Below are 143,838 nucleotides of genomic sequence, written 5' to 3'. Positions count from 1 at the left end.
GGAAAAATGAGTCTAACATTTTTCGTGTTCAGCATTTTTGTATAAGAAGGCTCAGAATTTTGTAAAGAAAGCAAATGCAGGCTTGCATGGAAAGAGGCTTTTGTTGCAAATTATAAAATAATGATGTTCTTTTTGTTGCTAGGTATTCTTATTTAAACAACCTTTAGCTACTTAAGTTATTAAAATTAATCACTGCCGTTTACGTAGTTTTTTGTAGTACTTTTTTTTTTTTCTTCTGGATTTTGTTTTTCAAAGGCTGCACGAGGCTTTGAGGCTTCAGAGAGCTCACGGGAGCTAAAGGGTCTTCTTCCTTCAAAGCCCTGCTACTGCTTTACGTTCACCCTCCGTAAATCCCCCCAGCCGACGGGAGATGTTCAGGTGACTCCTTCTGCAGGGGGATGGCTCCCTGCAAACCGTTTTGCGTTCGGCTGAGGAGGCTCCTCCTTTCGAGCAGCTATTTACTTCGTTCCTTGTTTCTTGTTTATGAGGAAAACATAAAAACACTTTCTGCACTTAAAGTCATTCTGGTAATGCTCTAAATTCTATGCTTAAGGATGCATTTAATTAAAGATTGACTATGGCATAAACTGTAGGTTAATTAAATACCAATCAATTCCTGTATAAAATACGTATAAAGGGGCTTTGACTCAGACAGTAAAACGAGTCTCCAGGAGGAGATGCCCCTCTTGCACACTGTGCAGCTGAAGAATGACTTCCCAGACGCTTTTCCCCACTGTATTTGCCATTCCAAGCACTAAAGCACCTGCATAAAAGCTCTGTTTATGGAAACAAAGCCCTGGTCTGGCCCATTCCTGCTGTTCTAAAGGGATCTCACAGAGAATTTTCTATTGATTTCAATGATCCTCGCTTTGTCATGGTGATGTTGGTATAATTAGACAAAACTCTTAACGGAAGAAATAACAACTCTGAAGTGCCACAGTTAATTTTTTCCAGAGATTTTTAACAAGGTCCCTCATAGAGTCAACGCCATGAGGGGCATCAAATGAAGCCAGAATGCCCAAAGTTAATAAAATGAGATGACTTGGCATGAAACAAGTTGTTAAACTGTAGATGGCCTTATCGTAGGATATTGTGTATGCTGACAGTTAGGGGAGCTCCAGGCAGGAGAGGAGTTTTGGAGGGTCTGGAAGAGGAGTCCAGTGTGGGAGAAGCCACGTGTGATTGTCCCTCTCCTGTGTTCCTCCCCTGGTGGCCTTTAACCTGAGGCTAAATGGGCAGCCTTGAAAAAAGAGGCCTTAGTCCTGAAGGTTACACAGCAAATCAAGGGCAGAGTTTCTCTTCTAACTGGATCTGCTTCTTAAGAGGACCTTGGAAGAACGACTTTAAGACACTGACTGCTCTCTGTGCTCTGTCGTACTTCAGCAACATCGCTTCTGTAGTGAAAAGCAAAGCCGTCCTTTGCAGAGTAGTGCCTTAGCAGTGAAGTGGTTCCGGTTTTTTTAATTTTAATTTTAAAAATCCTCATTTTTAAAGTTGTTATGAACTTTTTTGGACTCTCTTAATTTTAGCCTACTAAAACTAGATTCTAGTTTTGTTCAGGAGGAAAACAACATAATTATGAAATATTTTCATTTTAAAATACATGGTTCCATTAAAAATACTGTTGTTCTTTTATTCCCCATAAATCCCCTTGAATCGCAGCTTTCCTCCATAGCAAGTCTTTTAGAGATGTTCATCTCCTCCTTTCGAATGCTGTTTTGCATTACTAGAGCGCTCTCTCCCCAGGGAGCTCAAGGCACCTGGTCAGCATGGCAGGACCTCTTGGAAGGATTTTTCCAGCTTTACAGAAGAAACGTGAGCTAAGAGGATGTGAAGCACTTGCCCAGGGGCCCAGGGTGTAGCAGCACTTTCCCGTGCTGGAGCAAGGACTGGAAACCACAGCCCCTGGCTGTCGGCTCCGTGCTGTGCTGCCGCCTCCTGCCATCGTGGTTCCCAAAGCTCAATGATTTCTAGACTTGCCTTTCAGCCCACGCCCTGCTTCCCAGGCTCTGCTTTTCTTTGTATTCCTTCTTCCTTTTATTCTGCTTTGTCTTTTAAATTGTCACCTCAACTTTTCTATTTTTTCTTTCCTTTTGCCTTTACCCCCCGACAGTGGCTGGCCAGGGCGAGGTGCCTCTTCCTGCAGCAGGTCTGAGCCAGCAGGGCTACGGGGAGAGCAAAGCAGGCAGAGGCGAAGTCCTCGGAGCCTGACGACACCGCACGGCTTCTTGTTGATCTTGTGCCTGACACTTGCATACGAGGTGCGGGTTGCAAAAATGAAGTTGCAAGTTAATTGTTCTTGTTGCTGAAAGGCCTAGGTGAGTTGCTGTCATTACACTAATTTTTATACTGTCTTAGTGACCTTCATATCATATTAACAATTTTATATTATGTTAGCAAATTGCTCAGTGAGAGCTGCTAGTCTGATTGCGTTCTGAAGGTCATTAATATGATATGAAAATCTTATTGTATTCTCTGCTTTCATATTTTATTAGTGATATGGAAAGCAATAAAGAGGCTGATTTTTGCTGGGAGGTTCCCCAGGGAAACAGGCTCTACAGCAGTGGTGTCCCACATTGGCTCCTAATCTAATCTCAATGGGAAGTTCAATTTCCTCATCATTAATTATTTAGCTGTATTTAACTGCCGTAAATTCTCAGATTAATTTTTTTTAACTGTTGAGTTTGATGACCTCTAAAGACATTGGTATTAACCAATGCAATATGAAACACAGTTGCTTAATGCAAATAGAAGCTAACTCTTCCACGAGGATTTGTGCGAAGGCATAATAACGGCAAATTTAATTTTTCTGTTATAACAGCGAAGGCTTATTGTATTGCCACCTTTGGCGCAATTCAGTATCGCAGAATGAAGGATGAAGGCGGTTGCGGCTGGGGCGTTCCCTTAAGGTGAGCCCGGCTCGGCTGGTCCCTGGTGCAGGGGGTCCGGGTGGTGGCACCAGGGCTGTCCCCAGCACACACTGCCAGCGGCCGGCCAGGCGCTCGCTTCGGCTGCTGATCGACTGCGCCAGCACGGGGGAGAGCTGGCGTCACCCGCGCCCTGCGTCGGGCTCCTAAAATCTTATTTCTCAGGTCATGTAGAGCAGTGAAGTCCTAACCCGTGTGAGCGGTAGGTAGAAATGTTATCAGTCACCTAACAGAGCCAAACGTGAAGGGAATAGCCTTTGGGCGGTTTTTGCCTCTTATTTAAGTACAACAAAGCTTTAATCTTGAAGAAAGTAAGTTAGAAAAAATAAGGACTTCAGTAGAAAAGAAAGGTCATCGCTTGCAAAGACAAATGATTTTTGGAGTTAACAATGCACTATATTAGAACGATTTCAGTCGAAAGGATGCCTCCCCTGTTAAGCAGAAACAGTGAGGTGTTTTAATGCTTTAGCAGCCTTAACTCACCCTTAAAATGACATATTACAGAAATTTATCAAATGTTACCAATAACAATATTGAATTATAATATCATAGAGTCCAAACATTGGTTTTTAACGTGATTGTGCCAACTAGTATGTTTTAATATTTGAATTTATGCTTTTTCGTTGCCACGATATGAGGCTGCTTTGAGGTTATTGGCTGCAGCGACACGACGGCTGCAGCACAGGCAGCATGTAGCACCTCAGATCCTGGCAAAATGCTTCCAAAACAGATTTGTGATTGGCTTGTTTGGCGGTCAGGGCTTACGGGAAAGTTAGTCTGGAGGTTCCAGCAGCCTGGGGAAAATCCCAGCGGGTTTCTGCGCCGCTCTGCGCAGCGCTTCAGCAAGCAAAACGGATTATATCATTCAGTAGAAATCAGTGCTGGGGGTTATGGTCTGAATTCCTAGCAAGAGGCACTGTGCAGCGGTAACAGGTCTGCCTGAAGTATTCAAACAGGTTTGAATACTTAGCTTCAAATCAATAAAAGCGAAGTCAGACTTCCAAGGTTGCTCAAAGTTTTCTCTGAGAAAGAGCTGAGTTATAAAGCACAAAACCCAACTGAAATAATGTTAGGCGCAGCTGAGAACCTGATTCCGGGTTTCGTGTGCACCATCCCCACGCCAGCACCAAACACACTTAAACCGTTATCTTTTTTGCCCGCGGCTGGAAGGGGAGCGCGGTCATTGCGCGGGGAGAGCGGGGCCTGCCTGCGGCCGTGCAGTGCTGCTGGCGGTGCGGTAGGTGGCAATGCTCCACCGGCGCTGCGCGGTGCCGCCGAGCCCCGCACCCAGCACCGCCGGTGCACCCCAGCGCCGCCGGTGCACCCCGCCACCGCGCACCCAGCGCCGCCGGTGCACCCCGCCACCGTGCACCCCAGCGCTGCGCGGTGCCGCCGAGCCCCGCACCCAGCACCGCCGGTGCACCCCAGCGCTGCCGGTGCACCCCGCCACCGCGCACCCCAGCACCGTGCACCCCGCCACCGCGCACCCCAGCGCCGCCGGTGCACCCCGGCACCGTGCATCCCAGCACCGTGCATCCCAGCACTGCCGGTGCACCCCGGCACCGTGCATCCCAGCACCGTGCACCCCAGCACTGCCGGTGCACCCCGGCACCGTGCATCCCAGCACCGTGCACCCCAGCGCTGCCGGTGCACCCCGGCACCGTGCATCCCAGCACCGCCACCAGTGCACCCCAGCACCGCCGGTGTACCCCAGCACCGCCGCCGGTGCACCCCTGCACCGTGCACCCCTGCACCGTGCATCCCAGCACCGCCACCAGTGCACCCCAGCACCGCCGGTGTACCCCAGCACCGCCGCTGCTGTGCCCTATTGCCCTCTCGTGCCACGGCTGCTTGGTCACCGAGGGCTCCACTCCTACACTGGGGGCATGCAGGGCTTGAGGCACTCACCCTGGTCTGGGCGCAGCGGTGACCCCGAGCTCTGGGGAGAGGAGCATTGCTTTCACTGGTGGTGCGGTGTGACAGAGGGGGAGAAGTGCTGGTGTACCTCCGTGCCCACGTATTTTTACTGACAGTGTAACTGTGGTGGTGCTGCTTACCTTTCCGTTTGTCCTCTCCGATCCAGTGCAGGGCAGGACCCAAATGGCACGAGATGCCCCAGAGCCACGCAGCGCGTCACCAGGTCGTGCAGGATATGCCCGCGGCACCGTCCATGGCACTGTCTGACCTTAAATATGGGGCTGTAAAACTCAGTGAAAACCTAGGACAAAACAGGCAAAACCACGCCGAGCCCCAGTAGGAATTTTATTGACAATAACAGTCTTTTGGCCTCTCTTACAGGAGAGGGGAACGTGTCAAGCGTGGTACTAGTTAACATTGCCTGAGACAACAGTTTGAGAGTACTGAAGGTAAGACCCTGTGGACTGAGCTATATTTCATCACAAATAGAGCCCTTTAACCACCAAACTTGTTCTGGGAAACTGTCCAATTCAGACAATCCCTTGTGTTGTGGGGTGGTGGGATCTCTCATGCTAGGAGCATCAAAGGAGCCTCCGGAGATGTTTTAAAAGAGGACAGGAGCCTGGGAGGGAGACTTCAAAATCCTGGCAAGTGTACAAATAAAACACTTTGGTCTTAAATTAATGTAAAATATTATGAAACTGTCTCTCAGAGATTATTCCCAATGTGGAGTTAAAAACCAAACAAGCAAACAAAAACAAAAAAACCCAACCCTGGATTATGTCCATGAAGAGCAAGTGCTGTGGTTCCCAACCTCTGAGCAATGCTAACCTCCAAAAATCACCTCTCTGGGAAGATTCCACATCACCACGCCTTATCTGCATCCTCTGTTTAAAAAAGCCAAAGACACATCCCAGGTCTCTGCAAAAAAAGAACTTGTCCCTTGACCTAGAACGCCAATTTATGCGAAGGCATCCGCCGGCAAAGCCTGTCCGTGCCCTGCCGGGGCTGTATCCGCTCCCCGGAGCAGTGCCGCTCCTTCGGCAGTTGCGGGGCTCCATCGGAGCGCGGCTTTGCTGCTCCAGGCTCATCCTGAATAGCAAAGCTGAGCTGGGAAACCCGGCTCTCCCCCTCCAGGGCCTCCATATGGCTGGAGAGCAAAGATGGGCTGTGTTTGTCTCGGGAAGCAAACAAGAAAAGCAAAGGGAGAGAAGAAAAACGACCAACCAGCAAATAGAGCCTGAGCGGAGAAGGAATTAGAAGAAAAGATAATAATAATATTAATAATGACAAAATTTAATTAATAGGCCACTAATGAATTTTATAAGCACCATAAAATTGCCATAACAGCCTAATTGCTTTGCTTCTCTTGCCAACAGCCAGTGAGACGATGAAGTGTTATAATCCCCCGGATTTCGATGTGGGAGGCGGCGATCAAGGGGACCTGCTGGGGTGCGGGGGCCTGCACGGGCAGTGTCACCGTGCCAGGAACTGGCCCCTTCCCCAGCGACGTGGCTTGCTGTCGCCTGAACGGCTGCCGCCCCAGAGGAGCGCAGCTGGGGGCAGCTTCGTGGCGTTGGCAAGGGGAAACCAGCGGTGCGGCGGCTTTGCCCAAAGCGTGGATATAGTGACAACAAACGGTTTGTAAATGAATTTCCGCTTTGTCGTAACTCCGGAAAAAATATGGAGGAACCGTGGGTTTATTGCAGCTGTTTTCATGCTCTCCTTCAAGCCCTCTCACCCTCTTATTGCCCTTTGAAAGTAGTTTTTGACTTTAAGCCAGCACAGATAATTTTTTTTTTTCAAATGCTTGCTTGCTCTTCGTAATAACCACGTCCTTACAGAAAATTACTTACAGTAACTCGGGCTGTAGAGTCACCAGTTCCCAAAGTGTGGCAGGTTGTCCCTGGCTGGATGCCGGGTGCCCACCCAGCGGCTCTATCGCTCCTCTCCTCAGCTGGACAGGGGAGAGAAAATACAGCCAAAGGCTTGTGCGTCAAGATAAGGACAGAGAGGGATTGGTCACCAGTTACCATCACGAGCAAAATGGGCTTTGAGATGGACCCGTTCCTGGCCAAGGCTGAGCCCCTCAGCGACAGTGGTGGTGCCTCTGGGGTAACATACTTAAGAAGGGGGGGAAAGAAGCCCTGCACAAAGAAACTGCAGCTGAAGAGAGGATTGAGAATATGAGAGAGAGAAGCAGCTCTGCAGACACCAAGGTCAGCGCAGAAGGGGGGGGAAGAGGTCTTTGAGCCAGCCGGCATTGGCGCTGTCGGACATAGGGGAAGCTTCTAGCAGCTTCTCACACAAGCCACCCCTGTAGCCCCGCCACTACAAAAACCTTGCCGCCAAACCCAACGCACCGAAGTCACAGGGGCTCCCATTCCTCGTCACTGCTTGAGGCCCTTTAGAAAAGCCCCCCAACAGAGAGATACACGATAACTCCTGGGGTTCATTTGGCTGGGGCTGCCTGGTGCGGGTGGGCACCTCTCCTGTCCCAGGGCACTACCCGGGCGGCATCATGGGCACGCTTGAAATAGTTATTCAGCGGGATGGGTGTTCTGCTTGTGCTGTCGCTGGCAGTGGTTCGCACTTGCCATCAGTCCTGTGACGAGCAATTTGGATTTATCTGCGCTGACCCCTCTTGTTTAGGGATGGGGAAAGGCTGCTGTTATGTGCAGGGTCTGTTTTCAGGAATTAGTCCTTTCTTTTGTAAAAGTGGTGATCAAGCGAGAGCACATCATCGTTTGCCATAATCTCTTTGCTATAACCTCTGGAGAGAAAAATGAATAGCTGTTTGGGGTGGTATGGGTTCTGTATGGTACAGCACAAATTCTTCACCTTTTATTTCACATAATTTGTGCTGCTGACTTTTCTGTCTTTACATATTTATATTCCTTCGTTCTTAACAAACAAGGTTTTTTTCAGCAATTCTTTGTCATAAGGATGATGAGGATTAACTAAATGCATCTAAACAAACCATAAAAAAGGGGAAAAACACGCTGCATGAGCAAACCTGATACTCTTCCCAGTTCATTAGAATTTAATGAAGAAATACTCAGTGCCCAACAGGGGAATCCTAATTCATTATGTCTTTTGAATTCTCATTAAGCATATGTACGGTGACTACTAGAAAACTGCACCCTTTAAGCTTGGTTGTCCATTACACTGACTAATAAATATCCATTATACTTAAATACTGATGGTAAGAGAAACTCGTGGAAGTTTTATTCCTGTAATTAGTTTTTACTGGTTAACTTCTGATGACTTTCCAGTGTTTTACTGGTGGTGGGTGTATCAAAATTATCGCACTGATGAGGTTAGAGAGAAGCTGCTCTAAAAAAATGTTTGAAGATGGAGAAGGAGATGGACCACGGCCAAACCTTCCCGCAACGGCTGCCTTCTCCCTGCCTCAAGGATATTGCTTTAGAGTCGAGGGGCTCTGCCGCTCTGTTATTTGGGGAAAAGCTTGTAATCCATTTAAATGGTGTCAACCGATTTTGGCCCAGTATCTGAACGATGATAGAAATTTTCTACTCGTATCCAAGAGGTAATACTTTGCACCGTTTTCCACCACTCTTGGGTGAACACAAAAAGGAAGCCTGTGGCAGAAAACATGATCTTAATAAATGCTTCTGAGTTATTATTTAGCTTAAGGCAACTTAATCACTGAGAGGTATATTTTAGTTGCATTATTGTAAGTGGCAAAGGGGTGGTTCATTCCTATATCTCTTCACAGTTATTAATACTTTTGTCTTTTACCTGTGTTACTAAAAATGGCTAATGGCACTGAAATAAGGCATCTCTTGGGGTGTTAGTCAAGAAATGTCTGATTCTATTACAGCTGCTTTCCAGAAGACTCTTTGCTGCTGCTCCTTGCAGCCCAGCTTTGGTAGTGCGTGAGGAATGTATAGGAGGCTTTTGCCTGTCAGCTGCTCCGTGGGGGATGCCAGCCCCAGCAAAATCCCCAGCTCGTGATGTCTTGATGATGAAACTGTCAGAAATGGTTCACTGGTGTAGGAGAGGGCCTGGGCTCGGGGGTGGGGCAGAGGTTCCTCCACGCGGGAATCAGGATCCGTGCTGATTGAGGTGATCGCTGGGGGTTTGGGGTCAGAAAAGCAGCTGATAAACTTGAAATCGGAGTCGGGGCGGTCTGAACCGCACCGTCCAGGAGCTACAGCTCCCCTGAAACATGGGATGAACCATCCCTCGCGATCCTGGCCCCAAAAGGAGCGAGGGGTGAGGCGAGGAACACTTGTGGCGTTATTTACGACCGAAGCGCGGCGCTCCGGCCGCTTGTTTGCAATGACTTGCCTCTTTGGCGCTAGATCAAAGATGATTATTGAAGCAGCACAGCGGGAAAGATCAAAACGGCTGTTGCAGAGGAGCGTTTCAAGCACGCAGGCACCGAGCGCTGGGTTCCTGCTTCGACACCGGTGCTGGAGGTCGGGGCCCTCGCCAGGTACAGGTGGGAGGGGAGAGCAGGACCCTGCCTCTCCCTGTGACCGTAAGAGCATCTAACGTTCTTCCATCCCTCACTGCCTTTGCAAATGTCTTATGTATACACACGTACATATATATAGTGTAACATTGTTAGTCAAATACTGGAAAATTATAACATACCATTCAAATGACCCTGATTGGGGGCTCACAGAAATTAATAGGATATTCACTGAAATTAAATCCATACTAAGAATTATTTTTTTCTGGAAGAGCCTTTTGTGTATAGCAAGAGATCTCACAGCAGGTTCCTTACAAATTTTCTCAACAAATTTCTTCCCGATAATCACGTGTTCCCTAATTCCCTTGGGAAGATGACGTCAGCCTCCAGAAATTTTGTTCATGTCTGTTGCAGGATAACTTTTAGTCATTTAATGTTTTTACAGTGGCGTTAACTCTGTCAAAACAAGGTGCTCTTTGTTGCATGTGAAAATATCCTGTGTATCCGATCTGAAATTGATAGGAGTAATTAGAAAGTTGATCCGAAGCACGCTGAAATTAATGGGTGTCTTTCGATCAACCTCAGCGGCTTTCCCAAAGCTTCTCACCAGCCCCGTAAGAAATGCGGTGAGCTGTCTGGTGGCGATGGAGCTGTGTGCCCATTCATTCCCTGGTCCTGTCCGTATATTGTCCAAGGCTGAATTTGCTTTACCGCTTCAAATGATATCTGCTTTCCCAAGACGTGCGAATTCTTCTCAGGATTTTATTGCTTTATATTAGATTTTATTTTCCTTATAAAGGTGAAAGTGAATGGAGTAAATCTTTATATAAAAATAGACTGTATTTGTTGGTGTCTCCGAACCTACTGACGTGCCCAAACTACACACGCACGCTCTTGCTCTCCCAGGCTTCAGAAATTAGTCATTACTTGTGTCATTCCAATGACAAGTCTCTGCTGTAATGAGGTTTCATCCTCCTAAAACAAAATAACTTTTATTAATTCCTTCAATTAATAATTGAAGGCTTGACTTTTAAGGGGGGGGCAGGTGTTTGTTGTGATTAATAGCACGCGTTCTCTGTGTATCACATAACTTTTTACTAAATCTTAGTCATGGTGTGGAGGTCAGTGTCACTGTTATTAATAGATAATTATATCTTTGGGAAGCTTGTCAGAAAAGTATCTTTTGTGCGAGTCAGAGTAGTGTAAACAGACTGTACAGGCAGGCACTACCCTTTCCATCAATAGGTAAACAATCTTTGTTAAGCTCATCTCGATAGTCTTATTTTGTTGCCACATTTTAATTACTCGTCCTGTCTGTTTATATTGCGTTGCGTTTTGCTGAAGATACAAGCTTTAAAAATCATTGGTATTTAGGAAAATCCAAAGCTAGGGTGATGCATGCTCAGGTGCTAATTTATTTACATCAATTAATTTCCAGGCCCCTGATGTAAACCAATTAGTATTCAACACTTAATGGAGTCATTATCTGTCAGATTAGCTTTTAGAAATGCTTGTCACTGCTACAGGACCAGGCAGCAGAACTTTGCTAATAAAACTAGCAGAATTAATGGAGTGAACAGCATAGATAATGACTTAATGTGGAACATACAGTCTAGAAAAGAGACTGAACAACTGTCTTCAAGAAATGAAGATATCATTGAGTTAGCTACTTTATTCCAAAAGTGAACTCAGATGGCGCTCTTCAGAAACGTCAAAGCTGTCTAGCTAAGCCTTTGCAAAGTTATGTTTCATAATAAATAGGTTTCCACCTTTGTGCCCTCACATACACGCAGCCTACCTTTCCGGCTTGATGTGGCGTGCAAATAAATGTTTCACGTTGTGCCGCCCTCCCGTGACTTGAAGCTGTTATTTCCACAGGATTTAGAGTTAAGGGGAGCGACAGTACCCGGCCTGCCGAGCTGCTTCGGCGGGTGACATCTCCAAACAGCGCGGTGTACAACGTCGCCAGGTGAGACCTGCTTTGTGAAATGCACCCGGCGCCTAACTTCGGGGCTGTGGGACACCGCAAAATAAATTATACTTGAGAAAGTCAGGCAGGAGATCAAACTTCTCAAGGCAGGCAAGGCTGGCGTCACACCCGCAATCATCTGGCGAGTTCTGCAAACAGCAATAAGCCTCCAAAAAGCAGCGCTACCATTACGTATGTTTGCAGAAGCTTGCCTTGCGGGTGAAAGATGGCAGCATTTGCCCGTTGTTTTGTTGTTCTGGGCTAAGTTAAGCTTTTTGGTGTTTCACCAAGGCAGTTTCTGCGATTTTCTGTTTGTGGTTTGTGGTTAGCGGGTTATTCTAGTGCCTCAGTGACAGATTACGCCCCGCTCTGTGTCCTTGTATGGAGGGCAATCGCAAAACTTAATTCCAATTTAAGCTTTTAAAGAAGAACACAAGTGCAACTTTAAAAAAATCATACATCGTATATTTGCATAGTAATTCCTGGGATTTATGCTTTCCCGAGAGCCGTGCCATGTGCTCGCATATTAGCCTGTGATAATGCTGACCTCGCTTGCTGCGGGGACAGTCCTGCACCTCCACCCTTTCGCATGCCCAGCTTTCGGGAGTTGAAGGCCGGTTTGGGGACCTGGGAGTCATGAATATGTACTTAATTGCATGAGGAATTCCTCTGCAGTAAATATATATGATTGTATTTGAAGAAAAGAGAGTACAACTGATTAGCTAAGCCATGGTGACAATGTCCGTGTTCCCAGGTGCCCTTTGCTTTCAGAGGTTTCCATGTCGCAGTACCAAAACTTGAACGCTACCATAAGAGAAGACGGAATAAAGATATTACTGTGTTATTTACTATCTTACCTAATACAGCATGCAATGTCTCACGAGCTTTTTCCCTGTGCTGCTCACCTGAGCCTGAACAGCCCTTGTTCTTGCCAGGTAACCAGGTTTGTTCTTACAGTTTCAGGTTATGCATCATTTAGGTAACACTATGGGATAGTTGTCTTCAACCTCAGAGATGATTCCATGTCATACACATTTTTTAAGTCTGCCTCCTTTAGGCAGCTGCATTAGCACCTTATTCACCTCACCTGTCCTTGTACAGATGTATGGAAGCACCAATAGCCGCTTACATACAGTTAATGGTTTGGGCTTTTTTTTGCATCAGCTCTGGTTGTTCTCAGTGACAGTTTTCCACTGCCCCAGAGGGAAGGTGGAAAGTTTGTGCCTGTAAAATCAACATTTATGTTTGATTTTCAGCATGGCACATCGTTAGTGAGAAATAGGTAACTCTGCACAACCCTTCTCCAGAAAAACTGCCTTGCTTCAGCTCCGCTGTTCAAGAAATTTGCTCGCTTTCTACGCCTAAGGCTTCCTCCCAGGAGTGTCCTTCACAGAAGGGAGGCCAACTGGCTTTTTCTTTGGCTTTTAGGGCATGTGGGAGGTGATGTAGTACTTTCCTAATTTCCAATATTTAAAAAAAAACAGTTGATGATAGAGGAACATAAGCTATTCTTTGCCCATCGTATCCACCCCCCATGAAATCGTGACCAGTTGCTGTCCTAACACCTGTGTGACAGAAATTTTAGAAATATCAGTGACAGAGAATATTTGTGGATTTATTTTTTCAGCAATCACAGCAGAAAATCCTCACACACGTGACTTTCTCTGTTTGTCTATGTGATGCCTGGCGTGGGAGGACTTGGACCACAAGGAAGGAGGCGTTTGGCCGGCCGGCCTCGGGAAGGTACCGCTGCTCACAGAGGGACATGCGACGTGTTTGGGTAAACAGGGCATCGGCTCTGGGGGGTGGAGGGCCCACAACAGCCAGAGCATCTGTGTCATTTAAGCAAGACATGGACATGAGAAACAAGCTGAACTTCTGGCTCAGCTGAACTTCATTTTAATATCTGTGAAGAAACTTAAACCCAGATTAACCTCTACTAGACTCAGATTTCATTGTGAACATCTTTTACAGCTGTTCAGAGTTTTCTGCTGTTCTAAAGAACAATTAATTTTGGTATCAATAACCTGCTCCTTCAAAAAGTACCCATATGGCTATCAAGACAATTTGTATTTCCATAATTGAAATCATATACGACTGCTGCAGGATCCTCGAAGAGGTTGGGATTGTCTGTGGGGTTTGCTGAATCTTTTTTTTTCCCCCCTACTATTTCACTTAGTCTTTCTTGTCAGTCTAAATAACCGCTGGTCTTACCTCTAACTGGTGATATGACCCCGCTGCCGTGCTTTGTAAATGCACAATACGAGGTGTCACGATTCAGATGCTGCTTTTTATGGTCCTACCTACTGGAGATGGCCTGGTGAAAGGAGAGGAAATTGCTTTTGGATAACATCACTCTCCCATCACAGCTGGTATTGGCTGGTGCAGATACGTGTTTACATTTTCAAGCAAAATGTAAACACTAATTAAGCATTAATGTTAATAGGTCCTGGGACTGGCAGGCTGGAGACACCGCTCTGCTGCTGGCTCTGCCCTGGCTGCGGTCCATTTCACCCCACTCGCTATCTGTTTCCTGGCAGAAAATAAGGATAATTATTTATTCCTTTCCAAAGAGGGAGGGAAGGGACACCGGGGAGGGTCATGTAAGGACAAAATGTTGTGTTACTGTGAATAAAACTGAATCCTTCTATCAGCCCAATGAAAAAGATGGGATTGGTTTGTTATCCCCAGGTTCAGCTGTGGAAGCTGAGCAGAGAGGGGTTGTGATGTGACCCCTGAGCCCCTGGAGTGAGACAGCCTTCAGAGAAAAAAAAACCCTTTATGTTTCCTACCCTTGCTTCTTGCACCCAGACTCAGCTTTCCTAGGCAGTTTGCTGAGAAGAACTCTACAAGGTGCCAAAACCCAGGAGTAAGAGGTATCTTGTAGTTGGTGTAGTGGATATAAAGCAGCATCTGGTCCTGCTGCAGTGAAGGCAGTCCAGATTTCAGCTTTAATTCACTATATAAAAGACTTTTTTTGTTCTTGTTCCTAATGTGTTCCCTTTTTTACGTACCACTGTGGGATGAAATGGTCACTGAGGTGCCTTGCTGTTGTCTGGTCCTGGCGCGGTTTTAGCCGTGGCCATTTCAGGTCTTTGATGGCAGATTTTACATTTTCCCTTTGCTCGGCTTCGGCGTGCCTGCGAGAGCAAACAGAGGCTCTTCTAATTAGGCGAGTGTAATTTCTCACAAACTGGTGCTCTCCCTTTGTGAGCCCCTAGATTTGCAAAAAGAATGAGAGCCCTGATTGTCCTCTCCTTTCAGCCCTTCCCCTGATGAGGAGTGTTGCTACACCTAATAAATTAAAGGACACAAAGTTAATGAATTTTTCATTTGAACTCACAGCTAGGTACGGATTAGCGAGGCTGACGTTACTGAAGAGCTCAGAATTAGGAAGGGTCCTACAGGGACATTTTCCTCTTTACTAAAATCTTTTCATTCACCTTTTCAAGCATTATCTTGCTCGGTAGAAAGAGTTCTTTTCACAACATATAGCCTGTGGGGTCTGCTTTCTGTCCGCGGCACAAATGTGATCATTCATTTTGTTTGTCTAATGGATAAAAAATAAAGGGCAATGTGAGTGACATTCAGACAGCCTTTCTCCTGAAGGAGAAGGGATTCATACGATCCTGAGCAGTACTCCGGAGCAGAGCTTTACTAAGCGTAAATGGTCCCAATTCCTTTAAATTCTAGCTCCGACAGTGTACATCGGCTGAAGGTCGTCTTTCTGCTGTGAGCTGCAGAAGGCTTGGGCTTATAAATAAGACTACAATCAATTTATTTAAAAAATAATTTTAAGTTAATGTCAAAGGGCCTGGAGTATTCAGAATTATTTTCCCTCGGTCTCCCATAAATTTCAAAGGGTTGCAGCTGCTTTTAATGTGCAAACTCATTTCTGGTTCCTGAAGCCGATCCAGTGCAAACCGGCACATACACCCGGTCAAGGGAAGCTGTGCCTGAACAGTTTATCCCTATTTTTCCCGTCCGCATTACAGCTTTTCCTATGAACTTCAATTTTAGTGTTCGCTTGCCTTTTGAGGCTCTGAAAGAGTCCCATTAAAAGAGTGAGTCAGGTTTTTGTTAAAAATATAAGCTGTTTGAACGCAAAAGGGGCTGAGAAGGGCGGTGGGAGCAGGGCTGCCTGCTGCGGGCGCGGGGTCCCCGCTCCGCCTGGCCGGGCAGCGGGCGGCTGCCCAAAGCCCCGTGGCCGGTGGCTTATGTCCCCTCCCACGCCCGCATCCACGTGCCTGTGTTTGACAAGCTTAACTTCGGCGATTTTTCTAATCGGGACAGAACCAAGGGGGAATCTCTTGTGATGCTGAAGGACAGGATTGGGAGGAGGGACAGAAATTACTGCCAAAATTAAAAAGAAAAAGGAAAAAAACCCATAACAACTCTCCCAGGCTCCTGTAAAACCCCTGGTGTCTGCAACCCGCGGGGGGCGTCGGCCGGGGGAGCCCGACCACCTGCAGGGAAAGGGCTGGAGGGCAGCGGGGCGGAGGTGGCGAGGGCTGCCTGCAGCAATTCCTCTGTGGGAACTTTCCCCAGTGATCCGTTTCTGGCTCCGGGCTCTCATCACCACTCACTGCTAAAGGTGTTAGTGGGCGCTTCCCCGCTGGAAGCGCCGTTTGCCCCAGTCTTCTCGTTGAAATCCCAACGTGACATTATCGCTGCCTCAGTTTCTCTCACTATTCAAATAGCAAACGACATTTTTATTCAGTTTCTGCCCTAAACTTTCAAGTAATTTTGCTGAGTGCTTTTAAAATAGCTTGTATGGTGCACCTACAAGCGCATTTCAGTAGTAGATTCTTTTATGCAAAAAAATGCAAAGGCCTTTAGGAAGAATCTGGGTAATTTACAGTTATTTCTTTATTGTATGCATCATATGAGTTTGGTATAATACAGCCTGTGTTGCTGCTTTCCTTAAGCACAGCAGAGGAGCGGTTTGCGGACCAAACCTCTCATCTGGGTTCTACTATTTTTTTGTTGTTTGTTGTTGAATAAGTAATGCTGAATGTCTTGCTTTTGTGGCAGATTGGAGGAAGGGCAGAGACGCCACAGATCAGCTCATAACGAGAGCTACCTAGATTAGTATAAATCAACACTATAAGGCTAAAGATTTGGTTTTCTCTCTACTCTGTTTTCATTTCCTTGGGTTAAAAGAGGTTTTTTCCCCCTTGTAAATAACTGCTTTGTTTGGGGTATAGGAGCTCCCTCCAGGGTGTGCCAGCTCTAACATGTAACTTCGTGGCTCAACTAAGCCCACGATGTACACTGAGGATGCTGAAAGTCTTAACCCCCAGAGATCTTGCTCTTTCTGCTGCTTATTGCACATTTCAAGCAGAAACACTCCATGCAGGAGAGTTCTCCGCTTCCTAAATAATTTGGGATCAAAGATCCTGACGCTGGGTTAGGCGAGGCTGAGCATAAATCTGGCTTTCACTGAGATTCATGCTTTCTATTAAAAAAAAAAGTTGTGAAGAACTAACCATGATTGTCTTAATAAATGATATTTATGCCCCTCAAGCAGCATAACTGATCCATCATTTTATACATGGCTCTAAAAAAGGATTAATACTGCTTATGATAGTACAGGTTTCTGAAGTTAATCAGCTCTTCAGTTAGCGTGCAGGTCCTTCTAGAAAGCACGGGCATGTTCGTACAGAGACTTGCGTTAGCAGACCAGTGCCTGTATACCTCGATTTTCATGATATGCAATGGTGTTTTGCTCACCTCATCCACCTGTTCCCAAGCTCTGCACCAGCCGTGGTGCCAAAACGCCTCCTGCGATACCGGCCAGAGCTGGTCGGAGGTTATGGCGTTCTTGGGCACACTGCAGAGCCCAACCCTGTGCCCACAGGTGTCCTGTGGGGAAAGCAAACATAGACGTTTGGTAGGAAATTACCTAAATGAAAGTTTGTAGCTCAATATTTCCTCACCCTTAGTGTAGATTGTGGAACGGGGGACTGAATGGTAACTGTCTGATGTTTCTAAACAGCTGCTTTTAACCCAGGGCTGGTTTTAGTTTAGAGTCATGAGCTGGGATTTCCGATGGCCACCAGTGCCTGGGAACTCGCTGTGCCGGCAACGACCACACTCGTACTCCAGAAGAAATGAAACCTTTCCATGTCTTCTAGCTTGTGGCAAACACCATGGGACAACTGGTGCTTCCACCGATTTCTGTTGCTCTTCACTTGTCACACAGAGATTTGAAAACCCAGCCAACAGGGAAGGCCAACTGCATGCATCCCTTTTTCCAGTACCGTGCCTACTGTGGTACCCTCCTGCCCTCTGGCTGGGTCTGGCTCTCCTAGAGCCCAGCCTTGGGAAACCCATACAAGTTAGCTGGAATTAGAATCATAGAATCACAGAATCATTAAGGTTGGAAAAGACCTTTTAGATCATCCACTCCAATCCCCAGCCCAGCACCCCCAGGCCTCCTGAACCATGTCCCCACATGCCACGTCAACATGTTTTTTGAACCCCCCCAGGGACGGTGACTCCCCCCCCTCTCTGGGCAGCCTGTGCCAGGGCCTGACCCCTCTGGCAGGGAAGGCATTTTCCCTCATCTCCAACCTAAACCTCCCCTGATGCAGCCTGAGGCCGTTCCCTCTCGTCCTGTCACTGGTGACTTGGGAGAAGATTCCCACTCCCAGTCACTGGGTATGGGAGAAATTCCCATACCCGATTCACTCCTGACCCATAAGCTAATGTCACCTTTCAATTCAGCCGAGTAAACACTGGAAAATAATCCCAAATAGGGGAAACTTAATTTCTGATTTTATAAACAAGTTTTAAAAAAACCCAACATGATTGATAATGAACAGTTATTGTGCCTTTGGACTTGACTACACTTGCAGCATATGACAGGTGGGAGTATTTTGAAAACTTGGGGGTGGAGGAAGGTGATCCTAGAGGGGAATATTTCTCTAAAGATTTATTTTCATCAGATGACACTGTGATGCACTATATAATCTGATGCCCTTGTTAGTGGTGGTATAACCAAGGCCTCTCCTGCATCTCTGAGAGCATAGCTAGCTTTAATGGCAGAGAAGATCCCCCCGGCAGATGCCGTGCCAAGAGGAATGGGCAGACTGATAGAGGCGCACACAAAAACTGCACGCCTGTTGAAAGAGGTGCCCTGTTTTGCCATCGCAAAGAAACGCTTTTACAGCGAGCACTTTCTCCCAGATGCCATCTGTACACAGCGGAAAATGTTCTTCAGGTATCTGAAGGTTTCTCTCCTTTTAAGTGTAAAGTTAGGGAGCAAACCAGGGTTAATTACTAGGACGGAATAGCAAGCAGCGCACGGGAGAGGGGAGGCAGGCGAAGCCGGGGTTTGCCACCAGCTTGTCCTCCCTTGGGCTCAGGGAGCTCAGCGGCCCCTCACACCCCGCTTTGTGCCTTTCTTTTTCCCACAGCTTTTTCCCCCGGCATATCTTCCTTGCAGGTGCAGAGTGAAGTGCATTTTTAATCCAGAGATGGATTAAAAGTATTAGTTAAAACTAATTATAAATTATGTATCAGGGATTAAGATTTCTTTGTTTATAGAATAGGTTTAGCATTTCCTTTTGGCTTCCACCTCCCGCCATGAGAAGAAAGTTATTGCAATCTGTTGATAGGCATTAGCACGGGCCGGGACTGATATTCCAGTGTGCGCTTCTCTTGTTAAAATATTTCCAAGTGCTGTTGGTTTCCTCTTTTTCAAGGATGACTGCTCTTGCTGAGCATCTCTGTGCGGGTTTTTTCTGATTTTTTTTTTTTTAATGAATATAACTTCTTGGATCAGACAGAATTTCAGTGTATACATTTGCTTCGTGGCACTTTCTAATCTGTCTAGGCTGATTTGCAACTCAAATACTAAGAAAATATATTTATGAATGTACTTCTTAATGGAACCAAAACAGATTTCAGAGGAAATATTCAGAGACAGCCAACATTTTTGCATCGTAAATGTGCTGTGTTTCTTATTTTCTCTATTCATTATTACACTTGCAAACAACTCATTGTTGATAATTAATATTAATTTCATACACTTAATTGTCAGTATTACCAGGGGGTGACTAGATCAGCTTCCCAGTATTAAATAATTTTTACCAATTTGTACTGCTCAGCTTGCTGCTTTGCTGATTTCCCAGTTGCTTCATCTCTTCTGCATCTACAGCCAGACACAGGGGGAATCAGAGCGGTTCAAAATCAATAGATCAGCAGCCAGAGCAAGTAGGAAGATGCGCCTTCGCTGCGTGACCGTGCGTCTCCGACAGAAGAGCGATGAGCCATGCTGTATTTGATCATCCGTCCACGCGATCCGTCTCACCACTGGCACACCAGGTGTTTGCACAATATATTGCTCGGATCCATTGCAGAGATGTTAAGTACCGTTAAGAAAGTACAAGTTTTGTCTAATCATAAGCTTGTGTGCTCAGCTCAACAGCCCTGTGTCTTCAGTACCCTGCCGTATTCTCTTCATCACCTTGATTCAGACCAGTATATTTGCTGATCTGCTGTGGGAACACATTACATAAATACTTTCATATCCAAGCAGGATGGCAAAAATTAATGGTCAGGCTGCACTTCTCCACACCTTTGTGGAAAAGCTCAGAGACACCCCAAAAAAAGTTATGGAAGAGAATATTTGTGCTCTAGAACTGAGACCAACTATTCTGCTTTGGGTATGGGAAGGAGTGGTAGTTTTGGGGGGAAAAAAACCTCCTACTTTGGGATTTTATTTTATTTTTTTAAACAAATTGGATTTTTAAAGGCTGGTTTTCTGTCGTACAAGAATAATTGCTCGGTGAAGGGCATTCAACGATGATGATTTTGCTACAGGGGTGGTTCTGGAGCGCAAAGACCTGCCTTAGCATGGCAGAAGCTCAGGAACCGCCTGCATTACAGGCAGCAGCTCAGGAACAGCCCCAAAAAGCTGCTGCCTAAAGCCAGCACTGCCGTGCACAGCAGAGCATCCCACCGCGCTTGGGCCCACGCCCCGATTAAAGGTTTTCTGATCCCCCCCCGTGCGCACGCAGAGCGAGCTGCACAGACGTACACCCAGCTGAGCGCAGGGGAGGTTGAAACCTTCCCATCTCCCGGTAGACAACCTGTTTGGCTCTCTCGTTTCCCTCTTCCTCCTGCCTCAGTTTTGCAGAGCAGGAGGAATTTCAGGGCAGTGAGGGCTGGTCATCGCGGGGCTGGGATGCCACACGCAGAGCTGCCTCGCGCAAGGCGGCCGCCCGGGGGAAACCCGGCCCTGATTGGGAATTTCATGATATTTCAGCACGAGAGGTAAATGACGGCCGCGGTCCAAGAAAGAACGTTGAACTCCTGCGACAGGATTTAAATGGCTGTGGAATTTGGTGGGACTATTTTTTTTTTGTAAAAACCTTGGTTTTCACGAAGCCTTTGGGACGTAAGGTTTATGATGGCCTATTTATCCATGCACCTTTCCTCATCTAACAGCCCGTCCCTCCTGTCCTCTTCCCTGCGTGGGAGGATCTCGGTCCCTCCCAGGGACTGCGTATTGCTTAACTTTAAATCATGTATTTCTATTTAAGTGATACTAATCCTGCTTCGGTGCCTAAACAATGTTTTTAATCCCTTGCAACATATAATATTTTATGTGTATGATTTTTTTAATACTCTAATACAAAACAAAGAGTGATACTGCAGAAAGTAAAATAAATATCAATGACATCATTATATTTGATGGCTTTCTTTTAACTTTTCATATACTTGTAATAACTGCCATTTCAATGACCTGTTGTTTTCATTACCAACTATCAGATCAGAAGTGATTTTAAAATGAAAACATAATGCCATTTTCTCAATAAATTTTTTTTAGCTAATAGTAGGGGAAAATACATTTACTGATTTTTTTCATATTTTATTTTCACAGCTCTTTTGAAGCAGTGGTTACTTCAAGTTCAGTTTTTGAGTAGGTCACGAGAGCACAAGGCTTTTGTTTGGGAGTTTTTCTTCCTGAGTGGCTCCCGTCATTGTTTACAGCTGACAGAAAGGAGCATTACCTTTATTATTTTTCCAGGAGACTATATGTGTAAATACAGCGACTCATGGTGACAAGGAGACGTATCACAGGGGGTAGGGTGAGACATTTAAGGCTGTTTGGCTCCCCGGGTCCTCAGGCAGCAAGACCTTGCTCTGCTGTGGGGATGGGAGCTTTAGCGGAAGGTTGATAGGATTGGTCCCTGCTCAATGAAATATGGGTTTTTCAAGGTTTGGGGTTTTTTTTTTTAATTTCTGAATGGATTCAAAACCTTGCTTGTAAGTTCATCAACAGTGATGATCCCTCCTTTAAAGAATTCACTGGTATCGCCACCACAAAACTGGGCATTAGCCAGAGGTCTATTAAGCACGCTGCCTGGCAAAGAGAAAGTTGAATTTTAGAGGGCATGACTCTTGTATTTCTATGAATTCTTCTATATATTGTTTTGATATATAGGATAAAGTAATCATTAGTTCAGTTATACTTTAATCGGTAGATCTGAGTTGGTAAAATAGATTATAGCTACCTATAAACTGAATCGATTATGAACAGGAACTTGCTAAGTCTTCAAAACTGATGAAATTTCATTTTTACATGAATCTACCAGCTGCAGAGTTGGGGGGAAGTTCTTGGTGGCTCTTGTGGCATCTGTGTTAGTGTGCCGTGAATGCTACAAGAGTGTCTAGAAGGAACAGGTCCAAAATGCCCCAGGCACGACGTGATTGGTGTAAATCAGGTATCGCCTCTGATAGGAAAATACAAAGGAAACTTTCAAACAGTCCATAGTCTGGAACAGACCTTGATGGTTCATTACAAAACCGCTTCTGGGTATTATTTAGGATAGGATTAAAAAAAAAAAAAGGATCTTTTAAATTAAGTATTAATCAAGGGATGAGAAAAATGCATCCTCTGAGAAGTTACTTCACACGGCTTGGATTTTCTTGTGTCTTTCAAAAAAGGTGACGCTGGCAACTCTTGAAGATGTGGCTTAGTGGAGCGTTGGTCTGAGCTGTTGGGATTTGGTTCATACCAATGGTTTCATTAAATACAAGCACTACTTGAGTTTTGCAAGACCCATGAGTTGGTGAATAAATCCTTCCCCCTCCATCCCATATATCGGTTAGGGGCACCACTGGGGTTGTTACTGTTTGTTCTGTAACACATTCAATGTTTGTGAGCTTATCTGAATGAGGAGGGACAGTAGGGGGTTTTAATCTTTTTCTCAGTCACCAGGCATGCCGTGCTGTTTCTGAAGGGACACTTTAGCAGAATACTGCTAATACTCCTTTTTGGGCCCATCCTAAAGATGTTTTCTTATAACTTATTGGCCAATTGGTTTTTCATTTTGCAACACCACCCCCCCGCCGCCCGCCGTTGTTCCATTTTTTGCCCAGTTTCCATCACCTTTCCAGGTTCCAGCAATCATCAGGAGGTCTGCAGTCACCCAGCGTTCTTATTTCTTGGTGGAACGTCACCCATGCAAATACCAGGGTCTTCCAGGTAAAGCTAACGTGTGTTGGCTTCTCCTCTCTGTGTTTTAACCCTGGTCTTGCTTTTGTTCTACAGTGCAAGCTGACAGTAGCTGGGGGCAGAATGAATGAACAGATTCACTGTGTACATAGCTTTGTATGCAAAATGAGGATAGTTCCTCCAATGGGGGTTAGAGGCTTTGGAGGTGTTTATAATACATGTAGATAAATTACAAAGATATTGGAGAGGTTGGTCTTTGTGTTCGTAGCTGGTCGTACCACAACAGGCTCCTTTGGGAAGAGCAAGCTGTCCACAGCAGCTCCAGGAGCCACAAAGTTTGTAGTTTCATGGATTTGAGGGACTCCACAATAATACCCACTGCGATTTCTCAGTAGCCCTTCTTGCCTTTCTTCTGCTGAGAGAAACATTGAAGCATAGACCCCGCTAAAAGGGTGGAAAGTTTGCGTTTGGGTTTTTTTTCCCCTCTCTCCATTAAGGTTTGTGGCTACTCCCGGCCATCAACACCTGGTAATACGTGGGGTGCATTGAACCGAAGCCTGCTGGTATCCCACTTTTAGGGGGGCCTTTCGAAGCACCGTGAGCGCCGGCTGGACGGCCTCCAAGCCCTTCCCAGCTGCGAGCTCTCACTGCCTGTGCTTAGGCTGGTTCCTTTGATCCTCTTTGTGTTTACGTGTGCCTCTGTCTATTTATGATTTGATAGCACCATCCGTTGTAGTTCAAAAAAACTTGGTTCTCTGCTACTTTCTCCCAGGTTGCCCCAACACTACCAGCAGCGGTCCTCAGATTTCTCTTTAAATTTCTCCCCTGTGGTGCCTGAGAACATTGCTGGGGGCTAAGCTGCTGGGACGGTACGGCTGGTGCCTATTGCATCGCCCTGGCCTAGACTGTAGGGTGCTTCATCAACTTGCATGTAAAATTGGTCAGGATTAATGAAGCCTCCAGCGCACCCGCCTCTTTTTGGCTTACCAAAACCCTGCTCCTGGTAGGGTCTTCCCATTTCTTCATAGGATTGGATGTACCTAGGGCTCTAACAACACAGGCAGAGCCGGGGGATGCGGAGTGTATATGGAGCCTGGCTGAAGAAGGTGTAAATTGTCCACGTTCATGGGTGCTCGTTAATGTACTGTAGCTGGCTTACGACACGTGGTGAAATTTAGATGCAATATATTTAGAACAGGTAAAACGGAAAAAATATGCACAGTGTTTAATGGGCCTATAAACCCCACTGTTATGTGTAAAAGCAAAGCAGATGGCTTCTGGTGGTCTGCGCAGGCTTCGAGGAGATCGTGGGATCAGGAGTGGTGTCCCCAGCAGCATGGCTCTGTGCCAGTAGTGTCCAAGAAGTTATATTTTTTTTCACTTAAGCTTAAAAACTCTTAGGACTGAAGGAAACATCTAGTTTCTGTTTAGGTTTCCTGATTTCCACTGCAGCACCCACCGCTGCTCAGTGCTGGAGATGGGAAGCTGGGCGGGATGAGTGGCTGGTACCTGCTGGTCGGGCGATGTGTCGCTTAGTCGTGCTACCTGTGGTTTCGGTTTGTGGAGTCATCTCTTCCTTTTTGACTCTTTCAAAGGAGCGAGTTAGTATTGTGCTGGTTTTGTACTCTCGCTACAAATGTGGCCTTCGGAACAGATTCATACTTTGCCATTTTCTGTTCTCGTTACAGTGTTTGTTATGAGAATGAGATATCATAATTTTAATGCCCGGTATAGCCTGAGAAAGACTATAAACATTTAATAGACTCATAAACATAGACTTTAACCTTTTCAATATTCTGTAGCGGGATTGGCCCCCACTGCACTGCATCCCCACAGGTTACCGCTGCGAACACGAGGGATGGCCGCAGCGAGTGAATCAAACAGCAGAAATCCCGAAAAGGTCAAAGCAGCGCAGTTTACTATTATCTTCCTTAGAATATATGAGGCGTTACAATTCCGATACCGCATTTTTGTGGCTGAGGCTGGGGCAAGAGGAAGAAATGGCATGGCATAAATCTCTTCTGAAGACAGTCGTTGTAATGGGGTTGGAAAGGAGCACCCACCGAACTCATCCCTTTTAACTCTCCTATGGCCGTGCTGGGTGTCTGCCCTCCTCTTGCCTGCCTCCTGGCTTGTCCTACCTTTGATATACGTAAGAAGTAGCAGCAGCTCAGAACAAATTGTGCATGTGCTTTTGTTAGGAGATTAGGAAACTCCCCCTCAAGACTTTTCGGCTAAAATAGCTGTTTGGTATTCTTTCATTTGATGTGCTTTATTTTCTATAAACTAGCAAAATGTTTCTTATAGCCAAGGATGAAGACTGTTATAGAGCAGGAAATGTTCACAGTGCATTTGAAGCTTCAGATGTGGAGGAGTTGGACATCGTCTGATGTTGGCATGCAGCACGGTAAAACATATCAGACAATGCGGGCTTGAGTTTTTAATCTGGATTTAGGATGTAGGTATTGTAATAGGTGCTCACTTCTGCTGAATTGGGTTTAAATTGCTCCACACACTATTTTTGCCCAAGGAATGGCATTTGGAGCGATTTGATAGGGCTCGTTCCTCGGAAGGAAAAAGCCCCTGCGCAGAGTTGAGAGCCAATACCAGACGTGCAGATCCCGGGGCGAAGAGCTGTGACCCGAATGAGGAGCTCCGTGGTGCCAGATGCAGGAGAGCGTAGATCGCAGGAGGGAAACACGGGACCTTACCTGGCTGCACGTTGTTCTTGCCTGAATCCAGTCTTGGGACGGCTGCAGGGGGAACAGCAGCCACCAGCCTCCCCGGCGCAGCTGGGACAGGCCCGAGTGATGCTTAGTCACAAAGGTTCTTCACCATTGGGAACTGAAAGCTCAGCAATCCAGGTCTGTAATTTTCTCATATTACCATCTTGAAAAATCTTTGAACTTCAGCTTTGTATTTGAAATCTAATCCTGTTATAACTATCTTACTATGCAACTGCATATTTTTCTGGGAAAACCGCTGCCAGTCACTTTACTGTGTATTCATTTCCGTACAGATCTTGTTACAAAGGCAGATTTTCTTTGGCTTTACTACAGCTTTACTACACTATGAAGAATGCACGATAGTGAAACCTGTGCTATTACCTTTTCCATCAAAAAGTTATCATGGCTGTAAAATTCTGGGTGTGCTGCATCCTCTCTCTGCTGCGGTTATGAGAAGTTTTGGCCGAGCAGGGCAGGATTTCGTGTTTGTAAGGTGCCGCGTCGTTCCTGCACTCGTGTTGGGTTCCTTTAGCATCGCTAAATAGATTTGTCTACTCTATTGAAAAGCAGGACTGTACAGAAGGATTCGGCCCTGCAAAATCTTTACGTGGATGGAATTCCCACGGATTAGTTGTTTCCTCCGTGAAGCAGCTTTATCAAAGGTAATAAAGTTTTAAGTCAATAATCTAAACGTACGCAGGGCTGTAATCTTCCTGTAGATTTAGTAATCCCCTGTGACACTTACAGGACAGTTTCTGCAAAGTTAAAATTCCAGCACTAAATTAGGATTTCTTAGGTCTGAGAGATCCACTATGTCCATACAGTGCGTATGGAGCAAGGAGCAGCAGAGTACCAAACTCATGTGTGGCAGCGGTGGTATTGACGTGTTAGCAGCTCCATTTTCTGGATCCTGGCAGGGGGAAAAAAAAAGGCTGTGGCTAATTTTCTCTGCCTGCAACTGTCTTCCGGCAGGACTCTGATTTTTCCCTTTCCCCCTTCCAGTACGGAGCCTCGGAAAGCCCCGCGCAATGCCAGCCCCTGCTTTTCCCCAGTAACTACCCAAAATTTGTGCTGCAGAGTCGGACCCCCAGCACCTGCTGGGCGCCTTTCAAGCTGCTTTAACTGGATCACAAGTTCCTAGTTGTAGATAGATGTAACAGAGACTAATCCCATAATCTAGACAGAAGTACAAGCCCTGAACGGGGAGCAGCTCGTGTTACCTCTGTTTGCGCTCCAGCCGCCGCGGCAGGAGGAGTTCAGACCTTGTCGTTCCCCTCCCCGAGCCACTTTCTGGTGAGAAGGATCTGTGGGCTGCTTCGATTTGATTTGATTTTTTCCTTCCCAAATTCTGAAGATAAATATGCAAAACACAACTTGATGCTTTGGCCAGAAAGGAAAACAACTTTGCTTCAGAAATGGCGTTTCAATGTTGGGTAAATATTATTTGTACTTGAGATGCAGAAGTCAAGGAGTGGCATCATTTAAAAAAAATTAAAATCCAGCAGCAGAATAATGGAGCAGCATTTTCAATTCCTTAATGGTACCGAAGGGGGTGAGAAGGGCTGCTGCCCAGCTTCTCACAGTCACTGCTTGAAATATCCACATTTTTAAAAGATACTTTTGCAGCAGCAGACTCCTTGGTGTCATTTCAGCGCTGCTCTGTGCGGGGAGAACATCGATCAGGGGCCGCACGGAGCTGCAGAGCCAGGACCCAGCAATCGATAGCACCGCAAAACCAGAGCCGGCAGAAATGATATTTACCATTAGCTTTTTAACTTCTTGTTGACAGGCTCTTACCAGTGACAGCTCTTCCTCGCTCTTCTCTTTCTATCCCCTTCCAAGATTTAACACTGCTTTACCATTTTAATTAAGGACTTGATTCTACCAATATTTACAAGCCGGCGTAGCACGTAGCGCTCGCTGTGAATCGGCGAGCCACAGACCCACATAAAAACCCCTTCACGAGCTTGTATAAACCGTGGCACCGCTCCCATCACCACCATGTAAAACAGTAGTTTTAAATCCCCTTGCTTACCCTGTTTTCCCGAATCTTAAAAACTCGACTGAAAACCCATTTGGGGGTGAGATTTCACATACCGGTCCCCAACTAGAAGTCTGGCTTTCTTTTCCTTACATTAAACCGAAAGTTATTCAGTTTGACCCTTTCCGTACCTTACAGTGTTAACAAAAATAGATGCTTATTGCTTTAATAAAGGTTTTGATTTGAAAATTATTTACCATTTAGACTTCATACACTCTAATTGCTTTTGATCCTTCAGAATATATATAATGGAAAGCAGCTGAAAGACTGGGGTTTAAAAATGGGCTCTTGCACATTTGAAGTAAACTTTATCCTGCAATCACTCATAAAGATCTTAACTGCAGCTATCGCATATCCTAAATATGTAATTGCTGTGGAGCCTTTCCAGTCTATTGGTTACAGGATGCTAGAAAAAGGGGAAAGTGAGTGCAAATGTAGGCCCTGATCTCTGTGGGCGTTTTCGGGGATACTCGGCCGTCCCCTGCCTAAAACCTTGCCTATACATTTCTTCTAGGATGGAGCCTCGAATAAGGCTGTGCAGGGACACAAAGGAGTCGTTTCGTTTGCATGGAGGAGCTCACTGAATTAAATAGAAGCTGCTCTGGTGAGTAACATGATGACTCGTGTCTGGGTTTTGGGATCAGACCCTTGGCTGAAGGGCATCCTCCCCCAGCCCCGCAGGCTCCCCGGCTCCTGGGGGAAGGACTCGCGTTTTAAACGTGCCTCCACCTACGCGTGGCGCTGCCCTAAAAACCAGTGGCCATCTCGGTACCTTGACGCAGGCCCAATAGGACCGGCTGCTCCGGTCTGCTCTGCCTGAACCTAGGGAATCGCTACCCAAAACAAAGAAAGCAAAACTCAAAACACTTAATTTCGAGGGATTTTAAATGTATCTTGGTCAAATGTGGTGTAGGTACAGCCTGACTGGTCCAAATTCTGAATGAGCTATAAAGACCGCTATGAAGTGAGATAGTATCTCTGCTTACTTGTAGACATTCCTGCTGTCGAGCGAACCCCCGCCTACGGTCCTGGCCCTCTCTAGAGGGGAGGAGAGCACAGCCTGAGAATACTTGAAATTTAAACCCAAAGGAAGCTTCAGGTTTCATATAACATAAGAAGCAGAGGAGATTCAAAAATTGTTAAAGATGTTTAACACTCTCCATTAAAATCACAAAAGTGGCGTAATTCATCATTATCAGAGAAATGCTTTCTTTCAACCCTTTCTTCTTTAAAGGGTGGTGTGAGATATTTCCGTACTAAATTAGTTTCCTCCATTAGTGTGAACGGCTGCTAAGTGCGCACCATAAATTCTGCGTAGCGGGAGACACGCGTGTGCAAAGGCTGCAGAGGCAAGGCCGCTTCGCTCCTCGAAGGAGAGCTGAGGGAGAAGCTGCCGTAAGCCCAGAGGTCTGCGGAGCCTGCGAGATAGACGCGTGCTGGTGGGCAGCTTATATAAACCTCGGATGTGCTCGTTCTGGATTTACTTTATTGGAACAAAGACCAAATTTGGAGTCTCTCGTTCTTAAGATTATACCCTGTGCTTCTTTCCACCCCCTCTTGAGTTCTTTTTTTAATAATTTCCTAAATTCAGAAGATAACCTCATCCATGACTGTGATGCTGAAGTTTCTTTCCCTGCCCTTGGTTTGGTGGGACTTTTGGGTGCTGAGCGTCGCCAGCCGCCCCGCTCCGCCTGGGTGCGCTCAGCACCCCGCGGCCTCCCCGCGACGCGGCGGGCGACGGGCAGCAAGGACGACAACAGTGATCTGTACTTAACATTAGGTGGCACAAAAGAGTTTCCTTTCGCTCACAGGAATACTGAAATATATGGGCAATAACGAGCAGAGATTTTCTTTTCTTTAAATGAAATTCTCCTTCCCTATTTTTTCCAGCTTTCACATGGTGTTTGAAGTACTTCTGTTTATGAACTTACCAGATTTCATTTTTTCATTGCATCTTTTTTGCCTCTTAACATAATTTGTTTCAAAATAACACATAACCCAGCCCTCGCTGTGGTTGTATTTACAGAACGGCCAAAGGGCTCTGAAACAGGCTAATTTCAGTGAAACGCCTTCTGTCCTTCCTCCAAACCGCTGCTGGCCGTAAGAGCGTTACCTCTCGGCACCCTGAACGTTGAGAGCCAGCGTGGCCACGTCGGGGATGTTTTTTAACGTGAAGCTTTTCCTCTGTGCCTTTAGCTGGGGCCGTTTACAAACCGCGGCCATTTACTCCTGGTTTGTACCCGCGCTACTTGGTGCAGCTGACCGAGAAATGTGATTTTGGGGGGTTATATTTCCTTCTCCCGTTGTAATCCTTTCCGAAACAACTTGCAGGCTGTCGTCCCGCTGCGGAGGCTTTGCTGCCCCAGCGCGGGGGCGAGCGCAGGCCGCTCACCCCGACACCCCGGTGCCCGCGCTGTGCTGCAGCTCGCAAAGGTTTACAAAAAAAATAAATCAGATTTACGGTTAAGAAACAAAGCGTCACCCACTGTTTACGTCCCAGAGCCCTCTTGCTAACAGGTACAGCGCCGTGGGTTTGTCGTAACCGGTGCGGGAAGGTGCGTGTCCGCCCGTGCCGGGTTATTACAGAGCGCTCGCTCCTCGCTCGGGTCACTTCTCAGGACTCCTGAAGGTAATTTTATTTTCCCCACCCCTGAACTATGCGCAGAAGGGCTAGTTATTGTTTTCTCCAAGGTTCAGCTTCAGGAAAGGGGAAAGAAAACAACAACAATAACAAAAGGGCCGTTTGGCTGGTGATGCGGTCAAGTTTGCGGCTCCCCTACCTCTGCCCCCCCGGTACCCCACCCCGGCCGGGGTGCGGGGACGGAGCTTCCCCGTTTCACCCCATTAGATATGATTAACTGTTATTGTTCCTCCCGAACACGCCACTTCCCGCCCGGGGGGGGGATGTTGGGGCACAGGAGCCCCCCGCCGCCCCCTCCGCTCCCGGGTGGGGGGGGAAGGACGGAACAAAAGAAACTTCCTTGGTGCCCCAATCTCTGCGGCTGGGGGGGGACGGATGGACAGATGGATGGACACCCCAGCCGGGTCCCCATCGGCTGCGGGGGGCGGGGGGGGGGCGAGGCCAGCGCCCCCCTGCCCCATTCAGTGCTATACGCTCCATAGACACGCACACAAATATTTACATACACCGCATATAGACGCAGCGCTGCCCGTCCCCCCCGCCCCCAAACCCCCTTTTTTCACCCCAAAACCGCACTTTCCGCGGCAGGTGACAGCCGGGCGCAGGGCTGGGGCCCCCCCTCTTGCCCCAGAGGGCCCCGGCCCTGCTCGCGGGGGGACCCCGGGGGTGGGGGGGCAAGGCCGGGGGGTCCCCGCCGACCCCCCCCCCGCTGCCCGCACCCCCGCCTCGGCCAGAACACAAACCACGCGAGGGAATTGTTAATCTTTCCTTTTTTTTTTTCTTTTTTTTTCTTTTTGTAAAAATGTTTATTTAAACCTTTTTTAATTTTCTTTTTTTTTTTTTTTTACCTTTTACAACAATAAAATATTGCGTCAATATAAACCCCTTGACTAAACCCGGTCGACAACCAAACGTTACAGCGACTCGCGTGTTTCTTTAGTATTTTTTTTTTCTGACACCCATTTAGGCTTTTTTTTTTTCTTTCTGAAACGTTTTTTTTTCCCTTTTTTTTTTTTTAAACATAATGCGGAATTTATTGAAAATAAATAATTGTTGGCAACTGCAATAGGCAATTTTGGATAAAATAGTTGAAAAAAGCAACCTTTAATGAAAATAGCGTTTATTATACATCAGTTACTAAATGAATAAACTAAATGATCTTTCTTTAAATTAATAACTTCCAAAAAACGTTTAATATACAAAACTGTACAGTTATAAAGTTGGCAGAAATAGGCAGGTCCTCAGTGTCGAGTTTATTATTTTTTTCTTTTTTTCCTTTTTTTTTTTAAGCGCTTACTGCAAAATACTTGAAAAATAGAAATGTCGAAAGGAAAAAAAAAAAAAATCTTGAACGCCGGGGAGGGAGAGGGGCGGTGCGGGGGGAGCCGCGGTGCGGGGGGGAGCCGCGGTGCGGGGCCGCACCGGGCCCGGCCCGGCCCGGGGGGGGGTCCCTGGGTGCGGGAGGAGCCCCGGGTGCGGGGGGAGCCCGGCCCGGCGGCCCCGAGCCAGCCCGGCCGCGGGGTGGGTGCGGGTGCAGCGAGTGCGCTTGGCCGCGCACCCGCACCCCCGCACAGCACTCCCCCCTTCGCGCGTGGGTGCGTGGGCGTTGCACCCCCCCGTCCTTGGGTACCAGGAGGAGAGGGGGCGGCTCACGCTCAGCACTTCCCCGTGCCGAAAAATGGTTACGGTTTTAGCGACTTTTCCTTTGTTTTTCTCCTTATTCGTTTTGGTTTTGTTGGGGTTTTTTTGTTTGTTTGTTTTTTTAAATAAAAGCTTTTCAACAAATCCAGCATCTCCCTGTGGCGCGGAAATAAGCTCAGCGTGAACCAAATGCGGGCGTTTTCTGTCGCTCTTCCCCCCCCCCCCCCCCCAATTCATGAGCCACCCCTTTCCTCTTCACCCCCGAAACAAAAATACAGAGAAACCGATTTCCGAAGCCAAAGCGCAGAAGTATCAAGGTGTTTTACTACAGACCTCTCAGTCTGGCGCTGCTCAAAAAGCCCAACTCATCTTCGGAAAGAAAAGGACTGGCCAATGCCACGGGTTTGGTTGTGATGCTTAATTTGGGATAAATCTCTTAGAAATCATTATTTCTATTTTTTTTTCTCCTTTGGAAGAAGGGGAGGGGTGTCAGGATTGTACCCCGACCGTTTTACCGTGTTGGGAAGTTGTTGAAAAGGCGGGGGGGGGGGGCGGAACAAAACAACAAACAAACCAGCTGCAACAAATAAGCCTGTTCCTCACGACGGTGCGCGGGGCTCCGCGGGGCTCCGCGGGCGCGGAGGGAACCCCGTTTCTTCGGGGGGGGTGGGGGGCGGAGGAAGGGCCACGGCCACCCTGCCCCGTCCCCGGCGGGTGACATTGCCGGTGCGAGGGGAAGGGAGAACCGTTTGGACTGCTCAATTCGATACAAATTAGGTCACAAATATTGTGTACAGTTTGTAGTAAAACACCTCAGACATTTAAAAACGCTATATAAGTCTTTAAAAATGCAAAACTAGTCTATTGTAAAACAGATTCACCTGAAATACAGCTGATATAACCAAGGCGCTGGAAGGTTATTCATAGGCACACATCTGTCTTTCCTTTTCTGTCGGGTTTTTTTTTTCCTTATTTTTTTTTCTTTTTTTTTTTTCCCGTGGGTTTTCTTTTTTTTATTTCTTTTTTTTCTCTTTTTTTTTTTTTTAATTTTTTTTCCTTCGTCCTAGCGGAGACCGAAAAAAAACCAAAACAAACCTTGTCTGCGAGTAAACACACCGTGTACCGATCAGCGGAAAGGTCAGAGAGAGGAAGAAAAAAAAAAACAGAACCAAATATATATATATATATATATTGCCCAGGCGGCGAGCGGGGAGCCCCCGCTCCACGTCTCCCGCCTCTCGGAAACCATAAGTTAAAGCCCCCGGCGGAAAAAAAAAAAAAAAAAAAAAGAAAAAAAAAGAAAAAAAAAAGGAAAAAAACCAAAAGGCTATATCCGCGCAGTCCTGCCTGCCCGGGCAGCCCCGGTCAGAGGTCGTGGCAGGCCGTGTCCGTTTTCACGCCGTGGGAGAACACGTCGTGCTGCGGCTGCTCCCCCGGCGGGGTCATGCGCTTCTCCTTCTGCCGCCGGTTGCAGAACCAGACCCGCACCACCTCCTTCTCCAGCTGCAGGCTGTCTGCCAGCGAGGAGATCTCCTGGGCGGCCGGCTTGGGGCACTTGAGAAAGTGCGTTTCCAGCACGCCCTTGACACTCACCTCGATGGAGGTCCGCTTCTTCCTCTTCCTCCCCTGCGCCGCGATCTTATCGATGCTGGTGGGGCTGCCGGTGGAGGAGTCGGCCTCCTCCAGCCACTTGTTCAGCAGCGGCTTCAGCTTGCACATGTTCTTGAAGCTGAGCTGCAGGGCCTCGAAGCGGCAGATGGTGGTCTGCGAGAAGACGTTGCCGTAGAGGGTCCCCAGGGCCAAGCCCACGTCGGCCTGGGTGAAGCCCAGCTTGATGCGCCGCTGTTTGAACTGCTTGGCGAACTGCTCCAGCTCGTCCGAGGTCGGCGTCTCCTCATCCGAGTGGTCCTGGCAGTGGTGCCCGCCCAGCTCGCCGTGCTCCCCGCCGCCCTCGCCCCGCAGCCCCGGGTGCAAGCCCTGCGCGGCGGCGGCGGCGGCGGGCGGCGGGGTCATCCCGCCGTGCTCCAGCATCCCGCCCACCGCGAAACCGGCCTGCGAGTACACGTTGAGGGGTTGCCCGGTGGCGGCGGCGGGGGGGGCGGCCAGCGAGGCGCTGTGGGCCGGGCTGGCGCCCCAAGCGCTGGGGTGGTTGGCGTGGGGCGAGTGGTGGGAGACGTGGGGCGAGCGGTGGTGGATGATGGCGCCCAGCTGCAGGTCCTCCCGGCCCGGTTTGACGTCGGGCTGCTCCAGCGGGCCGCCGGCCAGCGCCGAGGGCCAGGGCCCGCCGTCGCTGAGGCTGGTCACCCAGTGGTGCCCCAGCGGGTGCCCATTGCCGGGGACGCCCTGCAGGTACTCGCTCTGCAGCAGCTTCTGCGGGTTGCGGAAGGGGCTCCCCTGCTGCATGCCCGCGCCGTCCGCATGGGCGAGCGAGCCGGAGCCGAGGAGGCTGTAGGGGTTGGAGGCGGCTGTGGCCATGGCCGCCGCGCAGCCCCCACGAGTTATACTGTGGCGGCGCCGCCGCTTCAGCCTTTGACATCCACCGGCACGGCGGACCGGGCAGCGGCCCACCGCCGACTGGCAGCCGCGCCGCCCAATGGGGCCGCGCCGCCGGCGGGGCCGCGCCGGGCGGGCCAATGGGAGGGACGAGGAGGCCGGCCGCGGCGGAGGTGGGGCGGGGCGAGGGTGCCGGGCGCGCCGCGCGGGACCGAGGCAGGAAGTGAATCACTCCGCCGGCACCGGGGGCCGGGCGCGAGGCGGCCCCGCCGCTTAACTCCTTCCGCGCCGCGCACGGCGCCGGGCGGGGAGGGGAGCGGAGCGGAGCGGAGCGGGGCGGGGAGGGGAGGGGGGGAACACACGCGGGGCACGGCTTAAATGGGGAGCGATTAGCGCCGGGGGAGAGCGCGGCAGAGGTTAAACGGCGGCGCCCGGGCGGGACCACCCCGGTGCGGTGCGGTGCGGTGCGGTGTGGAGCAGGGCAGGGCAGGGCAGCCCGGCCCCCGCCGCGCCCCCGAGACCCCGCCGGTCCGCTCAGGTCCGGGAGGGCTCCGCCGCTCCTCTCCTCTGCCTCGGCGGCTGCCGCTGCTCCGCTGCCCCGAGCCGCGCGTGTCCCGCGGTGCGAGCTGAGGAGCAAAACAAAAAACCCAAACAAAACCCCACCAAACCCCCCAAAATAATAATTTAAAAACGCCCCAAAAGGCGCTGTCCGTCCTCCCCGTCGGTAAATCTCGGTGGTGCCTCCTCAAAGTTTGCAGCCCGAAGCACACGGGCGCCGCCGGTGCGCGCCTGGCGTGCGGTGTGCGGGGGGAGGGGGGGATCACAAAAAGAAAAAGCGGGGGAAAAGGGAAAATCAAGGGGGAAAAGGCGCGTGCGGCCCTCAGGCCCCACCGGGGGGGGGTCGGGGGGAGGAGCGCCGTGCCCCCCCCCCCCCCGGGGCTGCCCGGGGCCCGGCGGGGACAGCCAGAGCCCCGCACCCGCCCCGCACCCGCCGTGCCCCGCCGGGGCGGCCGCGGGGCTCCGGCGGGGAGAGCCAGAGCCCCGGTACCTCCGAACCGCTCCCGAGTTAAAAAAATGACCTTTCCCTGCATAATTTTGGAGGTAACCTAGCTGCGTAATTATATTTGCACTTACAGAAGACTGCATCAGAGTTCCCTTATTGGTTTGAAATTCCATTAAATATATTGCAAGAGCTCCTAGGTTAAGCTTGATTTAAATTTGCATACATTTTCATATATTTAGCAGAAATAAAAGAAGGCTTGCAGCTACCAGAAAGTCATTAAGGCATTAGTTTCTCTGAGAAGACAGATCTGAAGAAAATTCAAGAAAATGAGAAAATAGATATAAATAAGGTGAGCGCTCCTCTGATTCCTTTATAGCCGGGTGGCAGCGTCGCTTTCCTCATTATAATAATAATAATAATAACAATTATCGCAATAATTTCGGGCCGGGGCTCGGGCAGGGCGCAGCCTGCGAGACGGGGCGAAGGCAGGGCTGCCCGTTCAGCAGCCGAGCGGGGGGGGGGGGGTGCGTTGCTGGAGGCAAATCGCGATATATCGGGAGAGGTTGCGGGTCTCCGGGCGCGTCCCCGGGGCGGGCGGCCGCTGCCCTGCGCACCCGCGCCCGCTCCGCGCCTCCCGCAGCCCCCCCCTCCCCGCCACCCCGGGGGTGATGGGGGGGGGGGGAGATAACTTGGGGAAAGAAATTTTAAAAATCAAGTTTGGGGGTGGAGGGGGAGCGGTGCGTGTGCGGCGGCGGGGAGCGGGGGGGCAGAGGGAGGTCAGCGCAGGCAAAATGTCTCCGTGAGAGCTGCGGTTCCACCGGCGGGGTCCGGAGCGGGGCCGAGCCCGCCGGCGGCGCGGGGGAAGGCGGGGAGGGCAGGGAAGGAGGTAGATCAGCAGCCCTCTTTTTTTTTTTTTTTTTCCCTTTCTTCCCCTTTTTTTCCACCCCCATGATGCTCCCCCCCCCGCCCCCCCCTCCGCCTTTGCAAGCTTCGCGAAACAAATATCACCCGCGGAAGGTAAAAAAAAAAATTTAAAAAATAAAAAAAACCCCGCACTGTATGAAAACGGAACTAAATTATTTAAAATTAATTTGCACTTTAACTTGCGAAACAATTTTTCAAATCCCATTGCCCGTGAAAATAGCTGTTCAGCTCCGCCGTTTAATTAAGGCAGAGTCTCGAGCAGGGAAATAAAACCCCGAACGTCCCATTTTAATATTTGTTGCAAATGTATCTAAGGCAGAGGCCGGCACTCCGCGGCGCTCCGCTCCTGAGGAGGCGGCTCGCACCTCGCCTATAGGAGAGCATGGTGGATTTTAAAGTGTTTTTATCTGCATATAGTTAAATCTTCTTGCTGTTCTAACTAATCTGCTGGAGAGGGTTTCTTTAGCTCTTTCCTGTCAGTCTAACTTCCCAAGTGTAACAGATGCCGCTCTCAAGCGGTCCTTTCTGCTGCTTTTCTTTATTCAGCCTCGCATATTTCTCCCCATGATCTGGGTTTCCATAGAGAGAGGAATAAAAGGGGGACCATGGCCACAAATCCCCTGCCCCATGCAGAATAAAAGAGCCTTATTCAATAGACGACCCCGTCTGGACATGGGAGAAAAATAAGTACATGCAAAGCTACTGTTGCAAGAATTTGTAACTTATTTTTCATACACTGAAACCCATTAAAGTTTTTATTTTTTTTGAACAACAACAACAAAAAAAGTTTCTGGGTTCGGACGGTGCGCCCCAGCCCTCTGGGTGCCTCTGCACCCCAGGGACCCCCGTTTCCCCAACAAATAACTCGCTTTAACACCGATTTTTTTTTTTTTCTTCCTTTTTTCCCCCCCCTCCCGCTAAATCTTTGGCATGAGAAAGATGGCACAATAGCCGAAAGCAGCCTACCGTCTTGGGGCAGCTAGAAGTCGCTATAGAGAGAAAAAAAAAAACCGCTTTGAAGTGGAGGAGCTGTAATTGTGTCGAGTCCCCCTCGGCCGGCGGAGGCACGGGAGGGATCCGGGGGGGGTGGGGGGTCACCCGGGTGCGCGGCTCCGGCGTTTCCCCTTCGTGGGGAGCGGGACCCGCGAGTGGAGCCGGCGGGGCAGGGCTGGAGGGCTGGTTCTCCCCGGCACCAAACCCCCAGGGTCCCCTTTAAGAGCTAGAACTAAAACGCGGGGTGCGTCTGTGCGTGGCTGTGTTTCTAAGCCGTTCTATAGGCGCCTCTTTAGGCGTCTCTAAACGTCGGCTCCTCGGAGGAGCGAGCCCAGAAGCGGGAGGAACGGGTTTATTACCGCGGCAGGGCTGATTTTATTATATTTTAGAAATTTTCTCTCTCTTTTTTTTTTTTTTTTTTTTTTTTTTTTTCCTTCTCGTTCTTCATCTGCGGGAGAGTGGGGTGGGTGGGTGGGGGGAAAAGGTCTAAAAGAGGTTCGTTTTGATTGTGTTTAATACAGCATGAAGCTCGGAGCGGTAAGCTGCGGCTCGGTGTCATGACCTCTATATTGAAAACTTCACCTTCAACACAAGTTCACTTTAGAGACAGGACGAGTTAGATTGCGCTTGGTGGGAACAAGTGCAAATTTAAAACCAGAGTCAATCATAACGGGGGTGGGGGTTGGGAAAGGGCAATGTAACCGTTTCTGAAGCCAGGAGTTAAGGTTTTTTGGGTTTGGGGTTTTTTATTTTATTTTTTTAAAAAAATTTCATTGTGCACATCGAGGCGCCGGTGCTAACGTGGAAGCCCAGGCACCCATCAGCTCAGCCAGCAGGGCTGGGAAACCAGCTCCTGGATCTCCGGAGGTGCCTTGTGAAACCCTAACCTGCATGGGGGAAGGTTAGGAGGAAAAGAGGAATTTGCAGAGTATTAGCAGAAATTAGCCAATACCGACACAAGCTCAATCAGGGTTTTTTTTGTGTGGTTTTTTGTTGGTTTTTTTTTTTTTTTGGGGGGGGGTCTCTGTTGGCTGCTCTTGAACGTGAGTAAATGCTGTGCAGGGAGAGAGGAGGGAGAGCCACAGCCACACACTGCCATCTCAGAGCCATAACCAGGAGATGGACTGACAGATTGCAAATTAAAATAGTCCTAATGTAAGAATGAATGCAGCCCCCCCAAATCTCTCCCAGCACCAGCCCCCTTAGTAATAAGCCCGGCTCAGAGGGAGCGTTGCTGCGGCTGGGCTGGTCCTGCGCCCGGAGAAAGGCTAGGGAGGGACAATAAAGCCAGTCCCGGGCAGAGAAAAATCGCAAGGTAAATAGCATTTGTATTCTCGCTCCTGCGGTTTCCAAAGCGGCTTGGGTGACTCCTCGCTCCTCTGCTCGAATCGCCTGTTATTATTATAATTATTATTTTATTTCCACGTTGTTAATATTTGAAAAATGTACTTGCTGGGGGGGGGGTGGAAAAGAAACATGTCGTTCATTTGTGCTCTACCACGTCATGTTCAGGTCACTGCTATTTTTTTTTGAGCCGGGTTGGTTTGTAGCAGGTATTGTCTCGAACATTTGGTTGATTTGCAGCCGAGGGGGGGGGAGGAAGCAAACCCGACTATTCCGGGAAGTCTCTCCACAGTGCAGGTTTTTACCGTGGGGCCGGTTTTGCCGTTTATTAAATCCACGTATTGAAACGTCGGGTTTTGTTGTGGGTTTAATGGCGAAATGCGGATGGCGGGAGGCAGCCGGGGCGCGGGGCTCCGGCCCCTTCCCCGGGCGGCGGCGGCGGCGTGCGGGGTCACGGCGGGAGCTGCGGGGTGTGCCCGGCTGTGCGGGGCACGGCCCTGCGGCGCGGGCGCTGCCCCCTGCCCGCCATCCAAGCGGGCGGCGTGACGGCAATGCTTCACCCCGCACCGAAATCCCCCCGTTTTGCTTTGGCTGGGGGTTTTTGGTCGGGGCGTTGGGGGGTTGGTTTGTTTGTCTGGGGTTTTGATGGTTTTTGTTTTGGTTTGGTTTGTTTGGGGTGTTTTTTTTTGTTTTGTTTTTGTGTTTGTTTGTTTATTTTTCCTCCTGAATTGTCTCCCCCCAGCAAACAGGGGCGATGGGTTTTACAGACGGACAGACAACCACAGCCCCCGTGGGCGGGGGCAGGAGCCAGATCCCCTTCCAAACCAGAGGCCGCCCTGCCCGTATCTTAGAAATAATTCAAATACAATTCCCGAACGGAGAGATTTCTGCTCAGGCGTATTTAAAGGAAAGTGGGTTGGATTTGAAACCGCACTAAATGGCATGCTATTTAACCTCTGTTGACTAATGAGACATTGAAGACAAATAGCTCTATTCCTTGGATGACAAATACCTGCGTTGTTGTTTGCTCGCTTACTGAACAATTTCAATTTTTGTTGTTGTTGTTGTTGTTGATTTGTGTTTGGGTTTGGTTTTTTTTTTTTTCTTTTAAACTCTACATTTTCCCAGCTTTACCATTCAGCCCGCAAAGCCTCCGGGGACTGTCCTGATCCCGCAAAGGGATCTCAACGCCTCCCGCACTTTGCAGCGCCTCGTCTCTCCTACATTTACATTTACAAATTCCTCGGCGGCGCTGCTAATTCTTCGTTTTCTCGCAGGCGAAACGCTTACGGCTCGGTGCAAAGTTTCCTCCCCGCTTCACTCAGGTCGCGCCAACCGAAGCTGTTATAAAAACCCCCAACTTTCAGGCCGGGCTGTGCTGCCCCCCTTGCTTGCCCGAGCCCCCCTTGCCCCGCAGGCTGGGGGTGCCTCCTGTCGTCCCCCGCCTCCCACCGAGCCGGGATGAGCCTCCGGGGGTCCCGGCGCACCTCGGGCGGGCAGGTGATGCCGGGCCGGGGGATCCCCCTCCTTGCACTTCGAGGTGTGGCCCCCCGCCCCCCCCCCCCCGCAATAACCCCGGCCCCCGCAGAAAGAACCTGCTGGGGCTTAACCCCCGCCTCCGCAAGCCGCTTCTCCCCTGGCACCTCCTGGCACCTTCTCTCTCCCCCCGCGGCTGCAGGAGAAGCCTGGTTCAAGCCTCTGGAAGCTACAACACCCCTTCCCCGGACCTTCTCCTCTCTGCCTTCCCTGGGCGGGGGCGCTGCGGGGTGTCCCGGGCCCGGCGGGGGCTGCGTGGGGAGGGGGGGAGGAAGGCAGGCAATGAATCAGCTCGGGTCCCCAGGACGCAAACGGACACTCACACGGGAGAGTGGCCATCAAAGGGGAAAGAGGCAGCCCCTCGCCTGCGCCGCCTGCGAGAAATACCTAGGAGTAAATCAAAGTCGGGGTGCTCGGAGGGGGGGCGGGCAGGGGGCTGCGGGCGGGGTGGGGGGCCCGGTGTGCCGGGGGGTGCCGTCCCTGCCTTGCCCGGGAGCGCTGGGTCAGAGCCGGGGAAAGGCACTCTGCAAACTTCTGAAGAAATCACCGGCCGTCTCGATGTTTGGTTTTTATCCTGCTTCAGGCGTTGGAAATTGTCCCTCTTGGGGTGGCGGGGGAGGAGGGAGCGGAGCAACGCCAGCGCTGTCGGACGTGGAGTTATTTCATATTTTAGCAAATAAACGGCGGGCGGGAGGCTCCCCCAGAGAGCGAGGGGGCTCCGAGCCAGCCCCTAAAGTTGGGGGTTTGGCGATGCAGGAGTCGCAGGTAGCCCTTCGCAGGCCCTTCGTGGACCTGTGGGAACTCGCAGCCGGGGGAGGGGGACGGGGACACCCCATGCCTGGGCTGGCTGATGAAGAGCCCCCAGGAGAGCCGGCTCCCCCCCCTCGGACAGCACAGTTTTGAAGTGCCACATCCAAGGCTTTCCTATTTGCTGCTTCTCCAAACTGTTTAGAAATTACTAGTAGCGGATAAGTAAATTGCAAGTAAACCTAGTGAATTAGGATGATTCTCTATCAGTTTAATTTATGTTTTATAGTTAGTTTAGCCTTCTGATTTGATTGCCTTAGTAATGTGAATTGCCTACAGCTGCTGATGATACAGCTTTAATTCTGTTTTAAAGGTCATGTAAACATGTGCCTGTAGCATAAGGAATGCAAATTCAATTCCCTTTTAATGCTTCCTCACATTCACTTCACAGCCTTCACCTAGAAAATTAGCAGGATTTAATAGAAAACTGTTTGAATGCTCGGATTTCATTAAAAGCCCCTCTCCCTCCCAGGCGTGGCTCTCCCTGGGCCCCCCCACGCCCGTGACGCCACCACCCACGCGCTTCCCACGCCCGTTTTGGGGAAGAACAAGGCGGTTCCCGCCCCGGGATGGAATCCTTATCTTCACCCCGAAGCTTTGTTTAGCTGTAGGTAAACGCCACCCGGCCGGACAAGCCGGCGACACCGCGAGTTACCCCCCCAAAAAAGGGGGCGAGAGCGTGGTGCAGGTGTAGAGCTGTGCGTTGGGCTGGCAGGCAGCTGCGCGCTTCCCTTACGTCACGGTGAAAGATGGTGCTGGGAATGAGAAATTGGGTTAAAATAGTTGGTTTCGGCCGAGGTGGAAGGCAGAGGCTCTCCGCATCGGCGGGGGGAGAAGCCGTGCCCAGATGCCAAGGTGAGAGGCTTAAATGCGAGACGCCTGAGCCTTGGGGACAAGATATTTTCAGATTAATTTTTGAACACAGCCGGCCCTGAGGTGGTGAGGGATTGCTTCACCCCACTGTGCTCCGGGAAAAAAAGAAGGAAAAGCAAAAAAAAAAAAAAAAAAAAAAAATCATCTCCACCTTTTCCCCACGTTTCAAAGGGTTTTAGGGAAGTTGCGGGGAAGTTTAGCCGGGGAAGCCTTTGAAGGGACCGGCTCTAACGAGCGGGGAAGAGCGTCAAAAAAAAAAAAAAATCCAGGCTTTGGAGGCGTTTTGAAAAGGGAACGAGCTGCAACTGCTCAGCGAAACCGGCGATTTCGGCGGCCCCTCCCGCGGCGGGGACCCGGGCGGCTCCGGGCAAGCGGGGCCGGCTGCCCCGCACCCCCCCGGGGGAGCTCCCTCCGCCCCGCACCACCAGCCCCGCACCATCCCGGGAGCCCCGGCGGGACGGGCCCGGCGCTCGGGGGGGGGGCTTGTGCCGTCCCTAAAAGCCTCCCGACCGCCGGCGTGGCCCGGGCTGCACCCCCCCCCCACTTCCCTCCATCCCTCCCCTTCCCTCCACCCCCCCCCCCGCCTTCCTCCGGCCAGGGCTGCCTCCATCCCCACGGGCCCTTCCTCCCCCTCCCTGCCACCCCACTCGCTGGGGTAAGGGTGCGTTCGCCCCCGGGGCCCCCACGGAGGCGAAAGGAGCGGGGGTGCGGGATGGCACCTGCCCCCCCCGCGGCGCTGGGGAACCCAAGCTGCCCCCGCCTCTCTCCTGCGCGGAAAGGAGCGATTTTTTTTTTTTTGCAAAAATCTTAATACGCGTAGTAACAGCTCATTGGTGATTCTGTTAATGTCGCACACCTCATTAAATAGCCCCAAACATAAGGAGGTTTAAATGACTTTATTGAATTAAAAATAGCATAGGAAATCACCTATGGTACTTTCATCAAATAATTAATGTAAACTGTATACATATAGCGAGAGATTCCTCTTAACAAATCTATTCATAAAACGCGCGGGGGTTTGCTTAATGGCTGACATAACTTAGAGCAGCACAACTCGCTCGAAACGTTGAGCCACACTCGTGCGCTTCCTAATACGTTCCTGTATGTTTCCCTGAGTGTTTTTCTTCCTTATCTTTTTTTATATCTGAAGTTCTATTCCCCTCCTCTGCTCCATGTATTTGATCATTTTTTCAAGTCCCTTGGCTGAACCAATCTCTTTTCATGCAGAGGATAAAAAGAGAAAAACTTCAAAGTAGGTTCAGGTAATTAACAGCTGAGGGGAATATAATCTAAACCATAGGCCCTGCTTTGCACCCAGGTCTGCTTTCAGAGCCAGCCGGCAAGGGAGTGCCTATTCCCTATAGCATCCAAATCTGCTTCCTCTGAACAGCTTTGCCAGGCCTCCAGTTATCACATCTGCATTTCAAACACCATGTCTCTGGCATTAATTATTAATTAGCCTACAGTCACCCCAGAGGATTTAAGTTCCAGCCTGCACATACTTATTCATTGACCTCTATCTTAGTTTTTGTTGGAAAAAACCCACTAGAATGCTTAATAATTTCCTTTCTCTCAGACCCTCTGTTCTAGTTTCACGGAGGGGAAACAGTATATTTTCAGAGATGGAAAATCACAGGGTTGTCTAGAAATTTGTTTAGAGCAAAACGCTATGTCAAGAGTTTGAACAAACCGTTTCAAAAGAATTAGAAGGAATTTTTGCATGAGTATTTTTGCCTTTGACAAATGAATTTATGGATTTCCCAGAACTGAGGGGCGGCGGATACAAATACAGCGCGGTTTGGCTCTATGCGGAATATCACTTTAAAAATACAAACTGGGTTTAATTACCGGGTAGCACACTTATATGATCAAACTAATGCAAACGTTTATTTGAAGGCTCGGGGGTTACGCTGCTGTTGACACTGGTGAGAATGAAAAAAAAAAAAGCCGTTGCAAGGCACATTAAGTACTCGGGCATTAAATGCGCGCTCCAGCCTCGGGAATATGGAACCGAAGAAGTACCTTTTGCAACCGTCTTGCATCATTCCCAAGGTAGTTTGGAAGATGCTCTTTTGCCATTAGAATAAGTCTGTATCTTACTACTGCTTCCTTGGCCATCGCGTATTAAGGTTCCAGAGGTAAAAAGGTTGGAGTAATCGGGTAGGAATTAGGCTATATGATTCTCTTTTTTGCAATGTGACGTGAAGTTCAAAGTGATCGTTGCGGTTTGGATGAGTTGTGTGCTGGATACTGCCTTTTGTTGATGTGTTTTAATACTACAATGCCCCAACCCCCTGAACGAGTCTTATTTTAATGCCTCGTGCAATTATCCGGAGATAAACTTCCTTAAATATATTGCCATGGCTTCTCAGCTTTCTATGTGGTGGAACTATCGCAAATAGTCATTGAAACATAAAATATTCCTCCGCTTTGTTTCCTAAGGAAGTGTTTAGTCTGTAACCACGAGGTCAGACTGGTTAACTTCCATGCCAGCCTAGAATTGATTTTTGAAAGCGTTTAATCTACGCCTAAGACTCTTTTGAATTTCTATTTAGTGAAGAATACGGAAAAGAGGTTGGATGCACAAACATACATAGTTAAACGTAAAAGGCTACCTCGGTAAACACAAATGCATTTGTCCAAAATTGCAGCTAAACCAACCCTTTCTGTAAAATCGTAAGCCTTGCGTGCCTGCGCTTCAGCAAACGAACGCCTGAAAATAGATGAGGGACCAGCGCTGTTGACTTCCATGAGGGATCTCCCTGAGAATTCTGAAGGTTTGCCTTGTTGTATTATTTTCCCATTTTATGAGCAGATCTGGGGAGCGTTCCGCATTAAATAGTAAATATTTTTGCCTCTGCTTCAAATATTCAGAATAAATCTTACATACAATTTTAACAGCAAAAGTACCTCTGTTTCAGAAGGGACAGAGGAATCGGCAATGCTTCCAATTTAATTTCCAGAAAGATTATTCCCGTCTATAAAATAACAGCATGTATCTTGATGCTGAAGAGGGGAGTAGATCTAGACTATTTTAATAAGATGTCCAGGACCTTTTAATCACTTCTACAGTGATACTAATACCAGTAATAACAGTGATAATGGAAAAAAAACCTAGTGCGAAACCAGGGCTGGAATCTGTTCTTTGTAAATGTCAGAATGTTTCTGAAATTAAAACTTAGCTGTTAATGTAGCCCTGTACCTTATGAATATTAAAGAGGAGCAAGGACTAAATTTCTTCCGCAGCAGAGCAGAGTGAGGTGTTGTTTCAGCAAACAGATCACATGGCAGCTTGCTTTGCAGGGATGGGTCTGGTCTGTTTTTAAAGGACGGCTCAGACTAAGGGCTGCTGGGTTGGGATCTTGCTGGTTCGAGCCCCCTGACGCTGCCTTCCCCTCTTTCCTCTTGTTTTCAGTTACTGACTGGGACTGCAGGATTAACCAGGTTCTTGAGATGCAGATTCCATAGCCCAAGACAGGAAAACTCCTGTTACGAGTGCTGTTAAGTCACCTTTTTTGTGGTTATAGTGCCAGGAGTGAGGAAAGCACGAACGTACGCATACAGTGGGTTTGACATGTTATGAAATATTTGTACCGTTCTCGTTGAGAGACATGAATTTCCTCAAGAAGCCTATTTTATGGCTCATTTTATATGTATTTGCATTTATAGTTTTCCATTAAAGCTTAAATGTTTTACTCCATTGGTAAGACCTAACCCTTGGCAGGTCTGGACCCCTGTTCTTATTATACCGATGATTTCTTGGGTGTTCAAAGTCCATGGACCTCTCTTGGTAAAGCCCTGGTTGCTGTGTTGAAGGAGTCCTGCCCACCTGTGCACTTCTAGGTGGAAAAACCTTATACGAAGAGGAGCAGGTGAAGGTGGAGATCAGGGTAAATATTGCTGTGTTAGCAGAAACGGGTTCTTACTAGATTAAGAAGAGTCTGTAGGGCCAGAGTTTCGGCTGACATAAATGGGCACAGTAGGATTGACATTTGGGGGGCTAGGCTGAGCTACCTGAACTGGAGGTTTGCTTAGTCTAAGCAAAAGATTGTGTGAGTGATACCGGAATTATTCTGTGTAAGATCTGAAATAATCTAAGCCCATCTACGATAGTTCGCCTTCTTGATGGTGCAGCGTAACGGTGCGACCTGAGCTCCGATGTGCAGAGGGTGAGGTGTACCTAAGGAAAGGAGTGCGTGAACAGAGAGTTTCGGTGAGGAGTCAACAAACACCCGTGACACAGGAGGTGTCACAGATATTCAGACTGTGAGACAACAGCGCGCATGGTGACTTTTGCGCGGCGGCCGTTACCTGAGGTGTCTCTGCAAGCGCCGCGTGTGAACGGGGAGCGCTGTATTCCACCTTGGACCCTCTGTAAGACCGTAACATGACTGTACTCCTAAACTTCGCTTTTAGCCATCTCAATCCTAAAACCCCCTAAATCTAACGTCCTTGCTGACCCCAGCCTGGCATTTCATGGCCTGGCATAAAAACTGGCGTGCTTTAACTCTTCCTAAAGAAGCGATGAAGCGCTCCCGGGCTCTGCCTGGCAGAGGTCCAGCCCGCAGCCCCCCTGCTTGCTACGAGAGCAACCTGCAGCCGGGTTTGTGCGATGGTTCCTGCCAGGCAGCGCCTCGGTGCAGACCTATCGATCCTGCCTCTTGACCCGCCAGCGCCGCCCCGAAACACGCGGTCGTGGTGCCCGGTGCGGAGGGCTTTCAGGGCAGCGCTGCGGCAGTCCTCCGCAGCCCTCCCCTGCCTGGAGGCTCCCTTCCTGGCAGTGTGTAAAGTTTTAAAAGAGTTTATGGAGTTTCCCTTCCTCCACCGTATATGTTTTCCTCTTTTTTTCCTTTTATTTTTCTTCTGTTTTCTACTTTATTTTTTTCCCCTTCGTGCATAAATCCTTGGGGCTTCATTTACTGCCTTTGCCGTGGGCTTGAGTTTGTTGCAGAATGAGTTAGTGGGACGAGGCTGATGCTGAAGGTAAATGGCCACAGGTTGGGTGACTTTCCGTCAGCTGGGAATCTGACCCACTGGTTGCAAATAACATGCTTACTGCAATTAAACATTGCCAGAATGTGAGCAGCATACTTAAAAAATTGTTTGTATACATAAAACAGTGCACACAATCCGAAGAATAAGAATTATCTTTGGGAATTTTTGCCTATTATTATTATAAGTTTTTAATCATAAAACAGAGTGTATGTGTGTGCCATGTAGCTGCTACAACCAAATCACATGTAACACTCAACGGTAATTGTGCTCATAATTATGGAGTTAATTGAATTTCTGTAATAGTAAAAACTGGCATATAAAAAGTCTCTCAAGATTAAATGTTTTAGTTGGGGAAGAATACATTCATTTGGAATATTTATTAAAAAGAAAGTAGTTCTCATGTGCAGGTGATCTTAAGATTAATAAAATAATCTCCCAAAATTAATCTTCTCCACAAATGCTCTTCCAAACAAAATGTGGCATCCCACAAAAAACCTGTGCTTTCTTGCAACGCTCCTATTTTGCCCTCTGAAGGAAAAGCAGCGTGCACTGAGGTGTTTGCAAGCTGGAGAGATGTGTTAAGGGAGCCTTCTGCTGCAGCTTCAACATCTGCATCTGCCAAGCTTAAAAGGTATTACAAGTGCACTGGAAATGCACTGTGGCAAAATGAGCACCGCTGTTAGCAGTTTAATACTGTAACAACACCGTGTTAGGAAGTCAACTTCTGCTTATAGTGTTTGACCTTAAAGAATTGGGATAGTTCTCTGTGTCTCATTTTGTGATCCTTTAGGTGGTTTAGTGCCACTTTAGGCCAACTTCAGGGCTGATTTACGCCTCACCGATTGCACAGGGGAGTCACAAGATGTAGGACAATACAGAATGTGGACCTGTGTGTCTGCTATCTTTGTCCTGTACGTTATCAACTGATTTATTTTTCAAGAAAAAAGTATAAGGGTAAGAATTCCCGATCTGTAAGATATTAAACCTGTATATCTAACCACGGGCAGAGTCACCCTCCTGAAAATGAGAAAAGGATTGGTAAAATGTATTGGAACTCCTCCTCTTCTCTTCTCTTCTCTTCTCTTCTCTTCTCTTCTCTTCTCTTCTCTTCTCTTCTCTTCTCTTCTCTTCTCTTCTCTTCTCTTCTCTTCTCTTCTCTTCTCTTCTCTTCTCTTCTCTTCTCTTCTCTTCTCTTCTCTTCTCTTCTCTTCTCTTCTCTTCTCTTCTCTTCTCTTCTCTTCTCTTCTCTTCTCTTCTCTTCTTGAAGTTAAAACATAAGGGGAAAACATTGCTTTACCTGTTACAGCTCTAAATTCAGCTCTAATTTAGCATCACTAAGGAAAATAACTACTTCTTTTCCTAGGCAGGAAAGTCTTTTTCTAAAGTGTACTTAGTGCAAGAACAGTGGCAGTTGGGCATTTTTAACAATGAGATAATATACAGTTTGAAAAAAGAGCCTCAAATATCAGCTAACAATGTAATGACCTGGCCCTGTAGGAAATCCAGCTTTAATACCCCTTTTCCAAAAGATCATGTACTGAGTTTCATTATTTTCCACTAAGATTCACAGGAGACTGTTTCTTTTAATATCCTATTTTTACCTACTGAAGAGATTGGCTTGAGTGCATAAAATAGGAAATATTGGTAATTAGACCTCAGTTCCCTCATCTTTGGTAACACAGAGTTTCCTTTCACTGTTCTTTTTGATAAAAAGTCGCCTGTTCCTATCCAGTTACTACGCTATATTTTAAATATTATCAATGTGAGTTGATGAAATTAAAAAAATGTAAAGTCCCCCTAAACTCACGCGAAGTGCAGGGGCTTTATTTTTGTTATTTCTCCCTTCCAAGAGTCGCTCCCCTCCCCCAGCAGCCGCACTACAAAGCTTGTTGTACAGGGACTCCATTAATCCTACATTTCCTAGATGGTATCTGAGGCACAGTGGGTTTCCACAGAAATTAATTTGTCCTGACAACAGGCCTAAAGATTGGAGTCCAGGGATCACTTGGCAAATTCCCTTTAAACTGAGCACAATAATAAACAGAAAGCTGATAACGACAGTTCTGAAAGACCACACAGAGGAAGGACCCCGAGTCGAGTTGCTCGGTGTGGATCTGCGAATACCTCCGATAACCGGCAGCCAGGAGCTTTATGCTCGATAGGAGAATGAGTGCACTGATTTATGCACATTTTAATATCACAGCACCGGGCAGAACCAGCTTCGTCTAGTACCGTACATTTTTAACTCTTTTCTGGAATTGTAATAAAAGTCCAGGACCGATCTGTTTTAGACCATTCTTATTTAATATTTGTATTGATAGCTCTGTGGCCATTTTTCCCTGTCTTTCGTATTGTAAAGTAGCTCTAATTTTCTCAGTACATCTTATATGTGTAAACATTAAAAAAAAGGTTGAAGAGCGGGTAACAGTATTTCAAGGAATGCATCTGGAAAGTTCGCCGTCTCTTCTAAATATATTTTCTTTGTAACCTTCGAGATTGTGCTAGATTTTGGGTTCAGCCATCTTCTACGTAGTAATTCTTTATTAGGAAGAGTAGAAAGCATTTTAGGCAGCATTATTGCCTCTTTGTTTTATTTATCTTTGCCTTTGGTGCATATATAAATGCCCTTGTTTTCCCAAAGTTAAGGTATGGAAAAAGGCTGTGTTGGAAATATATACTCATAGAGCAAGCAGATAAACAAACGTTCATTGCATATTTGAGGGCTTGTCTAGGTAAGAGCATTTCAACCGCTGATTTTTGTCAACATAGAATTTAGCATTTTAACGATAATTAGGATTTATGGCGTGTCAGCAAACCTCTGCCCGTTACATTTCTGAAAAAAACCATCGTAATATTAAGAGTTTGGACTGATAGAGGGATGTTAAGTAAGATATATGCCGCCTAACTTTTCACCGCTTAAGTATAGGGTACGCAACAATTTACGTAACGATTTAAAAAAGGAGAACAATTTAAAAACACGTGCAGGAAATGGATTTTGGTTATTGAAAGGCACGTTGAATGTAGAGTCTAATTTTGGTTTCGATGTTCAAAATACATTATGAAATAACAGCCTCTCGATAGAGAGAGGACTATGTACCTCTGCTAAAAGGAGGCAACCAGTGGGCTCGGCAGGTCTGGTTGTACACCTAACCAGCAGGAGTGACGTCTGATCACTTTTAATAGCTGAAAATTTTCTCTTAGGATGGAAATTTGGCAGCGGAGTTCTCCACGATATATCCAAACCCAGCAACAAGCCTTAACCACAATGCCTCCTCCGCAAACTTCCACGGGCAGAAATCCGCCCAGGCTGGAGGTGAGCAGCAGTAGCGGAGCGGGGAAGGCAGGAGCAGGAGGGGGACCCGGCTCCCGTCCCCTCCATCTCCGCTCCGCGGTGGGGTGGCAGGATGCCAGCGGCCGGGTAGTTACGGGCTTGGAATGACGCTGCCCTTGGCATTTGTGATACAGGCAGTTTAATATAAAAAAAGTTCTGTCTTCGTGCTTTTCCGGCACGGCTAATGACAAAACTGCCATTGACTTTGGGGAGGGCAGCATCAGGCTCACTATTTAAGAGCTTAACGAGCTGAGAGGTGGGGCTCTATTATACTGCTGGAGTGGGGTGTGGGTACCACACCTCCCTGCTGAAAAATAAAATCTTTTGCTCTCCTTATTGGCTTTAAATTAGTTTGTACACTACGAATCAATCAATTACAGCCAACGCACTTTGGAAATGGAATTCAGGATGAGTAGCGCAATTTGTATTTGTCACACTTAAAGAACTCTATTGTACTGAGACGTGGAGGATTTGAAAACAACTAGTTTTAATGCTCTCTAGCTCCTCTTTCTAGAGTCTCATGCAAGAACAAATTGACTTGCTATGCCTTTTAGTTCTGTAAAAGAACAAACCAAAATACTCCCCTCCACTTTTTCTATCAAAATCACTCCATGCGTTTCAGCGCAGGAGCTATTAGTTTTTTTGAATTTGGATCAAATCAGGCATTTCCCCCCAGCAAATAGTTCTCGTGCATGCTTTATACATTTGATTCGAAGGACTGTGTATTATTTGATGTTCTTAGGAGATAAACAATAAACTTTTGAATATGTTTTTTTCCATTTGAATACAAGCCTAGGGATGCTTCACCCTGCATCCTAAAGCCTGATTTCCCCTGGGACTCATTATCATGCAGCTCACGTGTTCAGTCACCTACACTGTTGAACTTACTATCAAATAACCTTCGAAATGTTACTAGTTATTACGTGTCAGAGGGCAGATTTATGATAAACTAACTTTGAAACAAAATAATGAATTCGCAGCGCTCTGTTTCCAGCAGCGTTTCTGGTAATTTTGCTGGATTTAAATTTTAAAAGAGTAAGTTGCCTTTTTCTCTTATTCTATCATATAACACAGCTCCCTCCCCTCATGAAATTTCTCCCTCCTTAAATATGGTTTATGATATTTCGAGCACCTCCTATAAAGAATAAAAATGAGAACATTTGTCTGTGAGCTACCAAACTGCCCGCTGGAGTTCATCTGTGATTAAACTCGCACGGTTTTCTAACTTGCTGCAAGTTAAATTAACTTAACCCTTAGCATAGTCTGCCAGTGTCCAAAATACAGCTGTGCAATAGGTGTTGCTGAGCAGAAATCTCTTCTCCTTGTGCTTTTTACTGCCCGTATGTTGAGGTTTCAAGCGAGGCTCTTGCATTGGGGTGACAAAAATCAACAGTGTCGTCTCCTCAGAAAACAGAAAAGTGGTTTACAGCAGATCACAAAGGCTGCCCAAAATGGTTTTCCAAAAGGGGATCCTGAATTTCAGCCCCCAAAGTCTGTGTTTAGGGCTATAAATAACTGCCCAATTTTCAAGAAGGCTGAGCATGGCTTCAGGGGGTCTGTCGGCACTTGGCTTCTCTTAGCCAGGGTGATTGTGACTTTTAATGAAATTGTATCACAGGAAGGAAATTCAGGTAGATAAATGCTATGTAATCATTTTGGAGGTGATTAGAATAGCAAACATCTGCAGGCGAAATTTAAAGGTATACAAAGTCAGCAATTACTTCTGGCTAATTTGGAGAAAAATCTGTAGCTCTTCTCGGTATCAATGGGAATTTTTCGGGGCGGTATTTCAGATGAGTATCGGGCAGATTAATGTCTACAGGATTTTCATCTCCTACTAGACAAAGTCTAGGCTTTGAGATATTGCTCATCTGCGCTACTGCATGGAAAGCGCCTGACCTAGGGTAGCTCTGTGAAGCTGGGGGATAGAGCCACCATCTTCAGCGCACTCTCTCATCTCTTTTGCTCCACTCGCCGTGATTATGGTTCTCCAAGGGCATTACGGGCAAAAGTTCCTTATCAGGCTGTCTATTAATATTTATGCAGCAATTCAGGAGGTAATGCATTGTTAAAATACAAGTTGGAAATGCAACAAATTCAATCACTTTTAGTACTAGAAATTACCTATTTCTACATCAGATACAAGGGGAGGAGGGGCTGTCATTACCACAATTATTTTTTTTAAACCAAGTTATTTGCCAGTTCTAAAATGGCTTGAATTAAAAGGGTGATGAACGCTACTGTGTAGACAAAGTTTTTGAAAGGAGTGCAAGCTATATATGTGAAATTTAATGTGAAGTGCTAAAAGCATTTAAAGCAGCTCCATGCTACTTTGCTGTGCCCACTGGTCAGTAGAGCCGCGTCGGTCAGTCGCCGTAAGGACCGCTTACCTGCGCAGAGGCCGGCGGGATTTGCCCTGCGCTACTATGCGATTGCTCCTGCCTAAACCTAGAAAGAATATTTTTATCGCTGATATCTCTTCATTTTTGCAGCTGTCTGCTCGCATCAGGTTAGTAATATAAACTCTGTCAAAGACCAATCTCTCCCTTCCACCGGCTACAAAACCTACAATTATTATTTAGAGTTAACCTTCTAAGAAAGTGTTTGTTATTTAAACTGTTCAACCCCAGAAAGAATTGTTAGCTCTTGTTATCTGAGGACCTGCGACAGTCTTCCCTTGGCCAGATAAGGCTCCTTTTGTTTTCAGTTGGAGTTTTTTCTGAGAACAAGCTCCGAGCTTTCATGCAAGCAAAATAAATCCAGTGAAAGTAAAAAATTAATTAAAATGTATTAAAAAAAAATAAAAAGGAAAATGTTCAAAAAGAGCGTAGTGCTCAAATAGAGTACTTTTTTTTTTTTTTTCAGGTCACTCGGCTTTCTGATGTCATTTCTGGCAGATTCGTTAGCCTGGCTCCATCACGTTCTGTTCTGAACCATAACGTGATGGGAGATGATCAAAGTGAGAATGCTAAAGGCTCAGGACATTTAAAAAAATGTTCTATTCTGGAAATTGTTCTAAAACTATAAACAGATTACATTAAAAATCCGTGTTGCTGAACATGGTTGCTCATCAGCCTTTTTTAGAAGGAGCTCTTGAGAAGTTTGGGTAAACAGCCTTGAAGTCTTTATGATGGCAGGCTGGAAATTTCTCTAGAGTTTTAGGCAGCCCGAGCCTCTCTGAAATGTAATATAACACATTTCTACTGTTAGGCGTGTTGTTTTAATCTTTATACTTGAAAGTGGTAAGCATATGGGTCAGATCACCCACTCCTGCTAATGGACACCATTCCGTGGACTTCGGTGTCCAATTATGCCAGCTAAAGATCTGACCGTTGCTGGGTTTTATTTCCTTATTTTTGTTCTCTTCCTGATCTTTGACCCTTTATCAAAGGAATGCTGTCTATAATATGATAATCATATGAAATTCTGAGCTCCCTTTCTAACAATATATATCCCAAAGAAACGTAAAGATGCTCACCTTTATACGAAAAGCAGCTGATGAGCGGTTTCAGCCTTGCGATTGGCTTTGCTTGGCCCAGGGGCCAGGCTCAGGTACCTCTGCCTGGCGCTGCAGTGGAATATTAAACATTTTTGCATTTCCATGAAACAGTTGCTCTGTGGGATGAGTGAGTAAATAAACTCATTGGCAAGTCAACAAAATGACAGGAGGCCATTTTTCCTAATTCTAGATGCATTTTAGTGCTCAGGAAAGTGAGAAATTCTTGAGTTTTTAAGGGCTATGCACTCTGGTGCTCTCAATCAGTGCTAGGACGTGGCTGAAGCCGGAGGCAGAAATATATAGGCAGTGTGACACCTCAGGTACATAATGGAGCTACACAAGAGTATAAGAAGGATTTAGATCTATAAGCAGGATTTGACTATCTATTTTGATTTATGGGCTGAATAGAAGTGTGTATTTTAAGGAGCCATTAGAGTTTGTGATTTGAAATAAGCAGAGAGCAGGCTTCCCCTCAGCCTCGTGCAGGAAAGGGTGACGCAGGCGCCTCGCACAGGCACACATACTTCTTTGTAGTAGAGAAAATGGCAGCAAATAGTCTGTAGCAAGAAAACCCTTTGCTTCAGACTCTCTGCACCAAATAAGTGATGGAGTGGTCAGGAATGGCATGATCCATCACTCACTGCGGCGCTGGCTGAGAAAGTAGGAAAGGAAAAAGAGACAGGGAATACCTATGCTGTGCTTCGCTGTGAAGTGTGTATATTCCAGGTGTATTTTTAATGTAAATTAGTGTTGTCGCTGTTGATAGGGCCACACAAATGCTTGAGAAGAGCTGGGACTTGTAAGTGCAAATAAAGGCGTAGCAGGAAGGAGGAGCTGCCGGGGCACTCGGCCAGAGCGTGGCTAGAAACTCGGCTGTACAAGATGTTGTGACAGGCATTCTGGGGCAATCACCTGAAAACTGTAGCGAGAGATTTGGTCACCTCCAACCTCCCTGTCCCCCATCCTACTGCAGACGTGTAGCTCTTCTTGGGTGGCAGCAGCAGTTGCAGCTGGTGACCCTCATTTGGTGCCCTCTGGGCTCTGCCTTTGCTACACCTCTTATCATTTGGACAAATGCTGCTCTTGTTTACAGCAATGTAAATTTGGAGCAACCCCTCTGCCATTTCTCTAGTGCAAATATTGCACTCTGTGTAATTCCCATCTCCTCCTTCACACAGATGGAACCTGGGAGGCGAGGGAGGAAGGCTGCTCTTTCCAAATATCCGTGCATCGACCTTTTCGGCTGCAAGCCCCAGGTGACTGTGCCGGCCATGCAGTCAATCTATGTAGACATGGGAGCTGCTCTTGGTCTTTTTTTTCCCCTCTCGACTAACAGCACTTCCTTTCCCAGCTCTAAATCCAGCTGTAATGCAGGAACCATGGATGCAGCCCGCAGTTTCTTTACTGCACCTCATTACTGCTGCTCCAGCCCTGAGAAAAGGCTGCCTGGCCATGACAAACTGTGTGCTGGCTCTGTGATTTGTGTAAGCTCAAATTTTCCACTAATTCACTTATATATACTAGATGGAAAACACAGCCTCAGGGCTGCTATAAACCATGCTGCTGTAGCCACAAAGGGCCGTCCTGCCAGCTGGGGAATCGCTGGAGCATGCCGTGTGCCGGAGGAAGGAGTGAAATCGAGTTTATGCACTTGCCAGAGGAGCTGCGGTGTGGGAGCGGACCCGGCCCCTCCGTGCAGCGGTTGCAGCCCCGACGGCACCCCGGCGGCACAGCCCTGTCACCTCGGGTCCTTGCACCTGAGCTGGTGCAGGAACGTGCTGGTTTGATCGCGGGCAGGAGCAAATGCTGCGTCCTGGCCACCGCGCCGGCTCTGGGTGAACGTTGACTGCCTAAAACCAGCCTCTGTTTTGGGCTGCTCGTTGGAAAAAGTCGTGGCTTGCTCTCCTTCGCTCTCCTGCAGCCTCGATCCGCCCTAGTGCTTTGTTTCGTGCTGTGGTGTAATTCTGCAGCTTTAATTTTCTGTGTAACACACCAACAGATAATTTAAGAGCGTTTTCTTTTAAGAACAGCAAGAGTGCCACATCGGCTGACTCCCCAAACGATTGCTTGTCTTGTTACAGAGAGCTGTTGACCTGTTCCTTTAATGTTACAAGTCTGCATCTAACTGCTCTCTTAAGCCAACCTACTTCCTTCTTTTTAATGAAATTGTCCCTTTAGCCTTTTTCCCGGGCTGGCTTTTCAACAATAACATTAGAAACAGTCTGCTCAGTTCTTTCCTCTGCTAACACCTTGCCCAGAGCTAACTTGCAGCTTCACTCTGTCAGCTGTAAGATATAGATATACTGTTGTCTTAATTACTCATATTTCTCCTGCTGCTCATAATTCTGCTTGTTCCACCAAAGAGCTCTTCAGAGAGCTTTACTGCTTCCCTTTCCCTTTCTTTGGGGGTTTAAAGGTTGTCAGATATATAAACGATCCTTGTTGCAGAGCTTTGGTGGTGACAGTGTCCTTTGTGGAGAAGATTTAGGGGGATGGGAGAACTAAATACGAATGCTGTTCGACTACATCTCTGCGGAAGGAGAGAATACACATAGTACTACCTTGCATAACAGAGCATCAGGGAGTGTGTTTGGCAAATCCCTTCTCTAATGAACAGCTAGGCAGCTGTTTCTTCTGCAGCTTAAAGTGTAGACACTGATTGTCAGGAGCAGGGTTTTCTTTCTCTCTCTCCTCTACTGATTATCCATGGCTGTATCTGGCCGACTGCTATTCCTCTAAAAATACTGTTGAAAAGGGACTGGATGCTGAAAATAATACTGCTGTGCCATAGGGAAACTGTAGTCCTTTGTGGTTTCAGCGCTCTCTTTTATGATTATATGCTACTGTTTCTGTTATCTATATTAATTAATCTGTCTGCTACTGCCAGTATTGCATGTGGAGTAACGGAGAGCAGACCGACACCATGACATCCATGGGTTTTTGGCAAAGCTTTGAACAGGTTTTATTGTAGAAGTGAGCTCTCCCGTGGGTTACGCCTTTGGCCAATGTCCTTCCCTGCTGGCTATTTGGGGTCCACCCTCAATTTTAACAGTCCTCAGCTCTAAGCAGTAAGATAGTTCAGTGGCAGAATATATCTTAGTATTCAGCTGGTTGTCTTGGTTAGCTGACTGACAGGTTCAGGAAGCAGTACTGCAAGTTTAATGTTAATTTAATAAATTACGAGCCTGTCAAACTGCTGTGGTTGAGCCTGTTGCTATCATAAAGCTCGCTATCATAAAGTGGGACTGAGCAGGCTGTGCTTTCCACAAGTGGGGCTTAAGCCCTCCACTCCAGGTTTTGTTGTGGTTGCTTTTTTAATAATTATCTGGTGAAAATGCTGTGCAAGTATGTAGGAAGAAATGTTTTAGCATCAGAGCAGTGAGAGATGGCAACGCCAAAGACAACACACAACCCTTCAAGGTTTAAACTGAGCTAACAGCAGTAATAGGCAAACAAACAAGAGGCTTCAGTAAGTCATGACCAAACTCTTCCATAGCACAGATGTGACTTGAGTCTGTTAGAGGAAGCAAATGGAAATAGATGAGAGAACTCGGTGAGAAGAATTAGAAAGAGTCATTCTGTTCTGTGTGGAGGCATAGCATGGAGAAAATAGCTCTTCAAGTTAGCGTCTGCTCTTGAAGAGCTGAAAGGGATCAGAGTAGCTGTCCTGGACAAGTCCAGTTTCAGGCAGGGCCACGTGAGTTAGGACACATGGGAAATCCATGCAAGTGATGGCTCATTTCAGACCACCATCTATAGGAAGCTCATGGTCAGGGAATACCATCTGAATAGCACAGAGTGCAACTCCAGCCCCAAGACTAGAGAAGAGGACTGGGGAAGTTGGCCCTGATAAATATCCAGGTTCCCTGACATTTGCCACAGAAACCTGTTTGTTGCAGAGCAAACGGGCACATGGTCCCTGACGCTCGGCACGGGCATCTGCGCCGCTCCCATCTGCGGGGCGAGCTCTGCCTAGGGGCAGGCTGCCCAAACACCTCAGGTGCCTTTGCAGAAGAAGGCACCAGGACTCCACCAGGATGGACTCTGGGAAGCTGGCGAGGCCCCGGGGCCGTCAGTTCGGCCTGATGCTACGGTGAGGGCTGATGGCGGAGCAGGAGGCTGCGGAGTGCAGGTGGCGAGCGCAGGGATTTCGCTCTGTTTGTCCAAGGTTTCCTCGTGGAGTTCCAGCACTCTCTCCTGAGAGCGGCTCTGAGGGCATGGTGGCTGGTTAAGTAGGTGGTCATGCAGCTGCTTTGGCAGCTAGTCCGTTCTGGCAGCTACGCCGCAGTGAGCAATTTCCTGCCCTGTGCATTTTCTGCAGTGAGGTTGGACAAACGACTTGACCTTGTGCCTCAGCTCTTCAAACGCGAGGATGTTTCCCTATTAACTCCTCTCTACAAACCCAAGGACTGTTAAAAGAAGTAGGTCTCATGACTGTGTGGTACTTGGATGCCATGGTAATGTAATTAGCTGTACCGCAATCTTACTAAAAATGTCCTTGGTGGAGGAGAGGACGGGGTGGGGGGACTCGTTTAGAGGATGGCTGTTAAAGGGGAGGAAGTTTCCAGACCTGTGGCTTCGCCACAACCTGACTGCATAACACAGGTCCTCCAATACAGATGTGAAGGCAGCGGTTCAAAGCATCATGTTTACTACACGTGTCTGTGAGAGATATAGTGCAGCACAAAATATTTGAAGTGTTAATAGATTACATAACAGCTTTCCACCCCCAGCAAGCCTTTTGAAATTTTTATATGGTATCTTGGGCTGAAAATCTTTTTGAGCTGATGCATGACTTGCAGGAAACTTCAGGGAAGTGTTCCTGATGCCATTACTTTCCCTTTTTCTCACTCTTTCTCTTCAAAGTTATATATGGACCCAGGGACTTCTGGGCTCCTTAATCCAAGGGAGAGAGGCACAGGGTTCTGCGTGGAAAGCTGAAAGCCTCGGTGCAGAAAAGCTGGGCTGATGATTAGTTCATCTCTGTTACTCTGCCAAACCCCCAGACTTTGGCAGCCTGGGTCTTTTTTTTTTGCCTTTTTATATCTGTTAGGTCTTTTTCCTCCCTACCCTCAGAATGACCTCTGTAGCGATGGTTGCCCAATGTTACCTGTGTTAAATACATGGATGCGTATCAGCATCCACGAGGCTCTCGAGCTGTTAAACCCTTCTACCCTTCTACTGGAGCAGCAGCCTGAGAATTGTCTGAAGGTTTCGGAGTTAACACTTTAGTCCTGGGTAGCTGCAAGTTATTGTAGAATCATGTCACCAAATTCTTTTCTCAGCTGTATCCTCGCTACTCCAGCGAGGAAGGAATTTGTTTCTGTCGCTTATGGTTAACCCTACCGGACACTTACAAAACAATTTCTTGGTTAAATGGAGACTAAACCTAGTCATCAAAAGTAAGGTTTCACAACTGTATTGAGAGCATTTTTTTAAAATTAGGTGAAATAATGCAGTGATGCAATGAAGGGCAAACTTGAATTGGGTGGGATTTTGGTGGATTTCTTTGTTCAGACGTTGTTCTTTATTTGGATTTTCTTGCACGCTAGGACAAGGTGCGGCCAGCCGTATTTTCCCTCCTGATGAATGAAACGGAGCTCAAGGAGTTTAGCTGAGATTTGCTTCCCCTGCAAGAAAGATTGCTCTTTGTTGCCTGAATCATAATTTTAAGGCACGAAAACTATTCATCAGGAAAGCAGTACTTTAACTCCTTACAACTTCCAGCCTGATCTTTGCAGAGTGAAAAAAAAAAATCCTCAGCCACTGAAGTTGATCAGAGTTTGCTCTGGGTTGTAATAAGTCTGTAAGGTCACCTTGATTACTGTACATCAGTGAGGTCCTGACAGTACGGTCTTGATAAGACAGCCCATTGCCGTGATTTAATCCAAATCTGTTTAATCATATATAATCCACATAATTCAAATATACTCACCAAGGATCCAGTTTTGTAGCTGTACTGAGGGGAGGGAAATCTTGTGTTGTCACAAGCCACGCTGACATCAGTGGGGTTTCTTATTGATGTAGGACTTAGTGCTGGCACATGCAATTACAGCAAAATTTGGGGTTTAGCATATTTACGATTTGATGTATTTTTAGGAGGCATTTGCTCTGAGGTAAGTGAGTGAATGAACTCTGGGCCACGTCCAACAAAATCTCTGTCCGAGAGTTGCGCCCGGTGGTCATGTCAGGGAACGTATATACAATAACCTGGAATTATTGGTTGTGCAGTTAAGAAATCATAAATGTTTCATTTGTATTTTTGGCTTAGAAATTTCACTTTATGCAAACTATATTAAAAACAGCCGGCGCTCCGCCCAAGGCATTCTTTATAGTTTCAGTAATGTTTCAACAACAACAAAAAGACATTTGTCAGCATACGTAATGCACAGACATTATTGCAGGGTTACTGGTTACGATTTTCATGTTCAAGATACCAGTATCAGATCACACTCCATTTGCATCGCCATTCATTAAGGCGATGCACCTCTGTGGCCCAATGCCTTATAGCCCTGAATTTAAAAACCCTGCTCAAACCCATGGGTAACGGTAAACATCTGAGTAATCCTGTTGAAGTCAGTCCATGCATTTTGTTAACTCTGCAAACTAATCCTTAAAAAAATTATGAAAAGGGCAAAAAAAGAAAACACCATGCTTTCCAAGCCAATGAAACTCCATACGTGCTTAAAGTTAAATACTGGAATAAATAAAGAGCGCGTGATCTGAAAGACTGGAGCCGTACTCGTAACCACGTTTTATCCAGAGAAAACACAGTATAAGGTGAACTTTTTTCGGCTTGCATACTATAGCCCTTCTGATGCATTTCTGACTTGATTTTTTTTTTCTTTGTGGCCATTTTGCAATTTTCTATGGATTTGTTTTGACTGTAAATAGGCATACGCATTAGCTAAAGCCAGATAATTTCTTCTGGCCAGCTTTGCCAGTAAATCACTGAGCTATGTAATTGGGTTTGTATCAAATTATGTGTTGTGAACTTGGGAATAAGTAAAACAGAAACAAAAAAGTTGATTTTTGTAAACAGTATAGCTTTTTTGTGCAAAACTTTTGTTTTGACCCCATTCTTCTACTCCCTAACATGATCATTTTCACTGCTCTTTCAACATTGAATGAAAAGCAAACTACAGAACAAATTGAAGTAAAACTGGTAATAATTTCTGGTTTGGCTTGTAGGTGGAGTTGAATACAATGCCCGCGTTTGTGGTTAACTGCAGACAATACATTATGAAGATGATGGTATTCAGACACATACCCACACAATTTGAGTCAGACAAATTGGATGCAAGGCTTTGACCAGCGTGAGAAGGACAGGTGAGAACCCTTGAGAGTGAAGCTGAAGTAATAAGTATTCTGACGGTCAGGAAAAATATTTCTCCGGTAGCACAAGAGATCTTCTATTGGAAACTCAAAATACTAATTACAATCTGCCTAAAGACTTATTATAAATGAAGTGGAGATAGAAACATGTTTATATTATGGGGAGGCTTATTTGCAGATAAGCAGGAAAGCAGTCACACATCTTCACAAACATAATTTTAGCGCTTTAATTAGCAGGTTTGCTTTGATTTAATTTAATTCAGTGATTCCTTCTATCTTTACCGACACATGTGCAAATAAAATGTGCTGACCTGACTTTTGACATCCAGTTTCCTTTTTCATTTCTGTTTTTGTTGTTGTTGATTTCGGCAGTGTTTACAGTGAAATGACGGGGTCAACACTTCCTAACGGCATGGCCAACAGATGTAGCGTGGGGATGACAACTGTACGTTTGAGCGGTCTTTTGTTACCCCGGCACTGACTGATTGCTGAGGTGCTGGAAGCCAGGGTGTCAAAGGCCATCAGAAGTCCTAATAGCCTCTAGATCCCAATTCTATCAAGGGTCGGAATGACAAAAAATAGGCCTTTTTGTGCAGTTGCGTGTAAAAGTGCAGCGAGCTTTTGTGCTAGAGAATGAGACCCTAGAAAGAAGGCCCATGTATGCCTTTAGCAACTTATTGTAGCATGTGCATCAACTTTGGGTTGAAAAGCAAGGTTTAAAAGCTCTCAGAATTCATATATTTAATGTTGGGAGATTTGGTATTTTTATTTAACAGTGAAACTAGTTATTGAGAGAATGAAACTGCATAGTCCAGAATAAAAATACCACGTTAATGTACTGACAATAAAAATCTGTGTTGACTTTGCTGAGCTTTCTGTTGGTTTGAGTGCTTGGAAACTATTTTTTCTTCTTTGTGTCAGAAGAACAATTGCTAATAGACCAGGTGTTGTTCTCCCTGCTCTCCCCACCCCTCCCTTTTGCAGTGTCTCACAGCTGTATGATAGGTAATTAAAACAATCACCGAAATGTTTCAAAGCTGTTGTAGCCTTTAGTTGACTTTTAAAATTCATATTTGAAGAAGAATGGTAAAATTAATTTGTAGCTGGCTCAGAAAAGTGCTCTTTACTTGAGCAATAGACTTTACGGCATTGCCAACAAAAAGAATGAAATTCATATTATACTTGCCTTTATCTAGGGTTATTCTGTTAACTGTTTTATGCTGGAAATTAATTTCAATATCATACAGGCGTCTACAAGTCATGAATGCAGCAGTTCTAGCATGCAGTCAGATAGCTTTTCTACTTCATAATCGTGGTAAAAATAATAATTCAAAACGAGTAAACTTGCCAGGACGATTAAATGATTCTGCCCCTACACAATGCAAAGACGAAGTTTGTATTACTCGACTGTAAAATATGTAAGATTGAGAAGTGTTATTAAAGAAGTATTACGTGGTTGTTTTGAAAAGAACAGTGATTTTACAGGTCCACCTTTCTACCTAGAAAAAATACTTTAGAGACTATGAGAAATGGAGACTTCTGGATAGGCGTATTTTTGGTGTTGAAACGCGCCTCTGTTTTATTTCCCTGTCTCTTTTTTTTTGCATTTCAGTTCCCTGCTTCGGTAGTGGCCTTTAGAAAACTCGTGATTCATTCATTACGGAATGCTTGGTCTATGGGACAGGATTTTACTCTTAAAATAAGCTTCCTTATAATATATTCTTCTTGATCCTTAAAAAAACCCCTCATCTTTACCAATGAATGTGTTACGACTATGTGAAGTGGATCCGTTTCTCCCTTTTCGTCCCCCGCCCCTCCTTTCCTGGTGCGTCCCTCTTCCGAGGTCGGGACTTCCCTGGCATGCGCAGGAGCGGCGGCAACTGCCGCATGCAGAAAAGGCAAGTTCAGGAATTTTCAGTATGAATGGAATTGGTTCAGGCTTCTTAATTACTAATTAAAAAAAAAAAAAAAGCGATGCAGGATGAAAGGTTTTGCGTATCCCTCATTGGTTTGTGGGGAATCCTTGCCTGGTATGTACGTCAATACGCATATAGAGCAAGTGCTTTTTCATGTGTACTTTAGAAAATCTGACAGGTACCGGGGAGCAGAGCACAAACCGAAAATATCAATACTGACACATCAAAATAATGACTCTTCCCCATTAATTTAAAAATAAACACCTATTGCTATTTGTGCAAATATTTCCTGTTGGTTAAAGACAGCGTAATCTCTTCCTCTTTCTTCGCTCCTTTGTGAATGTTTCTAACCACACGCAGGTATTGCAAACAAATTTACAAACGTGGATAAAAATAAGACTTCAATACTCATCTGCATCTTTGCGTCAACACAACTCAATTTGACAGTATATTTTTGCCAGGTGGAACAAAGAGCAATAAATTAGTTTTGAACATTTATGATCTTGCATTATAAAGACTGCAACAGACTGTGTTCAAAATCAATTGTCAGAGTGATGCGGGATTAATAACTCTGGTACTGTAACCTTTTACGTGTCTGCAGACCGGGTAAGGGCACATTTCAAGATCTGCTGCCATATTTCATTATTGCAACTTATATTTGAAAGGCCTTTTTGATGCTTAAAAAAGGAACAGATTAGTTTTTAGTAGAGCTGGATGAATAACTCATAATTAATAATTCATTCAGTGAATTTTGCCTTCTACTCTGTGGGAAGATAAAAAAATATTTGTCAAAATTTTTCATGAGTTCTATTGAGTAGTTTTTTTTTTAATAAAAGGTAGAAGTCAGAATTCAGGGTGTGTTACTTATTTGTGATCGATAAGTCACGTGGTATTGGTTTAATTCCCCAATTAGCTGAGGACAAACATGCAAATACACTTGATGATTAAATGTTTGAGGAGAGCATCTTTAAAAATCCCTTCCTACATGCATGCAAGCTTAAAACCAGTGTTTGAAAGCGCTATTGAAAGTAAAAATTCAGGTGTTTGCAAATTGGTGGCAAGGAAATGCACCTGAGGCAGGAATATGGCCAAACCAAGTTCATTACAAGACACAGATTAATTTCTGTAGACTTCTCTAGTGTCTTCCAGCTGTAGTTTTCTATGTCCAGCACCGTTTTGAGAGAAGACCACTAAATACTGGGAGTAAATATGGGCGCAGGGTAGATGAGGCCTTTTTTGAATTTCCCTAGCTCCCAGCCACTGCATTGTACTTTGTGGCAGTGAAATGTTTTATAAATGTGAAACCACATGAAGAGTTGTCATCTTTTGGCTTTCTTCGCCTCTCAGCTGGCAAGTTTTCATTCACGCCAATGCAAGCCCTGCTGGGCTTGGAGGCATCTATGGATTCTGCTGCTTTTTTTTTTTTTTTTCATATATGCACTTTATTTTGGTTTCTTCCTAAATAGAGGTGAAACAGTAAAATATTTCCCAACAAAACACACATATGTAATCTCAAGGGCAGTGCATACCATCTAACTGTCATTTCCTTTGATTAACCTTCACCTGACCTCCCTCCCTGAGGCAGTTTCAGATCCTTTTGTTCCTCCATTGAAGTATTGCACTCTATCAGGTGAGTACATCTGTCACTCAAGAGCTGGCCGTTTGACCAGAGAACCCGGTGGAGATGTCGGAATGGAAAAGTCTGTGCAGAGTCTGTCCCAGATGAGACAAGACAGTCTAACATGCAGAGCTGGTATCACTTGCTGGGCGCATCTAGAAAGGAAAAGGAAGCAGAGCTTGCATAAACACAGTTGAAGATAGCCGAATTTTAAGAGTGTATATTAATTGCTTTATGAATGGTATTAAATATTTAAGATCAGAAAAGGATCATGACTGAGATCAACAGGACTTTTCTGTTGCAACTCCTTCACGTTGTCAGGAAGTGCCAGGTTTGTGGAGAATAAAATTGCGAACAGGAGAGGATCGGAGTTAATGAATCACCTCCTTTACAACAGTAGAGCTTGGAAAGTGCCACGGTACTTGATTTTAGCATTTTGGAACCCAGCAGGTCCGTGTTTCATCTCGTTTTTTTTTATCTACAGATAGCAAGAAAATGAAAATTACGAAGGCCAGAAGAAATAAAACATTTCGAAATAAGTTGTGTCTATAAATTTCAGTTGATCCAAACTGCACTTTTTTTGGATGGCAGTTTGCAAGCAATGTTGAAGCTTTGTGTCATGGCTTGGGACGTGTTGTTTGTTTGTTTGTTTGTTGCTTTTTTTTAAGGTCCTGAAAATTCATCTAGGGTGAATAATATGAAACTAAGATATTATGAATCCAGTCAGATCACACTTTTGGCTGACAGCAATGAAGAGCAAAGCCTCCATTGAATCCATAGCTTCTGCTTATGTTATAGACTATTTTTTTGAACGATAATAGAGGCCGTGTGTGATGAAGGATCTTGTCATCCCAAAGTACGCTGGTCCAGTGTCTCGCGGTGGTTCCTACCGGCTAGAACTATGCACCTTGATTCCAGGCTTAATTTGACTATTGAATCTCATATCTTTTCCTGATAGATTGAAAATGTCTTATCAGAAGCCTCTGCATCATATAAATTCTTATGCATGAGGATTGAATCATCCCTTTAGTCAGTCTTTGATGAACTAAATAGGTCAGACTTCCTTAATATTTCATCATCAGGCATATTTTACAGATCTTATGATTTTTGTAGATTTTTTTGCCTTTTCCCAGTTTGTCCCTTTTTTATTATACAGTCTAAATATGCAACATTTCATAATTTCTACTCACCCGCCAAGATCGTGAGACTCATTGAGAAAGAGTGCATTTTTAAATAATAAAGAATTGTACTATAAGGTTTCTGTACAAACCTTGAACGCTGGATCCATTCCTTCTGCAGAGAGTTTATAATCTATTTTTTAAGCTTTTATTCATGCTGGCTTTTTTCCCATTCTAGTGGGGAAGTTACATTTTATAACTCGTGCGGAAGCCAACAGGGTTACAGACGCAGCGCAGAGACGTGGGTGAAAACCGTCAGCAGGACGGGGCTGGTAAGTCCGTACCAGCCAGCAGCACCGAGGTCCTGTTCTGGTGCAAACTGGCGGCGTTTGCTCGATTGTGTTTTAACTAACACCTAGAAAAAGTCATTATATAATTCCACAGGGACTGTAAAAATCCGTGTTTTGGAGTAAACGTGACCTGTTATTCTCCCTGTTAAGGTTCTTGTAAATGATTCTCCAGAGCAAACGTTTTCTATGAAATCCTCTCTGAAACCCATCTGCTCTCCGTGAATGTTCTGTAGTGACGGAGATGTACTCACCTGGTGTACTGAAGAATTTAAATGGAAGAACAAAAAGAAACTGAAATTGCCTTAGGGATTGAGGTCAGGTGAAGGTTAATCAAAGGAAATGACAGTAAAATGGCATTCATGGCTCTTGGTACATTTTTAATCATTCCTCTCTCTCTCTCTCTCATAAAAGACACAAAAGATGTACAAGTTTCTACCGTTTTATTTAGTTAAGGGTGATTTTTATTTTTGTCTTGGTTATTTTAAACTATCTTTTCTTTTAGATTTCTCTCATAGATTTAGCTCCTGAAAACTTGCATTGCAGTGCCTTGGAAATGTGTGTGGGAAATCAAGAATGTGTGTGTGTGGGGGGAAGAAGAATGTTAAGAAAAGGGAGTAATTTTCCCCACAATATCTCTCATTTTATCTTCTCCTTCTAATGTGATAGATTTTGAAGGATTTCTAGAAGTCATGAGAGTAGGGAATAAATACTCAGAAAAGCTAAATATTCACATTATTGCACAAGTGCCAGGCTAAATGAAGTCCACAAATGCAGCTACTGGAAACAAGAATAGTTTCTTTCAGACTCTGCTGATCTACAAGTAATTACTCTGGGTTTAAGTGCAGATGTTTTGTGTATTTTAAAGAAATATCTTAGAATAATCCTTACGATTACACTGAAATTTTGAAGTCATGTCTTAGGTTGTGGGCTGTTGGTTATATTCTGATTGTGTGTATGTGAAGAGGCCCCATTTAGGAACCTTTATTTTCTGAGTTTGGAGTTGTCACTTTATGCTAGTCACCTCAGGTAACTTTGGCGTAACTACAACAGGAACAGGAGCAACTTTATGTAACTTATAAGGGCCTGAGGCAGCTTTTAAAAAATGTGAGCAATGCATCTTTTTTTATTTTTTTTTTTCTTTTCCAAGTCTGTCTGTATAGCTCCCTTCCCCCCGTGATGCAGAGGATCCTGAAGGGTATACGTATGAAACCCAGCCAGCTCTCAGCTGGGGTAGCTTGGCTGTAGCAAATGCAGTCTCCCTGCTCTCTAGATCATACGCCACGAAACGTCGCGCGCGTACCTTCCGCGGCGCAGCGGGGAGCCGAGCTTAGGCGAGACCTTGTGGTGTTAAGCCTTTGGAGAGGAATGGGTGGCTTAAACAAAACATCTTACTGCAGGCCCGTGCTATATTAGCACCACTGCGAGCTGCAGTAAGAAATGTGGTGGTTTTTTTACGTACGCTTTCTCCGCACCCCGGGGGGCGGCGGGGGGGGAATGGTCTGGAAGTCATTTCTTTGTGTGTCGTTGCGCTGTTTATGGCCGTGATTGCTACTGGTAATGTGGCACTTTTCTGCCAAATCCCACATAGCAAATGCTGTCACATGGATGCCAGATGGGCTGTTTGCCAGGGAGCCGGGGGAGGAGGGAAAGCCCTGCTCCACCCTGCAAACGCCGCCGAGAAAAAGCCTGCCAGGCAATTATTGGAAAAAATAGAGAATTGGTCAAAAATGGGAAAAAAACTGTATCTGAAATAATTGGGTGGAGGTTGAGTCGAGTTTACCCCTCAGAACCCAGGGCTCTTCAGCTATGCGGGGAAGGGAAGAGAAACGCGGCTGGGAGGGCTGAGCTCCGGAGGTTGGGGGGTAGCAGCGCACAGCAACAAGTGATTGGCTTTGCAGACGCAGATAGATGAGTAACTCGAGTATTTTCACATTTACAGGATTTGACTCTGTGATTTTATGATGCTGTAACAGTGTCAATGTTATGTTCATGGAGGGCATTTTTCAAAGGTACTCGGCATCAGCCCGGATGGCTGATTACCTCACCCATAACTTCGCTGTCCTGTAAAACTTCTCTATTAATAATAGGAATACAAATAAGTTTTCATGTATCTTTGGCAAAACAGGAATATCTGTTTAAGGAAAAGAAGAGTAAAACACGAGAGAGAGAATTTTAAATGAAAACTGCATATTTGAGTTGAAGACAGCATTAACTACTGACAACTGTAAAACTATTGGACTGAGAGAATATGAATTTTTTCATAAACAACAATATGACCTCAGAATTTTTCTGAAGTAAAGACTAAAGAACTGTAGCCAAATCATATATCTATTTTTAAAGCCTACAATAAAAATATTCGAACTACTATATGCCTGCATACCCAAATTATTCAAATACAGGAAGTATTAAGCTGGATTGAGCATTTTTATTCCAACTGTTCAGACCGGCTTCCAGAACGTAATTAGTAACTTTCTTTAAAGGTTTATTTTTAAAAGTGGCTGAATTTCTTTAGTGTTTCATTTTCCAGAAAACCAGAGTTGACTGGAAAAATGTACCGAGTCTAATGTTCGGTGGAAGAAACCGAGGCTGAAACGAAATCTGCCAAACGCGGCGTCGGAACGCGCTCAGCTGCTGTGCCGCGTGCCCGCCGGGGCTGGCCGTCGAGGTAAGGGGGGCTGGCAGCGGCATCAGCCCCCCGCCTCTGGCTCAGTATCGCGGGGAGAATCCCGCGCCCGTGGGGTGGGAGGACCGCTGGGGTCGTCGCTCCCTCGCCCACCCATGGCTCCCAGCCCGGATCAGGGCTGCCTATGAGGACAAGAGCTTTGCACCTGGATGAAGCTGGAGTAATGTTGTCGGGCGTTGTCCGTGTCGCCAAATGACCGCGGGACAAAATATCAGCGTTTACAGTTTCCCCTGTGGGCAGAAAAGGGGGGGTTTGTGTTCGGTCTTTGCTGAAGCTGCGGTGGAGGCGGTGAGGCAGCTGAAGACCAGAGGGGAAGCTCTGCTCGGTGACTCGCGGTTTTGCAGGCTGGTTTTCACGTCTTGTACCAGATTAATAGCACACCAACCCTGAGAGGGGGCTTTCAGAGTGAGGAGTCTCATCTGAGCGTCGAAGTAACATGATTGAAAATGATGGAAGAACAGCAATAACCGACGCTTTTGCATTTCCTTTTGCTCTCTGTTTTTGGAGAGGAACCTCCTATGCAAGTGTTCTCAGGTGATGTGTTGGTTTCTGTTGGAATAAATTGGTTTTCTCAGTTTGATCCCCAAGTCTTCTGATAAAAATAACATTTTTTTGTGCCTTATTAGTAGCCTCGTTGAGTCCAAACCCTGACAGATCTTTGCTGCGTGTGAGGGATCATCGTAGGTCAGTGGTGTACTGAGTACAGAGGCTCGCGTGCCCGTGCTGTAGGTGTCCTGCTGATAAACAGAGGGGTTTATTTCTGGTGTTCTCAGATTTCCACCTTCATTTTTGCACTCTTCCACCAAGATGCAGGGATGCTTAGGAAGAAGTTAATGCTGTCTAATTTTAGACACCCAATTTAGGTTGCTTCTGGCTGTAGCAAAGCACGAGCTCTGCTTGCTGCAAGTCCAGAAGCGTTCCTTCAACTGCAGAGTCAGCTTCTTGCTTAAGCCTAACTCTGGGTACACAACGCACGGTGAGGAGCACCGTTACGCGACGTCGCAGCCGAGGCTCTTCCCCTGCCACGGCTCCTGCTGGGCAGCTGGGCTCTAACCTGAGCACCTAAATCAGACCCCTTGTGGGGGCAGAACCAGTCGCTTCGGGGCAGATCTTTTTTTTGTAAGGGTTTCTGTGATAAATCCTCAGTATAAACAAGGTTTGAAATAGAAATAAACCGAAGTCCACGACGGCTTTTCTAAGTGGGCAAAGTTTCGCGCTGTCTTTGGGTGAACCACAGGCTTCACCAGATGCCAAGTCAGTTGGGAATAAGCTGTGTGATAACCTTCTGCCAGCTGGGTCATAGCTGGTCGGATGGAGGCTTCTGCAGGTGCTTTGCACCAGGGCTCCTTGCAACACTAGAGACAGCCAGAAGCCGAAGGTAGCCAACTCTTGTCAAATTAGGTGAGGTAGACACCCTTCCTGAGGTTATTTGTTGTATCATGGGAGGGTAATTGTAATGCTTAACACATGTCAAAAGGGAGGCTAACCTCTTTTGAGAGATTGTAATCTGAAAATGCACTTAGAGCAGTTACTGCCTTCCATTCTCTGCTGCAGAAGGATGGGCATTATCTGAAGGAGGGTGTTAAAAATGGTGACATTTCTTTATGGGGTTAGTTTAGGAACATGAACTGCAGCGAGATCTGGTTGGAAGGAGATACCTTTGCATTCAGGGATGTGGTCTGTACCAGAATCATCAGAAATTCAGGAGAGTCGTGGCTGCCTGGGCAGCCCTGAGAGGCTTTGGACAATTTGCTGTGGCCACCTGCGGTTATTAGTTTAGAAAATGTGTCACTATTTTACCCTGGCATCTGTTCAAAGTACTAATTCCGTGGATCAGTGTCTTTCAGATGAAGAAAGTGAAATCCTTTTTTGCCCCTGGTGTCTGAGTAAATTGATATCAAATACTCTAATGAAAAGGCAACTGTTGTCAGCAGAGGCAAGCAACAAGAAAATCTGGGACAGGAGGTAACTTCATGATGGATTCTACATCCTCAGGGACTTTCTGGGCTCTGAGGATTAATTTTCTATTACATCCACGTGTGGGGCTTTTCTTAAATACACTTCCACTAACAACTTAATACTTTTTTTTCAATTACAATATCATAAAACGCTACAACTTTTTGACATTCTGCCACTTAGAGGACAGTGCTTTCATCGTTGTGACGGTTCTTGCCACCTTTCACTTTTTCTTAAATGAAGGATCTTTTTGCTGCCCCACTGAAGCCGTGCTTTTGAAGAGAAGGGTTACCCCGCACAGGGAAACAGCCCCCTTGGGAACTGCACTTCTCTTTGTTAGCGAACTCTCCTTTCCATGATAGCTGGCGTGCCCTCCTGCAAATACCCCTTATGGACTTGAGAAACCTCCACCAGAAGTGCTTCTTCTCATTATTTTAGTTCAGTTGGTTCAGATTATTTTTTAACATTTATTTTATTAGTTTCATTTCTATATTATTTATTTTATTATATTTATTCCATGTATAGTAACTCTAAGAATGAATTCACAAAACTGCGCACATTTTTACCTGCCAGAATGTCCCACAGACTTGACAACGACAGGAGATAGAGCAAGAGTCTGCTGCAACAACCTTGTACTGCACATAAAAATGAATTGTACAGGGTACGACAGCATATGGGCCAATGCTTACAAGCAAGTTGGATTTGGATTTGGGTAACAATGGGTTACAGCCTATTGCAGGAGAGTGGTCAGTAGCTAAAATAGCTTGGAGTTCTCCATCCAGAAGTGTAGTGGGTTGGACAAGGGAAAATAGATAGCAGAAAACGCCTGAAAATTACCTGTGCACTTCTGGAAGATGGATCAGTGTTGCCAGTCACACAATATCACTTCTGGCAGAACAAGGCTTTAGAGGCTTCTTCGCCTGGGGACTTACTGAGCCGTTTTGACTTCGTTGGCACTGACGAGGAAGGGCTGCATGGAGTTTGCAAGTCAGCTCAGAATTCTTTTATTTGGGAAATACTAAGGGAGTGTCCGTCGTCCGTGTCCCGTCCCGTCCCCCCCAAATAGTAACTTGTTTGGGTTTTTTTTCTTAATGGTTTTATAGCAATCTGTATTTTTAAATCCGGAACAAGGTGAATTGAGAAGTTGGAGACAATGCCTGTAGAAGGGGCTGGGCAGATACGGAGGTGCCCGTGGGAGAGCTTGCTGTTCCTCTGGGCAGAGCAGAGGTTCCTTGTGCAGGCAAAGGGCAGGCTGGGATCAGGGTCTGCATCCCCCAGCTGGGATAAGGACAGGTCAATGGAACAGTTGGTATCTGCTGGAAAAATAAGGCTGCCCAGCTGCTTTCCCACACATTTTCTACCTTCTACAGGTAAAATTCTTTCTGTGGCAATGTTCATAAGAAATAGCATCATCGTGTGTCAGTGTTCAGAACATAAACTGATCTGAGTGAATCTCGGTTTTCTTCTGCACCTCCATTTTATAAAATAAAATTGGAAGAAAATTATGGTCACAAAACCTGATTTTTTGCCTCAGTTCTGGTCTCCAGTACAGAACTACCTGACAATTAATATTTGTGTATAGCTTTTGAAATATCTGACCTTTGTGGAGTTGACAGAGGTATAATATTAGTCTTTGTATGCTAGCCTGGCTTTTAAACTCCCTGCCTAGTGGATGTAAGTTCAGTGGATACAGATCTGAAACTTGATTTCCTCAGTATGGCTGCATTAGCATTCAGCTGTGGGTATGTAAGATAATAGTATTAAAAGCAACCTTCCATCCTGTTGTCATGGATGCAGCACAGCCCAATCCTGGTAGCAGTATACCACCAGTCTTTGTACAATCTCATTTTTATCTACAAATTTTAATTTAATTATAGCAGAAATTCTGTAGCGGTATATAATATATGATTTTATTTTCTGTTTTTAAACATTAAAATGTAAGAATTGAGCAGCTCGTGTTCTTTGTCCAGTGCTCATTTTTTTTTTTTTGCATTCCAAGTATCTGTCAGTATTAGTTATGAGACTGTGTGAAATAAGTAGCCATGAAAGATGCCTGCTTTTATGACAGAATGAGTGGTTTCATGAATTTTAAAGGAGCACATTTGTATTTTCTGTTCTTGAACTACATGGGCTACTCACAAATATGACAGAAGATAATTGTTTGAGGAATTATGATGCCTTTCAAGATTTTGCAGGATATTACTATTTTCATAATCTTTCATTTATCAGGTTATATGGCTTGATTTATTTATGTATGTAATTTGGAAATTAAAGTACTCCCCTTCTGTCAGCATAGGTACATGTTTTCTTCGTATAGCTCATACTCCTGCTAGCACAAATAATGAATGTGCTAATTTTTTTGTCAGTTACTAAAGAAACGTGTCAGAATCGGAGGGTAGTCAGGTATTATTCTGGGCCACGTGAGACAGTATGGAACGGTACGTATTGCTCCGCCACCGCCTTAGGATGGCGGGAGCGCGCGTTTCAATACGGGGCACTGGCTGTGCCACCAGGCAGTGCGTGCACTGCAGTTTGTTAAGATTTAAATGAATGCATTGTTAGCACCGACTTCGACAGGGATTCTGTGTGAGTGAGTAAAGGCTTCAAGCCTCTAATTGACTAAGAAAATCTTTTTAGTTGTGATTAGAGGGACAGATACTCAGCTGGTGAGAACTGATGGTGCTCCATTGAATCAATTTTCATACCCTGTCTGAAGTCAATGGAGCAGTGCTCATTTATAACCCGGTACCTGGCCCGTTATTATTAAAAAAAACGTTTCAAGTCTGATATTTGAGTGGTACGGTAACCTTTTATCGGGGAGCTGCTTGACTTGATTTAAAAAATTTCATCAAAATCAGTGATAAAATCCCTGGGCTAATAAATTCGGTGTCATGAGCTATTTTCATTCAGTTGGGAGTTTGAGTGTAGAAACCTACGACTCTGTCCTCTTTGGCTGAAAGCACGGTGGTCTCTCTGCCATACTTTCACATTTAGCCTACGGTTGTCTCTTTAAAGACTAAAATAAGGCATCTCTCTATCTGTATGAAGCATGTCTGTATCTATATGAAGCATCTCTGTATCTGTACGAAGCATCTTTTCAAGACTAAATGAAGCATCTCTATACCCTTTTCTGTTTTAGTCATGAAGTATTTGTATTTTTTCTCTTGGTAATTTTATCTCACTTTGCATCCTGTGATAACAGCATAGTGGGATTTTATTTTATGGAAAAAAAAAAATCCTGAACATCTTTATGTATTAAACTTGTTCATAACATCTGAATTTTGTTGCTGAAAATCCCCTCTCAAAATTCTGTGCACGCCCATAATTAAACTACTCTGAAGGTGCAGTCAGGAAAACCAGGCACCAACATTATGGAGTGAAAATTAAAGAGGCAAAACATCAGAGTGTCTACTGTATGTGCCTGCTGTTAGACACTCAAGCATGGAGAACAGGATACACCTCTATGGATGGATAGCTTTCCTTATTAAAAAAACACAGTAGGACGCACAGTAGGGGAACACACTAAAACAAGGCTTTGTAGTAATTTCCTTGAAAGAAATTTCCCAAGATAGCAACTTGAAAAGCTTTTATTCTTACGACTGGCTATATAGTGAGTTTTACTGTAGGTGGTATAAAAAAGACCATTAGGTTACAGCTGATCTGGTAGAGTTGGTCTAAAGCCTCTTCCCTTCCAGCCTTCCTTCTCAAGAAAAGGATTAAACTTCTCTTGCACCAAAAAGAGGGTTGAATACATTGACGTGACTTCCGGCATATTTAAGAGCTTTAAATACGTGCCCTTCAAATTTGAAATTATGTTAGAAAATAGGAAGCCCAGCTTCACCGCCTGAAACCCTTGATCACACGCTGCTTTGTGACACTGAACCGAGCCATGAGGTAAGGGTTCTGCCGCATACCTAAAGCTGAAACCGCTGCCACTTGTATTTTTGAGCCGATAGTTTATTCTGGGTCTCTGAACAGCGTCCCTTACTACCTGGGAGGAAGAGAAAGCATTTCTCAAACTCCTGAGGAAGCACCCTGCACAACCCTATCCCGCAGCAGCTCGGCGCGCTGCAGCGTACCAGCAGCTTTCTCGCTGGGCTTTGCCTGATTTGTGCTGTCTGTTCCACACGACTATTAGACCTCAAAGTAAAAAAGAAAAAAAAAAACAACCCGAAAATATCTGGAGAAATTCCCGGGCACATACACTGGAGGGCTGTCACGTGCGTTATGGTTACCTGATAACCCTTAAACCAGCGCGGCTGTGGACTCGGTGCCTGTTTACGTGTCAAGGGCCGGACTCGGAAATCCTGCAGCTTTTTCTCAGCTGCATCCTCCCCCGTTGTGGTGTCGTGGCCGCAGAAGTTCGGTACGAGGAGCTGGAGGCCGGCGGTGCAGCAGGTGCTGCCCAGGCTCTCCTCCCACCGGAGCCGGCCGGGACCAGGGCGCCGGCGCCTACGTGTGCGAGCCTCGGCGGAGGAGCCTTAACATCTTGTACCGATCTTGTGTCAGCCACTGTGAGCTGAGAACAGGGAACGAACATGTCTGATAATGTGTTTCACATTGAAATAATTAAAGAGAATTGTTGCTGGAGGGAAATGTACCTTTAAAAATTAACCCTGACATCTCTCTGACAATTTGGCTTATTACAAGGGATTCTTTTTTTTTTTTCCCCCTCTTTTTTTTTTTGGTTTTAACTAAACTTGATATGCATTTTTCAGCACCTTAGAAAATGTAGAGCCTTTGAAAACTTCCTTGTATGAGTACTCTATACTTACATGAGCAGTCCCATCTATTTTCCACTGAACTACTCGTAGGACTGATGTTTAAAGGATAGGGTCTGCAGTAAATGACATATTCTGCTATGCCCTGGAGCCTGCACTAGTTATTATTGTTTGAATCTATCTCTTGATTGCATATATTGCAGTCTTCTATCACACTGGGTGCCAGTTCTGAAATCTGAATGCTGGTCCTCAAGTAGCTATCGAGCAGCTGGCTTTTTTATTTCTTCCTATGGTGAAGCAAGTCCTCGGAAATCAAAAGTGTTAATTTCCATAAAGCATTAAAAGGTTAAACCTGTGTTTCTCGATGGAGTTAGAGTATTCGTGAACAAATTTAAATGTCTATAGCAGTGGTATGGTTTATTTTTAAAATTCTAGATGTGACAACAACAGTTATGGTGACTTTTTTGTGACCTTTGTGATCTATGGGAAGTTCTATACAACCAGGTATGGGTGTTCAGGAAGTTTGGCTTCATTATATTGTGGCTGTAAGAGTTATTTACCAGTTCAAGAACTGTGCAGCTTTTCATTGGGGTGAATTCCAGTATTTTCAGTTCTCCATCTGATCAAAGCTTGTTAGTCCAGGGATAGGAAATTTTGGGTTTCTCCAGATTGTTTCATCATTTTCTAACTAATTTTAACCCGCCTTTAGCATGTATAAAAAGGGCGTACGAGGTGGCGGAACGGGGTGCCTGATGCCTTTCATCTGTCTGATGTTGCTGGAACTGCCTCGGACCGTGTGTGTTTAAAGGCTCCCTTCCTCCTGTAGGGCTGCCAGTCCACGGGAAGAATTCGAGTGCGTTATTCCAGCCGCGATGGTTTGGAACTGTGCGGTTCCCTGGCCTGAGGAGTGGCTGTGGTGCTGCTAAGGCATTTCTCACTTTCAGTTCTGCAACTAAGAAAATAGGCATGAAAATTTTCCTTCAGATGCTTAAAAGCTTTGGTGGTTTGTGTTTGGGTTTTTTTTTTGCTTTGTTTTGTTTTTCGTTTGTTTGTTTTCTTTTGAAAGATGTCTGACCTCAAGGGAGGAAAACACAGTAAAATATACAGGAGCAAGTATATACTTTTAATCTGTATTCTGCAGTTCTCCGTTTGCAGGGTGGGTTCCTGGTTGACGGGATCTGCGTCCGTTGGTGCACCCAGTTTAGGGTAACGCTGGTTTATGCCGGTGGAGAATTTGATTGCAGGAGCCGAACCCTCCTTCCTCCCTTAGTCAAGGGGAAAAGATTCAGTCCCGTATTTCCCCTTCCACTGAACTTTTAACAATTTGGTGACCTTGGGCACAATCCTTCAGGATGCTGAGTACCCCCGTGGGTGCTTAAATCAGGAGAGCAGATGGCTCGTGGTACTTCTTAGAGCTGGGTGCTTCATTCGCTGAAATTTAAAACATAAAATACTTTAAGAACACTTCTCAAAAACATTTTTATTGGCTCTGGAAGGATTTCTATCCTTTTTGTAAAAAGAGCAACAGAAATATCTGTTAGGTACTGTGGCATTTGCTATAAACCTAGCTGTACGCAGCATTGCTGGTATGCTCTTTCTGGCTATTAAAGGCTCATTAAAAAAATTAAAGTCTCCACAATTTACAATATTTTCCATTGAAATAGCATGTTAACACATTTCTTTAATCAGTGTGTAACTGTCAAGGGAAAGAACAATTCATCTAGTATATGCATACATTAGAAAAAAAATTATCAGATTTAATTTTATTTGTTTTATATTCAAGGCTTTTTTGAAGGAATTCCTGCAGGGAAATGGTTAATCTATTTTTAACTAAAGCTTACTTTTGTAATCTATCCAGTGCTTAGAGTTCTGTCATTGATCTATGATTTATGTGATTTAAACCACCTCTTGGCTGTAACATTGGTTTCTATCCAAGATGCTGAGCTGAATACTAATTACGAGATCAAATTTATGCTGTTGGGCTAAGCAGCTGAAGGAGCTTTCCATGCAGGACTCCCTTAAACCATGCCACCATTGAGCATTAGTGAAATATTTGCCGGGGGGGGGGGAGGGGGAAAAATGCTGGAAAAGGGAAAAAATATTGCAGGAAAACTGAAGTGTCCTTTGAAAGCTTTATTTTTAGTTCTCTTGAATGACTGTACAGTGCTATATGCAGATATTCAGTGTGTATAAGCCTGTGAATATGCACATGGTTATGTTTTTACAGCAGAATCTCACTAATTCACCCTAACGATTGGGAAACCCACTGAGAAAAGCCAAATGGCATGAGTGAGCAAACAAATAAATAAGACTGAGGATATTTTATTCCAAGATGTATTTTATGCCTTTATTTTGACAAGTATCATGTTGTCAGAATGATTTATGGTATTTCATAGCATACCAGTAAATGCACTGTAGTATGGTTCCTTACAGTAAGAAAGTCGTAGTAACAATAGCTTTGCTTTACGTCTCCTTAAAGCATTTTTGCTGAGAAATAAGCCGAGACCTCCAATTTTAAAGAAAACATAGGTCTTAGGCTTTCCTTCGGTACGAATGAGTAACACTCTTCCATTCGCCTGCATCCCCTTTGCAGAGGAGGTCGGGGTGGCAGCAGTTTTCTTGGGTGTAGGTAGTGAAAACATGATCAAACAGCTCTGAATCCAAAATCCAGTTTGAATGAAAATGAAATTTTCTATAGGAATTTTGTTGATTATAATGAGTTGTGAGAGAAAAACGTGTTCCAGTGCATCCTTTGACTTTGACCTCGGTTGGTATAATGTTGAAGTGTTTCCTTTTGATGTTGCTGAAATGTTTTAATTTGTTCAGGTTTCTCGTTTGTTTGGGTTTTTTTTAAATTAGTTTTATACTGTAGTGCTCATGTTAACTGTATGCTTTGTCCCATACTTGGTTACATTCCGGTAATTTTAACGTTTTCAGACTATCACTGCATATTATTAAAATGTACCATTTCCCTAAAATGTTTTCAAAACTTCGATTTTGCAGGACTCTTTTAAGGTTCCATTTCCCTTGTGCGCTTGTGAAAATACTGGAATTTCTCACAGAATAGAAATTCCAGGTTGCGACTATTTCTCCTGCCTTTTTTACTTTGGAGTAGTGCGTCGTCCTGCCCTCAGGGGTCTGGAGATGCAATCTTGGCCAGCAGATTGATGTATAGGATTCCGGTGGCGTCATCAGACGTACCCAAGGAGAAGGATTCGGAGCCTCTTTGGTTTTCCCCGTGGCATCTGCGTTGCCATCGGTGAGAATCGTTGCCTGGAACCTCGTTCAGTGGCATGTGTGGGCTCACATGCCTTCCCCCTCGCAGAGGTTACCGCGTGGTGGCTGGAGTCAGCAGGCCATCCCGCTTGGTCCCTAGGAGGCCCTTTAGTGGGAATGAGTTTCCTTTTATCCTTATTCTTGCTTACTTTAAAAACAAAACCCAAAACAAATAAAAAAACCCAACCAGAAACAGAAATAAAGAAAGAAAACCTTGAAAAAGTTTCTTCCAAGGGCATTTTTAGATGGACGCTCGCTGTTTGTGTATCTATTGCTTGCTGTCTTCCTCATTGCTTATTTCTGTCATTTTCTAGCGTGGAGAAACTCATATTTCAGTTAGATTTTTTTTTTTTGCATTTTAAAAATTATATTTATTTCTATTCCACTCGATGTCATATTTGCTTTTTAATGTGCGTCGTTGTTATCGATTTACAATGCAAATAGTACACATTGCTCACATTTGGGTAAAAGTTTTTGAATATACGCATGTAGAGGTAACACTGGAGTGGGATGTGCTCGGGAACACTTTTATTACGAGGAGCCACAGTTCACAATCCCATCTGTGTATGCCGTTCTCCTGTGACGCCGTCCTTGCCTGCCTCACCTATAGGTGCAGCAGGTTGCGTATCTAAATGCTGCCAGTGGTAAACACAATGAATTGCCTTATGGTCTTATGCCGGCAAAATGGAGGCTGTTAAAAAAATCAGGATGAGCCCAGGGACGCTGATGAAACTACACACTGTGGCTGTAATTGCAATGAGGTCACTTTGCCAGCTGACTGTAACCGCTGGACGTGAGACACATTCCCTTGCTGCTTATGCAGGGAAATAATTTGCACCATCAGTGACGTTGTTGATCTTGAATAAGGGTAGGTACAACAACAAAAGTGAAGATGGGTCTTGAGTTAATTGCTGTCGTGGTCTGAGGGACTTCAAAGGAATTATTTTACCGGAAGCCTTATTAAAGGGATTGGATGTTTTGCTGTGCTGAACAGGTGGCTGAAGTGCTCCAACGGGAAGCGTTTGAAGATGGCAACCACCTCCGGGACTCTCTGTACCCATGAAGCTGCCAGGGCGGCGGGGAGCTCCAGCTCCAGGGACGCCTAAGGTGGGCCATGGGGTGGCCGTGCGCCAGGGACGTTTGTGGGAGCTGCAGACCCCAAGCCACCCCAGCGGGATCCATATCCCGAGCAGGTCCTTCCCCGTTCTGTTGTTTCCTTGAAGCGTGGGCTCGCGGGCCTGGTGCTGCGGATGCTGCACAGGGCTTGTGTGGCCTCGGGGTGGCCGCGCTGCTTGGCCGGGGCTCTGGGTGTGGCGGGAGCCTTTCCTCCCCGCGCCAGGGCTTGCTCTGACTTGCACCATGCCTCTTCCACAGCTTCTAGAGAGCAAAAAGTCATTGAGGAAAAGTGCTATGTAAAAGCTAATAAAGTAATGTTCTAGAGGAAACATGTACAATATTTTGAATACACACATATATATACGCTAAATATTTGTTCTGCTTTTCATTTTCTTTATTTGCAGTAGAACTGTTAAATTAACAATCGTGGTTTTGACAGTAATGTGGGGGGATTTCCACTGAAAGTACAAAAACTAAAATAACGTTGATCTAACAAGGGCAGGTGCTTACACATACATATTTAAAATGTGATTGATGCATGTGAGATAAGTGGATATTTTGTCTACCTTCATATATGTAAGTATATAAATAGTACACAAGGTAAGTTATGGGAGGGGAGAGCATTTTGGAAAACTGCTGTGGATTGCAGTTAATTGGTGCTGCCTGTTGTCTGAATGCCCAGAGGTGGTTGGGTACCCTCAGGAGAGCCCCGTTAAGGGGAATATGGCTGCGGCCCTTTTGGGGATTCTTGCTCAGCTTGGTAGCTACACGACACGCACACACGCCGGGACGTGTTTGCTGGTTGCAGTCAGGAAGTCTTGTGCTGACATCAAATGTCCCGTGGCTCCATCACCCCTCTAAAATGTTACCCTGTTCCTCTCAGAAGCCCCATGTACCTGAGCTCTAACGTGTCTGCTGAGACCTTTGCTGCTCTTCCCACCAAACACCAGCTCGTGGGCACAAAGCTATCCAGTCTGTGGTGACAGTTAAAGCTTTGTTGAGCTGCCACATTACCCTGTTAAAATACTGTAATTTTCTCTAGCTCACTTCAGGAAAAGCGTATCTTTGATTACGTAGGGGTGCTTACTAATCCCGCAGATGTAAAACTGTTTGAAGAGTAAAAGATTTGAAGTCAACTCAGGCTGCTGAACAGCCGAAAAGAGAAAGAACCACCATACAAATCAATTGTTTGCCCTTGGGAGTGCAGTTATCGCCAACAACAAAAAAATTGCTTCTCCTTAAGTTTAAATCCCAGCAAACAGAAACAACAGAGGAATCTAAGCTACAAGAAACAAGGCAAGATTTGGGATGCCCTTCTTATGGAAGTACCGGCACCAGAAGACCTAATGTGTCCCTAAAGCACTGCTTGGTTTTCACGGAAAATGGATACAAGTTAGGACATAATTTATACATAGCATAAGAGCTCTGTAATTTCTGCACACCAGTGAAAAATTAATAAAACCTAGGGCTAGCTATTTGATAAAACTGAGCAGACAAAGTGTGTGTAACTAGCCGTAGAGTGGCTGACATGATGAACGATGATGGTTCCAAACTCATCTGAAGTTCTTTAGACATAATAGCAGCATCAAGTAATTTCTATAGGGTACTTAAATGTGCCTGAAACAGAACAGCGTATTGAAGGTTGCATATGATGCTACGAATGACAAGTATTTACGATTGGAAGGTCTCTGTGTTGGGTTTATCAGTTTTTGTATACCTTTTCTTGCTTCTTTAATCTTTTGACTTAAAGACCTGTCCTGAGATTTTTTTTTTTTTAAAAAAAGCCTGATTCCTATAATTCTGCTACAGAGATGGTAAATACCATTTTGCCTCAAGAAAATCAGCAGTGCCTGATACTGCACAGGTGTTTTTCTTCTGGAGTAGTGAGCGTCCTCCTCGGGGAACAGCTGGTGAGAGAGGTGCCTGAGTGGCAGGCAGGAGGGTGGGCTACAGCTCAGCTCAGCTCAGCTGTTTCCTATGAATGGGAAAGCAAAATCCTACCATGTAGTGGCAGTTGCGTCTAGTGAGTTTTATGTTATTGCAATTGCAGATGTAGATGAGGAAGTTTCAAAAGAAGTGGGTTTTTTTAATTTATGGTCACAGCACTTGTGGCTAAATGTGGCAGCTGAAGAAAAATATGGGTATAAGCACACTGAGTTGTCAGCGTACTAGAAATCTGTGTAATCACAAGGGGGCTGAAGTGGAGTTTTAGAAATAAAAGGCCCGTTCTGCAGAACTTCTGCCTTCCAGTTGTCTTTGTATCTCTGGAGTGTTGTAGAATTGTTCAGAAGAGAGCGAGAGATTTTGATTAAAGGTTTTTCTAAAAGTGTGATAAGAACAATCTGCATTTGTCTCAGGTTTGGAAGAGGAGAAACTTTTGTGCAATACACAGATTGATTTGCAAGGCCTTAAGGTTTTCAGCTTTGCTAACATACTGCAGCAATCTGTTCTTTGAACGTGTTGATCCTCCTAGGTCTATAAGGGCCTTTGAGACAGAGTTAATTTTTTCAGCATTGACTATAGAGGCTTGTGATTTTAGATCTGAATGTCCCTTTTTCAACCCTGCTACCAGTGACCCACTGCATAGTAAGTGTCTCACATTATAAAGTGGTTATTCACAGAGAGCTTTGACCAACGCTATCTGGAGGGTGGGAGATGCTTTCCTGGCAATGGGATGCGAACATTGTGGGGCAGATCTTCAGCCAGGATAAAAATCCTGCTTGGTTGCTGCAGCTCAATGGGTGTCTGTTAATTCATGTGGAAAGTTTGAGACCCCAGCAAGATCACAAAGTTCAGTGTCCTCCACTGAGTGCAATACTTTGCAGTCAGGATTGGAATGTCTTGCTTCCTAGAATTGCCTTGAATTTCGATTGTTCTATAATTCCTTTAAATTGTTTCATACTAAAACCTATGATATTCTCCATGAAATCTTTGAGAAGCCTGTGAGTTCTTCCGTTCCTTTTTATTAGGTTATTGCATTTCCATATGAGTAGGAATATCGAGCCCTGGGAGCTCACCTGGATCCCCTGCTCATAGGCTGTGTTCATCATGTGCAGAGGTTAAACTCTGCCGATGCTAGAATGGCCGTTATTACCGTAGTGACTATTCAGGACTTTATTTGCATATTCCTGAAGAGCCTCAATCTTTTATTTTTAATTTAGTTACATCAAGATTTTGAGGAAAGTCTTCTAGCTGAAGGAGTGCCCTCTGACAGCCGGGGGGCTGCTCTGCCTGCCAAGGATGTGCTCTGGGCACTTTTCTCTTGCGTTTTGGTGGTGGATTGTAAGGTGGAATTGCCTTGTGCTGGAACGAATCCCCTGAGCAGAGGATTTGCAGGGCTCCTTTGCATCGGTGCCGTGCAGCCAAGCACTCTTCAGGCAGTGCAGCTTTCCTCTGCTCCTTTTGAGAGCAAGCAAGGCATTGGGAAAGATGAATCATCTGCACTTTGCGTTCAGCCTGGCACAAAATCCTTCATCCTGTTCTACAGGAGTATTTTTCTCCTCGTTGGGGCATCAGACTGCAATTAATACTGTAGTTGTCGTACACCTCTCAAGGCAAAGGTAATTTGGCTTGAATTAAAAAAACAAAACCAAGAAAGTAAGATGCTATTAAGAAGAGCATTGACCTGGCAACAGCAGCGACCAGCAGCATCACTTTGCACTTAGGTACGTAGGAATTGGGTAGATGTGTATTAAGCTTTGCTTTGCACCAAAATGCCTGTTTTCAGCCAGCGAACAAGCCCTTTGTCCATCAGTCAAACATGTCAGCTGAGGATCTCCCTCTTCCTTTATAATCCTTGGTCCCGATCCCATCAATGCTGGAGGCAAAACCGCTGATGGCGCCGGTGATGGCAGGCGTGGAGCGCAGTCCCACGAGGCTCCCTGGCTCCTGTCTCATTAACACCTGGATTACTTCACCCTTTAATCCAGTCATTGGTACCCGAGCACAGATGTGTTTCACAGCTTTGCCATGTTTGATTGATTCTGTTATTTGTATATGCAGCTGTACCACTGTCTTTTTTTTAATTTTTTTTTTTTACTTCTTAATATATTGCACAGATGCATACAAACGTATCTCAGAGACCGTCCCCTCTTCCCAGACAACTTCCCATCGTGCCTTCTCCTGGGCGGTCATGCAAAGTTATCTTTACTCGTGTGGATTTTATCAACTTGAAATCTAAACAATTAGAAAAGAAAAGAAGCAGTTTCAGGCAGCAAGGTGGCCTTTGAATGCCTCAGTCAAGTTTTGCATTTATGCACTGAATTCTTCATTTCTTTTTTACATGGTTTTCTTCCACTTGTTATTTTATGTGGGTCCATATAAAAGAGGAAATGGACTGTTGAGGAGGAAACGTGGAAGCTGTTGGAACGTAAAATGCTGCCAAATGCAGAAAGCAAGCAAATGGGCAGAGGTTTAATACTTCCCTGCGCATCCCTTCCAATCGCTTTTGTCAATTATGACTTTCCTTATTAAAGCAACTGTAGATCCAGAAAACTACAGGAAAGCTTAACTTTAGAAGTTTGACTATTCAGTGTGAGTGAACTTTGCCCTTGAAAAGGTCTGTCACCTTTTATGCAAAGATTTGACTTAAAATCGATATCTATATGGAGTTCGGTGTTGAAAAGTTGTTGGGAGCATGTCACGGTCATGAGCAGTGTGCGTTACAAATAGTTATAAGTTTATTGATAAGAAGATTTGTGGTGGTTGTTCATAAACAATCTATTGCTGTATTGGACCTCAGGAAAGCCAATTAAAAAAAAGGCGTCCATTTTTCCCAGTGTTCAACAATATCTTTCATCTGTGGTGGCAGGACGTTGCTCAGCGGTGACCGGATCCTCCCCGCGCAGCTGCGGGCTGTGTGCTGTGATGAAAATCACCCCTAGCAGACAGCCAGCACCTGTCGCTGGGAGGGGAACCTGCTCTCTGCTACTCACAGGTGAAAGGTGAAAACCAGTCCCTAGTGTGCTGCTGCCTTGCCCCAGGGGCGTCTCCCCCGCTCCCCGTCATCCTGGCGAGTGGCATGGGACATCTGGTGAGGCCATCTCCTCTGCCGGCACTGCCTGTCTCTCACCATCAAGTCTGTGCTCGGGGTTCGATCAAGAACCTGAAAGCCGAGTTCTGTTCCTAGCAGTAAGCCCCTCAAATATAAACCCCTGTACTTATTCGAGAGCCATTTGTGCCATTAAAAGGATACCTAAAGCCAACAGTTTTTGCTGTAGGCACGTAATTACCGTTTCCCAAACATGACCCCAGAGCATGTGTTCTGCATGGCAATGCTCTCTAGGCCTTCCTCCTTTTCACAAGCAAGAAGCCTTAGCTCCAAGCCAACGTCACCCCTGCTGCCCCTCCTAGTTTACCTTGCACGATGTATTTTCTCGTTCGTGCTATTTTGACCTTCTCCAGCAGAAGGTGTGGTAGCCTTGTAGTGGAGCGCTGCGGAAGTAGCCTTGGGTCCTCCTTTCTCAACCGATGGGTGCCCTGCTTGAGATGCTCCCTTTTCTGTCAGCCTAAAAATAAGAATTACATTGCTCTGTTGCAGTCACATCTCTCGGTCAGTGAATAGAGCGTCTTGAAACCAGCAGGCTATACTGTATATTCAAGCTTCCTCGATTCCATTAACATTTTGTTAATGAAATAGTGCTTTGTCAAAGAGTCTTGAAAACTTAAAAGGGTATTTAAGCTTCTTCCATGAGTCAATACCATGTAATGTCAACATTACCACGAAGGGATAATTCAGAGATGTCACACAAAGCGTGTGTTATGCCTTTTGCAGTCTAGCAAAACAGCTCAGCATTTACGTTGTTTAATCCATCTTCAAAAATCTTTTGTTCTGAAAAAGTTTGAGATCAATCTTGCCAGTATTTACTGACACCAAGCTGAAGTAAGTTGCTGTGTTCCTATTGACTTCATCTGAGTTGTAACGATTTACCCCGCCTCAAATTAAGCCCAAATTAGGCATATGAAGAACTTGACATCAAACTTTTCAGGAGCAGAGCGCTGAATGGCACACATCCTGCAAATGGAAACCCCGGTCAGAGTAGGGCAGAGTAAATAGTTTGTATGATACAATTTGAAGAGACTTAAAGAAAAGCAACGTTATCTAAAATTTTGCATTCCTCTGGTTAGGAGTAAGTAGGAAATACAGAAATAGAGAGCTGAGATCTGAGCTCTGGCAATGAAGTGGGGGACGTGGGGGCTAATTTCCAAAACGTATGTGCCGTGGTGTCCCAGGTTTATGTCACCACCACAGCGAGTCTGGTCAAGGTGTATGAAATCCCTCCTTCCATTCCTCCTTCCTTCTTTTTTTTTAGTAATTCTAAAATACTAAAAAAAGGAATTCACCTACCATGTAAGGAATTTGTTTCATCCTACTGGACATTGCAGTAATGCTGTTTGTTCTACCTTTGTAAATTTTAAGTCTTTTCCATGGAAGTTCTATATAATTGATATAGTTGAATGTAATGAAAGGTAGCCTCAGCTTGCTTTGAAGAAAATAGACTGCCTTAGTTCATACTTGGCTGAATCCAAAGCGCTTTCCCGTGATTATTTCTTAGCTGCATTAAATCTATTTCAGTTTCAGACTTCCCAGATATATGGGGTCAATTCTGCAGCACGTAAAGTGAAGTAAAGCTCTTTAAAAATAATTTACATATTTTGGTGGCAAAGGTTTATGTTTCACTCACATTCAGGATTTTACTTTTGAACCAGGCATAGCGGAGACTGGCAGCATTACAGACCTGCTGGAGGAGCTCAGCGGGAGAAGAGCCAGCACCGCACCGACGATGTGAGTGGGGGAAAATGGCCCTAATGTTCTATTACTGCTGGTGGGTCGGGCACGCCGAGGTAATTTGCAGGTTCCTTCTGAGTAAGGGATACTTTCTGGCTTGATTGCACACAGCAGGAAGAAAAATAGTATGAGGTTCTTCATTTGTACTTTTATGCTGTTTTACAACCTGGGAAACATATAGAGCATAGACCAATTGCTCTTTTTGTGAAGACCTATGGAGGGCTTGCAGCCTCGTTGCTCCAGGTGAGGTCACTGCAAGAACAACAAAAGTGAGAATAAAATATGAAAAAAAAGGAAACACGTTGCAAATACAGGCTTTGAAACCTTCTGAAAGCAGGTTGTGCAGCATAGTGTGTGTTCGAGCAGCCTGATGGTATCAAAGGGTCTCAAAATGGTTACCTCTTCTTGAGAGATGCCTTGTAGCAAAGTAAGCTATACGTGAGTATATGTAGTACATGCATAATTTTACAATTAAATGAAATTCTGGAATTATGTCCCAGATCTCAGGTGCTTTAAAGGGAAAATACACTCGCTAAGTGGGAATATACACTCTCTAAGTAGGAAAATTTGATAAAACCCACAAATGTTACGTAAGAAGCGGTATCAGACATAAAGTTTATGATCCATCTTGGCCTGCTGTTATAAAATGAACCTGGAGTATGCACGCTGAATGTGAAATGCCACAGTCAGCACTGCAGCAAAATGAAGCATGTGGCAATGGAGGCAATGTTTAAATTGAGTTTAAAAGAAAGACAAGCCCAATTATTTCTAATAATAAAACCTCAAGATACGGAGAGTAATGTAACTGTATATGTGAAGTGCCATTCAGACAAAGACTGTCCCACAGGCTTTGCAGATTTTAATGAGACAACTACAATATATATCAGAGGAGTCTGAGAAAGGAGGATAGAGGCTGAAGCGTAGGATGCCGTGTCTTTTAACTTACTATTTAAAAAAAAAAAAAAAAAAAAAGAAAAAATAAGTCCTGGAATACATTAGATACTGAAGAAGTATTACAGATGGAAGAAACCGTATACAGAATGGGTTTGTATCTGCAGTAGTGGATGTTTGACGGAAGAGGGAGGTGGCCAGTGCCAGATGTACAATGGCAGTGGGAGCAGGGACAGACGCTGCTAACGCGGGACAGTGGGATTGAATCCCATGGAGGTAACTGCCCTCTCTCAGTAGCCAAAATGAGACTTCCTTGCAGGTGCGGAGCTATCTACACCTTATCAAAAGGCAGGTGTTACAAAGATTTAATCAGAATTGTTTTAAAAAGAAGTACCTGATACAAAGCCTCCACAGATAACCTACAAGATTATTATACTCCTGCTTCACTTAAAAATCCTCTTCTGATTTCCTTAACATCATCAGTGACATTAAACACCTCTCGATCCGCTTGTGCGTGAACCTTGCACCTCTCCTTGTCTCAGTCCTCCATGTGTAAAATGAGGAGAACAATGCTTTCTTCCATATTTTCCTATGTTTCGTAAATGATAAATTCTGGGGAAAGCAGCTATATATTACTCTGTGTCTAGGCAGTGCCCATCCTAGCAGAGCCCTCGCGTTATCCAGGGCCTTCCAGGTCTGACCATAGAAGAGGTAATTGTAATTTCTGAACCAAGCAGAACATGTTCTCTACATGGGAATAAATCGGGTGATTAAAAGAAAGCAGTGTTCTCTATCGTGTATTAAACAACTGCTTATTGTCATTTCCTTATCTCAGGTGGCTTGAACAGAGGTCTGTGGAGGTCCAGCTCATTGGAAACTTTTGCGCTCAAACCAGGAGGATGCTATAGATGGGGCTAATCTGTGAGTAAGTTTTCTGGAGGCCGTTACGTCTCCTACAGTTTTGGTTTTTTTTTCTAAAGGAGATATTGCTCTATACGTGTCTGTGTGTGAGGGAGAGAGAAAAAGAGCATTGCCTAGAGGGTTTCGCTTATCACACTGTCTAAATAGCCCTTATTTTTAGTTGGAGTCTTCTGAATATGCGATCGCACTACAGGTAGGTGAAGTGACCTCTTCGCTTTTGAATCTGCTCTTCTCTGGCAGATGCAAGGCTGCATCTTTCAACAGGAACCCCCTCCTGCTCCATGCAAAGCTCTTTGAATTGCCCCTGATACGCTTCTAAGGCTCCCCGGTTGCGTGCGAGGCACTTTGAAGATGAATGCCCCGGCATAAGGAAAACATGAAACAAAACTTACTCCCTTATGTCAGAGTGTGCGGCAGATTTCTCAAAGATCTGCAGTACAATGGTTGCTCTTTGGCAGGTGGGAGGAAATAGGCTGGTTCACCAGCTCGTAAAAGCAGAACAAAATTGCACAGGGCTACCCGTTGGGTGGTAGATCAGGCAAAAGAAAGGCTTTTAGGGGTCTCCACAACATTCAAGTCTGGCAAAACTTATTTCAGGTTGACTTCATTGGATCTTACTTGATGAAAACAAATTTGTTATTATTAATTTTTTCTTCCTCCTGAAATTTGCTCTGTTTTCAAGTCAACAGATATGCCATGTCCTCTTGAGGAGGAATAGTTTTCTCTGTCTCCATGAAAATCATCACAGCTCAGCTCCTTAGGCCATGTATAACCATCATAATTTTGGACTTGACCAAGAGTCCTGGGAGCTGAAGGGCCCATGGGTCTGTGGGAGAGTGGTAAAATGGTAGGCAGTTTTCTCTTATTTGTGCAATTCTGAATATTTCTGCGACAATTGGCATGAAACTATCCATTAATGTATTTTTTAAATCTGATGGATCAGTTCTTCTGGCCCAGGTGACTGGTCATGGATGACCTGAAAGTTTTCATTACCATCAGATGAATGAAAACATTTCCTTGGGAGGTTAATGGGCTTATAATGTAAAAAATTGCACTGATGTTCCAGGAGAGAGTAGGTGTAGAAAGAGAAGGGAAGAGGGACAGTTAAAAAGATGTAAAAAAAAAAAGATATTGTTGAATAGAGATTGGTGATATTCTTCTCACCTCTTTTGGACGACTACCGCGATGCAGATGTGTGAACTCTCGGTAGCGTAAAAGGAGAAAAGCAGAACCCTCCGGGCCACAATTCTTTTCCATATATGATAGATCCCTCTTCCTTCCAATCAATTAATTGCTTCCTAAAAACATCTATTTCTCACCATTGACTTTAAAGGGATTTTAGATGACTAGCTCCGATATAGCTGTCTACACAGTAAGTGATTAAAGTTGGGTTAGATGAGCTGGCAGACTACATGGATTCTTTTTCTTCCTTCATGCAAACCCTAAATCAAAAGGCATCTCATCAGAGTATTATAAAATACAGCCTTCAGAGGGATAGTCTTCTACTTCCATATTCTGGCATCTGAAGGGAGGAGGGAGACTCCCATCAATTTAGAGAGAGGTAAAGATTTCATCTCCCTCTAGAAATCACGGCCGTAATGGGAAATTCAGACATTTATGAGATTTGCTTAGCCAAGGCATAGCTGTGCATGTGGATGTTTCTGTTTGTCTTTCTAGTATTACAGCAAAAGCAGAATAAAGGACTACTTTTAGTTTTTTTTTTTCTCTCCCCCCCCCCCTCCCCTTTTTTATTATGCTAGTGGCCCAACATGTACCTGGGGGCCAGATAAGGTCTGGGATGACATTATACGCTGAACTCCTTACCGGCCCTCTCCCTGTGACTGCAAAACAGGGATAAACTGCAGGTGTTTATTAATGGGAAACCTCCGCTTACCAGCCCACCAGAGAGGAATTCTCACAAAAAATTCTCACTGCAAGTTGTGCCTGGTTTATGTTTGAATTGTAAAAACAGGTACCGTTGTAAGTGATTTAAGCATGACCTACAAGGTTCTGGCAACTGGTGAATATTTTCTTTGGGTTTCAAAAGTTGACAAACCTGATACATACTTTGTATATTGTTTTAAAGCTAATATGAGTTTGAAGGACTGGAGAGAGCAAAGCACGGGATGACTTGTTTTAGTTTTACATCAGAAAGGGACTCACTGTGACACTGTGCATGTATTTGTTCCTTCTGAATGTTAATTTCTTGACATAATGGGTAAAGTATCAAATTATTATTTAAACATACAAATAAAGCGAGTGTCCCTTTTCCTATCTGTAAGCAATGCTCTTCTGCCAAATGACAGGCATGACTGTATTTTTTCCTAATTGGATCTGCATATCTTTTCCTCTGATAGTCCTCTGCCGAATATTGATGGTTGCAATAATTGGCCTTTTATTGGTATATTTTCTCTGGGGTGTTTCAACTTTCTGCAGTAAATCCTTGTCAAGTTTTACTTCTTTTATTGTTTGGTACTCACAGGAGTTGCTAATTCTGGTGGAGCGGTAGGACTGTGAATAAGACTCAGTATTTTAATTTGTTGTGCAAGTCATGTATTGGTAGCTGGGATCTCTCCTTTTACCCTTTCTAGTAGAAATACCTCTGTTGTTACTGGCTATATTTAGCCAGCGAAGCCAGTCTTTCTCCTCTATCCGTTTTCTTCTATTCGTCCCTAGCTTCAAGGGTTGGTGGCGCTTGATGGTGGATAAATGCAAGGAAATCTAATAATGCCTTTCTAATATACCCATTTATCTAGTATCATATTTTATTTTAACTCTTAATGCAACTGTATAATCATTGCTCCATTGCTATAATTGGATTTGGAAGTATATTTGTGCCATTTAATTACATCTATAGTATTTCTATAAGCTTATTCAGAGTAATTAGTAATCTTATCATTTTTAGTGGAATCATATTTTATATCCACTGTGCTTATTTTTCTCTTCAAATTCGTCAATGCATTTGCGCCAATTTTGCTTTTTACACTGGAATTTCTGGCATAAATAATCATTACGATTTTTTTTTTCTACTGTGAATGTGAACAGACTCTAATCCAGCTTTCATTGAAGTCAGTGGTAATCTTTTCATTTACTTCAGTGGAAACTGGATCAAGCTAATAGGGTGCAAATTGCATCCAAGGCAAAGCCACATCTTATCATGGAAATCATTGTGCAGCAAAGCACGGTGTAGCTGATTGTTTCCAGATTTTTCTTGCCAGATATTTTATAGATTCTCTTATCCAGCTTCATTAATTTTTAGCTCAGAAATTATGGCATTCCAGCAATTTTAAAAATATTAATTTTAACCTGATATTTCTGACAACTTAAAACCCCTTTCCAACGAACGGTTTTTGTAAAAGGGTCTAGAACTTTGCTTTCCAGATACCAAGTTCTAGCTATCTATTCATCTCAATCAGGATGCCTTGAAATTGGGCATCTTTCAGTTTTTTAAAAAAATGTTTTCCTCATTTTTAATTGAAAAACAAACATTTGATTTTTTTTTTACCAGCTCTCTGTTGTGTCACTTCAGAGCTGTGTCAGTTCGTTAATATAATTGGTCCTCTTGCTGCTGAATATGAAAACCTGTAAGCACTTCCATCTAAAAGTGTAATTCTAGCAAATTACACTCCCAAGTAGGCACAAATTTATGATGTTCCCTTTTTCCAACATTTTAATTTTGCAACTGCAGAGCGCTAACTATATGTGCTAAATCAGATTATTTTTTTTTTTTAAACTATTGCAACTTGCTTGTTAAGGAGTTATTTTTCTCTTCTGTGCTGCTCCCACTCTGATGATTAGAGGTTTGCTGCTTTGGTAATGTGTCTCTCTCCTTCAGGCAGTTAATGATTACAGACAACTCTCTAACCTATAATTTTGGGGGAAGGTTATTTAGAAGGTGATATGGCAACAATTGTAATTGTTTCTGTAGCTTAGAAATGTCCTTAGTCTTTGCTGGCTGGTTATCAGGTCCTGGGGTTTAGAGTGGAAGGTGTCCGGGATTAAAGACACTTTTCTGTGTTGTTTATTCCTGAATCACACCAGTTTGTGAGGTTAGAAAGAACATTGTGAAAGATGGTCAACTCCTATTTAATTATTAATAAAAGGTCCATGTGACCGGCGCCTATTTCATCCCAGGCAGAAGGTGACCTTCATAGGCTTGAGGACGGAGTCCCTTGGACCTCCAAGGAGAGATGCATAGCCCGTGGAGGGGTGGCCCATAACTCCTGGCACGGTTTTAGAGCCTCAGGAGCCTTTGCGAGCTGAAACACCTTCGGTTTCAGATGGCAGGTTAACAATCATTTGTTTGTCCAACCTTTTGAATGAAAACAGATCAATTGAACAAATTGTATTGGAGATTTTGTTATTCTTCCGGCGTGGAGAAGAGTTGTTTATGAGCCGTAAATGGAAAACCCCATAACTTTAGTAATTTCAATACTAATTGTTTGAATGGAGCAGCACGAGCACCCATGCACCTGAAATTCAAATCCTAAATACTGCAGTTATTTGGATATCGTATGTAGGTGCCTTGCCATGGGAGGCACATCACGGGGACGCTCCTCATCAGAGGTTGGATTTTTCCAGTGGATGCATAGAGCAATTTGTACTGAAATTTTGTCACAAAATGACTAGTGTTTTGCCACTTTAAAACCATGGAAACATCACAATGTTCTTTTAGAAATGACTCCACGAATTAATTGCAAATTACTTATTAATGAAACAAATATTCAGCTGTCACTTGAACTAAACTACACGATAGGCTTAATGATTATTTTTTGAGAAAACACTTTTGTGTTTGTTTGATCTGCCTAGTGTTAACAGCAGTAGAAAAAGAGGAAAGCATTTGGTGTCGGAGTGGAAACTTGAAACTGGCAAAATGAAGGAGGAGAGGAAAAACATCAGCCAATAACTGCAAAATAGGTGAAAAGCCCAAAGAAATAGCAGATTCCTAAGAATTATGTTGGAAATCTGCTCCCACAGGCAGCCCTAGTTAGGTAACGAGGGTAAAATATGGTGACACAGGAGAGAAAATTTGGCAGAAAAGGTTTTCACAGTAATATGAATTCAGCCGCACTCCATGTCCGTAAAATGAGAGCATGAGAGAATTCGCCTCATATGGGGTGGGTAAGTGTTTGCAAACTGCAGAGAGACTCTCAAATGAATGCAAAATATCATCTGTAGTTCTGCAAATTATAACAAAAATAAATGCTGCCAATGCGGGAATGTGGATTCCTCGTGGCTCTGGCGTTGGTCTGGGGCAGCACCGCTGAGCTTCCCTGCCCAGACCTTGCATGTCCCACTTGAACCAGCTGAGCAGTGGTGACCCCAATGGGACCTTTGTGGGTGACCGTGGTGCACGTGGGGGGATTTTTCCACAGGCAGCTTGCTGAAGCCATGCTTTTTTTTTCCCTTTGCTCTCCCTTGCAAGGGGCTGATATAAATAGGTAATAAAGCCTTTACACTCTCTGCTGCGCTACTGATGCTGTTTACAAGAGCAGGAACACGGGGCAGTACATGAGCGAGGCAGGTACGCCTGCATTTTGAACACATCTGAGGTGTCCTTCTGCTGGCGCTGCTAAATTATTTACCACTCAGCAAGCGTGTGCCTGCGTGAGATATTTAAAGGAGGGAATCTGAGGTGAAACCCCATCAGTTTACCTGGAGCTGACACTGGAATATTCATTATCACATTAAATCTAACCGCAGTGAAAATGAAGGCTTCTGTTGATTATGTGCTTGCATAAAAGACTTCTTCGGTGGCAAGCCTGCGTGCCAGAGATCTGAATATAACATATAGTAAGTGGAAACCATTCTCTTTATGGTTAATTTGCCTTCTTAGAAGTTATGAGACTTGGCAGGTTTAAATTATGTTATAAACCTGTGGTGGATTACATGATTTTTCTAACTGGCCACAAGAAATACTAGATGAGCAAACACCACACATGCCCAATCCCAGCCGCAGGCATGAGTCAGGATTTCCCATATCAAGAAAAAAATAAAGTGCAGATTTGATATCCAGAGAACTGTACATATTTATCTCGGTGTCACGTCAGTTTTGCAGGGTTGGTACAGAGGTCTCCTCTCCTGGAGTGCTGGGGCAAGCATCCCTGTGTGCACACACCTGCCTTTCCTTCTCCCCCTCCACCCTGAGCTCGTGCTGGAGCAGAGTGAGCAGCACAGCTTGGAGAGGTGTTTGAGGAACCCTTTGGACTTATGGCTCTGGAAAAGTTCAGTAAAATGCATGGGATTGGCCCCAAAAGAGGCACAAGGTATTTCCTCCCTCTCTTCATCCGTCCCTTCGTGTCCTCGCCTCCCCCTCTCAGAGAAGACAGTGGAAATGATGAGGTGAAGCATTTTGAACGGCCAACTCTTGGGCAGGTTGTCCCACCGGGAAACAGGAGGGGGCTGGTTGTTCTAGTCTGCTTAGGTCTGTAAATGAGCTTCAAACCAAAATGGCATAGCGAGGGCTGGGTTTGGTGGAGGTGGGCATGTACAGAAATGGGAGAATAAAACCTATTTCTGTTAACGCTAAGAATGATGATTCGCTCACAATTAGTAATTTATTGAAATGAGCAATTGATTGTATTAGCACACATGATAATAATAAGAAGAAACAAATCAAGGTCCTCCAGTCCATGAGTACTTAGAGCAGACTTTCTGCTTTGGCAAATATTAGAAGCCACAGGATCAGAAGCCAGGCTTGCCTAGTCAGAAATGGATAAATTGGTAAAGCTTGGTTTGGAGTGTGGTTGCAATGAAACCATCATCTTCCAGAAAACCATGAGCTTTTTTCCTCAGAATGCTGGAGGTACTTTATGGTACATTTTCTTTTTATGCCTCCTGTTTTCATCTTTAGTTGGAAAAGTACTTAGTGAGTGAGAATAAAACATAAAAATACAGTCGATACAAAAGTGCCAAGCACCTTCAGCTTTCACTGATGCTTGCAGAGAGCATAGACGGAAACAAAATGAGCTGTAACTATTATTGAGAAGCAAAAAAACCCCCCGAAAACCTATGTTTAATCAACGTTTAAAGGAGGAATTAGACGTGCCGCAAATCCCCTTTTATATTGCACTTAAAATCCCCTTACCTGCCCTTTAGTTTTCATGGTTTTCCTTATCTTCAGTGTCACTTAATCATATTTCAACAGGATTTGCTTCCTCAGTGCCCATCTGCTCTTCCTTTCTAGTGCCGTGCTAATGCCAGCACACCATCCCAATAGTTTTCTTCTACCACGCTTTGATGTCAGGCACCCGGAGATTTGGATTTTTTTCATTCACATTCAAACAGAAAAAAACCTTCTTGGTTTGTGGGAGTGACAGCTACTATTTTCAAATGTAAACGTCTAGAGCGAGGGCAGGGGAATAACAGGAGGCAAACGCAACTCTTGTTTGACTCCTGTTGGCGTTGAGCGTTGGTCATGCGGGAGTGGCATCGGTGGGAGCCGGTGGCCATGAGCTGCCCGGCTGCCGGCCACGGCAATGCTCCTTCTGGCCCTGGGGAGAGGATGCAGGCAGCGCGCTCGGCATCAAGGCTGTGCCGGCAGGAGGGCCAGGCTCTGAGGGTGGTAAAGGTATCAATCATTGGGCGGAGAGGGCAAGGCTGCGTCCTCCTCCGGACACCCACTTCGCTTGTGTGGGTTGCCCAGTTAGATCTGTGTTTACTGAATCAGAGGCACCATTTTGAGAGTCTTCGCGTGTTTTATTAATCTTAGAAGTACTGAATTAGTAATCTTTGCATATTTATCTGCCTTATTTTCAGAGGTAGGGAAGACCTTGTAATATTGTGTATTATTACTTTAGGAGCTTAATGGTGTGGATAGGTCTCTTTGAAAGGGAATTTTAGATCTTTTTTCAGTGTTGACAGGAACTCTCCCAAAACATTTATATGCTGCTTTCTGCAGTTACAAACTGAAAAAATAAAATATTAAAAATCCAATCTAATTCATCATGTAAGTGTGAGTTAGTCCTTGGGTCACTGATTGGAAGATATCTGCGAGTATAGCTGGGATATTATCGTATCTCTCACATCACTATCTTTGCTGGACATTAAGGTCTCACGATAATTCTTAAGAAAGTGTATTTTTAAAGGTATTCAATGCCTGAAGTCACCAGTATTTGACGCTCTGTTCTTGAATTTTTAATTAAACATAGAGGGTTTTTTAATAAAAAAGTGCCCCAAAGTGCAGTTAATCCAAATTCTGAGGAGTCTGTGCCAGCAGAAGTCAGTCTTGCTATTTCCAAATAATTTCCAAATAATATTGGCATCAGCTCTCACAAAGCCGAGCGTGGAGCTGCCTTGCTACAGAAATCCAGAAGGTCCTCTCTGTCACAGCAGAGAGGGTCAGGAGCTCAGAAGATGCTCGTTCGTGCTCAGTTCTGTAATGGCAAAATACACCAGATATCGGCTCTGCCAAAGAGATCACCTTGGGGCTCACCTGCCCGCAGGGCTCTGCCCTCCCCCGCTGGAGGACGACTCCTGGCTTTCTTCAGCGTGGTGTTGCGTGCACTGGCTTTGGTGGGAGCAAAGGAAAAGGAGCTGGGTACAGCCAGAGTACAGGCGAGGGGGGTGGCAGGGGGCAAGCGGGGCACAGGGCGGAGGGATGCCTGGGACGGACTCTGAAAGGACAAGTTTAGGAAGAAATGGTCGCTTGGAGGAAGATTAAGGAGGTCTTCTTCAAGACACAGATGTGACAGCAAGAGGGCAGACGTGAGGGGAGGCTGGGAAGAAGGCAGAAGCTGGTGGAGGAAGCTGAAGCAGAGGCTGTTGCTGAGTCTGACAGCCTGAAGGGTGAGAGGAAAGGGCTTGTTCGACTTTGGTTTGGTTAATGCACGTGTGATGAAGAAAGAAAAGCACGGGCCGACTGACTGCGGCGGAAGAGGGAGCGTGGGGCAGATGTCTGAAGCAGATGAGAAACGACCACAATGTTGGTCGTGGCACCAATAGAGATGGAGGAGTTAGAAAAGGAGAGATGGCTTTAGCACAGAAACAGGATTTAGCAAGAAAATAGATAATTAAGAATAGTATGAGGTGCATGGAAAGTGTTGTTGTTGTTATTATCATTATTATTATTATTATTTACTAAAGGCTGGTTTGTTTTGAATCTAATAAATAGCTTCTGTCAGAAAAATAGAAAACTTTTAAATGCTGGTTTTTACTTCTACTTTGTTTATTCGAGCAAAGACTGTTAGGTCTGTTTTACCAGTATCTTGTAAGTAAACACAGTGAGAACATTCAGTGTGATAGAGAGAGATGATTGAGAAGATTAAGGTGATTAACCATTGAAATTTGGTTCCACACTGAGCACATAAGAAGGAAGAAAAGGATGGCAATTAATACATTTCTGTAATAGAAACACTACTAATAGGTACTAATAATGGTTCTGTATTATTTATGGTTAATTTTCGAAGGGAAAGAGTTCATTTTTGGCCCAAAACAGTAGACACGAGCATTGAAGGAGGGGAAAAACCTTTTAACTGAGTAGAAATTTCAGTCGTGAGCTGTAAAGGGAAGTCGAGCTGCATATTGAGAAAAATTCAAAAAGATAAAAACGATTTCAGTTTGGTAGTTCTTCACTGGTTCTGCAGTTTGGCAGCTGTCAACATCTCAAAATATCATCTCACCCAAACTGTTGAAAGAAAGAAACCCTTTGATTTTTCCCTTGAGACTCCCAAGCTGAAAATGGACCCTTTGTAGTCTCAGCCTCATTTCAGACAGGTTTTTTTTTTAAACATTCTTGCTAGCAGAAACAACTAATTCATAAATAGAGTCTCTGTTAATTAAATAAGTTTTATCGTTTTCATTTGCCTTTTAAAATGAAAAAGAAAGTAAATCTCGAACATTTTCTTCTTTATTATGAATCTTAAGAGACTAAGCATCACATTTCTTGCATCATTAATAATGCAAATTAGTTTTTGTTTGGGTCGCACGTAACTTTATAGTTCAAAGTAAATATTTAATGCACAGATCTGGGAAATCAACTCATATATAGCAGAAAGTTTACTTTATAGTTATTGAGAGTTAATGTAAGAAAGATGGGAGGCACTGTGGTTTCTGTTTATTTAACCTTTCTTGCTCTTGCTTTTCTTTCAGTAGAACTCTTTGTAACTTGTCTTTAAACACTGTTCTATTCCTACAGTATCTGTTTTTACTATCTTTACAGTAGCCACAGCGTTCAGCATTTAATACCATTTTAAAGTAAAGGTTAAACATATATACCCTACTTAGGGCTACAAGGATTATATCTTCGGTGCTGATTATTGTCAGGAAAACCAGGTGATTATTTACAATAATATCTAACAATTTGTTGGCTTTGCAGCAGTTTTTCTTAGTTTGCTTAATGAAGCGATAGTCAGATAGCCAAATAAGATTAAACTTCACCCGGGGCCTCTATATCGTGCATAGTAATGCCTCTTGAGGGTAAAACACTTTGACTTGTTTACTTGTTAGCACAGGGGTCATCTGCAGTTAGTGTGTATAGCCTCTGTTAGGTTTTCCTGCCCTGCGTTTTTACACATTATTCCTGAAAATATTGTACATCTCGCTGAATGAAATGTCTGTAGGAATGATACTATTGCAGACAAATTGCAGATGTTTCACCGCGACATCTGCGCCTTCTGCAGCGACTCTTTTCTTGCATGCGTGGTGGATAACAAAATATAATAAGTGTCCTGTTATTTGTGCATGAAATCTGATAGTGAAAAAGAGACCAGAGAGAATTCTTTAGTGATAAAAATTTAAATAGACCCATTTATCAATATGACAGAGATTTGACCTGAAAGTTAAAGTGTTTGAAAGTTAAGTGGGGTTGTGTAAAGAAAGTTGAGGCTGCGCTACAGATAGACCGTAGGTTTTGTAAGTTATTAAATCAAAATAAAAGGTATTGACAAAACAATAAATTGCCTGTATCGCCCCATCTAATAGCTTCTGGGAGCACTAAATACATTCTCCACACTGAAGATGTGTGAAGCCTTTCCCTTTCTCATACTTTTGTTCTTCTCGAAAACATTCGCACCGTGGTTGGTTTTATAACAGACTTGGCACTAAATTGCGCCTGTGGATGCTTTGCCCGAGGACTCGCTCGGAGCGGCGGCGTGGGGAGCAGGGGTGGTGGCATCGCTCTGCTATCAACAGGATTATTAAACTTTGCAGGCGGGGTCCGAATCGCTTCCTTGGGGATTAAAAATAATAATAATAAAGGCACTAATATCTTTACCGGGAGAAGGGAGAGCACACTGTGGTGCTCTTTACTCTCCTCGGGAGTCCTCAGCACCATTTCCATGCTGGAAATCTACGGGATTCGGAGAGGGAGCAGTGTCTGGCAGTCCCCTCGAACAGGGATGCTGTGGGGAGCCAGGAGCCGTGAGGCGGCTAATGCCTCCTGCTTATTGCTACCACGCAAACCCTTCGCAGTGACCGTCACCTTCTTGGGGAGGGGCTGAGTTTGCTCATGGAGGGGGAAGGCAAATGGCTGCGGGACCTGCTGGGGGTCGGGAGGCTGGGGAGCGGGGAGGGGGCAGCTCTTCACCCCCCTGGTTCATCAGCTGGGACCTGCTTTTTCCCGTCTCCTCCAACTCCAGGGGGTTGGAGGGGCATTACCCCCTACCTACGGCTTCCCCGCCGAGGAGAGAATGAGGCTGGCTCTCTTTGGCTTGAAAACTACACAGATTTGAGACTATTTCCCCTCCTGCAGATTTTTCCATGGAGAGGAGCATAGAAGACATTACTATTTATAGCGCACAGTACGTGTACACAGCGTGACATCCACCGGCTTTTCAAGCAAGCATCCTACCAGTTTGGAGGGGGGAGGGTTTCCATCTCGGTGTCCCCGAGATGCCCTGTCCCCGCTCCCGGGGAGGTGGGGAATCACACAGGGGTGGCACCCATCTCCCCTTGTCTATAGGTTTCTTTCACTTATTTTTAGATGAAGATACTTGCCCCCATGCTGTGGAACTGATCATGAGATTCAAAGTCAAAACAAGTTTTCAGCACAAATAACGTGAGTTTTAAGGGAAGGGAGAGGGATCGAAGGCAACGAAGGTACGAGGGGGTTGCAGAGCATCTGCAGAGTCTGGTTTGGGGATGGACAACTTGTGTGTGCGGAGGGAAATGAAGGTGGAAAAGTGCATTGGTTTAACTAAGGATTTTGGGGAGTTTTCAAGGGGATGAGGGCCAGCGGCGGCACTCGGCTTTCCCCGCTTCCCACTCCCTGCCTGACCGCTGGGTCGCACGGTGCATCTTTGTGTTCGTGTACGGGCTTGGGAAATCAGAACGTCTTCATCTAAGCTCAATTCTCGATATGGAAAAGATAGCTGACAATGGCAATAAAAAGAACAGTAAGCAGTTGGAAAGGCCCAGCTCAAATCGTGCTCTGTCAACAGCTTTGCAATCTGTATAAATACGCGCGGAAAGACAAACAACTCTGATTTCTCTTTAAGAATGTGAGTATCCATTGTCGTAGATTTAAATTAGGATGTTTTACTTGTACTGTATGTAAATTCCTTCTTGGCAAATAACCCATGTCCACTAATGTATGTGTATTTTGGGTCTGTATAGTTTTGGTCTCTGTGAAATACAAAGAAATTTGATAGCACACAGAAATACTTGCATGGAATGTCAAATTTTTTGTGTGTGCTTCTCACATATCCATAAAAGAGTTTACACATTTCTAATTACTCATTCAAAAAGAGACTTTACAGCACTTTTAAAAGAGAGCCAATTTTTTCCCTACTGTGTTCTGTTTTTACAGCTTGTGGAAAGCTTATTTAACAAAAGTTTAAGTAATCAGCGAAAGTCATTTCTGAGAAAAGACTGACAGATATGAAGCCTCTTTTCACACTTCATAAGAGGTGGAGATAGTAGCCATAAAATTTACGGCTGAATAGTGCTCTGTTTAGCTTAAGTTATAGAATTATTAGTGTTTCGGGCATGTGATAGGTTTTAGGGAGGTTAAATATTTTAAATGATTATATATGCTTCAAGTAGCTGAACTCTAAGTGTGCAATACCGATAACAGCTTACCCCTCCAAACCCAGCAACCTGCACGCTCCCACGGGGCTGATGTTGCACTAAAGATACGTGTTTGCAGCTGACTTAAATTCATGATATACTAATAAAATATTAGCGATATGTTCCCCTTACAGAGGCTCACCGCTGGCTATGAAAGTACGAATTCCTGCACTATGGAAATGAACAGATGGGCATGTTGGGTAAGAGAGGAGGCACTAGGGAGGTCACAGCCATCAGCACCTCTGTCCCTGCTCCTACACAGCAAATTTTACTGTATGAGAAACCTAGGTGTAGAATGGTTGAGAATAAGCGACGACTTCTCCAGCTGATGACCAGTTATGAGTTGAGAAGAGCTGAACAAAAGAGGAAGAACTTGGCTTTATCATGAGAATGAACACTTCATGAGAAATCTTATGTAAATGAGCATGCCTTTGGGAGACAGTAATAGGAATTTGCGTGTGAATCTTTCTAGATATTATGAGATGCCCAGGCGTTATGGCAATGGGCAACACGCACAAATACTTATGGCATCATATAAATAAGAAAACAAAAGCAATTACTAAAGGCATTTGAATGCTACATTTTCTGCGTCATCCTTTCAACCCATGTTTTGTTGGTAGAGCTTTAGATGTAACTGCTTACCCAGGAACACACAGCAGAAAGGCTTTCATAGTTCTTTAAAATAACATAGGTTGCGTGAGCTGGAGGCTAGTCCTGTGCAGCTACTCTGAGGTTTGCTGTCGGTTTCAACAGAACAAGGACCAAATCGGGGAGGCATCGTTCCTCCTCATCGTGGCAGCCATGGCATAACATGAACAGAACGCAGTGGCTCGCCGTACAGCTTCCATCAATATGCAGTTTAAATACGTGTAGCATAATGTTTATATATTTTTTTATTCACTTTTATGCGAGCCTAATACAGCCAGCCTCATAAACCTCACTGTGGCACCAGATTAAAACGGTGTCTTTGTAGTATTTACTGGTTGTTCATAAATCACGGTGGCACTTTGTTACTGTCCACAAGCTGGTTTTCATGCTAAAGTTTTCAATCATTAAGATGTACAGTATTATCTCAGGCATAGTTTTAGTCCTAGAGAAATTATGCTGAGAAGCGCTTTTGTACGTCTGGCATTTGTGGAAAATGTGTGTGTACAGCGTGCCATGTGAGAGCTGATACACACGGTACCATTAGCTGCTGTATTAACAAGCACTTTAACTAAATATACAGGATATTCTCCTGCGTATTTATGCAACGCAGGAAAAGTACTTATCATACCAGTTTGCAAATTCCCAGCGTTTCTCTCCGACATCTATTTCATCTCAATTTAAGCTTTTCTGGGTGTCGAACACTGAGATTTCAGGTACAAATCTCAATTACAGGAGAAGTGCCTTGATTTGTCAGACCCTACAGGTTTTCAGCTTTGGTTGTTAAAACCAACAATTCCTAAACCCTGTTCAGTTGACTCTGAGAACTGTATTCGGGAGGCGTTCAGTGATCCTGCATTCAAATGGTTAATTTGCACTATGTTCTGTTAAAGAAAAGGAAAACTGTCACCCTGTCATTTTAGAGTCTGACACTAAGCTTGTCAAAAGAGACAGCTGTTAAACTGAATTACTGTTGACATGCAGAGAAACGGCCCTTGCCAGATGTAAAGGACATCTGCGGCAATGAAGTGGTACAGGGTGGCTTTTAAAATGTGGTCATACTGGTATTTGAATAGAGCGTCTATGGCATTAAAACGTGGCCTTGACTCAGACAGTTTAAGGCGGCGAACCAGAGCCAATGAGAAGCACAAAGAAGTGCTGATCTGTTGCTGTATCCATACCTTACGCATGAATATGAAAACAGTGCAGTGTCAAAGCTATTAAGCTCTTATCTTGTATCCAGGAGGATGTGGGTTTAAAACACAGTAGGAAATATTTTGTATTTCTGGGTCCTTGAATGCGCGGGTAGGTGAGGTGTAAATTCATAAGGTGGATTAGGCAGGGAATGAATAGAAATAAGTCTTCTTGTCTTCGGCTAACAACGGCTCAGACAAGAATTGCAAAGGGCATTAAGCTTAGGAAGTGAGGACTGGATGTGCCTCGGCGGCGTTTCTGATAAGGCGGCCGTCGTGCAGAGCGCGTGGGTGGGTGCTGGGGAGGTTGTCCTTCAGGGAGGGGAGCAAATAAAGATGGAAATAGCTGCCCGGAGAGGCCTGTAAAATTTTGTCTGTGTATCTTACTGTGATTTACATAAAAAAAGTCGGAATACCAAGTTCATTTTGTAAAAAAATGTAGATATTATGAATATTTTATAGTTTAGCGATTGAACCAACAGTAGGGAATTCTGCACATTATATAAGTACGTGAGTCTTTGATTTGCATGTTTTTAGGGTAGAAATAAAGCTGTTTTGGAAAAAAAAAGTATCAGTTAAGCAATTTTGCTAAATGTATGAAAAATGAAATGTTATGAGATGAAGCATGTATTCATTACGAAACGAAATTGATGTTTGAAGCTAAAAAAAAAAATATTCAGGCCAAACATCATTTTGAATATGTTAGCAGATCATATCTTGATGATTTATTTGTATGTTTAGTGGTGGCAGAAACCAAGGAGTTTGCCATCTGCGGGGAAGGAGGCAAATGATATTTCTAAATCATATAGACTAAGCTGCTTCTTTCTGCAGGAGAGCAACAACAGCAATAGCCGCAGTTTGCTCTAAGCAGCAAAAATACTGGCAGGGATGGGTGTGAGAGGTGTTCGCTTCCTTGTAAGAGGAAAGTTTGCTTTCCAGGCGCTTGGATTTCTCTGTGCAGAAAGGCTGATGTCGGTTGAGGTGGACCCATTCCCCTACGCTGCCTCTAAGGGTGATGGAAAGACCAGGGCTTGTTTAGGGCTTGAGATGATTCGAGCTGGTGCCCTGCTTTGCTCTGAGAGCACCCCTTTGCTACGGAGAGCATTTAGCATCCCGTGTTGCCTGAACCCGATTGCTACCATTGCTCACCACCCCAACGCCGAGAGGTGGAGGCCTGTGCCCGCGGGCCGGCCGGCCTCCAGGTTGCTGAAGAGATGCACGGTAGCGCGTGATGTGTGGAGGTGACTCTGTGCAGCGTGGAGAGCCGCGGGGTGGTGCTGCCGCCAAATCTGACCAAAGGGCCGCCTGGACGCGTGGCCAGCGGTGCTCCCGCTGGCCCATACGGCCGCGATTGGCCCGGCCACAGCAGGAGGCAGCTTTACAACCGCAAATACCTGTGATCTAACACAGCCCATCCTGAAACCGCATTTATCAACAGCTGCCAGAGGTCTGCCATGTACGAGGGAGGCAGTAAGTAGTGTCAGCATTCAACCACCGTGGCACGTGCAGCAAGCAGAGAGTAGCTGTCGTGTCCGTGCAGTCTCCAGGAGTCAGGGACGCGTGCTTTGTCCCGGTTTCTCTGGGAGGCTTTCGAGGGGGGCAAGCAAGGATGACCATGCTCCCCTGGGTTGGAACACATGGGTACATTTTGGGGTTTGGGATGATGGGACAGTTGGTTCCTCAAGAATAACCTTTTTATGGGGACAATGTAGCTGCCTGACAACAATTCAAAGGCAAACTGATGCCAGCTAGCATCTGTGTGGGGCGTGTGCTGCAAGCCACATGTGCGAGGAAAACCTTGGTGATGATATGGCCACGTTCATGGTGCATTGTCAGATGGCTCATTTCTCACCCAGTGGGGTTTGGTAAGATCTCGGTGACAAATACAGGAAAGGAAATATAAATAAAAACATTAATTTAAAAAGTTTTGAATGGTAGTTGTCCAGCAGGACCACCACAATCTCATGTGTGTGCTCTGGGGACCACTGGAAGCCACAGGATGCTGTCCAGGAGCTTCCAGCCTGGTGGAGTAAGGGCAGGACAGACGTAGGAAGAAATCACTTTATGGTGATTTTTTGCCTTCCTGCTCGGCTGCCGTGCGTGCTGCTGTCTGTGCTGACCCAGCAACACCAGCACTGAAGTGTCTGCAAAGGCTGCGCCATGTCAAAATGGTCCCTGTGCCTTGGGTGGTTGTCTTCACCCTGCCAAACTCAGGGGAGTTATTTGGACAAATCATCACATACCTCTTCAGAAGGGTGTTGTATGCTGCGATAAAGGCGGCTGAAATCTCAATATCCACTCGTCACTCATTAGGTAGAGCTGCCGCTCAGTGTTGCAGGTTTTGTCCAGCGCAGACTCGCCTATTTACATAAGTTTAACGCTGCTGTAATTATTAACTTTTTACAAGCAAGCACAAGGTGGGACATCTAAATAAAAAGGAACAAGCTTATTATTAGGTGGCAGGTTTTTCTCTGACAGTTCTTGTAATATCATTAGTTTATTGAACTTACCGTGAAAAATCTCTTTCTCCTAATCTAAGCTCTTTCATACAGCTTCTGATGTTGATTGACACCAAAATATCTAACCTACAAATTATAATGTTTTATTTAAATGATGTATACATGCACTATTTGTAAGGCATTGCAAGGATCATCGCTGTGCAACGCATGCAATTTTCAGAAAATAAAAAATATTTTACCAAGAAAATAAGGCAGAATGCAGCTTTTTTTTTTTTTTTTTTGTGAATATTCTCACCGCATGCTTATAATAATTGTAATAATCAAACAAACCCGGAAAAAAGTCCTATGTCAACAGCTATTTGAACTTCATCATGTAATCGGTCCCAGATCAAAAATTAAACTCTAAGCACCCAACTTTGTGAGCTGTCACAAGCAAATTTCTATCATTGAAGTCACCCCAAAATCCAGGTTTGTGAATATGTTCCTACTCACCTGTTTGTTGATGTTGGAAAGACATCTTTCTCGTGTCATTCAAGCCCCAGAAATGAAACTTCCCGAGTTTTGCGTGCTGACTGGGAGATGCTCTCTGCCTGCTGTGGGCTGACACAGCGAGCAGGGCTGAATTACTCCAGCTGAAGACCTACCCCCAGGCTCCAGCTTCCCATTGCAGTATTGCCGACAGCATGGGAACGAGGTCATTGACAAACAGCGAATAATGCACAATGGCCGCCCGTTTGTCTGGGAGACCAGTGATCTCCAGCGAGGGAAAAGACTCCTTTAAATACAGTATTTCAAACTGGGGGTTCTAATTCAGCATTTATGTAGCCCGATAATTCTTCATTACTGAAAGAAGGATCTCACGCAAATGGAAGTTATTCTGTCCAAGGTCATCAGTGCCGTGGGCTCAGACTTTGCTTGGAAAAGCCAACTTATAGCGTGAGTGAGTATAGTGAGTGTCATTAATGTGCTTTAAATCTGCCTGTGCAAGCCCCGTGGTGGAAGATGTGGCTCTTGCCCCTAGAGGTTTGCAATGTAAAATGAGTTAATAGCACATTTTGGGCTAGATCTGAGTGCATATTATAAATGACTAATTTCTTGAATTTAGCATTTCCCCCTGCTTAGATTGTCATTTCTATGAATATTTTAATGTTTAAAGTTATTCTTTTTTCCCTCTCTTTCTCTGTGGTATGAATGGAAGGAATACATGCTTGCAAACCGAGGTGGTTGTTGCCTTTCCGTGACTGGATGTTCATGGCATGTTTCTGGCAAATACCTAAAATTCAGTTTCCAAGGCTGTAGACAGCAAAGGGCACGTCTTGCAAAGACAAAATGAGACTGATGCAAATAAATAGCCTCACAGCATGATGGGAACCCTTGTCGATGTTGAAAACCATCAAAGGAGCTAAGATATGCGTGTGGGCTGCAGCTCCATGTACGGTCAAAATATGAGGCAACATTTCCTCTGGATTTGTACAGTTCAGCACTGCAGGGAGTTTGGGATCTTCAGAAACTATAACCCCGCCATCTCCTAAATATTTTTAGTGGTGCAAAATCTTTTATGACCCAAGCTAGTTTGCCATGTGACTCGTCTCAAGGTAAGGTCATGGGGAATGATATTGTTTCTTTAGTGGAGTTTTTCTGTGTGCAATTCTTGAAGGCCAGCTGCAAACTTACTCTTTGCGGACTGACTTGGTAAACCACGTCCTGCATAAATATACTGATATATACCTGATATGACTTAAGCTAGAGAAGGACCAGAGATGTGCCAAGGAGGAAGGTGGCTCCTTTTTCATCCTTGCATTGAGCATGTTTCTTGTTTCAATGCCTTTTTCATTAGAATTTAATCTTTTTGGAAGCACTGTGAAAAGCCAGGTAATATCTTTAGACTTGGCTCTTTTCCATAAAAATATTTTAAGATTAATTTCATGGGTACAACCAGCTTCTTCAAACATCAGCCTTTTCTCTTTTTAACGATAAACGTAGGTATTCTACTCTTCCTGCTTTATTTTCTTTTTAGAAATGCTGTTTATTACACTGAACGGAGTGACCGTGCACTGAGTAGACTTTTTCTCTAAATTAAATGGAAAAGCCATTTTTTGCATATATTTTCTCATGTAATTAGCTATCATCTTGTTTTAGGTTATCTGATTTCTGACAGAGGAACAGAGATTCAGTTATTTTTGCTTTTTCTATGGGGATTTTTCACATTTTGCCAAGCTCTAGGTATAGGTAAAGAAGAGGAAAGAGGAGTGCAGGTATTGGCAGTGTTCACCGAGTAGCTGATTTACAGATACGGGGGTCCCCTGGGGCTGAGTTGCCACCAGATGACTAACACGCTTCGCATTTTATTTATTTATCTGGCTACTTAGCACTTCTTGCTGTTTCTCTTATATAAATTAATTTACCCTGTAAAGCATTCCTTGCAATAATCAATGACTCATTACACTGAAAACCCGCAGGAAAGATTAATTATGTGAAAAGTGCGCAAGAGGAATGTTCAACTTTTGTATTCCTAGTGACCCAGATACTCGGTGCTTTCTTTACGCTGAGGTCTCATAAGTTACAGGAGAGGTTTTTACCTTGAGCCGCAGGGAGTTCAGATAGCTTAGAGTGTGGTGATATTTTCTAGACATACCAAATCCAGTTCATTTATCATCAATATCCACAGGAAATAATAATCTGTTTATACATCACATTTCTACGAGCTCTGCGAGGTTCTTGTTATGAATTCCTTCCAGCTGCTTTTCTCATTCCCACAGAAGAATTGCGTGTGAAGGGTTACTGCTTACCCATCAGTTACTCTAACAATTATTGACTGATAACCACTGGTAATCCCATCTCTCTGACAATCTTTGATAAGGATTCTGTGTGGTTATTATGCTCTGAAATGTCGCCTCGCCCATAAAGGTCTTGAACTTCAGGTTGGGTGGCTGACATAGCCACGTTTTCAGGATCCTTGAATAGAAAGAGATTAATAATATGGAACATGGAGCTTTTACAGCTATAGAAACGCCGTGTAAAACGAAGTCAGTTCAAAACTCCCGCTCTCTGCCCCATGGGAGTGATTGTGTCCTGTTGCCTTTGGAGGAGTGATGCCTGCCAGTCAGCTGCAGCTTGGTAGATAGCAATCGAGGTTTCTTTTATTCTGTGTCATGAATTTTGGAGAAAGCAAGTTAAGTAAAGCCATAAATCAAAGCAATTAGAACAAGGTAAAAAAAACCAAAACCAAACAAACCATGGCTAAGCTCATTCCCTTGACATTCTTCACACTGCTGGTTTTGCAGCACACCAGCTTTCAGTTCTGGGTTGTTCCCCCCACCAAATCACTGTTCACCTCTATTAATTTCCTCGTATCTATTGCAGGTTTGTGTTTTGTTTAAGATCAGCGGGTACCTGCATGCAGGCAGGCTCGCACCATGGCAGAGCAGATGAGCTGCTCCCATTCTAGTTTAGCAAGGGATCAAATGCAAGCCCGGGAGATGTCCCATCTGGGGAGGGGCAAGCCACACACACCAGCAACAATTGCTTTCATAGAATCATAGAATCACAGAATCCTTAAGGTTTGAAAAGACCTCTAGGATCACCAAGTCCAACCGTCAACCCAACACTACCATGGCTCCTAAACCGTGCCCTGAAGTACTTTACTTTTAAAATAATCTGGGCAAGAGAGGAGATAAGAAAGAGAGGAATGAATTCTCTGTTCAGTTTTAAGGCAGCAAGAATTTGAGTCAATTTAGCTCAACATGTTAATTAACATGTCCAAAGAGCTGTAAAGTGTAATAATATAGAGAATGAATTCTTTAAAGTGTAGGTGGCCAACAGAAATCTGGATGAGTACATGCCACTGCCTCTGCTTTTGGTTGTCAGCAAATAAATTGCAGTAAAAATGCTGGCAATGCATTAAAGATTTTTGTAATACTTTGTTCCCAACTGCAAACACTTGTAATTGCTGTAGGGATGTTATCCCGTGCTGTAGGACAGGGAAGGCAGTACTTTAAGGCTAAGTTAGGGAAAAAAATATTTCAATCCCAAATGGATGAAACCTGAGATATAAATGCATGTGTTAACCCCTAACTATGGGTTTTTAGGGAGAAAACAAACTAAATGCTATTAGTACTGTACTGAATCTATTTGTTCTGTGAATCAAAAGCTGGGTGCTTTCCTTACTCCTGTGTAATTTTATTGAAGTAAAATTGTAGAAAGCTTCTGCCTTAATGTTTTGGCCCAATCTTTTTGGTGCATCAGGGGATTAATATAGGTTACAAAGCTGACTTTCAGGCTAGTTCCTCCCTCACCAGCCTTTGCAATTCAGTGGGACTGATGGATTATAACACTTTGTAAATCAGGCCCTAAATTCTGATGTCTACAAAACATAAAAGAGGTTGAATTTTTTATATTTTGCTCTCAACCTATGCTATATTCCTTGAAGACAATAGCAAAAAAAAATCATACAAAATTGTCTCTTTATTTGGAGGTACTTTAATGTCAGAGGACACTTGCTTCCAGCTAAGAAAACATTTGTTAAAGAACTAAAAATGTTTGATATGCTGTTGTATCAGATAAACTTTGTTAGTGTACAGTAGCACCGTGCTGATAATTTAAGAACTCACAGGATTTTCAGCAGTAAAAGATCCCCAATGAGTGCTAAGCTCAGCGGGAAAATGCAGTACATAAATCTGCTACTAGAGGAACAGGGCAGGAAGGGAGCAGTTCTGCACTCAGTTTTGGGAACCCCCAAACCACCTTTGAAGGATGTTAGAGAGAAACAAAAGTGAAGAGATGATATCTGGGGGCATAAATGTTAATTTCAAAGAATTTTCATGTAAAATATAATGTTGGGCAAAACCGCATCTGGAAATCCTCAACTCACTGGGGCCTCCTGTTGTCGTTTGGCATAGGCGGAGATAATCTCTTTTAGTAGAGGAATCAGCCTCCAAATGCTGCGCAGTCCCAAAGTAGGGTCTGCAACGCACTGTTGTGCATTGCATTAGGTGAAGTGGTCACTGGAGGTACCAGGGAAGATGGAGAAAGGCCCAGGCAAGAAAAGCATGGCCAAAGTTGATGGATAAACTGATTTCATGTGATGGGATGAAGAACATCAACTTGTAAAGAGGAACTGGTGCTTGAGATGAAGGGTTGACACATCTGGAGTCAGCCAGCCCTGGGTGATTTCAGAAGTAATTATGAAGTTGAATCTGGGAAGAGCCGGAGAGGGAACGGCAAAGCCCCAGAGAAAGGCAGCAGAGGAATTTGACAACAAAGCCTAGAGAGAAACCACAGTGCCATGAAGGGGGAGGACTCTCGGGCACCTGTTGTGACAGCTGTGACTAAGCATACAATGACCAGATCAGGGTGAATAATGAGAGAATCTGCTCATTTAAGAGTGTATATACAAACCCAGCAGGGACATGAAACTGTTTTGCTTTGTTTTACTGATAATGTGTTATTGGAGTCATGTCTCTGACTGTGTCCTAGAGTGGGTTCAAAACAATTACTTATATAACACAGGATATATCTGAGTCAGGGAGGACTGGGAAGGGAGAAGTGCGTGTATCTTAATTTCTGGTTAAGAAGCAAAATGAAATTATGTTTTTTACTGAATAGATTTATTGATTTCTGGTTTTCTGACACAGGGGTATCCTTCTCAAGGCCTGGATGCCCCTTGCAAAATTTGAACTGTAAAGTAATTGACGAATGAGATTAAGCCCTGTATACGTCTCTTGCCAGCTGCTGGTTCACGCCCTAACCTGAACTGCATTATTCTACAACGTAAACTCCTTAAAAATAAGCTCGGTCACTGCCCGATGGGCCCCACCTCTGGATGGCTCCAGCCTGGTCCATGGTGGCCGGGGCTCGCCGCCAGCTGGCCAGCCAGGTAGTCCATGGCCCAGCCCCCGGCATGCCGCCTTCTTGTAGTGCTCTGCTTTAGGAGTAGGTAAGCACCTTCTGGCTCCGCTTTGGGGTTAAAGAGCCTGAGTTTGAAGTGACAAATACATGGCTCTAGCAAAATTTAATCTGTATGTGAAAGAAATTTGCATTTGCTGCTCACTTACTGGGCAGAGTAATATGCAGGACAGCATCAGGGAAAACAGAAGGAAAAATAAAACTCAACAGAGCTGTTCTTTGGGCACCAAGAAACAGCACGGTCCAATGCAGCTGCCTGCACTGCAAACCAGATTCACAAATAATGGCATTCTATGCAAGAATAACCGTTGCTACATTAATTTAAAATGAAAACCATATTGAGAAACTTTGAAAACAATGACAAGATTTGTGGAATGTAAATACCTGGTGGGTGCAGCCAACCAGCACAAAATATATTTAGAGGGAGCTGGAGCTCAGTCCCTACTAGAGTGCACTGTGCTTACCGATCATCATGTACAAGGAATAAATTACAGCAAGGTTTGTCAACTAATTTGGTGGAGGTGTGAATTCTTTATCTATTAATCAATGTAGGGAAGCATGAAGCACCTATAAACCATTCATCTCACTTTAGCTTCTTGTTTAAATTTAATTAGAGTTGTTCTGATTTGATTGGAAAAAATGGAGTTACCTTTGAATATAGAGGTGTCAGATGGAGTATCTTGGCTAGCGCTTACTGCTGTGAGATCCTCAGGGCAAGGGTCAAATAGTTTGGACATTTTTCCAAAATGAACAGCCATAAAAGCTCCCTCCAGGGTAAGACCCCTAACTCACAAGTAAATAAAGAAGATGCTCGTGGTGCCAGCACCTCACCGACGAAGTTTGTAACAGCGCGGGCTAGTTAATTTCTCTCTCACGCCTGCAGAGTTTTCCCCTCTTCCACCAGAGTCTCCATTCCTTTATTGTTATACAGATATGTACAACGGGGATATTTAAGAGGGAGACTTAATTTCTTCACCTTTTATTCTTATCCTAACTTTTTCTACTGTTGTTACTGTTAAAAATTTCATTAACCACAGTAGAAGCGGAGTCAGATCAATGCTTTTTTATTTTAAATCCCTCACAAAATTGTTTACCTTTTCTTCCCATAATTTTGAAGGGGATTATAGACAAGACTATAGCACCTGTACACAGTTATGGTATGTTTTACACTGCGCAGGTAGTATCTGATGCAGACAGTTGCAACTTCAGGCACAGAAATTCCCAGTGGGTCCCCTGCAATTAATTTTATTTTAGTTTGACTTTAAATCGGTGATATTTGCTTCTTGTTTTTTATAAAAGAATTCTTCAAAATGTTTTTTTAAAAATGAAAATTTAATTGCTAAACCTTAGAGTCCTACACACAAGGCTTGAAAACTGCCGCTTCACTAAAAACCATGCACTAAATGTGATGTATATTGATGTATGCTTATTATGGATAAATATTGTTCTCTAGGTAGTGCCTAGAAAATTTAATTAATTTCAGATATGCCCTATTTTTGTCCATGTATGCAGATTTCAAATCTGTGCCTTCGTTGGTTTTGACACTGTGCAATGATGTATCTGAGCTTTCAGATGTCTGGCTCTTAGAGTTGTGAAACGATAAAACAAACAAACCCAACCGTCTCAGCCTTGTCAATCTAGTTCTCAGTGGACAGATGCCCTGGTGCTAGAAAAGCATCGTCCCTTGCAATACCTCATGGCAGTGTCTAAAAAAAGCCAGAGATCTTCTAGATGCGAGAGTAAGACTGGCTTCTCATCTCAAAAGAAATCGTGTTTATGGCCACACTGAAGCTCCTGGGTAAGGCTCCATGGGGAAACACGTATAACCTCTGCGCCTGCTGTTTGTGCATGAGTAGGTGGTTTCTGGTGACTCAGATAATCAGCCTGAGCTGCTTCTGGAGCAAGTTTCCTCTGGACAGCGGTGATTTAATGGGTAAAGGTCCAGGTTTGTGCATTGAGGTTTCTGAATGAACTGGGTTCAATGTTAGTTTGTGGATTGCATCATTTAATAATTAAATAATATTGTTAAGGATGGATTTAAATATTTTATTGGGTGCTTATCCAGTGGGGATTGACTAAACTTTCTAAGGAAATGCGAGGTTTTGCATTTCTTTGGCACATCAGCAGCGACAGCCCTGTCTGCCATGTTGAGGGGGCTGGGGGGGTTTAGCCTGGAGAAGGGGGGGCTGAGGGGAGCCCTTCTCGCTCTCTGCAGCTGCCTGAGAGGGGCTGGAGTGAGGGGGGGGCTGGTCTCTGCTCCCAAGTCACCAGTGACAGGACGAGAGGGAACGGCCTCAGGCTGCGTCAGGGGAGGTTTAGGTTGGAGGTGAGGGAGAGATTTCTTTACTTCCAGAGCGGTCAGGCCCTGGCACAGGCTGCCCAGAGAGGTGGGGGAGTCACCGTCCCTGGGGGGTTCAAAAAACATGTAGACGTGGCACTTCAGGGCATGGTTTAGGAGGCCTGGGGGTGCTGGGTTGACGGTTGGACTTGATGATCCTCGAGGTCTTTTACAACCTTCACGGTTCTGTGATTCTGTGATTCTATATGGCCCTGGATCTGTACCCTTGAAGGCCACTGCTGGAGGCCCCGGCACAGCTCTCCTTGAGCAGAGCCGGGGAGGGGGATGAGGCGTCAGGCTGGACTCCTGCCCACCTAGTCAGTCGAGGTCCGGCTGAGCGGCTGGGGGTGTGACAGCCTCGGAGGGCAGAGCTCCAACACAGCCCAGCCTGGTGGGGCAGCACGTGCCGTGGGGCGCAGCATCAACCTCAAAGTCTCGTGAGATGGGTTTAGAAGCATGCAGAGCCCCCTGAATTCATCGTATGGACAACTGGCTATGGCTGGGAAAGAAGACGGCAAATTGTTTTGGCACAGACGAGGTTTTCTTTTGGCTAATGGTTTGTTTTTAATGTCACACATGGTATTATGAGAAGTTGCAACATTTGGGCATTTTTTAATGAATTCGTATCGTTTGCATATTAGTAGGAATATTTCCACTGCAGCAAACACCATAAACAGTTTCCACACTGGGGTATGTTATACTGCCACCAGAATTGGTTCTTCTGATGGTTCATTTCTTTTATGCTGAGAATTCAGGACCAATTCAGCTTGGTTTTATGCATCATTAGAGATTTACAATTACTTTGCTATAGTTTCTTTCTGGAAGCCTATCTCTCATGGTTAATGCTATGGGAGCCCTGTTGTGTAGAGGCTGGTATTAGCCACCTTATAGCAATAAAGCGTTTGAGAAGGATTTAGAATTATGAGTGGCTAAATTCTCCGTGCAGCGACTGTAATACTGTTATCCCTTGCTGAGCCTGGGTTGAAACATTTTTTTTTCTCTTCTCCTCCAATTAGAAAAAAATGTTTCTTCAAGACGTTTTGAATCATTTACATGTAATTTTTTGTTGAACTGCTGCAGTCAGAATGAGGAATTGTGAGAAATTCCATTTGGATTTCATGATGCTTAAAATACATTTAGATTGTATTAGTATATAATGAAAAGAAGGCCTCCTCATTTTTTATTGTGCTTTTAAAAAGTGTAATCATTATTTGGGCTTTCTTTTGATTTTTAGATTTTACATGTGTTGCTAAAGTAATAAATTTCACAGGCTTTGCCTTTGGACAATAAGCAGTGGATCTGTATGTGTTATAATCCACATAATTCCCGTTTTAGATAAGTGCAGTATTGCACTGAAACAAACATGATATGCAGTGAGTGATACGAGCCCGATCTAAAGGCCATTAAAATCAATGAAAAGATTTCAAATTAACTTTTATAGCCTTTAGATCAGGCTCTAAATGGGCAAATTACAGTTATGGAGTTTCCCATTTACATACCTGTGTGCTGCATTTAATATATTTTATGGAATTGAAATTACTTGCTACTCTTTTTCATGCTTTTTTAGGATAAGAATTTGCCAAGGGCATCAACAGCAGTTTTCCCAGGCTTCAGCACAAGGATTATACAGTCAATCCACAAATGACTCAAATCTTTGAAAAAATGGACATGGTTATCAGAGAGGCTTTGACGACAGCAAGGATGGGAGCGCTATCTGGCATAGTCCATCAGAGATCCTCATCCCCGCTCATTAACTTACTCGGGGCATCAGCACTGGCCATCGGTCCCAGGAGGATTGCTTAAAACTTTTGAGGGAATACACGCAAAAATCTCAGCCCTGCATTACTTTAAATAGCTCAAACCGGTTTTGTCTTGTGTAAGGTTAGAAGAAAGACTGGGGCATGGTAGCATTAGGGGAGAGATTCAAAGGTTGCAGGGCATTTCAAATCCCTTGTTACAACTTGGTAACCTTCCTTCCTTTACAGGGTTCTTCAACCCCACCGAGGATGCACAGAGCCGATCTCTAAGTCGGTGATATCTGCTGCTGCTGTAAGTATGAAAAAGAGAAGCCTCTACCTGCTCTTTCTGAGTGCCCTGTAATGAAAAACCCTTTTGGAGCAACACTGGAAATAAGCCATCACGATATCTGATTAAATTTCTTAGGAAACTGTCACTAATCACCTTCTCTGCTCTTGATGGAATATATTTATGCATTATAAATACACTTACTAGGTGTGTGTGCTCCATAAATCACATTCAGCACTTGTATGTGATGTATAAGCATATTCTATGGAATACACACAAATACAGATGCCAAACTCCCACAGAGTTCATCACTGGAAAAATGTTTGAAGGATCTGATCCTTAATATTTAATGAGAAAGATGCTATTTCCTTCCTCAGCTTTTATCTCTGGTTTGGCATAGTCATTAAATTTGTTGTTTCCTTGCAAGGTTATATAATTTATGACCTAATTTTAGACTTTTGTGTAACCACACCGAAATACTCATAGCGTATCTGGATTTCTTCATCTGGAGTGTTTTAGCATTAGGCACCAGCTAGAACATGACTGCTCAGCTATGAGCTTCCCATCAGCAAGGAGTTACGAGCATTAAAGGAAAACAGCCCAGCAATATTCAGATAGCATTAGAGGATTAGATTGTGGGTTTTTTTTCCTTCTAAAGGTATGATTTAGCAGCACTTCCAAAGCCCGCCGTGTGCGGCAGTTGGCAGGAATCCCCAGGTAACGCAGTAATCACCCAGCAACTCCTATTACTTAAAATATTTTCATGTAGCAGCTTCTGACTTTCAGACCGCTCCGGGACAAATGCATGCTGCCTTCATCGCAGGGAGGGATGTACGGCGCTGGGGAAAGCAGGTGAAGAATGACACTTAGCGCTTTAAAGTGACTGCCACCCCCTCGCCCTCTGGAAGAACACATTTGCTTTGCAGCACCAGCCTGGCTGGGGTAATTTTTTGCTGCACAAGGTGTTGCCAGATAACTCCTAAATGAATTACGCTAAAGCTGCAGCCACATTTTTTTGTGTCTTCTGTGTGTCCAGGGTAATTCACTGGTGTCATAAATAGTGCCATGGGTTTCAGGTATTTTGTCAATTCAAACCATATTGTTTGGATCAGTCTTTAATCAAATTTAATATATTGGCTATTGCATTAATGTGTTTTGAGAGCACTTTATTCTCGTGTTTAAGAGGGAAGTGGTTGAGGACGAGGTTAGATGCTTGCTTTGTGCCTGCAGCACAGTTACAAGGCTTTTTTCCTCTTTTCCCACCTCACCCCGAGGTATCTAACGCAGATGACAGAGGTAGGGTGCTGCATCCTCAGACCAGCACCCAGCGCGGCAGGGCTCACGTAGGTGCAGCTCAGTGCACCCCTCCGACACGGCAGCTTAATGCAGCGTACGGGGTGAGGGGCGTGCCTACGTGAAAGAAAAATAATCCCTACGAAAAGGTGACATTATTTCTTGGAATAAGAGAGATTGGAGAGTGTATCTGCTTGGCTTTAATGGGGCAGTTACAGGAAAGCAGCGGCCATCAAAGTGTTTTCAGTATCACATAATTCAAGAGTAAAATCATAACTCCAATTACCATTTCAGCCATTTCTGGCCTTGGGAAACCTATGCTAATATTTATTATTATATGATTGACCTATGATTTCTTCATCATTTACATTAGCAACTATGATATTCATAGTAACGTCCTTTAAATCATATAAGCAGATGTCAACAGTGCACGATGAAGTCACATCCTGCTGATTTTTTATTTACTTAGCCCATTTTTTTCCTGGTAAAATAACATTGTGAGATGCATAATCTCACCTCCCTGAGGCCTCTAGGGGCGTATATAATCACAGAATGCATTTTCTATAATCTCACAAAATGAGTCAATTCCATCTGAGGTACAAACAGATATACAAAGTCAGTATTTCACTTCCATCACGGCCTGACATCATCTTCCACACAGCGCAGGAAAATATTTACTTAGCTCTTTGACGTGAATTGCCACAAAGCCTTTGGAACAAAATATTGAGGAAAGCGAGGAATTAAAATGGAATAACTTGATTTAAAGAATTTAGCCCCTTTTCTGGGTGCAGGATTTAGATTTGTAACTTTGTCAGGTGCTTTCTTATAAAGCCCAGCCTGGGCCTAGACGCCTCTAAACTCTGCTCTCCAGCGAAGCGCCTGTGCACGAATCAGAGAGTTGCCCAGAATATCCCAGGCTGGAAGCCGATCCTCTTTCTTCATCATCTCAATATTTCCCTGGCACAAGTGAGCATTTGTCTGTGTGAATTAAGCTACTGCATTGATTTTCCAGGCAGTTTCCTGAGGCGCGTTGTTTCTGACGCTTTTCCGTGCAAAGCGCTGCGGAGCAGGCGATACTTAACAATAATCTCCCTGAAAACAGCCTATTGTTCTATACAGGCATTATCAGCTGTAATTCTTATTAGCTTTAAAATCACATTTTATTCTTTCTGCCCTCCCCAGCACAGGAGACGGCACCGACAGGCTCTTTGGAGTCGGGCCGGTGAATTCCCAGCCGGGGAGCACAGCCGCTTCTGCACCGTGCAGGTGAGGTACCGAGGGCAGCCTGGGGCTTGCCACTGCCTTCAAGAAGGGTTCATATAATTGTATTTATCCACAAAGGGACAGTAAACTCTTTTTTTTTTCAAATTGTTCTTGTGGCGTGTCAAAAAGTTTTAATTCTCTGTTTTTCCTCTGTACCTACTACTTGTCTCCCTGCCTCAATCCAGCTCCTACTTTTGCTCACCTCCAGAGAGCACAGCCAGGTGCTTTTCAGCATCTCCTCGGGAAATGTGCCACATCCGTGGAGCTCAGGAAAGCAGGACCCATCGGGGCCAGCTGGAGAGAGCTGTCTTTGATCGTCTTAATCTCTCATCCATCACTTTTTTACTGAAGTTAAATAATTCTGAACTTACATTGCCTTAAAGGGTTTACCTGGCTCAGCAGGTGCCAGGTTTAGGATGTTTCAGAGGGTTTTTGGATCATTTTGGATGTTTTTTTAAGGTTCGTGGGCCTGATACAGCCTGTCAGGCAGGTGGACTCCTTTCTACTCTCTGGGCATGTAACCCTGAAAACACCCTCTCATTTCTATATGTAAGGTGAGGTAAAAAGGTCAGAATAGACCTGGATCATGTTTCTGAAGATTGGCAGTGTATAATAATTATTAACAGTTTCTGTAACGGTGCAGGTTACAGACACGGGACCAAACACCTGCAGTGAACCTCCTCAGGCGAAATTCTCCTCGGCTTCAATCACGTCTTTTCCGGAGATGAGACCGCTGGCTGCGCTCAGGGCGATCCGCCCGCTCCTGGCTTAAGAGGCACTTATAATCTACTGCTAAGAGACTTATTAGCAATGTAAAAATGAATTTGAAGCAAGAAAAGTATTCTTCCTAGAAGAAATATATTTTTTGTAAAATTAGTTTTGCTGACAGAAGTAATTGGGCTAACTCCTTGCGACTACGGATGTTATTTGTTGCCCCTTATCTTACCAAAGCAAAGGGTGCCAAAGACTTTGAACTTTGTAAATAATTGTTTCCAAAGTGATTTTTTTTTCTCTATATAAAGTCTTTAGAGAAAAGCTGGCTCCTAATCCTTTCTCTTCCAAAGCTTTTACAGCTCAGCTTCTTCCCACTCCAGATATCTTTTATTTTCCCTCTTTGTGTTTTAATATTTTTTAGATATTAAAAAAGTCTCTTTTAAGGGTGAATCTAGAGCTTTTGCTCAGATTGGAAAAGTCATTCCTAAAGCTTTAATAGATTGGAGAGAGAGAGAGAAAAAAAAAAATACCAAAAAGAACTTTATTTCAAACTGCCACAGATGCTGGGGCTGGGGCTTGGAGACGAGCATCTGAGCGCCTGACTGGTGCCCAGAGCAGGGGCCCTGGCCATCAGCCTTGCCGTTTTTTCTTGCTCCAGGTACCCGGCCGGTGCAAACAGCTGGCAGAAGGGTTGGCCCTTCGCTGGTTGTTCACGTCTTCTGGACTGGATGGGAGCCGGGAGATGCTCTGCCCCCTCCGTCCCAGCCCACTGGTGCTCGCTGTCCCCTCCTGTGCCGAAGAGAGGGGCACGGTTTTCTGGCAAACACAATTTCTCTTGGTTTTATTTCACTTTTACAGCCACAGCAACAAATATTAACCCAGAAACAGGACAGAAAGCTCTCCCAGAGTGCGTGTTATTAAAGCAGTGTCGCAGGCCTGCAGGAAATCCGTGCTTATTATTTGCATAAAACAAGCAAACTCACGGATGTGGGAAAACTGAACTGCTGGAAAAGCAAGACATGACTTGCTCCATCATCCTGGAAAGTTGGACGCGACCGTTTTTACTTACCTGTCTCTCTGCTATCCATCTATTTGTTTACTTATTTTGGCCAAAGACACAAATAATGAGAAATGTGTGTCTCTAACTGGAGCTGTTACCTTGCCTTGGGTTCCCAAAGGTGACAAGGATGGGTAGGGCAGACCTGTAGAGCCGAGAAAAATAAATGACAGCTTCCCATGCCTGCATTGCCACTGGAGCAGGAATGGGTGTTAAATTCCAAGCTTCAGCCTAAGGCAGCGACCTAAACCAGGGAGCAGCAAAGCCCAGGCATCTGTGGGGAACTTCTGCAGTAGCCGGTGCTTCATAGCGATCCCAAAGGAAGGATGCTTGTTGAGACACCTTGTTGAATCAGACTCAGGGCGAGCACACAAAACCCAGGGTAGGGCTCATCAGCACTTCTCCTAGTCAAGACCCAGCTGCCGTTGAGGGATGCCGCCTTGAAGTCTTGTGTTTGTGCCGTGGTGCCATTCCCCAGCTGTCCTCCAACACCAGGGCGGGGAAAGCAATTCCTGTTAAGCCCAGCTCTGAGACTTACTTCCTGAGTCTTCAGGTAAGGACTTGATGGTAGGATGCTTCCACCAAGACTGTTCTTCCTTCCTCCTCCTCCTCCAAAGCCAGCGGTTTCAGGTCTCAGACGCCACCAGCAGCTCCCCAGGCACTTGGTTGATGGCTTGCTCGCTGACCCAGCTGAAGCGGGAAGGAATTGAAAATCTGCAGTATTTTTCTTCTGAGAAAACAAAGAAAAGTTTATGATTTTTAAGAAAGCACCTCACAGCAGAGCCCAAACGGGAATGTTTGCCTTCGAAAGCATCCATCGATTCCAAGCTCCAGAGGGAGCGGCTCCTCCGGCTCCTCGAGCCACAGTGGACAGAAGGAGCTGTCAGGGAGCCGCGTGCGGCCGCCGCGCTGGCAGAGATCCCTTCCGCACAGGGGATTTCTGCACTGACAATTTTTGGCTCCTTTAGGTTACTTTGGAGCTGCACAGAATATGTAATGTTCTGCACTCGCAGAGGGGCTGACAGGGAACTTAAATACAGATTGCAAAGATAGATCATCTCCCAGCATCACTTTGTTTTCTGCTGCTCTAAAATCATTTTACTTGTTCCTGCAGCTCCTATAAAGCCAGAAGAGCTCTCTATATTTGCTTCCCGGATGCCTTTTTCTCCTCTGCTTACAACTATAAAAGCAGCTTTTCATGCTCCAAATCAGAGATAAATTGAAATCGCTGCTGAAGAAATAAAACACAAGGCTAATCAAATTGTAGCGCAGGAAGCAGCCTTCAGCCAGTGCATTTTTTGAGAGCTATTTTTAGAATATATTTTTATTTTGTCACTCCATATGGGAAGTCAAACCCATATGGTTTGGGAGAATGGAAGGTTGTGCTTTTATAGAGATCTCGCAAACCACCCCTGCTCAGCCACGTACTTGAACACGTGCTTAAATCCAGTTGTCTGCGATGGGACTGAAGCACATAAACTCCTCGTGACTGGGGCCTCGGGCGCCGTCTGAGGTTGTAACAGTATTACTCCCTCCTGAGATGTAAAACTATTCTATATTCGTCAAATCAGTCTCCAGTTAACTTGGCTCTCCTTAATTATGCCATTTCTCATTCATACACCTTCCTTTTTTTTTTTTAATTCCTTCTCCACGGTTCGGCTGCCCCAGTGAGTGCGTTTGGTCCAGTACCAGCCGGGATGCGAAGCTGAACATCCACAGCCATCGCTCTCTTGCTCTTTACAGTAGATGTTGCTACTTCTCAAATATCAAGATTAATATTGGTGGTGTTGGGGAAAACGACTGTATTCTGCCCACAGCCCCATGGCACCCTCCGAGTACGCTGATGAAGCAATAATTGACTAGAAAAGGTATTGTATTTCTGATAAACTAAACGTATAAAATTAGAAACACATCCCCCGTGTTAACCCACCAGATTATCCATTTTACTTGTGTTTTAGGATGTTCCACGGGACCTAACCAAAAACTACGTTTCTTTTAAGGAATTTTGTGGGATGGTTAAGAACATCGACAGAAAGTTTCTAACCTGCTAAATTCCAGAGGCTCATTTTATGAGTATTTTCTATTGTAATCCTTGACCTTCTTCCCTGTGCATTTTCTCAGAAGGTGAAATTAAAAAACCAAACTATTTAAAATATATGTTATTTATTACAGTTTGAAAGGCAAAATTTACCTGAGCCTGTGTTCCTTGTGCTCCCAACTCTACCAGTGACCGCGGCACAAGGTACCATTTCCACAAGCAAGTAGGATGCCCTAAAGCTGTAGTACATGTGATAACAGCCATGGGGGGACTTGAGTTTTTCAGTCTTACCAAGTCCTTAGAGGTGTGTCTGGATCAGCCTGGTGGTTACTGACTGCCCAAATCTATAATTAAGAATCACCTTTGAAACTCAAAGGGCTCCCGAGGTGCTCGGTAGGCAGGCTTTCGCTGCCTGGGCTCCCCCCCAAGCTGGCAGGCAAGAGAAATGCAAAGCGGGGAGGGTTTTGTCCTGTGGTTCACCCCAGCCGTATGCACGGAAAGCCAAGCAGCGCTGTGTGACAGGCAAGTGGCACGGTTAAATTGCGCGTCAGTGAGTATGAAATGCTTAAATAACTGTTTTAATATGTCTGAGATGATAGCTGACTTTGTCTACAAGTGCTCTGCAAGACATCACGAAATGCGGCTGGATGCTTTCATATGTAGTATAATGAGCAGAGGCTCAGAAATTTAGGCAGTGGGAATTGCACAGGTTCAGCGCAGCAAACACCCTGCAGGACTGCTTCCCGACTGAAGGAGAAGTCATCTTCTGTGTTACTTTTGATTCAAGAGTTGCGTTTGGCCTCAACATGGAAGAAGAGCTAAAGAAAGAGCAGGGTATTGGTAGTTAATATTCTTATGCTGCTTTTTTTTCCCCCTTAGGAAACAGTTCTCCACTGTTTTTCTTGGATAAAGGTCACTGGGATTAGGACCGCACAGTGGAGAATTCAGCGTGGCAGAAGGATGGGAAGCACGGAGGTTTCTGAGGCGGTTCGGGTGCTGCTTCCGCCAAGCAGAAGGGATGTTTTACTAAAATTGTTGATCGAAAGTGAGACCTCATGTTGATTATTTTATTGGAAAGTCAAGCAACAACCACTGATATTTTTTTCCCCACAAATATAAAACAGAGATATTGTGTAAGAGGCAAGAATGTTAAAATAACCAAGCACCAGAAGGGGCTGCAAGGAAAGCCTGAGGTTATAGCAGAAAGAAACTGTCATAAGTTTTAAAAGAAATATTATGAAGCCATACTTAGAATCATAGAATCATTTATGTCGGAAAAGACCTCCAAGATCATCAAGTCCAAACGTAGCACTTCATCTTCCAAATCTATGACCATTTCGAAATCAAAATAACTGCTGTTAAATTATTCGCTCAAAGTAGCTTTATAGTGAGGAAAAACCCTATCGCTTTTATCCCACTTTAAAAAATACATTCTCTACAGTTTTGAAATCCCCAAAGACAGTAAAATATACCTGGATTTATGACGTGTAGGTGTATTGGAATTAGATGCAAGTTGCTGGGTTTTCCCAGAAATGTTACTTTGGAATATTTGAGAAACTCAGCTGTTGGACCAGGCTTTGGGCTGTGTGGCCACTCTGAGGTGGGCTCGTGATTTTGCTGTGTTTCCTCTACGCCACTCGTCACAGCTGAACATGGTGGGCCCAGCAAAGCCAACCAAGAGTTTGCCCGTGACTTCAGCGGGGCCCGGATTTCATCCCAGGCCGGGAGCAGCTGACGGAGAGTGCCACGGGCTGGTGACCCGGAGCAATTTCAAGTCAGTGACGTCGGAGTGAAAAAATTCCGTGTCACATGAGTGATCTCATCGGCGACCCAGGGTACTCGAATTCCACTTCGGATTTTCTGCAGAGTTTCTGTTCACATTGCAACTATGTAGATATCATGTTAAGGCAGTTTTCTTAAAAACCCAAAGAATTAATTTCTTTAAGAGATGGGTGATTTGTAGAAGGCATTTGTGTAATTTTGCATTCTAACTGTGATTTATATTTATAAATAAATTTGCATAAAATCTCCAACACTCGATGTCACAGTTCTATTTTATCTTTAATTCAGATGCTCAAGAAATGTAAATTATTTTTCAGCTAAATAAAAGCTATACAAAGCTGCCAGGAAAGAATAATGAGATACACATTGTGCCATGCAGCCATGATAAATCCAGCAGCACCATGGTTACAGTCAAAATGCGAGGCCATCAGCAACTAGGGAATATCAGCACATATAGATTCCTCTGACTAGATTTAGCAAACTGATCTTAGCTGGCGAAGCTCATGCCATTAGGTCAGCAAGAGAAAGTATTTGACAGACAGACAGGCACCTAAACTGAGGAGGAACGGTTGGTTTATATGGCAAGGGTTAATTATAAATTAAAAGCATCAGCTGTGGTTGGGCAGCCTCTGTACATCTGCTTTGTAGAAATAAAGATATCAACATTCCTGTAACACAGCAAGGGCTGCAAATTATTGGTGGGTTGGCTAATGATAGTGTGGGATTATAAAATGCATCTTGGCCATGAGGTTGGCACCAGTGAGAAGGTGTGTTTGCACCCCCTTGGTCATTGTGGTGAAAGGCTCCAGTGCCCTGGCTCTGGATTGACTAATAGATTAAGAAATGGATTCCCCTCATTAGAAATTAACTCAAACATGAGGAGATAATTATACCAAACGAGGGTGTGAGGAGCCTCAGCTGATGGTAGTCAAGGGACAGTAAATAAAAAGTGCACCGAGTTCAGCTGCCCCTTTCCCAGTGAGGAGGCTGAAGGGGTAATTTGCCTGGGCTTTCAAGAGGATGAACCTTGCTTTCCATGACTTGCTGTGACTCATGCAGGTAGGTCTCCCCACTCTTTGTTTTTGTCTTGTCTCTATTTCCCAATAATACTTGCTTTGTGATGTGTATTTTTGCTGTTTGTTTGCTGCTGGAAGTGTCTTAATCCACCCTGCTCTTTGAAGTTTACATAAAATGAACTAAAGCTGGTATGCACAGCGCTGCTGACTTGTTGCTATTCACTGTTTGCTGAATCACTGTGGTCTTGCTTTAATTAAGCTCAGTATTGAGGTCAAACAGCTCTAAGAGTGGCTTCCCAGGAGCTAGGTGACTGCTCCAAGGCTCTTTGCAGGAGGAGGTATACAGAAGGCCAGGCAGTGATGATGTGATCCAGTGTTTTCTGGATGACCAGTTATGCAGGACCTTTAGAGGAAGCAGCTGGGATGAGCTTTCCTGTACACCCAAAATTTTGCAGAATTTATTTGCTCTAGGGCTGTCACTATCAAATTTTACATTGTGGCAAAGTGATTGGGCTGTATAGCAAACCTTGTGGTTTGGAATCTGCTCGTTTCCTCTTCTGGACGAAAGAGAAGCAACAGGTTCGTGAGAAGTTTTATACTGACACCAGACAGGACACTGCACGATGCTGAGCACCCCGCCGGGGAGGTGCTGAGCCTTTTAAGCCCTGGGGGTTTAAAGGCTGCTGGATCCTCAGCATCCTGAAGAACTGAACCCTGCGATGCTCAGTTTTCCCAAGCGCGTGGACAACAGTTTGCTGTGAATAGGGACAGCCTAAAACTTGCGTCAAAAGAAACGCTTTGTTTTGCTGAATCAGGGCGGTGAATGCATGTGCATCTCGGAGAGGGTGGACAGGCCTGTTGACTTCTAAGGACCACTCATGTGCCTTAATTGACTATGTGCATGAATGCTTAACTGGTTGGGATCAGCATAAACATCCATGAATGTCAAGCTCTCTTCTGTGTCTATATTGTAAAGCTAATGGCCACTAGGTGCTCAAAACCTTGTTCTGGTCTTTGGAGATGCTGAGGCATCTTATTTCATATTTCTAAAGGTGAATGCTTTCAACTTAAAATAAAATGTCTTTATTTCAGAGACATTGGAGCAGAGGAAAAATGGAGAGCTGTAAACTTAATGTCCTTGGAAGCTTAAGATTTTTTTTAAGTCCATAACTTAAAAAAGGAACCAAATAATGCTGCTTAGAAACATTTAAAAACAAAAAATCATGCTCAGCAGATAACTCTTATGACAAGGCTCTGCCCAGAGTGAATTTTTATGCTTGAGTTATAAACCCTTGAAAAATGGGGATCCTAATGCAAAAGCTGACACAGCTTTAACTAAAGCAGCTCTAGTAAGTGCTGCTATAATTATTTGCTCATTAATTACAAATTTTGCAAGACACGAGAGTAACACAAATTGGAAAATAGGAATAATTATCAGTAATAATGCCACAGAAGCCGGACACATTGGAAGTATCTTCCTCTTTAAATTTAATAATAGCAAGACAGCTAGGAAATTAATAAGAAATACATAATTGAAAATTAACCTTGCAAATCTGCTGTTAATAAACCATGGTACTCTTGCGTTACAATAATTTTACAGAGCCGTTAATTTACATTTGAAGTGTTATTCCAGGTAATACTTTGTGCGTTCGCAACAATTAGTCCGTCTCTGAATTGAAACAAAAGTGCGCAGGTAGGATTTAGTATAGCTGAAGAGTACAGGATCGTATATACTGTAGTCTTTACTAGCTCAGAGCTCGAATGATTGGAAACCAAATGTACAATGGTGATTTTTGTGCCTGCTGTTATGCCTGAATGCTGTTTTGTTATTGTTGAATTCGAGTATTGTAGTGTTCTGGGCTTTCATCCTTAGCTTGTGTAAATATCCCAGTTGGGCTGCTGGATCACTTGCACTTTCTCATCCTCCGAAGTGTCAGGTTTGATTACTTGGGGATGCTTGAAAACATCCAGTGTGTCGCTAACAGGTAGCGTGTGGTCCTTGAAATACCCCGCTATAGCGCGTGCTTTTACCATCCTGTTTGAGGGGGTTTAATGGCTCTAATGGGGGCGGGCTGCTGGAGGCACTGGGGTTTGCGGGGCAGGGTAAGTCAGCGTAGCCTGGGGTTTCATGGAAAGGTGCCGCTCCGCGGGTTGGCAGCTTGTGCCTGAGGTTTGCCTGTGGTTCCCCATTCAAAGGGAGACCGCGCTTCCTTACGGATGTTTTATGTATGTTGCCAACTGACAGAAGTCTCTAAAAAAACCCCTGTTAAATCAATCAATATGCAAGTACGGATGAAGAGAATTGTTTAGTCAAAACTCAGACTGAGTCAACAGCTCTTGCTAAATATCTCCCACTCATAAAATAAACCTGATGCACATTGCTGCCTGCTCCATGTGTTCAGTCACAGAAAACCTGCACGTTTGCAGCCAAGGAGTGTTTAATAATTTTGGAGCTCGCATCCACCGAGCTCTGAGTGCTCGGCTCCGAAAAAAGATGACGGACTGTAACAAAGAGGAATGCCCCTGTCTGCAGACTCAGGCTTATATTGCAGTGTTAATGGCAGTGGAGGTATAGGCAGGGTTTCAAAGTTGTGTATGGCCAAGCAGCTTAAAACAACCCCAAAATAACCCGGAGACCTACAGTGTTTGGCATCAGAGAGGAGGAACATTGTACACAAACAATCGGGTTAAGAGTGTGCACTCCAAAGTGTTTCTGCACAATTCCAAACTCCATCGAGGGCTGCATGTAAAATGTTGGCTTCTTTGTGCAAACCCACAAATCCTAGGGAAAAGGCCATTAGGGGTCAGCAATTCAGCTGTTTGCCTGTTCACTTTATGTAAGAGGTTAGCAGCAGTATGCTTTTTGTCCAAAGCCAGCAATAGCAGGAACAGCTTGTTTCTGAAAGGGCTGTGGCTCCCCTAGTAGTGATAGAAGAAGGGGTCCTGAAATAAACCTTGAATGTGGATAGTCTTTGATTTGACCTTTTGTCCATTTATTTGGCTATAACCGTATGCTTAGCACAGCATTTGACTCCTGTCACTCCCTTCCCTAACGCCCTATATAGCTCAGTCACTACCAGCACAGATATTTTTCCTCCATTTTGGTAGGTTTCAGGGAGTTTGGAAAACATTGCAAGGTGGCACAATAAGGTGTTTTGGTTGCTCAAGCTCTTCCTGCAGAGGAGCTCAGGACGTTGTGTGGAAAAAGCAAACCTCCCATCCCCTCGCAGCCTCTGGATGAAGTGCCAAGAGCACTGCAAATCTCAGTGGCTTCGGCCCGCAGGAGGAGAGGATGGCGGCGTCCCCCTCCAAACGCCTTTGAAAGCAGTTTTCATTTTTGTGTTTAAGATGTCAACTGACTTTAGTGTCTCCTGCTTTGAGGGCAAACCATGGAAAGCTCTCAAAGCAGTGGAGTAGAGTTTATTTGCATGAATTCATTGTGGTCGTGTCTGACTTGAAACGTGCTGGTGTGAGGAGAGCTTCACTTGGTCCGTGAAGCTTTGTTGTGGAAATGGAGCGGGGCGAGGATGGGTTTCCTGAGCTTCACCCCAGTCGGGCTGTAACTATTGCATTTGTGAACATAAGGATTAAAAGCATGGAGTTAAGAGACGACCCAGTGAAGGACTGCTGACGACCTTTCAGATGCAGCTTCCGTCCCGTGCAGGTCCTGTTGGCAGCTCCCTGCAAGACCACAGCAAGGGCTGGGGCCACGCTGGATTTCCCGTGGGAGATTGGGAGCTCGGCCAGGCTCCCAGCCCGAGAGAGGCACTGAGCAGAGCTTTCTGTGTGGGCAGAGGCATGTCTTGGGTAGAGAAAGCCTTGAGAGTCATGGGGATGAAAAGGAGAGGGAGCGGGCAGTCCTTGCTCCAACCTTGAGAAAAAGGAGATTGGAACATGCCCTCTCCTCTGTCTGAAGCACAGGAGGCTCTGGGAGAAATGTGCCTCTTAATGGTGCTCCTGAGGCAGCCTCTGCTAGCGATTCCCAATCAGTATTCTGTTCATCACGGCTTTCTCAAGGAAAGACATAAAGGAACAACTTAGCCAAAAGGAAGCTATTTTTAGAAGATGGAGAGATGAATTTTTTTCTAACTGTTCTGCTGTTATTTATGTTGTGTAGTTCTTGAGTTATTTATTTCAGTGGGAGTTGATGCAAAGTGGGGCGGTGTTTAATGTGTGGAAAGATGGTGAGATCCATCCTACAGCTGTCCTTGCTATTTCAGGGCTGGGCTTTGGTAGTCTTCCCAAACTGCAAATTGGGCGGCAGGTTTTGGACATTACCAAGGGGTTGCTGGCTGCGAGGGGTGTTTGTCTCCTGTCCCTTTGGCTTCCAGCGCGCTGACCACGCTTCTGCAGTTTGTCACCGCTGCATATTCTAGCCTGCCACTTGACTCACCCATATGCATTTTTAAAACACTAAAAAGCAACCGATAATTCAAAGTGTGCTCCAAGGTAAAAATAAAAAACGTTAATACTTTTCATCGATCGAAGCTAATTTATGCGAACCGGGCTCTGCTGGCAACTGCAGCAAGGTATAGATGGTGACATCATTGAGCATGAGCTCTGCCAACCTGAGTTAGTGTTGGAATGACAATGGAGTGATTTAACTATTATGATCTCACTTAATATTTCATACTTAAAACGCAGCCGAACCTGTAATTCAGGGTTATATGAAGTACAAGTTGCAGAGTTGTTTCAGAACAGATTTTGACACAAACTTTGCAGTTAAAGGAAAAGTCTGAGTGACATAGTACATACGCTGTTACTCTGTAAGGCTGGTGGGAATCCCGTCAGAAAGGAAAATTTACTGTGGAATGCTTTCTATTTTTTATATACATGTGTGCTTGTAAATAGACACATGCGCACAAAAGGGGGGAAAAAATCTGGAATGTTGTCTTAAGCTTTCTGATATGAAATCATCACAGGAGAAGAAAATCGCTCGGAGCAAACAAACAGCCGCAGTTTTTAAATCCCAAGTCCCACCATCCTCACAATTATGACAACAACAAAATACTGTAGATGCGATGGGTGATGAGTTAGAACTTTTAACACCAATTTTAGTTTCCAGCCTTTTTTACAGAAACAGTGCTAAAGTGACCTCGGGTTCAGCGAGGGAGATATTGCAGCTGGTCTGAAAAAGCATCGAGTAAAGCAGCAGGAAAAGAAAAGCTTGTTTTACTTGATGCTTTGGCTCCCCAGGTGTGCGGCTGGTGGGGGAAGATGTGCTTCCCCCCTCCGTGCCTCAGTGCCAGCCTCTGCAGGTGGAAGTCTTAGCTGGTTTGCTCACTTAAGTTTTTTTTTTAATCTGTGTGAGGATTAGAATAACAAGGTTTTCCTAGTTTAGTGCATGGTGAGGAGAGACAGAGCTTAGGCTGAGTGTGATAATGGAGAACAGTATCTAAGCTAACAACACCTGAACTATAGGACAGTCTGACAAAAGAGCAAACGGTGAGTGCTGGCTTTCCAGTCAAAACTGGGCAGGCAGGATACTTGCTCAGTGGACATAGGAGGGATTAGCTGCTAACCTTGGCCACTGCAGTAGGAGGTTGGGGCTGATAAGCCAAGAAAATATTTTCCTATTTGTGTGGGTTTAGTCTGTCTTCTGCCTCTGGCACTGTACCAAAGAGGTTTATGGCTCTCAAGATGTGAGATTGGTGTAGGGGTGACACCAAACTAGGGGAAGTAGTCAATAGTCAAAGGACAGGACGGCTTTCCAACTTGGTCTTAGCAGGCTGGAGAAAGGGGCTGGCAGCCCTCATGAAGGTCATCACAGGCAATGCAAAGTCCTGCACCTGGTTTGGAGTAACCCCATACAACCGTACGGGCTGGGGGCTGGCTGAGGGGCAGCTTGGCAGGCAAAGGCCTGGGGGCCCTGCGGGAAAAGCTGAACATGAGTCGCCAGTGTGTCCTTGCAGTGAAGAAGTAAATACTCCAAGCCTAAATGGAAGAGGCTCTGCCTTTGAAGTTGGCCCTGTTTTCAACAAAGGGTCCAACCAGAGAGCCTTCAGAAACCCTTTCCAAGCAAAGCTATTCCATGATCAGTTGACAGAGCTGCTTTGCAACTGCCTTTAAGGGATAGGAAGGAATAATTTTGGGGTAAGTTTTTCCCCTAGGAATGTGGTATTGTTTGCACCTGTGGTTCAATTAAGTCTAAGATTTTCAGAGATTCATTCTTCTTGACCTTAAGGGTCAGTGTTGCTGCTCTTTTTTGTAGAGAAAAAGGACAATGAGTATCCCAGAAAGAATGTGGTCAAGGCTTGAATCTGCAGACTGCCCCGTTGTCTGGGAAAATGGCCTTTTTTTCCCCTCTAAGACTGTCATGATCTGTGTCATGAAGCCAGGTCTGGTTGCTCATTGCTGGCCACCAGCAGCCTATATTTGAAAGCACATTTCGGTGGTTACTCAGAGTGTCTGAGGCTGAGACATTTTGTACTGAGGGAGGGAGAGAGGGTGGATTTAATTGGGCAAAGTGTTTTGCGCCCATGTTGGAAAGCGTTTTGCAAAGACACTTTCCATACCAGTGGAATGACCTTGTCACTGCTATAAATACTTATCAAAAGCAATCATTATTAGTTCAAGTGTTTAAAATATAGTGACACAAGAAGTATTCATCAATATGAGTCTTGCAGTTGAGTTAGGATAAGAAAAGGAAGGCGAGGGTTGCAAATCCAGAATTCTAGAATTTTAGTTTATTTAAATGCTACTTTAGGATTTTTTTCCAGTCCAGAATGAATTTCCAGCGTTCCTTACAGCTAATAGAAAATTTTGTTTTTTCAGTGAGAATTGGTTTAAGCCACTAGAAAACATCCTTTGTTCCGATATTGATAGAAACCCAGTATTCTGTGATTCTGTGATTTTTTTTTTCCTTTCTTCCTGTTTGGCCTGCCCTGCCCTGGATGCAATGGGAGTAAACACAGTGGAAGGATTTGTATTACCAACAAAGAACAACAATTGCAGCAGTGTTTAAATTCACAAGGTTTGAAGATTATAATTGCAGTTTATTTGGGGAGGGGGGAGGAATGTTTATCCCACTTTATTCTTAGAGGCTCTCCATTTGCATTACCTGTCCTTACTGCAAATGGACAAACATTTTTACATATAACAAATATTTCTGGTTCAATTCCAAAAATAGCCTAGAAGCCATGGGATCCCAGGAATAGGTTTCTCCCTCTAGTGGCAGCAGAAGGGAAGATACAGGGCTCTCAGGCCAGGTAGCTTCTATTTTTCAGAAAAGTGTATGAGGTAAAAGACCTGCTTTTTGTTTACAGCTTCAAAGAAAGATTCATATGAGGCACGAAATATCTACAACTTCATGGTTCTCCTTAGTCACTGAAATACTTGTAAAACCAAGATACTGAAACAAAGATGTTTCTCTAGTATTTAAAATGACCTTGAGGCTCAAAGTAAAACTGAGGCGACTTGATAAACACAAAAGCTAATGAGTTTGGTGTCCTGCCCTCTCCTGCTGGAGAACCATGGAGCAGATACTGTACTTGGGAGTAACTGCTGGAGCTGGCTCAGCTCCCGCCCCTGCAAATATTGCCTGGCGCTGGCTGCAGAGAGGGAGGGATGGGTGATCTTCAGAGAATTGCCTTGGTGAGCGTTTGAATCGCGTTTAAGGCTACCCTGCTAGTTCAACATGTAAAAATGTAAACCCGTGTCTTCTCAGTGACTAAATTACTCCTTGTGCCTTTACAGGTAAGGGGGAAATTATTTTATCTATAGGCAGAAGATCCTCTCCACCACCTGTAAGCCAAAAACAAGCACAGTGAACCAAATCTACTACTTCTGTCCTATTTCTGCACTCTGTCTCCTGCTGATGCCTTTCCTGCCTGAGAAGGGCATAAACCCACTAATACTTGTTTTAGACTTGGGCAGAACGGTTGATCTGTGGAGGGAGGCTGGCTGAAACGCTTGATCCCTAGCTGGCTTCTGAGTCTCTGTCGTCAGTGTTTTAGTCCCCATGACTCAGTCACTGCTTCTTGTGAGTCTGTTCAAGTAAAGTCTTAGTTTAATAGGGGAGATTATGTGAATGAAAGGAAAGGTTGAAACAGTGTCTTAAATTCAGGGAGAATGTGTCCTTCAAGCTTTATAGTGCTGAAAATCCTCTTCCACTAAAGGATGTGAGCTGTTTTCAAAGCACAGTAAGGCACCTCCAGCCCCCCTGTGGCTGGGGTGCAGCTGATGGCACACACCAGGCAGTGGAGGTGACCTTCTGATGTGGGGCAGTAGCAGAGGTGCCCTTTGCTGGGTTGGGGGTAGCACGTGTGCAAGCTTGCCTGCCCTTTTGCTAAGCTCTGCCTGGGCTACGCGAGCGAAGAGCTCTGTCTTGGGAAGGCCCAAGGAGGAAAATTATGGCCAGTGTCTGTGGTGCACCTTATTACATGCATGGTGTCCCCCGGGACACAGGAAACATCTACCTGACCGCTAAGGCCATGTGTGTTAGTCCATGAATTTGGAAGTCTTCCATCAGGGAGAGACTTAGCGATTTCAAGTGAAATGCAGACTCTGTTCTTTCTGGTTGTGCTTGTGAATTAGCAAGGCAGTCTAATTCTTTCTGTGGATGCTATCAGTATCTCTCTTGCCTTTTCTAAAGGCTGTTGCTTTGGAGCCTGCTTCATGTTGGAGCTTCCTGAGGAAAGGACTTACCGTAGGAAGTCTTGATTCCGGCAGGCCGGTGTGTGCCTGCTGGATGGCTGCAGCTGCCTGAGCTCGCTGGGGTTAGGAGACCTCCTGGCAAAGGGTCACATTGGCCTGTCACCTTGTCCTCAGGACCAGGTCAGCCTGTTGCAGATGTTTGCCCAGCAGCCGTCATGCTGCCTGCGAGGTTCCTTAGGACATTAATTACCAACGGTACAGAAAACACATTGGGACTTATTTCTTCCATGCTGTCTTCTGTGAGAAGGTTTAAATCTTGCTTTACTTAATCATAAAGCAATAATTCAACCTTTTACCACGGTCACTTCTTTGGATAATATCTTGCCCTGGCAGATACCTGGGCTGCTTTTCCAGCTCCTTGTTTCTGCACTGTACCTGAAAACTGTTCTAATTTTATTTTACCTCCCTGTAAAGTTTCCTTTCATTCACTGCCTTTGCTTTTCTTATCACTTTTTATGCTCTCAACTTCATTATGCAATTGTTCCAATCCTGCTCTGTATTTGATGTTTTATAACTCGTGTCTGCCTTTTTTTCCGCTGTTGATTACTTTTACATTTCTCTGTTCCTTCACACTGGCTTTAAAAATAAAATAGAAAAAAACAACTTGAACATTCCCTGTGCAATTACTGCGAGGTGGTATGCATAACCCTTGGGCATGCATTAATTTATCTTTGAACACTTTCTATTTCCTGTGTCCTTTCTCTCCCCAGCTTTATCATGTTGAATTTCACCCTGCACTTAGTCTTCCAACTTTGCTCTGCTAAAATCTAATCTGCTTGTTTTTAAGTTTCAGTTGAACATTAATCCTAGCAAAATCCTTAGACTGCAGTCTTGATTCTCCCCCACACTTGCATCACCAGTCATAACTGCTGTTACAGAAGCCTTGCTCAAGAATTTCTCCTTGCAAAAAGCCATCTTTCCATATGTCACGTGGTGAAAATAATCCCTGCAGCCAGGACCCACTGTAGGACTGTACACAGGAAGGAAATATCCACAAGCTTCCTCCCCTCTCCAAATTTTAGCCTTTCACTTTGACGTTGTCTCTGCTGAACACTTAAACATCTGCTAAATTTTGAGCAACTGAGCAATCTGTCACAACTATAACTACTTTCATTCCTTTAGGCGTGTTGCCCTTGCCCTTTGGGCTACAGCTGTACTCCTTGAGCTGGTGTCCAGACCTAAGTGAATGGATTCAGTGGAAAAATGATGGGGGTGAGAGCAGAGCAGGTGCAGCATGGGCACTCTTGCCAGGTGTGGAGGATCTGTGCAGCAGGAACACTGCCGAGGTTCCCACCACTGACCCTGGGACACAGCGCTTCCTGGGAAAGGTTTTTACAGCTCATGCCCTGGAGCAGGCACCATCATGGGCTGTGCTCCCTAGAAAGGGGTGAGTGGAGCATTTAGTTGGATCATGATAGAATGGAATTAAAATAAAAATTGCATCAGCCCTTCTAACCCATTGCTTTGGGAACCAACTGGACCAGGGCTTCACTTTGCAGCAGTGCGAGTTGCACAGGAAGCACTTTAACAGGTAAATTAGCAATAAAGAGTCATTTCCACCCTGCAAACACAGGCTTCTCATCTGTCAGGCAGCAGTGACAGTCTGATGGGTCCAGTGAGGCTTGTGCTAAAGAGGAGGGACACTCAGCTGCTGGTGAGGGTGCTCAGCGGGTGATGCTCTGCAGAACGCTCAGCATCCGGCTTTTCCTCAGTGGAGAGAAGGAAATAGATACATCTACTACAGACCTGAGCAAAACAGCCTTTTGTGCATGACTTCAGATTTACTGGTAAGGCTTCTGCAGAGTGGTTCTGGCAGATAGCTCTAGTCTAAGAAACACCTTTGAGGAGCGAGGAGAGCCAGCCTGGCCGCGGCAATGTCCATAACAAGTCTCTGGTGAAATGTGCCTACGTTGGATCATGCTGAGGCTGCTCGAGGCTGCAGCAGGCACAGAATGATGGAAAATGTGTCCTCTGGGTGGTCCCTCTCATGGACCCCGATAAAGTCACACCAGCTATAGAAGCAAAGTGCCTAGAGATGGGTGGTAGCGCAAGGTTTTGTCTGTGAGATGCAGCTGTACCTGCAGGAAAGGCAGTAGTATGGTTGTGAGCAGGAACAGCGGCTGGTGAAGGGAGACTAGCTGCTGCACGACTTCCTTGGATCCCCGGTCTTTCAGTGGGTGGCCAAGCATTCCACTTCTGGGACTTTAATAAAGCTATGGATGAGGTGCCTTCGTGTGGATTGTGAAGACCGCTCTCTCCCAGCAGCAGTAACTGGCAGAAACATCGCGTTTTTCAGGGCTGGTTGTCCTACCGGACATCTGGGCTGGCAGGAGAGGACAGTGGCTTGCGGCGGGTGAGTCGCTGCTGGCCAGGCACATCGGTGGTGCTGAGCCCGGGGCGGGTGAGACGCAACACAGCAAGCACCCGTGGCGGGGGAAAGGCAGCGCTTGCCAAAGGCGCTGGGACAGGAGCCTCCGCACAAATACTGCAGTTCTGACACCATCATGAATTTTCTTTAAAAAAAGAACCAGTGTGGATTGATAAGCATAGACTCTACATGTTAATCAACACAAAGGTCTTGAAACAGACTCCAGGTGAGCCCTGGGCTTTTCTAGACCTCTAAAACTAGTTCCTGAGACGTCTCAATGTACGTTTAATGGAAGTAGCCTTCTTTGTAACCACATAAAATCAATTTACCAATGCGTATAAAATAGTATCAGTGTTGAAACTTTCTGACTGTATTTGTCTTGTTCTTCCATATCTTTACATAGTCCTTGTGTTGTTATATGTAATTAACACATCTAATAAAATATTGACTTTAAGTGACCTGATCAATGTCATGGCTTATTAAGTTTTGTTTTTTCATGTAATGTTCTCTTTCTTCTCTACTGAATGATTACATTCATTTGTTTATCATAAATTCTGAGTACATATATTTTGGAAAATAAAATTGAAATGCCAACTGCTTTCAAGAAACACTTTCAAGCACAGTAAATGATGTATCTGAGTATCTGAGTGTATTTAATTTTTTATAAAGTGCAACATGAAAACATGTCTTTACCTTCATTGCTTTTTCTTCTCTATCCACCTACTGCATTTTTCCCCAGAAAGGGGGACAAAAAAGAATGAAGGTTCCTTATGTTGAATGAAAACAACTTAAACCTCTTTTTTTTTTTTCCTCTGGCATTTAATCTCAAGTCAAAATTTGCAATCGGAACACATGCTTTCAGTTCAAATTGGAAAAAGTATTCTTCACAAGTATTTGGGGTTTTTTTTTTCAGTAAAGTGCTAGATCGGATCAACCCACATCTTGGTTATTTACGAAGGCCAGCTTGAGTTTATCGTTAGTTATAATGAGTAGTAAAGCTTTTAGGGTGAAAGATACCTCTTTCACTTAATGGGTAATCATTTAGTGGAATATAATTTTTAAAAATGTATATGGTATCTCTGCCACAGCTGTAACCAAACATCAACATGATAAACTTTCTCCAGTAGGTTTAGCACTTTCTGGTGGATTTTGCCTGGGTGTTTTAGTCATTAGTTCAACATCCAGCTTGGCCAAAGCATACTGCGATCTGAAATCAGGTCCTTAAGACAGTAAGAATGTTTCTGCTTTTGGCTGTACTTTCCATTAGACTACTTTGTGTCAGGTAATTCAATAGGATTTCAATCCAGATCACCGCACCTTTTTAATTAGAAGATAAGAGCAAGCAATTCAAGGCAGAGGGTGAGTGAATTGGAGAGGCTGCGTGCAAGGCAAGGGGACAGAAGCTGTACCTGGGAAAAATGAAATAGTAAATGAAAATAAGTTCTTGAGCAAATTATGGGAAGAGACTGGACAGATCTTGATAAGAAATTTTATTCTGAATTGTAGTGAGGGGCCATGGGGAAAGAGCTGTTTTTTCTCAGCGGTTGCTTTTCTGAGGACTAGTGCCACACCTCCCCAGCCTCTAAAGCACGGTGGGGCGGGAGCCTGAGCCTTTTCACAAAGAAACAATCTTAATTAGGGATACAATTTTGCTATAACTTTTTACACTCAGATAATTTTCAAATGATGAAGAAATCTGATTTCAACCTGTTTTCCCCCTTCCCCAGTAGCCTTGCGCTTGCTGAGCCGCAGCCGCCCTGGGAGGTGGCAGTGGTGGCAATCAATCTGAATGCCGTTCCAGCACGTGGGAGCATAGGTGGGGCGACAGGTCGAGTTTGCACTAAGGGGCGAGGGTTTCCTCCAGGAAAACCTGCAAGAAGGAGCTGAGAGGAGTGCTGTGTAGGTTCAAGTGTGTATCAAAGCCTTTTTTGTCAGCGTGTGAGAGGATATTGTCAGTGGTGCTTGGACTGAGAGGCTGGGACAGTGTGACAGCTGTTTAGTGAGGGATACTATGCTGAGAGCTGGACCTGAACTCACCAGACTAAGGTTTAGGCACAAAAGCTTTGAATTAATGCATTGTTTAAAACTGAACAAGTACAATGCTCGTCAGCAGCATGGGTTGATTTCACTTTTTATGTTAATTGTGGAAAAGCTAGGCTTTCCATGGCTTTAATTAGGTTTTGCTTCAGTTAGTCTGTGTCCACCTGGGTTTTGGAGCTGCCATCACTATGGAGTAGGCTCTCCTGTCCAGCTCCTGCTGAAGCTCAGTGCCGCCTTCTAGGGCATGGCCAAGGTTGTTCATGGAGGTGACAGGAGGGTTTTGATTTTTAACCTGCTGCTTTCCTCTAGCTCTTCTTTCCTACCTGCACTCTTGAGCTCTGCTGCTCAAGATTTGTTTCTTGGCACGGAGGGGCATGTTGCATAGGTCTTCCATGTTCTGCTAAAAAAGAACGCTTAATAAAAAAAAAAACCCAAAAAACCCCCATAACCCACACCCTCCAAAAAAACACAGGTTGCATTTTTAATGATCTGTGTGTGTGTGTAATAATCCAAAGCAATATCTAGAAGCCTCATTTTGGAAAGGATTCACAGAGACCATTTTAATAACTTTCATGTAGTGTAGAGACTGCTGGAAAGAAAAACAACGATCCAGAGGCAGTTATGTTTTCACTGATGCCCACAATTGAAATGCTGGCTGATTTTTTTTGGCAACTTTTCTTCTTGAGGAAAGAACTTCTGAGTGCAATCAATTAAAGAAAGGATCTGATTTGCTTTGTAATTGTTTTTCTGTCTGTATGAATGATGTAAGGGCATATTGGAAGAATTTACTTCACTACTCTGTCTTCTCTAAAATAACAGGTTTACTGGTTGATTTATGGGTTGTTTGTTTTGTTTTTGTTGTTCTGTCTGTAGGTGAGAAAAAGGTTAATTTGCTTGAGAAATCATGTCTATGCTAGAGAAGGTCAGCTTGTTCCATCATCGTGTACTGCCATTGGAGGCTGACCTGAACCTAAACACGGTGGTTTAAGGAAAGAATTAGGCATCCTGTTTTTCGGTATGCTTTTCCCAGCATTTGTTTTTTTCTCCTCTCTTTTTTATAGATTCTCAGAAAAGGCAGGAGGGTGTGACTCAGTGGTTAGTTGCTTATATCCTCCCCGGAACTGATTCTGTTCCCTGTAAAGTCGTATTTTTGACATTCTGCTGCAAAAACTTCGAGCTTTGCCGTGGCTGTGCCAAGCTTATGGCATCTCTCGCCCTCTGACTGACCAGAAGCCGAAATGCCAAGAAGCCCATTTGTGAATTGTCTTAAAAGCAGTGAAGAGATGTGCAAGTAAACACTTGGGAAAGACAGGGAATGTTAAATTTGTCAGAGCTGTCCATGCACATAAGAACACAGAGGCCGGTGTGGCTCCCGGGGACGTCCCCAGCTCCCCTTCCTTGGCTGCTTTGCTGGACTGTTTCTGTGACTCGTAGGATGTGGGCTACAAATGATGAAGGACCAAGGCAATGTTGGAGTTTAAACCTTTTGCAATGTCATAAAAGCTAATTAAAATGAAGGGTTTTCATGTTGTGTGTGTTTTCTAGTAGAACAAGTTTAATATTAATGTAACAGAACTGGGTGTCTGGTTCCCTGCTCTATCACCCATCGCTCACCGCAGCTGAATGCGAAACATCAAAGCGGTTGAGTCTCTTCTGGTTTATTTGTCTTATTCCGCTCCTTTTTTCTTTTCCTTCATATGTTTAACTTCATGTACATAATACATATTTTCAATATATCTGTTCATCATGTGTCGGAAAGCAGAGTGGTGGTGATGGAATATTTTAGGGCGATAACTTCAAAGAAATGTTAAGTCTTACAGAAACAAGTTTGTTTCTATTTTCCAGATATGTGGTGAGATTAAAAGCTGGTTATTGGACTTGCCCTGCATATTTTGTCCATGTTCAATTTATAAGGTTATTTAAGATTACCCTTATGTTTTGATTCCAGTATGCTTCCCCCCCCCATTTTATATACCTAACTGCAATAATTCTGTAACTTTATTTCTGTAGAGTAATAATTTGCTTGGTTTCAGTTCTGGGCGACTGTGCTCCTAGGCTTAAACAGAGTAAATAAACTCTTACGGCACAGCCGTCGTGCCCAGAAAGTGCATGTAAGTTTGCAAGGCTGGCTTTAAAGAGTCTAATTTAGGAAGGGAAAATAAAATCTGCAGTATTGTTAAAATAAGTGTGCTGCAGTATTAATTGTCTTTGCATGTATTTGACTATAGTTTGTGCGGATTTGGGGCGTTAGCCTGTGTTAAGTGCTGCTTGTTCAGAACCCAGAGGCCGAAGTGCCAGTGGACTCAAGCAGACCCCACACATTGCACCCCCCCGCAGCTACGGAGCAATGCTGGGAGCATCCAGGTCCTGCTCCTTAGAGCAGCGGGGCTGCAGAGCCTGTGCTCAGCTCCTGTCAAGGGGAAGCGCGCTGGGAGGTGATCAGGGACGATGAAGCAATCTCCCAGCAGCGTATTACTTACAGCATTTAGCAGAGGTGTTGGAGGAAATGTTTAATTAGTCTGTAGGTTTCACCTGCACCCTGCTTTGGATGTATCAGAATTCATGTTGGCTTCTGCCTCTTTTCCTTCCTTGTTCAAAAGTCAGTGTTTCACCTAAACTAGGGGAAATATGGCTTGGAGGATGTACATCTTGCGCTGATAGGCTAAACCTGGCTGGCTGGCTTGGGGAAGTCATTCAGCTCCTGATTGTGTGATGTAGATACGTGGTTAGATCTGGGGGAGAGGAAAGGGGTCGCACGGCAGAGTAAGGGCTGAGCAGGGGGTTGGATTCAGTTGGGAAGAGGGCAGGGGCAAGGCACTGTCAGAGGGGAGAGCAGAGAAAAGCAGTGTGGTCTCTGAGGCTGGGATAGAATTGCAAGAGGAGATGTAGATGATGAACAGATGGGTGCTGTCTTCCCCAGGCACGTCTGATGCCTCCATGAGCTTTTTGCACGGATCACTATTATTTTCTGACTTGTGGGCTCCTGGGGAAATCCTGTCTGATGAGAAGCGTGGTTTCTCGGCAGCAGCCGGCCAGTCTCCACTGGCATGAGACAGTGGACATTGTGTAAAGTTTCCACCTGTGTACAGCCCACAAGAGGGGCTCTTTTGCTCCTCAGCCTCTAGCCTAGCCAGTCTTGTACCCCACGGCTGGGAAAAGGCAGGCCCGCTTGAGCTTGTCGAGACAGAATAGCTGTCGCCTCTCTTGCTACTCCCTTTGCAAGGGCTAAAAGATCACAGAATCCCAAAATGGTGGGGGTTGGAAGGGACCCCCAACCCTGCTGCTTGAGCAGGGGGCACAGGACTGTGTCTAGACTGGATGTAGTGGTTTTGGGACATTGTAATTTTGGCTAATTTAGTGGCAACTGAATGATAATTCAGTGGTCATGGGGCTATGTTGGTAGCGTATGAATTTGAAATGCAAGTCAGCAGGGATTCCCTTTGTGTGCGTGTGTGTATGTATTTCTGGTGTATTCTATGTTGTTTCCTGCAAGACTCACAGAGAAGCAGCAGCAATTCAGGAAATCTCAAGGTATTCTTTCTAGCTAGTCTCATTCCTGGGGTCCTGCTTTGTGCTTTTGTGGATGTGCAGTCGGTATTAAGGTACAAGCGATGCTGGAGTGGGGACTGGAAAGAAAATACAGACTTTTTTTCTTCCGTATACTGGAAAAGTATGTAAATCATGACTGGAGTTTGTCAGTATGGAAACAAATGTCTTAATTTACTTGCAAGAATTCTCAAGACTTCAGGATCTTCAAGCTTTTTGAGGTATAAAACCCCCTGCAGTAAGAAGCACCTTTACAGGATTTTTACATAATTTACTGTTTTTGATGAAAAATAGCATTGAAGTGACTCCTGAGGCCCCACATCCATTAGCCTTTGATAAGAGATGGAAGTTGGTCAATCCTGTTCTTGTCATTTATTAGTACAGATTCACAGGGCAAAGAAATGGCAGCTGGGAAGAGTTATAGAGTAACTTCTGAACTACAGCGGCATTAACTGGTATAAAAGACTTTCTGATTTCCTTTAGGCTTCCTGTACATCAGTACACAACCGTGGTGGTCTCTTCATAGACTTGCAAGTCAAAACACTTGCTATTTCTTTCTTCTGGTAGTCTCTTATATGATTTTTCAAAAAATTCTTGAAGTGGTTCTTAAAACATTTTTCAGAATAAGTGATTAATTTAAAAAATGTTTATGTTTGCACATCGACTTGAAATTTGGGGGATACGTAACACAATACACAATAGTTCCTATTATAGCTTTTAACGACTTGCGGAATTGCTCGTTTCGTTTCCCTCCTCTGGGCAGATCATATATCGCGTGCTGTTTAATTCCTTCAAGATGCACATGAAGAAATTTCGCGTGTACAGAGGCGATCAGGCCTCCCCCTGTCCTTGAGCCTTCATGGTAAGGATGTATGAGTTAGAATTTTCAACTACGTATTACGGAGTTTATTGCCAGTGGAGTATGCATAGATCAATATTCAATATAGCTGTAAACATACGTCCTTCAGGCATACGCCAGATGCCCTTCGTTGTGCGCAGCCCGGCCAGCAGCTCACTGGAAGACCAGCTTACAGCATCCCAGCAATGAAAACATCTTTCTGGTTGCCCCAGCCCAGGGTTTATTAAAGCAGGCGGTCCCAGGTGAGACTTGGCACTTCTGAGCCATGAAGTTCCACCTGCTATTTGGCTTTTTTAGGGTAAAATGTTTAGGAGAGGCTCTTTCCCCATCACTTCACAGAGCTTTTGCATTAATGGCATTTATTAGCAGTTGGTGTTTTCTGTTTGGAGGAAAAACCTGGCTAGGGTGCTACGTGGAGCTCTCTTTGCCCTGCTAATAGAGACAGTCCACGGACAACCAGCGTGCAAGGTCAGCTGCGGCCGTGGGTATCGTTCTGTTAATTAGCGCCTTCCAAGAAAGTTACCCAAAGTCTGAAATTTTCCATGTAATAAACTACAATTACATAATCCCAACCCAAAAAAGGTCTTTACCTTGCCTCTACGCTGGAGGTTACAAATACCTCCCATGTAAAACTGAGGAGGGAATATTGTGCTTAGTTATTAAAATTGTTAGGGTTAAACTGCTGTATATGGGATTTTTTTTTTCCTGTGTTGCTCTATGATTGCTTGTTCGGTTTAAGATTGCTTTAGATTGGACAGGGAGTGTTTGTAGGGGTCTGAGGGCTGTCAGTGCTGTGAATGTTTTTCTTGTTACGGAGAAAGGGCTTTATCCAAGTGCTTATCATGTGCTAGAAGGGCTGTGCATGAGAAATAATTGCCAGGGAATAAAACTGCTGGCAGTTCTCATTTAACCCACTTCCATGGCACATACTTCAAGTGCCATACAAGCCTAAACAAGACTCAAAATAAAACAGGGATTTGTTTCCTTCTGTGCGAATTTCCCGGTTTGAGATGTCTTGTCAGGCAGGCAGAAATAATTATTACTGGGAGAAGATGGGAATTCTTCCCTCAAAGATATTCATTCATTCATTCACCAGGAGAACAATTAATGACAACTCACTAATGGCTGCAACATTTTATTTTCTATTTCCAGTGGTATGTGCAGATCCAGGCTTCCGAGTGCCTGGGTACTCCCTGCCTGGCCCCAATTACTTTGGCAGGGAGGCACGGTATGCTGCAGGGACCGGCGCTTCCCCCGGCAAGCCGATTCCCAGCCAAGAATAGGTCTGAGCTTTTGGCATTGAAGTAATGCATATGAGTAGCACTGGGTAGCAGAAACCGCTGATTGTTTCCAACAAAGGAGTGGCAGTTGTGTTCTAA

General features: G+C 44.8%; 1 protein-coding gene and 1 long non-coding RNA gene across 5 annotated transcripts; one reads left to right on the top strand and one right to left on the bottom strand.

Moving 5' to 3' along the window:
* Window positions 1-30,896: 30,896 nt before the first annotated feature.
* POU3F4 (POU class 3 homeobox 4) lies at window positions 30,897-34,306 on the bottom strand. Its single transcript, XM_064462847.1, has one exon. The coding sequence runs from the start codon at window positions 34,246-34,248 to the stop codon at window positions 33,139-33,141; it is 1,110 nt and encodes a 369-aa protein (XP_064318917.1). The 5' UTR covers window positions 34,249-34,306; the 3' UTR covers window positions 30,897-33,138.
* A 1,004-nt stretch (window positions 34,307-35,310) lies between these two features.
* Window positions 35,311-124,219, top strand: LOC135315333 (uncharacterized). Of its 4 annotated transcripts, XR_010374773.1 has the most exons (9): window positions 35,311-35,618; window positions 60,763-60,900; window positions 79,539-79,651; window positions 86,369-86,444; window positions 88,174-88,259; window positions 115,789-115,852; window positions 118,304-118,387; window positions 121,824-122,023; window positions 123,073-124,219. It is a non-coding gene; the product is annotated as an uncharacterized LOC135315333 (long non-coding RNA). The 4 variants fall into 4 exon arrangements; XR_010374771.1 differs by having other exon boundaries at window positions 118,304-122,023; XR_010374772.1 differs by having other exon boundaries at window positions 88,174-88,263; window positions 118,304-122,023.
* The last annotated feature ends 19,619 nt before the right edge of the window (window positions 124,220-143,838 follow it).

This window comes from Phalacrocorax carbo, chromosome 11 (assembly GCF_963921805.1).
Source record: "Phalacrocorax carbo chromosome 11, bPhaCar2.1, whole genome shotgun sequence".
NCBI lineage: Eukaryota > Metazoa > Chordata > Aves > Suliformes > Phalacrocoracidae > Phalacrocorax > Phalacrocorax carbo.
Note: the sequence above shows the minus strand (reverse complement) of the source record. Positions and strands in the feature narration are given on the sequence as shown.

Excerpts from the sequence above, each read along its gene's own strand:
- POU3F4 (XM_064462847.1), bottom strand. The coding sequence starts at position 34,248 with ATGGCCACAGCCGCCTCCAACCCCTACAGCCTCCTCGGCTCCGGCTCG.